General features: G+C 49.0%; 3 protein-coding genes across 5 annotated transcripts in view; all 3 read right to left on the reverse strand.

Annotated features, from left to right (window-relative positions):
• Positions 1 to 8,744, reverse strand: part of IL13RA1 (interleukin 13 receptor subunit alpha 1) — a 13,684-nt gene extending 4,940 nt beyond the window's left edge. The window contains exons 1-5 of one of the 2 annotated variants that reach the window (XR_009725414.1): positions 8,526 to 8,699; positions 5,396 to 5,553; positions 4,002 to 4,137; positions 2,230 to 2,350; positions 1 to 163 (exon numbers count right to left, since the gene is read on the reverse strand). The exon at positions 1 to 163 is cut by the window's left edge and continues 22 nt beyond it. Coding sequence is in view for 1 of the 2 variants with exons in the window: in XM_061353239.1 (XP_061209223.1) it covers positions 1 to 163; positions 2,230 to 2,350; positions 4,002 to 4,137; positions 5,396 to 5,553; positions 8,526 to 8,604 (657 nt within the window). In the remaining variant the exon portion in view is untranslated. Of the gene's footprint in view, positions 164 to 2,229; positions 2,351 to 4,001; positions 4,138 to 5,395; positions 5,554 to 8,525 lie in introns of both variants that reach the window. The other variant, XM_061353239.1, reaches the window with a different exon arrangement.
• A 6,057-nt stretch (positions 8,745 to 14,801) lies between these two features.
• On the reverse strand, positions 14,802 to 82,400 carry DOCK11 (dedicator of cytokinesis 11). Of its 2 annotated transcripts, XM_061353240.1 has the most exons (54): positions 82,299 to 82,400; positions 69,553 to 69,669; positions 69,241 to 69,330; positions 68,989 to 69,071; positions 68,055 to 68,124; positions 65,613 to 65,708; positions 62,460 to 62,594; positions 61,079 to 61,256; positions 60,551 to 60,630; positions 59,457 to 59,540; positions 57,452 to 57,592; positions 56,067 to 56,276; positions 55,607 to 55,729; positions 54,495 to 54,577; positions 52,936 to 53,058; positions 52,703 to 52,779; positions 51,463 to 51,647; positions 51,306 to 51,371; positions 51,066 to 51,158; positions 50,543 to 50,666; positions 49,808 to 49,929; positions 49,309 to 49,395; positions 48,078 to 48,167; positions 46,327 to 46,445; positions 44,384 to 44,453; positions 44,181 to 44,306; positions 43,500 to 43,571; positions 43,025 to 43,171; positions 42,360 to 42,443; positions 41,872 to 41,983; positions 38,212 to 38,390; positions 35,826 to 35,942; positions 34,948 to 35,023; positions 34,467 to 34,561; positions 32,108 to 32,219; positions 31,914 to 31,980; positions 31,072 to 31,119; positions 30,850 to 30,927; positions 30,484 to 30,626; positions 29,413 to 29,528; positions 28,962 to 29,099; positions 27,570 to 27,752; positions 26,794 to 26,907; positions 24,995 to 25,210; positions 24,855 to 24,912; positions 23,099 to 23,205; positions 21,539 to 21,661; positions 20,480 to 20,593; positions 18,585 to 18,731; positions 17,479 to 17,689; positions 16,981 to 17,171; positions 16,304 to 16,404; positions 15,872 to 16,010; positions 14,802 to 14,924 (listed from the first exon to the last, which is right to left on the reverse strand). In XM_061353240.1, exons 1-54 carry the CDS (start codon positions 82,398 to 82,400, stop codon positions 14,802 to 14,804), a joined length of 6,285 nt encoding a protein of 2,094 aa, XP_061209224.1. The 2 variants fall into 2 exon arrangements, with proteins under 2 accessions (XP_061209224.1, XP_061209225.1); XM_061353241.1 differs by lacking the exon at positions 30,850 to 30,927 and having other exon boundaries at positions 34,939 to 35,023.
• A 4,985-nt stretch (positions 82,401 to 87,385) lies between these two features.
• Positions 87,386 to 110,065, reverse strand: WDR44 (WD repeat domain 44). The gene is made up of 20 exons (XM_061353242.1): positions 109,917 to 110,065; positions 105,118 to 105,151; positions 101,968 to 102,042; positions 101,119 to 101,749; positions 100,184 to 100,314; positions 99,996 to 100,088; positions 98,948 to 99,084; positions 97,853 to 97,936; positions 97,469 to 97,575; positions 96,344 to 96,495; positions 95,093 to 95,231; positions 94,934 to 94,998; positions 94,504 to 94,617; positions 93,771 to 93,893; positions 93,304 to 93,495; positions 93,077 to 93,178; positions 91,495 to 91,610; positions 90,065 to 90,192; positions 89,265 to 89,396; positions 87,386 to 88,424 (listed from the first exon to the last, which is right to left on the reverse strand). The coding sequence occupies exons 1-20, from the start codon at positions 109,991 to 109,993 to the stop codon at positions 88,330 to 88,332; spliced, it is 2,727 nt and encodes a 908-aa protein (XP_061209226.1). The 5' UTR covers positions 109,994 to 110,065; the 3' UTR covers positions 87,386 to 88,329.
• Positions 110,066 to 119,252: the final 9,187 nt, after the last annotated feature.

The following is a 119,252-nucleotide window of genomic DNA, read 5'->3' on the forward strand; positions in this document are numbered from 1 at the left end:
TGCACACAGAGGCCTAATTTCTTCAGACTCATCTTTAATCAGAATCCTTATAGATGGGTAAGTATTGGTCACTTTTGGGAAGCTAAGATTGAAAATGCATCCAAAGATTCCTTGGTGCACAGAAGAGTTGCTGCACTTCTCATGCTTCTTCATACCATCAAACCTAGAGGAATGAAACCATTGCTTTTAAACTTCATTAGAACAGGACAGCAAGGGGCCAGCTTGTTTGGAAACCTGTGTTACGAACTCTAAAGCTGTGCCATAGCATGTACAGAAGTAAAGCCAGGCATAGTGAGAAGCTTCTGATTTATCTCAAGCCTTAGAAAGCATGGTGGTTTTGTGAGCACTGACAAGTAGCAGTGAGGGGCGGGGCTGCTTTGTATCAAAACATGAAAGGCAATTGGGATTCTATTCCTAGGAAAGAAATGATTTATCAAGGACACATATTTGGATCGCTTCCTATCAACAGGATTTCACTTCTGTGCCAGACGGAGCTGTTCCATCTCCTTTAGCTGTGCCTCAGGTACCACAGCTCTTGAGTTCCGCCACTGCCTGTGCTTGCTTTTCAGAACATCAGTATTCACTTTCAATCACAGAGGCTGGAGAACCTTCTCCCCTTGCTCCTCTTTGCTCCCTAAGTCCCAATGAAAACATGCCAGTAGCTGTTCCTCATGAGAAATGAGAAAATGGACTTTTTCTAGTTAGTTATTTATTTAAGAGTGAGAGTAAATCATGGCTTCATGTAAGAGCACAACAGGAGGGATGTTCCCCTGTTTCACATCTCAGTATATAGGGGCTGGGGAAGACAAAACTGCATGTTCATTTCCAGCACAAACCCCCTTTTACCCACCCTTGTCACCTCCCTGCGCTGGGGCTGATGAAGATGGAGCACTGAGAGCAGAGAGAACCCTGCCATGCATCAACCTGCTCTTGTAAACCTCTGTTTCAGCAAGTATTACTGGGCACTGACTGAATTGGTTTGTTCCAAGCTAACATTACATTCACATTCAGTTTGGATGAAAAGATAGGGCTTTAGAGGAAAAGCAAAAGGTCCCCAAACCCACCGCACCTGCACTATGGAAAATGCATTTTCCAGTCCAAAAATCAACTGTTTCCTTAGTTTTCAGTTCTAAAATCTAAAAGGTATTTTTCTTACTACACAGCATGAGTTAAAACACTTTGCTGTCCCTGCAGCTATATCTTTCATTAAAATGAAGGGGTAAGTTGAAAATATATAGCTCTAATCCAAAGCATTATTCCAGTAAGTATCCATATACCCAGAAATTCAGACCTTCCAGTGCCTCACTGGTACTGTTCTTGTAATAAAGAAACAATCTGTCTGAGTAGCAGCTGAGAGACAGAACAGTCCTCCCTGCATTTAACTAGAGCAGTGAGTTTTCTGCTGTTTGCTGTCCAAGCGTATTAAACTGAACAACCAGCCAGTGAGACTGCCACTGGAAAGAAAGAGGAAGGAGTATAGTTAAAGACAGAAAGATGGTTTAAAGCTTTAACAAGAGGCTTTCAGAAAGAAAACCTCAATATTTCTACAGCAGCTAATGTAATCTGGCATTTCACAAGCCCCATCAATCTGCAGAAGTATGCATAGATGGGCAAGCACAGATCTTGATGCCAAGTGCTTGCTCACAGCCCAACTCTGTTCCTCTGGAACAAGAGCCTACTTATGGCAGTCTGTTGGCAAGCGAGGATGATGACAAAAAGATGTTCTCCATAACATTCAAGGTTAATCGGTTATTTATGACATCAAAGACACAAACAGGACTACTTCTAAGTGTTCCTAATGCTTTCAAACCATTTTCCAATGATTTAAGAGCTTGCACAAACATTAGTGAGTGATTCCAACTTAGCCCATGTCTGCTGGGCTGCAAAGAAAGCAATTACCACATTGGTCTACCTCAATTCTTAATTCTTCCCTCTGTGAGTCCACTATTGGAAAACAAATAGAAAGCAACAGCAGTTGTTCGAAACAGGCTACAGAAGCAGCCAGTGCTTCACTTAAAAGTTAGATCAACTTCCCCAAAAGACTCAGCAACAGCACCCCTGGACCCCTCAGCAGGGAAGTTTGCTGTGGGACAGGACTGAGCACCACCTTGTACACAATGCACAGGGCCCTTTCAAAGCAAGGGGAAGCAGACAAGTCAAGTATGTAATGTAAAACTAAAGATTAGCATTAAAACACTTCAGAGTCAGGAATTAAAAGCTCATACGAACCAGTAGAACAACCTATAATTGGTCTCATCACTTGCATTTCTCCCAGGGCGCCACGTACAACCCATGTACTCCAAGTTGTGCCAAACACAGCTCAAGTCGACAGCAGCAGTACCCGGAATACCTGCAAGGCAAGTTGGAAAGGTCCCTTAAGATGGATTCCAGTTGTTTACCACTTGCACTAGCCAAAATCTCAGCAGAGTAACTTCTAGATGCAAGTAAGCCATACCAGTGAATCTCAGCTACCACCGTGGCTGAATTACTACTTGGAGTTACCTGATGCTAAGGTGTTGAGTCAGGAAGATATTTTGTTCTATTAAACTACAGATACTTTAAAGAGGATTTAAAGTAACTGGCAATTATAGGGATAACTATAAGAAAGCCAAGTATATAGGGATATATCCCTTTCTTAAACGGATAACTATAAGAAAGCCAAGCCAATTATAAGAAAGCTATAACATTAGAAATAGTCAGCATTTAATTCTAGTTATCTTCTACAGGTACAATATTAATTTCTCAGTGTTTTGAATACAGAAATGCCTGCAGATCTCAAATATGGACAAACATAACATGGGGCAAGCTGAATTTTTAACTGAGATCCCTGTATCTCTGGACATTTAACTTCTTCACATTGAAATCTCAAATTACAGAACATAAGTACAAATGAGCACATGGCAATTGTGAACAGAAACATCAATGTATCTCCCGGGCAGAGCAGTCGTGGAACCCAGTCTTACACACTCAATCTTCTATGGTACAAGTTATGTATACTTTATTATTGTATTATAGCATATTAGACATTTTCCCCTTGTAATGAGTAGCAACATCTCCATGAACTAAAAATAAAATGCATGTTAATTCTATCAACAGTTCAGACTTATCCATAGCAAACCCCAAACCACCTTCTACATCAAGCACACTTGTAAAAGCCCCAACCTGGCCAGTACTTGCTGTCCTAACAATCTGCTCCCCTCATCTTCTAGAGCACCCTTTTGATACAGTGCGGACAAGGTGGTGAAGCCTCAGACTCTCCTGGCCATGTGTGGTTTCCATCCACATCAGGTCACACTCCTGGGTGAGACAGACTTTTACTGCTTAAGGCAAGAGGGTCTATTTCCTTGCTGTACCTCCTAACTCCCAGCATCCAGCAGAACGCATTATTCCTTAAAGTCTGCTTCCTAACAAACTTGCTATGGAACCCTTATTTCTGGATGTCAAGAAACAAAACCCACTTTGTTCACTTTGCTGTGCACAGCTCTGTAGACCACAGCCATGTCTTTTGAAATAGAGAGAACTTTACAACAATCATTTAACTAACTCATTTATTCAACATGTTTTCAGTTTGCTGGATTCATCCCTATTTGCAAATACTGGGCTATTTCAGGGACTTTTGTTTGTACAGAAAAACCATATAAAATAAACTGTCCTAGATGTTAGTCATGAAGTCAGCAGCTTAACATAGCCTAAGTTATCTCACAGCATGGCAGGGCCAAGAGGAATGACAGGAATCACACTGCTGCCTTGGAAGATCATTTACATTTTACAAGCTTGCCCATAAGGTTTTAAGTATCAGAAGGCTCCAGTTGTGTTTAAATGCAGTATAATAGCTGTGTTTAAGCTCTATCAATTGAACTGACCCTTGTGTCTGCCATCTCCCTATTACTCTATGAGATATTTCTATGGTGTTTGGTTAAAACAGCAGAGAAAACGGGGCCACGTCCCCCCAGACCAATGGGGGCAGCTCTGCCTTGGGTCTGGCCATGGCATTGTGTTACCTTCTGGCAGGAGAGAGGCCTCCAGCCACCGGCTGGGCTCGCTGGTGTTGGCGTTCCTGCATTCACTTCTCACTTTGAAACGCATTTCCTCATTCAAGAACGTATCCGTCACACGGAAGCGGCTCTTGCTCCATTTCTGTGTTCAGATTGGGGGGAAAGAAGACCAGAACACATGGGAATCACTGTCAGTGTAAGGACACATGGCAGCCCCTCAGCAAGACTGCAGCCCCAAGCCAATGAAGTCTGACAACATGGGAAAACCCAGCATCACTTCGATTCTCTTTTTAGCTCATCAGGCACACTCAGAACTCAAAGGAAAAGCACTTCTACTGCAGCTGATCCTAGAGGAAGTCTTCCTGGATAATGCAAAATTCCTGACCTTCCCATCTGTTGGAACCTTCCATGGACACATTCGTTAAGCAAGGGGGCTTTCAAGTTGTTCATTAGTTAATGGACCCATCAGAAGAGGTAAATAGGTTTCTGCCAAGTTAGCAAGCCTGATTGGCTCATCTAAAGGTCCAGCAAAGATTATTAGAGAAGAGGCTGTTAAAAATGACAAAGCGTAACACTTAGCAGTGTTAAGCCATTAAATCAGCTCAGCTGTTGGCAGAACAACAGCCTTCAAGTGCAGGATATCCTGGAGCAGTCAGAATTCAGCAATCACCATGAAACCATAATAGAGCTCAACAACAAAGGACTGTTCCAAGAGGCATTTTGTTGTTTTTAACCATACCCCAAAACATGTGCCATATTATCTTCACAACAGGATCCCCATGAATAATGAGGACAGGGCAAATGTGGGAACATTAACACTTGGCATTACCTTCAAAAGACACTATGCTGTCAAATCACAGCAGCACCAAGGCTAATGTGCACACCTCTTCATTACCATCGAGTCATAGAATGGTTTGTGTTGCAAGGGACCTCAAAGCTCCTCCAGCTCCAACCCCTGCCACGGGCAGGGACACCTTCCACTAGAGCAGCTTGCTCCAAGCCCCTGTGTCCCCTTGAACACTGGCAGATGAAGGAGATCAGCCTTTACAGATTCCCATTTAAGCTGCAGGTCGCAGACTGCTCTGCATGTATTTTATTTGCTCTAGAAAGCTGCATAAAGCAAAGCCTGAAACAAGTCCTTTCATGTTGTTATCATGGTGCTTCTGCGTTATGGGGAGCAGCTCGGTTATCAGAGAGCGACAGGCAGAATTCTGTCATCTGAAGATCCCACATGCTGGTATGACTCATTGCTGAGGTTTTGATCCCATCACAAGAACGAAAGGCTGTATTAAAACTGTGTTTCTATATATTTAATTGTGGATATGTGCTTGCACACACGGTTCTGTCACAGTAAGACATCTCCCAGGGCACAGCAGAGGTTAAAGAGGTGATGCACTTACTCTGTTGTTCTGAGGGACCTCATCAATCACGACTTCGCTGGCATACTCCAGGTCACAGCCACTGCTGACGTTATCTGGGGGGTTCCACGTCCAGTTCAGGGTGCAAATTTGGATAAATGAGTATTCCAGGTTGGATGGAGGTGGGAGAACATTCGCTCCTAAAAGAAAGACGTTACCAGTGTAACAATCCTGCAGGTCCACATTGTACCATTAGCAATACTGACAGACTTTTAACTCTCCAACAGAAAAGAATACAGATGACTTCTTGGCTCGTGTTTGCTACCAGATAACCTGGTGAATTGTTCCTACTATTCCTGTTATCTCACTCCATCGGTTGTTTAAATAATCATAAGAAACACATCGAACAACACTGAACAGTCATTGTTAAGGAACCACAGCATGCAGCAGTGCGGTGGCTGCAGTACTGGAACATGCTTATGGAGGAAAAGGAGTCATTTTCCATGTCTCTTCTGCTGTGGCTTTGCATCATGCATTGCTGAATCTTCACTCAAAATAGTACACATGTTTTATGGAGCAACACTTTCTTCTACCCCCAGAATTATCCCTCAATGTGGTTTTAGAGAGAAAGCTTTAAAGAGCAGCTCCATCATCCAAGCAGCAGCTGTGCAGCAGAGCCTCGACTCAGCTCAAGCCAAGCAAAACCGACAACGCCAAATAACATCAAAGAAACCACAATGGTTTTTCAATTACTCGCCCATTAAACTTTGACTGCTCTGCTCTGGCCCAGCAGCAAAACCAGAGTGGGACAAAGAGACATTTATCGCTGGCACACCTCAGCCAGATGCTTTTCACCTCCTCCAAAGGAAGATAGAAGCCATGACTCAGAATGCTGCTGGCATAAAACCACTCGTGTATTGACCCTTTGTTACTCAGTCACAGCCTACTCAATACCCAGTCACATGGCTTGAAGGTGCTATTGGAAAACCAAGGGAAATAGGGCAGAAAATAGAACAGTGCCAGGAAAAAGCAAAGGATGTGTCAGACACGAGAGGAAAATTACCAAGTGGTAATTCCCTAAGAAAATGAAAGTGAAATTTGGGGTTTTAAAAGGCTACTCTGTGTCCTAGTAGAAGATATTCAGTAAGAGGCAAATGAGACAGCTTCTCAGGGGTGTCTACAGGTACCATCAGCGAGGGACCACCATCTATTTGTCTGTGGAAAGTGCCCTTCTCACACAGTAGTTTCACAACCACTTCAGTCTGATCCCAACTGGTGCTGCAGGTCTTGCTCATCCCAGGCAGCCTGTTTTTCCCAGGAAACCAGGCTCAGCCTGCCCCAACATTTGAGGCAGCGCACAGGGAAAGGGCAGAATAACCCCATCAAGATGAGTTTTCCCACCCAGGCCATGGTGCAGGCCCGTTTCCTTCTTCCAGCACCAGGAAGAAGGCAGGTGGAAAGGCAAAGCAGATTAGTTGAGGAAGAATTCTGCTCAAAGCATCCACCACACCATCACCTTCCATTTCCCAAGAGCCAGAGCTTGAAGGAAATTCAAACTCCTGGAGCTTTCCCTTTGCATAAAGGCCAGGCAATGGTAGAGATGAGGCACTATTACCATGGCAGGGGGTTGGAACTGGATGATCTTAAGGTCCTTTCCAACCCTAACTATCCTATGATTCTACGACTATTACCATCTGGGTGTCCACATGGACAACGCGTGCTCACATAGAGAATGAGAACAAGTGCGAGGATTCACTGGGCTGTCTCAATGTGTTTGGCTCATTTGAACACTCAAACCTTTGGGGCTTCTTTCTTTGTTCAGTTTTAGAGCCCAGGGAGAGAGAAGAGGAATTTCTGTTGAACCACACCAGAACATCTCTGCCTGTTGCCTCTTCCACTAACAAAGACCTAGGACGGGTTTTAGGAACAGCAACATGCGCAAATACTGAGCCCTTTACATCACATAAAAGCATGATAAATACTTATCTAACATCACCACACGGCTCCAAGTGTTCTGCCTTGGCATGATCAAGCTTTTTATTACATACAAAAGTCACAAGCCATTAAAAACATTCACAGTCATCCCGGATCGATGTTCTAAAGGTCCCTTTTATTAGGGTTGATTAGAAGTAACTGTGCCAAAGCCTGCACATTTCTAACTACACAAAGTAAAAAGTGAGAATATCCAAGGTTTAGAAATAAATCAGTACATTGTATTAACAGAAAACTTCAAATCAAATGGGTTTCAGATTGATCCCTCCCTTAAGAAGCTCTAATGTTCGACTCAGCTGAGGATTTGCTTTTACTCAGAGGCTCGGCCAGGCTCGTACTTGTATAAAATACACAGAGGGTCGAATACTTTTGTTATTAAAGCTTCACCCTAGGGCAGTTCAGAACAACCCAAAGTCCGAGGGCAAACCACGGTCAAGGCCTTATTTTAGCCTTAACCCCCAAAGCCCTGGTGATGCTTCTAAGAAAACAGAGAACGGCTGAAGCAACCCCGAAGGCAAAACGTTTTGGTTCTAAAAGCCGCCATGTGGAAACCTCAACAAACACTTTGCATCAGGTATCTTAAAAGCGTTGTAAAGAGTCATAAAAGACTTCGTATTTTGTCCTCCTGTGTTTTCTTAAGGCTGATTTCATGGCTCTAAACCGCGTTACAGCCTGTTGAACAATAACAATGCTCAGGGTTTGCTCGCAGCCTCTGCCAAGACAGAGCCGGGAAAGCTCCGCGCTCGGGTCCTATGCATCCCTCACAGGCACCCCCCCTTCCCTGCTTTGGTGCTTCCAGAAGCGGGGAACCTAAAAGCAAGGACAAAGGCACCGGCAGCCCCAGGGCGAGGGCAGCGGGTCCGTGTGCTCAGGGGGATGCTGTTTAATCCGGTGTCACCGCCGAGCCCCGCAGGACTCAGAGCCCCGGGAACGGACACGGAGCCCAGCAGCGCTCCGCTGCCAAACGCCGCTTCACTGAGACAAAAGCGGCACCGTCCCACCGGGTCCCCGCACCCGGCACCGTCCCAGAGGCGCACCCGCACCCAGCACCGGCTCCCGATCGCTCCCGCACCGAGCCCACGCCGGCACCTCCCGAACCCGCCCGGAGCCCGGTGCTCCCGGTGCTCCCGCCGCCCCTTGCCGCCCCTTGCCGCCCCTTGCCGCCCCTTGCCGCCCCTACCTGCGGCCGTGCCCCCGGCGAGCACCCAGCAGACGGCGAGCAGGAGCCGTTCCCGCACCGGGGATGCGGCGAGGTCCATGGCTCCGCCGGCCGAGCACGGTCCCTCGCTCCCACTTCCCGTCGCGGGGGCCGGGCCAGACGGGAAGAGCCGGGCTGCGGCCCGCCCAGGTAACGCGAGCCGGGCGGGACCGACGGCAGCGGCCCGCCCCCTGGTCCGGTCCCCGTCCGACCCGGCCCGGTCCAAGCTCCCTCCGATGCCCCCAGCGCCGGTCCCCTCCCGGTCCCTCTCCCCCCGGTCCGCCCTGCCCCGTTCTCGCCGCCCCATCCAGGTCCGCTCCGCTCCGCTCCCCTCCCGCGGGGGTCACCCCTCGTTGTCACCGCACGTGTAAACGCGGCCACATCTCGCTTTGGGGGGCGAAGTCGTTTTCCTTTCACCACCAGCCCCACGCTCAGCTCCTGCTGTTGAAACGTGCCCGGGACATTCCGGTCTGCTCCCCAGGAAAGCACCTCCATCCGTGAGCACATCCCCACCTTGATGCTGAAGGTCACCCCCCTGGCAGAACTCCTCTTTCCCAAGTCCCTCCTGCAAATCCCTTCCACAGCTCTCATCTGCCTTAACCCCGCATTTGGATCTTTTTCTGATGCCCTGCCACAGGTTCTCCTTTCCACAAACTCCCCCAAGCGCCCTCTGCTCCAGCCCTGGCCAGGCCCGACACCATCACTTGCAATTCCCACTTACTTTCGTGGGCGCGATGCAGCCGGTGGTTTTCCCAGATTCCCACAGGAGTGGGAACATCACACAAGGGACATTTTGATGCGTTCCAGGAGCAGAAAACATCAGGGATGAGGCTTCCCTTCCAAGCTGGGTTGCGGCGGCAGCTCCCATTCACCACCCAAATACAGGTGTTAACACCAGCACAGACCCAGCAGGGAGGAAGCTCTGGCAACCCCACATTCGTGATGCACGTTGGTTATTCCGAAGCCAGCAGTATGGTTCAGCGTTTCCTCAGCTCTTCAAGGAATTTTGCAAGGGCTCATCTGCTGCTGGGACTCCCGTTTCAGAAAAGGGAAGCGATCTCCGTGACAGGGCAGGGAATCCCGCGGTGAACTTGGGTCTTTCTGGTTTCTTCCGTTTGTTTCTGTACCCCTGGAAGAAGAAGAGGATTTAACAGTTTCCTGGTCCATTATAACTGAATGGAGAATTGTGCCTTCAAGCTCCAGGGGCTCTGCCTGCGAGTGAGGACACCGCTAAAGCTGACCCAAATCACCCTCCTCACTCTTGCTTTCGGTTTGCCCACTCATGTTTCCTTTCCTCCCCTCTCCAGGCACACATCCAATGGTTCCAGTGCTTTCGGCTGCTGGTGAAATCTTTGTTCCTGTCACATTCCCTTCCCGGCACAGGGCGGTCAGAACTCCTGCCAAAGCCTCTGCTCCCTGACTCCTACTCGAGACTTCCCGGTTCCCGTCTCATTGAGTCCTGTCCTGCATCTTGCTGCTGCAGATCTGCTCACTCCTGTTCCTGTTGGACAATCCACACTGCTGCAGGGACTGAACACACACAGACACACCTGAGGTATCTTTGGAATGATCTGTTGAAAAGGTACTTGGGATATGGCTTCGCGCTTGATGTACGTTGAGTCACGATCGTGCTGATGATCTGCCCTTGGCTCTGTGCTCCTGCTGCTTCCACCCACACAACCAAAGGCATCTGACACTGTCCCACAGCACATCCTTGTCTCTGTATTGGAGATACATGGATTTGATGGATGGACCGCTCGCTGGATAAGGAACTGGCCAGATGGTTGCTCTCAAAGGGTCACTGTCCATAGCTCTATGTCCAAGTGGAGATCAGCGATGAGCAGTGTTCCTCACGGTTGTTGCTGGGACCGATCCTGTTCAACATCGTTGTCGGCAACAGAGTCCCAACCCCTGCCACGGGCAGGGACCCCTTCCACTGGAGCAGCTTGCTCCAAGCCCCTGTGTCCAACCTGGCCTTGAACACTGCCAGGGATGGGGCAGCCACAGCTTCTCTGGGCACCCTGTGCCAGCGCCTCAGCACCCTCACAGGGAAGAGCTTCTGCCTAAGAGCTCAGCTCAGTCTCCCCTCGGGCAGTTTCAAGCCATTCCCCTTGGCCTGTCCCTACAGGTCCATTTCTATGTCTCAGATTTTCTGACAAATCATGGTTTGGGGGTCCTCCGAGCTGCATGTGTGGCATTTGTGCTCTTCAGGATTTCCGAATCAACATCTCCTATTTGTCACTGAATAAGTCAGTGTTAACAATTTCATTTGGTGCATTTCTGCATTTAAGATTTATTGCAGTCATCTTCTTTAGAGGCAGCACATATGATAGCTCATTTGTGTAGGTTCTAGTGCTGTCTTACACCAGTATTAGAGCAATCTAAGTTTGGTTGTCTTGGAAAGCTCTGGAGCAGCATCATGTGTTACTCAGTGTGACATGGCTCAACAACTGAGATGAATGGGTTTTCACATGCAGAAGGTTAAACACAGAATCATGGAATAGAATGTCATACATCCATGCAATACATATGATAAAAGTCCTTCTGTTACAAATATGTAGTAGCAGGTGTTGCATTTACAGGAAAAGAGAGTAAATAACATCCAGAATTGCTGTATTATGTCTATATCATAACTGGTTCACGCCTGCTTGACCTGAGCGTATTATCTGAAGGTTAAGTACTAGAGGCTGTGGTTGCACACTAATGAGCTGAACACAGCATTGCTCAATCCAGTAAGAACCCTGGCTTTAACCAAACAACTCAGTCAGTGAGCATCAGATGAACACAGGCTACTCTCCTCCAGTGGCTACACTGAGTAGGATGGGCTTTCATTTGTGGTTTTGAGCCTATGACTTCCACTTACGTTTCCCTCCAGCTCTTTTGGGCTATGGTACATCAAATAGTGCGGTTATCCTTACGCCGGCTGCGAATCCATGAGACCCTGTCCCTACAGGAAGGCAAACTGAATGGATTTCATCTACTCTGAGACAAAAGGCATTATGTTTATGCAAACTCTGAGTCAATATCAAAGTACCACGTGGCGTATGCTATAAAGGCTTCTGGAACAAAATAAACACATTTTATACGCTACAGGTATTGTCACATCCATCTGTTGGCCTATCTCATGACAACGTCTGCTACCAGAAGACATTGAGAACAGCGAGCAATGTAGAAACAGATCCTTGGCTGCAGTAAATTCTGGGTTCCAGAGTCTTTCTGGGGAAAGAAACAACACTGAAGTTACCTGTCTTAAAATACCACTTTCTAATCTGCAGAAAGAAAAGCAGTCAAAGCAGAAAGTAAATACTTACACTTTGCTAGTACTACACTACACTATGTAGGAGCAGAAATCTCTAGGAGCATGGTCGAGTACATAAAGTGCTGGCAGACCCTGTGTTGCTTTATTATGTCTGATATGCAAACAATCTGGCTCCAATCCCATTATTCAAACGAGTCCTGATGCCGAGAGTAGCCACAAGCTCTTAATCCTCATGGACAGATGCTTTATCCTATTTCTTCTCCTTTTATGCAAAATTGGCAGCACCTCCCTTCTGAAGACTTGATGTGTTATACAGCAGCTTTGCAGCTAAAGTAATTAGAGGTATACATAGGACAGATATATCTGTAGCTCTAGAGGTACAGAGACTGCACAGGTTGTCATTTGAAATACATCCACTGACTTCTACAGACCAAAACCCTCCTGCACTGCTTTAGGTGGTGTAAGAAAACCCACAAGTATTAATGAACATTAAGTATTTATATTCCTTCAGAAAAGGTAGTAAATATATATATATTCCTTCAGAAAAGGAAGTAAATAGGAAGTACCCATTGTGAGCACCAGCTACATAAACCAGTCACATCTATGGAGCACTGCTCACGTGTATCTGTGCATTCAGCTATTTCAGCCAGAAATAAAAGTCTGGAGGACTTCTATAGACTGGGACAGTAATGCAGGAAAAGGATGGATAGGCACAGCAAATGTGAACACCTTAGCACTGGTGTCCAGCTACAGCTGTGAAACAGCCTTTGACCAGTCCCTATCATTTCTAGATTGGTGGCAATGGAAAGCAAAACCAGCTCGTTTGTTCCCAGTCTTATTATAACCTGTCTCAAAGGGACAAATTGGATGTTACAAATCCAGTTGAACTATTTATCCGCAGGACAGAAGCACATCCTTAGCACCATCATCTTTGTTACTCATCAAAACTGCACAGAAGCATGCGTTCTGAACTGCACTGCCTGTATGTATTCCATTTGGCCTGGTATTAAACAGGGTTTTTGGCTGAACTACTGAAGCAGCTCTCCAGTAAATGAAACAGAAATGACAGGACAACTACACCACCACCTATTAATTGAGATGTTCAGATGAAAATTCATTTTGCACCATTAAAGACATCTGAAAATAGGAGTGAGAATTTAACTGTAATTCCAGTAAAACCAAGGAATAACAACGGAAAATTCAGCCAATACTGCTTTTTCAGGACATCAAAGACATCAGGGAACAGGAGTAAGAATTTCACTTCAACTCCAGGAAAACTGTTAGGTGTAGTATCTAAAAGAGTTGTAGTGCAAGACACCTTGGTATCCACATCTCATCATTGCTGACTGCATTCAAGGTACACCTTTAGGACTGATGTTTAGGGTTTAACTAGCTCCAAAACCTAATGTAACGTATCCACTATTAAACAGCTTCATCACCTTTTAGTAATCTGGAACATTCTCACTATCTGTCTTTAAATACGATTTGGTGAAAGATGAAAATCAATAAGGTAGTAACTGTGTTTAAACACTGCAGTCTCAATTCCTCTTTCTGTTAAGCTAAATTTAGAGCCTGCTTGGCATAAAAGCACACACAAGCAGAAGTGTGGTGTGGTTGTTACAGAGGCACATCTGTATTTTGCTTAGGGCTGAATTTATGGATCACAACATTATTGTTCTCAGCAGAGGAGTCATTTTAGGTAATTAGAAACATGCATAAGAAACATTCTGAACTGTGGTCAAAAACTATTTGAAGATAGTTTTTGTTACAGACATTAGAAAATTGTAACTTTATAGACACTTAAGCCAAGCTAGATACCCAGCTGGAGTCCTTTTATTATGGCCTTTTGTTACACATCCTTAGCCCCCCGCATCCTTCCCATACGAACTACTGGAACCATATTTACAATTGATGGGATTTGAAAACCATGGGTGTTCCGAAAGTTGCTGGATAAAAGAATGCCTGATCTGGGTTCTTCTTCCTGCATCTGAAAGGGTCTCACTAGAGACAGAGTTAATATATTAAAGCTTCGTGGAGGGGAAGAAGGAATCAAAGAATTCCAGAAAATACATGATCTTCTTTCTTTCAGAAACCAGAGCTGTTTGACAGCAGGGAACATACATGCATATGATGATAAAAGCCCCTCAATTATGCAAAAGTTATGTTGATGTGCTGGGTTTTCTTAAGCACATCTCACAGATTATTGGATGTTTTTCCTGGAAGCTGTTATATAATTCCCAATTATATATTTATAATTCCCAATTATATATTTATAATTCCCAACTTCGGGTGCCCTCAACTTATATTTGTGAGACCATGAGTGGTAAATAGAGAAACTCGTCTCAAATGACAGAGAGAAATCCCCTGGCCAGGGGTGAAATGAGCTGTAGGAAGCTCAGCTTTCATGGGGTTCCTTTAGAATTATCTGCTCATGGGAGGTATGAAATGATCATTTCTGACTTGGGTTTTAGCTGTTCCAGACCAGGACAAGCCTTCTTTTAGGGTCTGAGTGCAATGGGGGCACCTGGACCCCAAGTTACTTTTTAGAAGAGGAAGATCTCTTACTAGTGACTACAATTTCTTCTTCACGTTCCCTGGCCAACAAAGCTTTTAGCAGCAAATATGATACAATGCTAATTTCTATAGACTCCTTCTATTTACAAAGTAGTTTTACACTTTATTATATTCCATTGTACAACTTTACATAGTACCGTTCCAATTCCCATTCATAGTTCAACAACTCAATACCTAGTTAGATGGTTTTCCATGTCCTGTTACACGTTTAGCTTTAAAAAAAACACAGTAGAAAAGAAGCACAGTGGTGCAGCGTCCAGGCACTTCAATGTTGCTCAGCAAAAGAAGCAAGCACCCTGTTTGAAAGCATGGCAACTTTGGGGGAAAAAAAGAACTGTATCTTTGCTCATCATGGATTCCTTTAAACATCCTTTGTACAGTTCCACTTATTCCTGAGAAAGCTCTGTGAAACAGGAGTGCTATGTCTATATTTCAGCAGTGGGTCTGAGTGAACAGTAACTTCCATCCCCAGATGTCCCGCTGATGGCACAGAAGACATGAAGGGAGTCGTGCATCCAGGGCGAATGCATCGTATCTGCGTGGTAGATCTAGAGGAAACAGAAGAATTAGAGCTTCAGGAAAGGCTCCAGGTCATGACTGTAATGCAGGTGTTTGAAAAGATATGCAAAAGAGATAGCCAACCTTGTCTTCAGAGCTGTTTCACAAAGGCAGCATAACAGAGAAATGAGAAAGAAGAATGAAGCAATTTCTGTAGCATTCATATACACATTATTGTGTCCTACTGGATCATTTTTAGTTAACAGCTCTATAGGAAAGAAACAATTCTCTGTAGAGCAATAATTCATTATATCTTTGCAGTAAGAGAACTCTGGGGTTTTTTTTTTGTAAGCACAGGGAGTAAATGCAGCTAAATACAGCGCTCACTGCATCTGTGCCATGTGGCAAGGCCCTGTACTTTATAACCTGAAGGATGGCCTTACAACACAGGATCTCACTGGAGTGAGGAACTGCTCTAGAGTGACTGTATTTGTGTTTCACCCTGTGATTCACCAGGCAGCAGGTCGGTCAGCCTCAATGTGTTACATTAGGGAAACGGAGCTCACTGGCCGCTGTAACCAGTTTCTGGACATCCAGCTTCCTGCCAGCCTCCCAGCTTCCTGCACCTCTTCAAAATGGGACTTTTGCCAGAGAGTTTCAACCTGTGACTTACCACAGGATGCTTGTGATGCACAAAACATGAGGCAAAACATGGCACAGGACTTTGGGGGCCTGCAGCACCAGGAAACTCATGGTATGCGTCAGCAGAGCCTCCACCCCGAAGCACACTGTGTACCAACACCAGGCTGAGACTGCCCATCAACAGAAACTGGTGTTTGGAACCCACCAAGTCCATCATTTACTTTTCAAGTTCAGTTCCTCGCCTTTCTGCATTTAGCTACACAACGTGAAGAGCAATCAAGTTTTCAGCTAGTTTTCAGTGTGAGTTATCAAGCCCAGAGAGCGCCTCTGTGGGCTCCTGACGTGCAGTACGTGCCTGCTCGTGGATGATGTCAGAAAGCTCTTTCACCATATCCCGAAAGTTTGACTTGAGCCCCTCGTGGTACTCCACTTGATCCTCCTTAATGAGTCGCTCGTTGAGCTCCAGAGCAATTCCACAGGCTTGTATAAACTTCCTGGGGAGGAAAGGAGTGAACTTCAGCCATTAAAATAGCCCAGTCGTCTACAAAAGCAAGCAACCAAACAGATGGAAAGTTTCATTCCCCCCCCACCCCTCCCTTTTCTCCAGTGTTTGGGAGAACCACAAACTGGTTTGGGTTGAAGGGACCCAGGTGAAATGGGAGACACCAGCACCAGGATCTTTATAAGGCACATCTAAGCATTCAGCATGTGATTTTAGAGACAGAGAGAACTATAAGCAAAGTGGGTACCATGTTCCAGCCAGGTTTTATTACATCAGAAATCCTACCTGAACATTTCTTTTAAGTCATTCACCTTCTTAGTAGGATATTTGCTGGACTGGCTGTCACTCAGGAAAGCTCTGGCATAGGCCAAGGGACCAGCATTAACCTAGAACCAGAGAAGTCAGAAATCATGTATGGTAGAACTTGTGCTGAGTTGCTACAGGCAGTTGTGAAGGGAACAACAATATTAAGAAATCCACCACAAAACCAATCTTAGCGTATTATTTGCATGCCACCAGCTCTGCATTACCAATGTAACCAGAGTGTTAATTTTCCTATGCTTTTTAAGACCAAAAGATAAATAGAGAGATGCAACCTGGTTCCTTGTACTTACCTCCTAGTTCCATTTGGCATAGCAGTTGGATCTGAGCCTTAAGGTCATCTATCCATCTTGAGAATTCAGGCTCACAAAAAAGCTATTTGTGCCTGCTGCTGACAATACAATCTCCAAGAGTTAAGTGTATTTCAGCATTCACCCATGGCCAACCAATGACAAAATGCTTATTGCCATGAGCCTCCCGCTAACGTACTGCTGTGTGCGCAGGACAAGCTGTGCTTGTGTTTGCTGTGGGGCTGCAAACAAGGTAGTTAATGAGTTCTGGACACTAAATGTGCTGTGTCATGAGAAGATGACTCCCTGAGTCAGCTGTAACTGTGATTTTGGATGAGGATCGAGCCTTACCTGCACAGAAACACAGCCTTGCAGTTTGAGTTGCAGCTGGATCATGTCAACATCACCCGCGGAGCACAGCTTCTGCAGCTCTGCTGTCTTGTCTTTTATCTCATCGGCAGCCACATCGATTGGTTTTAAATTAACCTGGTGTTCGTAATTGACTGGAATCCTCTTCTTTACGTATGGAAAGGAGTTCAAAGCTAGCAGGAAAAGCAAAGGAATTATAGATTGAAAAGTCATGCAGCACTGGGGACTGCCTTTCATGGAACACACACAAGCAGGTCCTTGCCCTTGGTATGTGTGAAATCCTGAACAAGACTGTATTTTACCAGCATGATTTGTTATTTTATAAACATTTGCACATAGAAACATAAGGCAAATTCCCCTCCCAGCCAGAATGATGAATCTGGTTAAATACCTGAGAGACCTTCCGACCCTTTTGGGATATTTTAATGAGTTTAACCAGTCTAAAAATAGTGGCTGATACAGCCTCACGTTTGTACTTACTAGTTAAAATGGTCCTTTTTTTACACTGCTCTTCCACACTGCCATGCTTTTTTCCAGATAAAGTGTAAGGAGTTTCAAATACAAATCTATTGATGTTATGGTTTCTTTCAAATTCAGTCTTTCTTTCAGACATCTCTTTGTCTTCAAAATAGGGCTTCACGTAAGTCACTTGAATATGGGCATACTTGGGATCAAGGTCTTTAATGTTGACCTGTGAAATAAGAGTGTTACTCACTAGAAGAATGAAGATTGATAACTCGACTTACAATTGGTTAATGTGGGATGTGATTTAAACTGATTCCCTGCTGACTCAGCTCCATTGCATGCAGTGAATCACACACCAAACGCTCCCTCTGACCCCAGCCGTGATGTCTAGACCATCCACTATCAGATACACAAGACAAGGAGGCTGGGCACAAGAAATACCTCATCTGCAACAGGCAGCCCTATCACCTTGTCCATCAATGCAGCACATGCCTGTGCTACTCAATCCTTCTAGTATGACATATTGCTTCCAGGCCATAGATTAGCACTCTTACAGTGCTGTGCTGTGGCATGCAAATCCGCAGGCTTGCCCAAAGCAAGCTTTGGGATCACTAACATTGTCTTTGGTAACCCAGATGCATCCGTGGTTGCAAGATAAGGGTGTGAACAGCCCTTGGAGGGAGCAGAAATAGGTATTCCATAGGAAGAGGAAGGAGCTAAGGCTGCAAGGCCCCAAAAGGTTTTCTTTCATCCTTGCAGTGTCAAAGCAACAACAATTCCACTTCCAATCATCTGCTCCTCTGTGCTTCCCAGCACCACGCTCAAGGGAGATGTGGACTGCCATTTCCCATTCATAATTCCCAACTCATTTATTTCTTCCTGGGTGCCAGATCAGCACCAAAACTTGTCAAGCTATGCAATATGTCCACACAGGAGCATGGGGATGACAGGAGCAAATGGAAGCAAGGTGCTTATAAGAGGGTGGAAGAGAGGGCTCACAGAATGGTTTGGATTGGAAGGGACCTTGAAGCTCATCCAGTTCCAACCCCTGCCACGTAATATGGCCCTGATGTTCACCACTGATTGCATTCCATCAGCTCGTTCATGCAGTTGAACTCTACCTTGTTAGAATCCTGGATAATCTTTACAGTCTCCGACCCAAATTTTTCTCCGTAGAGTTTAAGAAGCCGGAAGGAGATCTCCGAGAGGCCCGTCAGCTTGGGTTCCTTATAGATGTACTCCTTCCCATCTTCTTCTTCAAAGAACGTCTAGCATGAATCACAAAGAGGGAGTGAGGAATCACTGGGTTTCTTTGCTTGGAAAACTGTTTAGATTTCCTGCTTTGAAAGCATGTTTCCGCTGGCATTTCAGAAAGCCAAGAAGGTTCAGAAGGCTACAGCTTGCACAGGCTCTCACTGAGCTTCACCTTTCAATAGGTTCCTTTGGATTAGGGTAAAAAAGTCATGAATTTCCTCAGTCAACACAGGCTGGAGGATGCCCAGAGAGCAATATAAACACTGTGGAAGCTGGGTTTGGCCAGCACTTGACTTTGTGGAAGGATGGAAAGAGGCCAGCAGGAGAAAACCCACAAAAATAAGGCATAGGGAAGGAGCAGAGAGACATGTAAGTGGAGGAAGCTCTGATAGCAGAGCCATGTGAACAGTGTGAAGGATTTTGTGCAGGCTAAAGGCACTTGAAGCAGTAAATAAAGAAATGGGTTTCCTCTGCTTTGATTCCTCTTGTATTCAGGGAAGTGGAACTTGGTGTATTTGCTGCAGAGACAAAATTGCATTAAAGGTTATGCCTGCATCACCAGTCCTTCCTGTAGTGGGAACAGCACGAAAGCTTCATGTTTTGGCAAGCTGCTCCCATCGGAAGTTGTGACAGAGTGTTAAAACTATGTCTGTGTAGCTGGCGTATAAAGCCGGCAAAGCTTTCAAGTGCAAAAGCGGATCAAGTGTTGGACGTCAGGATGATCCGTTGCTGAATTTTAGGGGCTGATCCAGTCATTTCTACAGCTTTTAGAAAGCTAAGCTAGCAGTTGTTTCCTTTTATCTACTGCTAACCTCACTTTTCACACACCCAAAGTCGAAGGTAAGATGAGGACAAAAAGAAAAGGTATGTTTACTGCAGCAAAAGTCAGTGCTGCAACATGCTGTGCATGTAATGACAGTGGTGTTCAAAGGTACCAGCCTAAGATGGTTTCAGGGGTATTAATCACCTCCTTTAAAAGAAGGAATGAGGAAAGACAGAGCTAATATAATTTACACAGTATTTCTAGAGGGGTCCTGCATCTCCCCCATGGTCACAGGTCCAGAAGCAGAAGCAGATAGCTCAGAGACACAAGGGAGATGAGGGGGAAAGCACTTCATTAGATTAACTGCTACAGCTGGAGGAGACAAATAAAAGCACAGCTCCTTCCAGGTTCAGAAGACTTCATCAGGCAGAAGATCATGCTCCTTCTCGGGATGCTGAGCCCCAGACCTTGGCCACCTTTTCCAGCTACCTCAGTTAACAGAAATACTCTCTCCACGTATATAACTACTATTGAGAAACTTTGCCTCCAGCTTCTCCACTAACCTTTTACTCTACTAATATATAGAAAAAAGCAGCAATTGTCTGTAGAAGAAAATGTCTGTAGAAGAAAATGTTATTACGACTATTTGTACACAGTGGTTATACACTGTGAGTGGTACATACTATACACGCTAAATTGTGTTTGTGTAGTTCATAACAACTATAATTACAATCACCACCACTGAACCCATTAAGCCATTTCCTACCTGCTGAGGTGTTTTATGGGAAGCCCACCAGCAGAATCATAAACTACAATAAACCAAGTGCTCCTGGACAGATACAAACCCTCACCTCAAGGGTGGAACACGGAAATGTTCATAAAGATGTGCCAGTGCCTGCTCCAGAGGAGCCAACAGGCTTCTCAGCTCCAGGTCTGGCAGAGCAGCAGCTTTAGGGAATGCCTGGTGGAGGGAGACTGGTGAGTGGGCTACGTACTTACTTGTCCATAAAAGGCCACTCTAAAAAAGGTTCCAAGAAGCCTCTTCCTGGTATGCATGACTTCCAATATCTTGGCATATGCTCCATGAAGCGTTCTGTACAGCTGGGTTAGTTTCTGGAAATCAGATTTTGACATCATTAAAGCAGGATTTTGCAAGCAGAACATCCTAGCCAACACTGGCAGCTCCTGAGAGCTCTGATCACGGTCCTTTGGAGAATTCAGATGTGGATTTCAAAGGAGGTCAAACACTTGCAGTGTTCTTTGAAAAACCTCAGTCTTAAGCACATGCTCAGCTCCAGTGACACTGCTATCCTTAGGGAGAAGGCTGAGCCTGCTGTCCCTGCATGCCTCCTGACCAAGCCTTCATGGGTAGAGCAGCCTGCAGTATTTTACACACATATCTGGTTTTGATCAAAACCAGATGAAGGCTTCCACTAGCTTCAGCTGTACAGCTGGATCCTGTCCTGGAGTGGAGGGGGTCATGGGATAAGGGAAGGAAAGAGGAGCACAGCAGCCTCCCTGAAGCACAGGTCACAGTAGGCACTGGGAAGCAGCAAGGTAAAGAGCTGGGAAAGCTTCCTTCCCTCCTCTCCACTTGCATGGAATTACCTGCAGATCGAGTCCTTTCTTTGAACACTCCACTGTGCTTTTAACTCTTGTCTTCACGTCTCAAAGAGAACCTGGCTTTGCTGAGCACACGGTATGATGCCAGCTTTGTTTTAGGGGAAGGAAGGTGGGAATTATTCACTAAATACGAGTCTTGTGTGCCTTTAGCTGTAACAATCACCCTCCAGACCACTGCTTTCACTCATGTTTAGTGACCAGCAATGAAGAGCGACGTGGGCGTTACTGACATCAACAGAGTGACTCAGAGCTTCAAAAATACAAAAGCCTCTTGCATTTTTTTCTGAGGGATCTAGAAAATTACCTTCTCTCCTAGAATCACAGAATGGCTCGGGTTGGAAATGGCCTTAAGATCATCCGGTTCCAATCCTGGATGACTGGAATGCAGGGACACCTCACCTTAGACCATGTCTGTTTGCATGTCTGTTTGCTCACCTCGAATTCACGCCGCTTCTCATAAATAGGAATGATCACTTTGGACACTTCAGAAATGGTTTCATACCGCTCTGCTTTCCACAGGCCATCCACACATTGCTCCAGCAGCTCCACCAGCACTTCCTACGAGAGCAGCCGAATGGTGGTGTTAGTAACAGTCCAAGTTAGAAGGGAAAACCATTTTATTCTCAGTTTCTTTAAGAGGTCCCAGTACAAGCAGCCACGGTTACAGCCCATGGTCTGGCTTTTCCAAAGGGAAGGAAACAAAAGATAAAAAAGAAAAAAAGGAGAAGTTATTTTTTGAAAGTTCCTTTATTCTTTATTATCATTGGCACAGGAGCCAGCAAGTGTGCCTGGGTTATTTAGCTTCCTCCCCAGGGGAACACCAGAGCTCTGGGAGGGTATGGAGACAGCAGCACTGGAAGTCAGAAGTAGGTATCTGAGCAACATGTCCAAGAACATGTGTGCAGCAGCAGTGGGATGTGATGCTAAGGATCCTCAAGCCTAACGTTGAGGAATGGGCAATGGGGCAGCTCAGCCATGTGGCCCCCCCAGCGCAGTGGTACAGGCATGGTACAGGAGTCGTTGTGAGGCTTTCTGACTCACGGGACAGTCTAGCCACTTCCTCAATGCCTTGCTGTGGTTTCTGGGCTGTTCTGCTAAAGTGGTGTCCTGCAGCACAGCCCTAGCTTGAGGGGAAAACGAGATGGGCTGCTCAGCCTGGAGAAGAGAAGCTGCGTGGAGACCTCAGAGCAGCTTCCAGTGTCTGAAGGGGGCTACAAGGATGCTGGAGAGGGACTCTTCATTAGGTACTGTAGTGATAGGACAAAGAGTGATGGGTTCAAACTGAAACAGGGGAAGTTCAGGTTGGAGATAAGGCAGAAGCTCTTCCCTGTGAGGGTGCTGAGGCGCTGGCACAGGGTGCCCAGAGAAGCTGTGGCTGCCCCATCCCTGGCAGTGCTCAAGGCCAGGTTGGACACAGGGGCTTGGAGCAAGCTGCTCCAGTGGAAGGGGTCCCTGCCCGTGGCAGGGGTTGGAACTGGAGGAGCTTTGAAGTCCCTTCCAACCCCAACCAGGCTGGGATTCTGTGACTCTGTAAACCCTCACTCAGCAAAACCTGACTTGCGTGTTGTCCCTCCTTGGCAATACTCTGCCACACTGCCCTGTGCTGGCAGAATTAGCACCTGCAAAACACGGTAGGCAAAGATTCTTGTGCAGCTTCTTCAGTCTCAGTGCTAGAAAAAGCTTTTAGTAGAACAGCTTTTAGTAGAAAAGCTTTGCAAAGAAACCAAGAACCTTCACCAGTTCTGTATTATACACAGAAAATCCCTCAAAGCAGATTTCTCTTGGGAAATTGCTGGGAAGCAGTGTTCCTTACAGACGTCAGTGCACAACTGTAATTTGTTACAGCTTGCACAAAGAAAGTCTAAAATAATCCCAGAATCCCTCTATTCCATGATGCCCTTAGGGAACGAGCCTGCACCGGAGCTGATCACCTCAGTGAGTGACCCATCCTACCCAGCTGCCCAGTATCCCCTGCTCTGTACTACAGGACCTCACCTCACTGTAATGTACGTCCATCATCCCACCGTCTTCTTTCATTGCACCTTCTTCATCAATGTTGGGAGTGATTTTCCTGAAGGCAGCGCATCCACTAGGGAAGAGCTCTGTAGCGGACAAAAGCAAATGGATTACTGGAATAACAGCATCATGCTTTAATGGCTGGGAAGTAGTCTGGCTGACAATGAAGTCCTATAAGTAGCAGTGGACCTGACTCTCATTTTACTATTGAATGTATGAGACTGAACACAACAGAACCTCCCCAGCCATTTGCCACGGGAGTCATTCCTAGCAACTAACACCATGCACAACAGGTTTCCCTGGATCTGGAATCCCCAGCCTAACCAGCTACAACCAACTGAAAGTCATGAAGAACATAGGTGTATCTTTGCACAGAAGATGCAAGAATCACAGAATCAACTAGTTTGGAAAAGACCTTTAAGATCACCAAGTTCAACCATTGCCCCAGCACTGCTAAAGCCACCACTAACCCATGTTCCTAAGAGCCTTGTTACATGAAGAACAAAGCTAGTGCGGGATGCTGGAGAGCTGGGTGGGAAGCGAACAGGACTGTACACTCCTAGCACAAAGCACAGTTATGTACCCTTTCTGAACCCTTTCCAGCCTACATATATGTAAAGAGCACCAGTGACAGAGAGAACTCAGTGTATTCACTTGTTATTCCTTTGGATTGGTTCCTCTTCCTTTTTAGCAGTTCTCCTTTACCACTGGTTGCGGTAAGCAGCCTCCAGGGTACAAATAAAGAATTACCAACAATACCTCCCTTCTGCAGCCAATGAAGCGTGCAGAGGGATCAGAAAAACCAGTCCCGAGTTTTCACACTTCACCAACACAAAGTACAGGATTTGGAGGGACTCCAAAGGTGTCCGGAGCCACCTGAGCAAAGCACTTCAGACCTTTCCAGCCAAGGCAGTGCATGTACTCAATGGGCTTTTATGCAGACTTAACTTTCTGAAATGTGAAGTGTCCGTGTCAATAATCACACCTTACATGCAAATGAGAAATGGGATCAACATATCAACTGTTCTTTTTGTTAAGGGTGGCAGAGCCTGGAACAGGCTGCCTGGGAGTCTCTTTCTCTGCAGACATTCAATACCTGCCTGGATGCGTTCCTGTGTAACCTGCTCTAGGTGGCCCTGCCTTGGCAGGGGGGTTGGAACCAATGATCTCCAGAGGTCCCTTCCTACCCAAATAATTCAGTGATTTCTGTGATTTAAAAGACATCCTGCAGAGTGCTGTTACTTGAGAACACACAAGCCCGTCCTGTCCTTCCTGCTTTGCATAAAATCACAATACTCTCTTGCTTCCTTACTATTCTTTACCTATTTGTATCCTTAGGCTATAGTAGTATTTTTTGACTGCATTTTGAGTGCTTTACTCTAGTTTTCTATCCTGCCTCTGGTGACACTCCTGATGAACATACTGACAGCAAGTTTTTAACATGGGCTTCCCCTTGTGAGTACGGTTCCTAATATAAACCACAACAACATTTAAACCAAGACATGATGTGTCAGTTTGTGTTTCACTCAGCAACATGCCAACATGACTGCCTAAGCGGTCCTGGTCAGCCTAGTAAATGCCTGTATACAAGCAATTGGATTCCCTCTTTAAAAACCTCATCCTTTTCTAGCTTTACCCACCGGTTAGTTTGTTTTTACCAGCTGAGGAGAAACTTGTCTTTAACAAGATTCTGATCCCCAAAACCCATCAAACCTTCCAAGCACCACACGCTTACTTTTCCTGTGCAGGAACTCAGCAACGAGGGCTGCGACGTGAACGTAACACATGGCTGCCTGCAAAGGACAAAGGAAAGTCAACATGTAAGCTGTGCCTCTGGCTTGTTGGGTAAAGCCATGGGTATAATTCCAGGATCACCTCTGAGAAGTCTCCGTTTTTCACATGGATCTTTGCCATGCTGTCCAGCCACGTTTTCCGGAGCTCTGGGGTACTCGCGTAAGACTTGGCTAAACTGTACTGCAGATCTATCAGCATTTCTGGATCCTTTTCATGTTCTTTCATCTGAGCAGTAGCCATGAGCACTGTACGGATTCTCTTTGTCAAATCTTTGACTTCGGAAGGAAAAGCAGTTGCCTGACACAAAGCAAATCCAATTAGAAGCAAATACTGAAATAAGAGGGGAGACTGAGCTGAGCTCTTAGGCAGAAGCTCTTCCCTGTGAGGGTGCTGAGGCGCTGGCACAGGGTGCCCAGAGAAGCTGTGGCTGCCCCATCCCTGGCAGTGCTCAAGGCCAGGTTGGACACAGGGGCTTGGAGCAAGCTGCTCCAGTGGAAGGTTGGAACTGTTTGAGTTGTAAAGTCCCCTCCAACCCAAACCAGCCTGGGATTCTCTGCTACAGCAATGCAGATATTTTGGCATCCTGAGGAGCTGGTGCGAGAGCAAGATGGAAGTGCTCTGTGCATGTAAAAAAATAAATGGATGGGACCATATCCCATGCCTGAAATATTTTCCATGTTATTCAACATCCGCTTGTTAAGCCTCTGATGTGGTCACTCTCCAATTCCTAAAGCACCGAAAGCATTTGTAGAGGTTCCCACCACGGGAATGTAATAAATAGAGAGTGAAACAGGCTCCAGACTGACCCCCTGGCTCAGAGCTGGATGATCATCAAGTTAAAGCAAGCTTGTCCCGCCAAGTTTTACCATCTCCAAGGACAGGAATTCCACCTCCTTTCTGGGAACTAATTCTTTTCCAGTCCTTAAGTAAAGTTGGACTTTTCTTTGCAGCAGCTTGTGCCCATTGCCTCCTGTCTTGACACTCCCCACCTCCGAGAAGAGCCTGTCCTCCTTGTCTCTGTAACCTCCCTTTTGGTAGGGGAAAGCAGCAGTTAGGTCCCCCAAAACTTTCTCTCCTCTGTGATGAGCCTGGCTGACATTTCCCTCTCCTTGGGCTCCTGCTCCCCAGCTGTATCTGTAAGCCGTTCATGGCATCCTTTCCAGTGTACTGAAATCTCTCGTGTACTCTTGCACTTACATAAACTGGATAGAACGGTCTTGCAGTGTAAAATATGAGTAGCAAAGTATGGCTCAGTGAAACCCTTATAGGTATCACTGTACAGAAGAGAACAGAGGGGTTTGCCAGGTATATCCTACTTATAAATTCATTGTAGGACAATTCAGCACCTACAGAACGCTCCCGTCCCATGTGTGCAGTGTTGACACATTGTTCAGTGGGTTGGGTAGAAGGTGTTCATTCTAGCACAAAGACAATTCTTTTCCAAAGAATACAACCATTAGTCCCCTGAAAGAGTGCTTTCTTAATCTTGCTGACACTCAATTAATGAGCATTAATTCCTGCTAATTATTACCTTCAGGCAACAGAAGGATCAGGCTCTCCTGTGTCACTCCTCTCAACACTGGAAGTTCTTGGAAAGCTCTTTGGCCATCCTTGCAAGCAGAACACTTTGCCAAGTGTAACCTGATTGCAGAGCTCCTTCCTCTTGGTGTGAGGCCACATGGATAGAGCATAACCTGCCTGTGCAGCTGGCCCTATCACTGGTGGCGTAATCCTGGTTTACTGAGCAAACACAGCCCACAGGAGCTCAGAAAGCATAATTCCAACCATCAGCTTTACCCTTAAACACAATTTCCTTGAGTGTGCCCCAGTCTTTCACTAAGGCTGATAGCACATGATGTGATTTAATGTCTCCAACTTACCTTCATGGGCCTGTCACTGTTTGCAAAGTTGTTAATGATGAGCAAGGAGTCCTGAAACCTTGTCCCACCGCTGAGTGCCACATCCGCTATTAACTGGCTCACTGCAATTATTATCTGTTGGGACAGGGTGGGGGTTTATTTAATAGCTCTAATAGAGGAGTTTTATTGTCACAGTTACATGAGATACTCCTAGGAAAACATCACCTCTTTCCCACAGCACAAGTGATGGTTGTGGCTTTGCTGTCACATCTCCCCAGCACAAATACTCCCCAGAGGACTCAACTACTTTGCTGAGCAGTGAGTTCACAGAACCAACAGCACAGTTGTAATGCAGATCCCTGTTTGGACATCAGTCACTTTCCCCCGTGATTCACTGCAACCCACACAACGTTCATCTGCCTCACTAGATGGCTAAAATTGCTTCAAAAACTCAGTGCTGCAAAAGCAGCTCCAGGAAAACCCCTTCTGACACAAAGGCAGCTCTTCCCTCTGTCCTTTCCACCTCAGCCCAGCCAGCCTCTGGGGCAGAGATGCACCTTAAGTCTTTGAGCCCAAAAACCCAACAGCTTGGAGCCCTTTGGCAGTGTATTCCGCCTAAAGGGCTCTGGGCCAATCACTGGGATCAGGAATTAGGCAAAGCCTGGGAATCAAGAGGACTTTTGGCCATATAACAAAAGGAAGATGCTCTGCAGCCATGGGGTGACATAGCTGTATTGAGCTATCTGGTCATTAAGCCCCGTGTGTCCTGTTGGTCCTGCTTCTCCCCAGTCACTGACCTGAAGATGCGTTCTCAGAAATGTTCTCCTTTTGGTGAACTCAAAGTTGTTTCTCATCAGGAGATAGAGAAGAGCGGAGGCTTCGTTCCTCGTGGAGGACACCTTGGAAGTGCAGCACTTGAGGATCTCGTAGCAGAGGGCAGCACACATGTTCACCCTCCCCTTGAAAAACGCTGAGGGGAACTTCACAAGAGGCATGCAAATGTTAGGAAAGACACCTTGGAAACACGGAGCCACGCTGCCCTGTGCTGGCACAACTAGCATCTACATAACACAGCAGGCAAAGGTTCTTGTGGAGCTTCTTCAGCCCCAGTGATAGAAAAGCTTTTCAAAGAAACCAAGAACTTACACCAGTGCTATCTATGCATATTGTAAATGGAGAATCCCTCTTGGAAATTGCAGGGAAGCAGCCCTCCTTGCATGTGCTAGTTGCCAACCTAACAGGTTTTAAGGAGCCCCATGGAAAACGCCTCATAGGAGACCCCACTGTCTGGAGGCAGGCGGGTAGTCAGCAAAACTGCATTTTCTGCTTCCCATGTCTTTGCTTAGAACAAACCAAAGTTCAGCCCTACTCATACTCATTCTAGCTCTATTCTACCCTTTTCTAGTGTAATTCACACTGATACCAGCGCTTTGCTTCACTGTGAGGTTACAGTAAAATGTACATAGCACAGATGGTTTCCACCCTTGCAAAACAGTTTAGCAGTCTCTCTAATCAAACTTTGCTCAGCAACTAGTGCAAGACCTCATTTGGAAGTAACATTTCACCACTTATCATTCACCACTGTGCTCTTCCTGGGTGCAATCGCATCCACATGGGTTTAACTCATTAATGATGAGCCGCATTCAAGTGATTTGAGAGGCTGTAATTCCTTTTGAATTCATTAGAACTGGGCAGCTGGGGAGGAATGGAGCCTGCACGTACATCTGGTCTTGAAAAGGTGCTTAGAAGAACCGGCAGGTTTTGACAAGCATGAAGGAAAATGTCAGCAATAGCATCAGTCACTGCTCTTACGTGCTTAGCTGCGGCTTTGACGCTGCTTGAGCGCAGGGGATTAAAGAGCCATGTACCACGGCTCAGAAGAGTGTAGAAAGAGGTTCAGGAAGTCCTATCCCTCTTTCACATGCAGTGGGAGAGGAGCGGCTTGTCAGCACAAGTATCACTCAAACAATAGCATTGTCAGCAGTAGTGTCAGTTTAGGACAAAGATTCAAGAAGCACCAGCTTTTGGTCAAACAGATGTTAGATCTTTAACAGCAGTTCAAGTGATAAGGGTAGGTGAGGGGAAGTTTAAAAGGAGGTTAAGTGCACTGCTCTTCTATCATACCTACATAAATTGTCCTGTCCCTTTGGAGTCACATATTACATGCCTTGCTAATACGCATTACATACCTTGCTAATGAAAGCTCTCAGAGAGGCAAACACATGCTTAAGAGCTGCTTCTGACTGGCCGTTTTTGAGAAAAGCCAGGTGAATATCGAAAACCTTCTTCATGAGGGGATTGTGGCCATCGTTGCTTAAAAGCTGGGTCTGGAAAGCAACAAGAGTTTATTGCACAGAAATGTGTCTGAAGCTGGAAACGACAGAGAGAACTCTCTATGATCAATCACATCCATCCTGAAGGCAGATAAGGAGCAGTAAAAACCATTTATTAATGTGACGACCAGAACAAACTTGCACTGGTTGATCAGAGACTATTTTTATAGCAGAGAATAAACCAGAAAAGGATCTACTGTTGTAAGGCTTCCTATAATGTGACACTTGAGGAGAATGGATCACCACCACCAACATGCAGACAGAGATACAGCCACTTCCCTACAATACTTTTGATTTCAGTGCTGACCTTGAAACTCTGGGTGAAGAAAGAGATGGTGTCCAGGACTGTGAGGCACACTTCAGTGGCAATATTGCCCTCCAGCAATGCCTGGTGCACGATATCTGCTTCCGAGGTGCCTGCATCTGTGGATGGAAAGCAGATCAGGAGGAAAGGGTGCTCAACACTCCAGCTCCCACAGTATCTAAATGCTGATATAGGTAAGTTTCTCCCTTTGCACTTCACTTGGGAGATGCGTGGAGACCTCATAGCAGCCTTCCAGTATCTGAAGGGGGCCTATAGGGATGCTGAGGAGGGACTCTTCATTAGGGAGTGCAGTGACAGGACAAGGGGTAACGGGTTAAAACTGAAACAGGGGAAGTTTAGATTGGATATAAGGAGGATATTCTTTCCTGTTAGGGTGGTGACGCACTGGAATGGGTTGCCCAGGGAGGTTGTGAATGCTCCATCCCTGGCAGTGCTCAAGGCCAGGTTGGACAGAGCCTTGGGTGCCATGGTTTAGTGTGAGGTGTCCCTGCCCATGGCAGGGGGGTTGGAACTGGATGATCTTAAGGTCCTTTCCAACCCTAACTATTCTATGGTTCTATGAGGTAAGAATACCAAGAGGCTGAATTTGTCAGCTCCAGTCAGAGGAGCTGCCTGATGCCAACCAAGAAAACCAATGTTGGCATTTCCCCTTAATCTCACTGCTTTTAAAGCCAGATAGAGAACTTGGTGTGCAAGTTGTACCCGCAGAGGGGAAGTGGTGAGGTGCTTAACTGGGACAAAACTCAGGGGAGGCTTAGGGCAGATGGCGGCCCAGGTCCTTCCATGGGGCAGCTCTCCCCTGCTCGCCACCCACACCGCAGTCACCTGAACCACACTCAGCCTAGGAGCTGAGCCAAGACAGGCAAGAGGAAAAAGCCACACAAGCCCTACATCCCAGGGGGGATTTTTAAGGGGCTGGCTTAAATATCACCCACACCAGTCCAGGAATATTGCAGGGAGGAGCAGTGACCGCTGTCATTCTGCAGTCTCAACAGCCTGAAGCAAGGAGCAGTGAGTGTTAAATGGGTACATGCAGCTCTCTGCGGTACATACTGTGGTTGAGCGTGAAGGAGGTCTCCAAGCTGCCCAGATGCTGGAGCCGCACCTGCATCCCCCCTGCTCTGCTGCGGAGCGCTGGCATCGTCTGGGATTTCCTCTCGGCTCCTGTGTGCTTGGACAACCAGGCATCGTGCACCCTGCGAGGGGAGGCGAGCGCTGCGTTGGGATGAGGGGCAGGACCGCACGCAGCACCAGGACAGAGACTGGCCTCCCTCCAACACACTCATCTGGTTCAGCCCAGACAACCCCATGGGACTGACGAGCCTGCCCCGGTCTCTCCCACACCCGCTGGCCCTGGAGCTATGGTCACAGCAGCGGGGCTGCTCGGGAGCAGAGGTGCAGCCGAGGCTCGTGTCTCACCTGCAGCTCACCGCAGGGGATGCTGCCAACCTGTGAGGGCAGCCGGGAGCACCGGGGCTGGGGGGTCTCATGCAGGAGCTGGAGGGGAGGGAAGCGGCAGGAAGGATGAGGGAATGCTACTGGCATGGTGCTGAGCAGAGCCCCGGCCCCGGTTTGCCTGGCTTCTTCAGCCTCGGCAGGGAGCATGGGGCCAGCCCCCGGGGGGGGGGCGGAATACAGTACCTGGCAATATTTCTCTTCCCCATGTATCTGAAGTGAAACAAACACACCCTAGAAAGAAAATAAAATATGGACCTGTTAGAGATCCTGCAGAGCAGGAACATCCACAACACCTAAAGGGGCTGCAGGAAACCTGGAGAGGGGCTTGGGACAAGGGATGTAGGGACAGGGCAAGGGGAATGGCTTGAACCTGCCCGAGGGGAGACTGAGCTGAGCTCTTAGGCAGAAGCTCTTCCCTGTGAGGGTGCTGAGGCGCTGGCACAGGGTGCCCAGAGAAGCTGTGGCTGCCCCATCCCTGGCAGTGCTCAAGGCCAGGTTGGACACAGGGGCTTGGAGCAAGCTGCTCCAGTGGAAGGGGTCCCTGCCCGTGGCAGGGGTTGGAGCTGGAGGAGCTTTAAGGTCCCTTCAACCCAAACCAGCCTGGGATTCTGTGGTTTAAAATACACCCTTGTCCTTGTCAGCAGACACACTCCTCTGTGCATGAGGTTTGGGTCTGTATTTACAAGTCACTTGACCCCATACTCTTGGTTTCCAAACCCTATGGCACATCCCTGTCTCCTTACCCATGCAAAGCAGAGGCTATGCCCAGAGCCCTGCTCACCCGTGGGTGATGGGACACCCTCAGACAGCCTGGACCGAGCACAGGGCATTGCCAGTGCACCTCACTCCCTCCATACACACCCTTCCTCCTCAGGGGGAGGAAGAGCATTTCCTTACACCCCAGCTGCACACCCCAGTGCTGCAGAGGACTGTGCATCCTGAGGGACACCCTGCACTTGTGCCTTCTTGGACAGTGGTGCCCACAGGAAAGTGCAGTGTTTGAATTGCAGCCCCATGGTACTCACTCCAGAAGCACAAGGACATTGATCAGCTCCTGGGGGGAGAATTTGTTCCAGTAAGCTAAAAGAGTATCTGAAAGAAAAAAGCCCACAGTGTACTGAGATGCAAAACAAACCCAAGGGGGACCTTACAGAGCAGAAGAGCTGGCAACTGCCTCTTGTCTTTTGGGCTGCCCCCCAGTTGAGCAAGAGCCACCAACCTTCAGAGATCATCTTCACAACGTAGAGGTAGCACATCAGCAGTGTCCGGATCTCAAACTGGTCCAGCCGGCTGCAGTGAGACACGCTGCTCCTCGTGGAGCTCCTGCGGACCTGTCGGGACACAGAGGTGACATGGAACCAATGGCCCAAGCTGCCCCTGAGCACAGCACCATGCAACATGGGCACAGCAACCCATGTGTGTCAGCATTCCTCCTGCCCCCCTGCGCAGCACCATGCCTGGGAGAACTCTCATCCAGTGATGAGCAGTGTGGAAACCCTGGACACGTGGCCAAGTGCTTCTCTGCCTGGAGAAGAGATGTCTGGGCAGAGGACACTGGCTTATCCAGCAGAACAGGGGTCAGCCCCATCAGCCCTGCGTGCACTGCCCTGCTCCTGTCTGCAGTGTTTGAGCTCCTGGACAGTGTCAAAGTGAGCTCTTGTCAAACAGAACGGTTCATCAGCTGTCATGGTTTGAATCTCGAATCTAACTTTCTGTTAAAGATGTACACCTAAACCAGCAATGCCAAAAAACTCTTAAAAAAACAGGAAATTTCAGCTATATATTTTCTTAAACCTATGATGCTGAAGAGGGACTCTTCATCAGGGACTGGGGTGATAGGACAAGGGGTGATGGGTTCAAACTGAAACAGGGCAAGTTCAGGTTGGAGATAAGGCAGAAGCTCTTCCCTGTGAGGGTGCTGAGGCGCTGGCACAGGGTGCCCAGAGAAGCTGTGGCTGCCCCATCCCTGGCAGTGCTCAAGGCCAGGTTGGACACAGGGGCTTGGAGCAAGCTGCTCCAGTGGAAGGGGTCCCTGCCCGTGGCAGGGGTTGGAGCTGGAGGAGCTTTAAGGTCCTTTCCAACTGAAACCATTTTATGATTCTAGGATTTCTTTTCTTCTGATCTTTGGAAGTGTTTTCTTTTATCCCTCTTACTGACTTAGGCAAAGAGAAGTGAAATCCTGCTGTTGGGCCAATCCATGTGGAAAGGCTTTGGCACTGTATGGTAGAAACACAACTTCTAAAGCTTTCCCCACTTTTCTGGGTGCCCTCTGAGCTCGCCCTAGCTCTGCTCTCTGACAAATGGATACGATTAAGCTGTAGGCAGGATGCTCCTCTTAAAGCTGTGCCTCACATGTTTGGAGAGAGATCCACAGCCCCTCTTTGTTGTGTACTCTGGGACAGGCTGTGGAATGTGAGTCATAATCAAACAGAACTAAACATTCACTTTAGAGCTGGAGACACACTGCTATAGCCAGAACGCTGCTGTTCACCATGCCAAACTATCAGGTCACACTACTCACGTGAGGGGAACGGGTGACAAGCAACGTGTCTGCCTCTGTAGAGCAGCGTTAGAGCTGCTCCTCCATGTGCCATTGCTTCTACAGGGTTTTGTGGCTTTTGCATTCCCTAACAGAAGAGCTGTTCCGGTGACCCTATAAAACCTACCTGCAAGGACACAGAAGAGGATGCCTAGCTGTGGGGAAGAGCCAAGCTGCAAGCTCAGCAGGGCTGAAGCATATGCTCACTGCTGAAGATGAACAGTTTGATAGCCAAGGGTTTGGCTGTACTTGGTCTTGTAGCCTCATGATTCCTGTGGGAGAGCTTGGGAGGCCCCACCTTCCTGAGGCATGTCAGGACACAGCCAGCAGGAGCCCAGCTCACCTTTGCCTTGCTTGTTGGAAGGGCCAAAGTATTTAAAGATGCATTAATGATTCACGCCAACCCAAGACATCTGGAGAGCGCCTTGAGGAAAACCAGGAGCTGGCTTGCACAAACACCTGATTTCCATGTGTGCAGCCTGCCAACACGGAGAGCACACCCTGCCTGGGGAGCGGGGCCAGAGCTCTTCATGGGGTGACCGCAGTCACCTTCGGCACCTCTGGGGCTCTGGTTATGGGGTTTCCTACCAACATCTCCCCTCGTCTGAAGCCGGTGGTCACCAGCAATCCTGTATCACGATGCTCTGCCTCCAGCTGTGTGTGGAAACCAGTTCCCAGCCCCATGCACCAGGCACTGGGCAGGCTCGCACCCAACCACGCACATGTGGTGGGCATGCCTGAGTATGGATGAACGTACCATGGTGGCAGAGGTTTCCCCCCCAGATTTCACCTTTCATCTCTGGTAAGTAATCTGTCACCAGCTTTATTTTGGCTGGGAGATGTTTGGAGAGGGTGAACATACCAGAGCCATGAGTCTGACCTCCTCTCTTCAACAGCAGTCGTGTAGTTTCCAAGCAGAGATATTTATAAGCTGGCTTTTGACGACCGCTACCACAGGGAACTCCTTTCCCTCCCCCTTATTTAAGACTGCACAGAGGGGGGCAGTGAGCACCCTTCTTCCCAACCCCAGATACGTTACGTGTTCACTCTGATCTGGGGAACTGCTCGTTGCCCCCTCTGAGTTCAGGGATCCTTTGGAGTCCTCCCGCTTTATCCCGTGGCCATTTGGAAGTGCTGAAAAAAACCCAAACTCCACGATTAGCCCCTCTGCACCGGCACAACTCAGCTCATCACAGACAGAGAATGGAAGGTGCCAAAGCTGCCTGAGGGGAGACTGAGCTGAGCTCTTAGGCAGAAGCTCTTCCCTGTGAGGATGCTGAGGCGCTGGCACAGGGTGCCCAGAGAAGCTGTGGCTGCCCCATCCCTGGCAGTGCTCAAGGCCAGGTTGGACACAGGGGCTTGGGTTGGAGCTGGAGGAGCTTTCAGGTCCCTTGGGACCCAAACCAGGCTGGGGTTCTGCTTCCACGACTGTTTCAGGTTTTGGGTAATGGGGTTTTGGGGCTGGTAACAGTTATGTTCACAATCAATGGGAGAGTTGAAGTTTAGAGAACCAAATTTACCTGGATCTTTGTCTGCAATCAGGCTGGATCTGTTTGAGGGAGATGTAAAACTGTACATGAATTCATCCCTGGATGCCTGCAAAGCAATACAAAGCTTTTGTGACCAATGGAAGAGAACAGCAATTCTCTTAGAGAATAATGAAACAGGAAAAGGCAAATTAAAGCAGCTTTAAAAATGCAGATTAAAACAAAAAAAATCTATTTCTTTAATCCATAACAAGGAGACAAACGACATGGGGAGGAGCACGAAGCACAGAACATGCCAGAGTCAGGCAGAGCACTTTTGTCCCTTTTGGTTTTCATTATTTAAGTTGAAAGTTGGGATTGTTTTTCCTCAAATGCCTTCTTGTTGTTGTCGCTTTGCCCCGAACAAGGAGGGAAGTCTGATCTGCAAGGCTAAGCCTGCCTGGGAACCGCACACAACCCTCAGGCAGATGGGCAACTCCCCAGAACAAGTGCTGGAGACCAAGGCTGAGTCCTGTTGCAACTCATTGCACTTGGAGGGACTTACCTCACCTCATGGCACTATGCACACCGTGAAAAACCACTTTAAACAATAGCAAGTGAAAAGGCAGAGACATCGCTGGCAGTGCTCAAGGCCAGGTTGGACACAGGGGCTTGGAGCAAGCTGCTCCAGTGGAAGGGGTCCCTTCCCGTGGCAGCGGTTGGAACGGGATGACCTTAAGGTCCTTTCCCACCCAAACCATTCCATGGTTCTATGAACAGGCATGAGCCCATTATGGGGCCGTGGGGAGAAGAAAACCACGCTCATTGCTAGAGCTGCGCCTGGCTGCAGGCAGCAGCAGCGCACGGGGGTGTGTGTGGAGAGGAGTGAGGAGGAGGAGGAGGCCGAAGAGGCCGGGCTGGGCTGGACTCACGGGGCTGGAGGCAGCAGTGCAGGAGTGGAGCACCTCGCGGCCGGCCAGGCGCTGCAGGTTCTCCAGGAGCAGCCCCAGCAGCGGCAGGTAGAGCTGCGCTATCTTTGCCTGCTGGTTCTGCAGAGACAGGGAGAAAGGTGCAGGGAAGAGCCCGGGCAAGGAGAACCGAGGCGAACACACAGATAGGTGTTTGCACACTGCACACGCTGTCAGAGGACATGGGTTGCTCTGGCTTCTCATCTCCACCTCAGAGCTGCTGGCTAGCGATAACCCTTTCAACAGCAAGCTTGGGGTACCTGGGGATTCTGGGGGCTGAGCAACATTCCCAGTCATACAGGATGAGTGAGGAACTAAATGCCATATTTACAGAATCACAGAATCACAGAATCCCAAGGGTTGGAAGGGACCTCAAGAGATCATCTGGTCCAACCCCCCTGCAAGAGCAGGGTAACCTAGGGTACATCACACAGGAACTTGTCCAGGCGGGCCTTGAATAGCTCCAATGTGGGAGACTCCACAACCCCCCTGGGCAACCTGTTCCAGTGCTCTGGCACTCGCACAGTAAAGAAGTTCTTCCTGATGTTAACGTGGAACCTTCTATGCTCCAGTTTACACCCATTGCCCCTTGTCCTGTCACTGGATATCGCTGAAAAAAGCCTAGCTCCATCATCCTGACACCCACCCGTTACATATCTGTAAACACTGATGAGGTCACCCCTCAGTCTCCTCTTCTCCAAGCTGAAGAGACCCAGCTCCTTCAGCCTCTCCTCCCAACCCTTTAACTGGTGCTTCACTCCCATAGCTTGGTTTTTGAGTGCAACACCCAGGAGTAATGAAGGAAAACCATTTGCTCCTTGCTTGGTGCTGGCTAGTGCTGCCAGTCAGGAATTCTTGATAGCAAATACTTCTGGTTCAAACATTCATTTGAGATATTATTGTTTTGCTTTACTGTACTATTATTAATAACAAATGCTCATTCTTCCTCACCCAGCCAAAGCCCTTCTGCAAACCATACACATGACGATGTAGTATGAAAAATAATGTCCATATAATCATTTCCATCTTTGTTTCTTAGCAAGACTTGGATTATGTCCATCATTCTATAGAGAATGGTGCTCAGAGAGAGTGATTAAACAGTCTGGAGGAACAGATTAATCTGGATTAAGGGATACAGATCAAAAAGGGTCTGGTTGACATTTTCTGAATGCAAGGTTCTTTCACGTGCAATTCTCTTTGTGTTAAAATTTATACTTCTACACTTGACAAAAAGGTTAAAAAAAAGAAATTTCAGGCTTGCCAATGAAATGGCACATTCTGATCAATACAAGAATCCAGATTTTTGACTCCCTATGACAAAAGATAACAGCAATCGCCCTGCCCTGCCCCTGTTGCGGTACCTGCCCTGGTGTCCCAGGATGCCAGCTGGGCCTCCTGCCCTGGCTCCAGGCAGTGTCCTGCTCATGCAGCCTGGAGCACAGCACAGGTACGAAATCCAGTGGGACAGCTCCAAGCTGGGTGGTGTTTTGGAGGAGGCAGGGAGAGCGCAGCCCCCAAGCAGCTCCTGCATCATGTGAGGGCTTCCAGGCACCCGGAGAGGCAGGAACAGCCTCAGTATTGACAGGGAACTGGCAAATCTCTCCTGAAATACCAAGTCTTGGCACCTGCCATGGGCTGCACTTTTGTTTCTGGGCTCTGCAAGTCACCATGGATCCTCAGTGCAGAGAAAAGCAAGCACACCTCCTGCCCAGCCCTTGCAAACAGGCAGGGAAGGAGATGAGAGGAGCTGGCTCCAGGTCACTTCTACCCCTCGTGCCCAGAAAGGTATCTGCAATGCAGCACACCAGGGGCAATCTGAGGAGGTAAACTCAAAACAGAGGCATGTTTTCAGCCTAGAGCAAGGTCAGGTAGCGTCTGCACAGGTGGCTGGGATGTACGGGTTAGCAGTGAGCAGCATCAGGAAGAAAACCAGCCCAATTCCAGGCTTTTCAGCAGCAGCAATGCTGAGCCTCTGACTGAAGAATTCCCCAGTGGAAAGGCAGCATCTTACCCACAGATCCTCTCCTCTGATTCACCAATTAGTAAAACATGCAGCTCATTGTAACAGAGATCAGTCCTGTTTCCTAATTACTGTACATTAATGCAGGATATGAATTTAAGCCTGGTACCAGAACAACATCAACGTTGCTTAATTTTGTTGAACAGCCTCTGGGCTAATGACGCTCAAGTTCCTTAATGGCTCAGGGCTTTAGGATCTAAATACGCAGCAGGAATAAGAGCACTACAGTTATCTGACTGCATTGCTCGTGAATTCTATGAATTCAATGAATTCAATGAATTCTATGAATTCAAGCACACCATGTTTAAAAGCCAACAGAAAATGCCTGACCTTGTGCTGGTATCTGTTGTCGAAGGCATGCTTTATCAAGAGATTTTTTAAGACCGAGATGGCTGTGTATCTGATATCGTAGTTGTCCTGCAAGGCAACAGAGGCTTCTCTCAGGAGCATCCCCACCAGGAAATGGTGCCTGCAATACTCGTCAGTTAAACTGTATTCAAGATTGACATCTGAAAGAAACAGCAGGGCAATGGTTAAGGGAACTGTTCCGAGGAGCTGGTCAAAGCAAGACAAAAGGTCAGGTAAGCCACAGCAGCCTAATTGCAGGCTCATCACTGTCCCCTACAGTGCACTGCCTTGACAACAGCTTTCTCCACCACCCAGCCGAGTCATAGCAAAGAACTTGGCATCTTCCAGCTCAGGCTGATCATCCCTGGGGACATTCCACACCAGGCTGGAGGTGGTTCTGAGCAACCCACTCTCGTTGAAGATGTCGCTGCTCACTGCAGGGGCCTGGACCGGATGAGCTTTGAGGGTCCCTTCAACCCAAACTATTCTATGATTAATTTCAGCCCTCCCTGTTTCAGCAGCAGCTGAAGAAAAGGATTTCTGCAGGGTGATGCTCTACAAAGCTCAGTGCTCCAGAGCGATTTGTGAAGCCCAATGGACTCACAGCCTGGGCCTGCTTGGTCCTGGCTCTGGGCTACTCTGTAAACCCCAAACTACCCCGGCAGCCAAGGTGCCAGCCTCCACAAGCAGCTCTGAGGGTGGCAATGGGCAGTGGGCATGGTGCATCCATCATGGCTGCCCAGCCCTAGCAGGACCCTTCCTGCAGCTTGTTCCACGTGTCCTGTGACACCTTCATTCCTGCTCACCAGGTCAGGGAGCAGAGAAAAGGCAAATACTCCTGCTGAGATAAGGGATGCAAACAAGGACATGGTGCCAGGTGGCCACTACTGCATCCTCCAGCAGTTTACACAGCAAGGACCAGGAGCCGGGGCAGCATTCCAGGCAGCAGCTTGCCAGGCACTGAGGCTCCTTTTGCTTCCTACAGCAGGTAGGGAACAGTGACTGCCAGGAGAAAGGCAGCTCAGCACCTGATCACTTTGGTTAACTTGTACCCTGTATCTCATGCAGACTGGGGCTCTAGACTGTGGGCAAAGGAGCGGCTGCTCCTCTGATGACAAGGGTAAAGGCATCAGGGTACGGCAGCGTTTCCACTGACCTGCCTGGATAGCATAGCAGGGAAATGACACAGACTCCAGTGTGCTCTTGAGCTGCTAAGAATGACCTTGCCCTAACACCATTATCTCTGTCAGACAACCCATACACCTAACCAGAGCCCCAACAGGCACTGTTTGACTGTTGCCTTGAGCCTCCCAGAGGGATACCCCCAAAGCTGTGTGCTCTCCCCCAAAGGTACAACTGCTGTGTGCTCAGCTTGGACTTCTGCCCTTGAAAACCCCATAGGTGGGAAAGCTTTCCTGTGGTGAGGCAGGGAGCATGCACACAGCTTTGAAAACCCCAGCCAAAGCCTTCCAACAGCTCCGGGGCTGCAAAAGTCAGGGTTAAGTTTGTTGATTCACGTGGAGCATGTAGTGGTTTGTGAAAGTGTGATTCAGAGGAAAGGGAAAGCAAGCTGCAGCATTGTCTAGCTTTCATTGTTAGTCATGTTAGTAAAAGCCCAAGCATCTCACATCGTGGTTAGCTCATGAGCTGGATGCAAGCTGACTGATTGGAAGCTGTGTATTTAAGTTGACATTAGAAAGCTCAGTGACCCCTGCTGGGCCTACCTACTGAAGTGACCCATCCCACAGCACATGAAAACGACTCTAATTCATGCGTGAAAAGGGACAAACAAGACAGCAAAAATACACAGGAATAAGTAATTCTCTAAATCTTGGAGAAACAGGACAGTGCGTCATGGTTTAATGTTGTGTGTAAGGCTATTGCTTAACCCCCAGCCCCTGCCAATCTCGAGTTCTTTGCTATCACAAGGTTGCAAAAACAACCCTGTGCTGCAGGCTGTGAGGATGGGCTTGCTCTGGCTGACGAAACACATCCCTGGGGTGAGGCAGCAGGGATGGAGATCAGAAACCAGCCCTCACAGGGAAACTGCTCCACGATGCAACACTCCAACCCAACAGGATGTGGTCAGGGGGACGTGCTCTGCCTGCAGGCCTGTCTGCTGCAGGAGGTCTCTTTCCTGGGGGCTATTCCTTCCTTTGCCAGAACCACAGCAGGATGTGCTGGGCACGTCACTGCTCTTCATCCAGACGAGGTGAGGTACACCACCCCTGGGTCAGATCACACCTCCCCATCTCTGAGCCTGCTGTCCCCACAGGGTCTGCCCATTAAACCAGACCAGTCTGCACCGGAGATGCATCAGCACATGTCTCTACCATGGCAGGCAGAGCACAGGCACCATGGCAAGGGCACTTCTGGATGCTCTATTGTCACAAGATGTGTGCGAACCTCAGCTGGTAGGTTCTAGTCCCAGTAAAACGGAGCAGAAAAGAGGAGCTGCTCCTATAGCTTTTCAGTTTAAGCATTGCAAATGCAAAGGTGAATGTGAACCAAGAAAGAGCATCATCGTGTTATGCCACAAATAAGCAGTGGGAAGGCACTGTGGTTGTGAGTTTTCAGCCATTTCTAGCAGTGCACTTTGTTTAGCTATGCCAGACAAGTAGCCAAACGGATACAAGAGATTAGCAGCTGGTCCAGAAAGCTCTGTGCTGTCAGAAACACACCAAAATGAGGAACATCTCACAGCGACTTCTGCTTCTGCCACCTGGATGTGTGTGGAACCACTTTAGGACTTGTATGGTTGCACCCTGAGGCACTATCAAACATCCCCTTGCCTCTACCAGAATAAATCACAGTATCACAAACCCACTGGGCTTTCACATGGGGGAATCCCAAAGCTGATTCTCCTCTCCCGTATTTATCTTGGCCAGGCACCCAAACCTAGCAATCTTTACTTGACTTATCTAGCACAAGAGGCGATGTCTATAGCAATCTTAGGAGCGTGATGGTCCACATTTGCACAGGGCCTCAGCCTCCTGGAAACCCCACTTGCCCTATGGTGAGCAGCATCAGGACCAAGAGGGACATGGTGTGAGCAGCCTGGAGACAGGGTGGTGGTGCCACAGAATGTATGTCCTTGGTATGTGCTAAGGCTTGGCATGAGCTCAAAGTTCTCTGCTGGCTGCCTTCAGTCCAGGTTTGAGTCCAGGCTTCAGTGCACCATGCACTGCTATGCTCTTGTTCAAAATGGAAACAGAAGGTAACCTGAATCACCTTCACAGAGAGAGCTGGCAATGCAGTGGGATTTGAGTCTTGCCCTGTATCTCCATTCTCTATAGCTCTGGTCAGTGGGGACCCTCTGCTTCACAGGGGATGCTGACTCTTGCGGGAACAAAGGATTACACTTGCACAGTTTGTGCATTCACTGAAATAGGGGCAGTTTCTTTCTGCTATTGCTAGTCCCATGCAAACTTCAATATAAGAAACATTGAAAAGATGGATTGCACGCCACGCTGGAGCACAATGATGTCAAGTTGCCAGAACAGCATCTTTTCCTGAGGTTAATGTAAATCAGGCTAACCAGGACATAAATTTCCTTGACACCAAAGCAAACCCCATCTGGTCAGAAGCCATCACAACCAATAAATCACAGCTCTCTAACAAGTCTCTTGAGAAAGGACATACCTTGAACTCTTTGCAGCTTGGGTTTGGAGAAGGTCATCGGTAAGTTCAGAGGAATGTAGTGCTCATGATTGCAAATGGTTTGGAGAAATTCAAACTTGTATTCAACCAACAGCTGGGAAAAAGGAAAGACAGACAGAAACTCTTCAGTTTGACTCATTTACTTCCAGTTCAGGACTGGGGAATCTAAACAGCATTTGATGAAACTCAGTAATAACAGGCAATTTTTGGTGCTGCTCCCCCTAAGTGCCCGTGCATGGATTTGCCACTTGGGACTTCTTTACCTTTCTCAGCCAGACTATCAGCAAATCTTTCCTTTAGTTCTGACTCTACATTGATTTAAAGCTTAGCTGCATTCAGGCTCTCAGCCAAAAGAGGTCTCTGCCTCCAGAAGACTCTGCAGGAACGGGGTCTAAAAGGCCTCCAAGAGTCACAAACTAATCACTGCACAACTCTGATGTAGATACGCACGACTGCAAAGCACAGCTTACCTTGGGGTCTTTGGGGCTGAATCCAGAAATGTAATCATTTATTAAGTTAAAAACAAATCCTCTGTCCATAAAGGTCAAACAACGCTGGGGAAAAAGTAGCAGCATGTGAGTGAGCATTACAAATGGAAGCATCACCCTCAATCAGCTCCATACTCCCGTCCTGCCAGCAGCAGACTGGGTCCTCCCGGCTGCTGCTGACTTCCCAAATGTACTTGACCCTGTTTCTATGGAATTACTTGGATGCCCTCACTTGAGTCTGCAGTGGACAACAGGAATATTTAAATGAGAGCTCCCGTATTTCCCCTTGTGTTCTGAACAGTTGCTGGGCACGACTGAAAGCCCTACCTAACACAGAGCATTGCAGTCTCTCGCTTGGAAAGATTAAGTTTCTTTCCTAGGAAACCTTACTCCCTCCAGAGTTCTCAGAGCAAGTCCAGGTTGGATGGGGTTTGGAGCAACCTGGCCTAGTGTGGAAGGTGGGAGAAGGGGGTTGGAACTGGATGATCTTAAGGTCCCTTCCAACTCAAACCAGTCTTGCATTCCAAGGAACCAAAGAGGTGATAAAGCACACACACATTTGTTTGCTTGCTGCTTATTTCTCATTGTTTGGGTTGATTTTCTTTCCTGATAAAAGCACGAGAGAAAGAAAGAAGGAAAGTGCTGACCTTCAGAAAGTTGGCCAGGCTGAAGTTGACATTCCTGGACTCCTCAGGGATCTCGTTATAGCGAATGGTGACATGGGGAATGATGGCAAGCAGCAGCGAGTGCAGGGCATGCTGGTAGGAGTCGGGGAACCGCTGGCCTCTGGGCAGCTGGAACCAAGAGCACATCCCAGTCAGTGCTGCAAGGAGCATCTTCCAGCACGTGTGTCACTTCCCAGGACAGCACTGGCACAAAGCAAGCACTGGCTGGAAAGGCAGGGGCTAGGAACAAAAGGAGGCTGCACGAGCCATAAGAAGCTCAGGAATTTTTGACTTACAACTGAGAGTGAAAAGGGGAAGAAGGGAAAAGTGCAAAAGGAAGGATCTGCCCGTTCTGCTTGTCAAAGATTTCATAAATAAGAGTTAGGTAGTTTTCCAGGAAAGCTTTTGGAGGACAGCTAGTGATGTCTCTGTAACGTGCATCAAACAACCTCATTACCTTGATTTTGTTTTCCTCCAGTAAGTACATTGCCATGGACTTTGCCAGTGCTTCAAAGAAAAACCACGAGTACTGAAAGGAACAGAGAACACCATCACTTTTCTCAGCAGGATTGAACATGTTTCACTGTGTGAGGAAGCAGTGTGGGACGGAGAGCTCACGTTCAGATGATGTTCTGTAAGCTGGGCAGTGCCTGCAAGGCCAGCTTGGCACCCAGAGGAGCCCTGCCAGTCTGGGGTGGGAATAGCTCCATTGCCTCTGCACCCCAGTGCAGCAGTATGGGGTGTAAGCCCAGACTGGCAGAAACCCCTCCTGCTCTCATGAGCCATACAGCTTGAGGAAAACAGATAAAACATGGGTTAATGGTGGACGAGGCAGTGCTGCGGGAACAGCCAGACTTGATGGTCTTAAAGGTCTTTTCCAACCTAGTTGATCCTATGATTCTATGAAAACTGGCAAAATGAAAAGCCCTTTGCTGTGTCCTGCCATGAGCTTTAGCACAGCCAGATCCCCTGCAAGAATCCCTCTGTTGCAACAGAACCTCAAGGATGTGGATGCAAGGAGCTGCCATGGTAGTTTTGCTCCTGTGGTGGGTTTGGATGGGTGAAAGTGTTGGGTTGTAAAACAGACCCCCTTCTCCTCCCCTGCAGCCTCAGCAGCCAAGTGCTGCCCATACTTCACCTTGAGGAGCTTATTGATGGTCAGAAAATCCGCTGACTGCTTCAAGATTGTGGCCATGGAAAGGACCAGGATTTCATGGGTCAGCTTCGCCTGCGTGACGCTGGGTTTCTCGGCTCGAAAGACATACTGAAGGCAAGAGGAACAGTGTCAGCCCGGGCCTGATCCCAGCAGGGAGTTTTGCAGAGCCGTGTGTCACGACTGACCTTTATGAAGGAGCGCAAGTAGTGATCTAGACCTTCTTCATGGCACTTGGACACAATGTGCAGAAGAACCCTGGGGAGAAATGCGGTTTGTGTTCAGCACGGGATGCAAAGCAAGTTCCTCTGGCTTATGAAAGCAGACACCAACTACCTCAACCCCCAGAGCCTCACTGCTGGCACTGCAGAGCCCATACTGGCAGGCTGAGCACCCCTTGCAGCTCCTGTGGTTGCACCACCAATGCCACAACACAGAGCCTTCACAGAGCACTCAGAGCAGAGGTGCCCAAAGCTCTTCTCCACTGTGGTGCTGGTGCCTCCCAGCCCAGCTGCCTTCAGTGCTAGAGGCTACCTGCACGAGGAGGTGCAGGTGAGGGGCAGCATCTCTGTGGGTAACACATCGTGCTCTTTGGCCTCTGTGCATGCCAGGATTAAAGCCTGCTGGTACTGAAATGCAGCTGCAGTGAGCATCAGGCACCTCAACAAACCCATTAAACTCATCTGCTCTGCACCCCATTCTCTTTGGCTGCACCTATGGACCTGCTGTGTGGAGCCACAAGCTCATTGTCCCTCCTGCAGAGGCTGCAGGTTCATCCACACCACACAGTTTATCATGTGTTGAGTCCGTCCCGACCTGGAGCCCTTTCCTCATGAAAATACAAGTGAGAAAGAGCAACTACATCCCTGTATCAGGTCTGCAAAATGAACACAACCCCCCCAGAATCTCTGATGAGAAGCAGGTAAATCCCCCATCGCTGTTATAATCTGATACCTTCCTGCATCCCCTGCATTTATTCATTCCAGAAGGCTTTTCCTTACGGAATCTACATGCACTGGGTTGTTCTCAGGCTGCTGCCTTGCAGTTCACTGGGGACAGGCAGCCCCTGGAGAACATGCCAGCCCTCTGGAAGCACTCCAGGCAGCTGACGAAGGCAGCAACCACTTGGATTCCCCAGCCAACATTGGGTTTTACATTCCAATCCCAGCCAGAGGGAACAACAAACTATTGCACACTGTCACAGGCCCCAAAGGCCAAACCACAGGCAGGAGTTTACAAGCCATTTATCAGATCAAGTGGATTTGAAATTCCACTCCGAAAGTCCGCATGAGAACACAGTTGTCACTGGGACAGAAAGCTATTGACAAACCGGGAAGGAGCAGCCAAGCTTTGATACAGGCTCTGGAAGTGAAGGTGGGAGCTGGTCACCCGCAGGTATCTGGGTGTTCCCTGCCCCTGCCCTCTGGTGATTCAACAGAGTGGGATTGCAGTGTTCTTCACAGGAGCTGTCCCACAGCCTGCACCATGTGGCACAGGACCATGACCGCAATGGGCTGCACATCTCTAGGGGACCAGGGCTCAGCCTCCAGCCTCCAGTTTCATGGGAGTGAGATGCCTCTGATACAGAGACGCACAGTACATCCTGGAGCCAGAGGAAGCCAAGAAACATGGAGAGGGGCTTGGGACAAGGGATGTAGGGACAGGCCAAGGGGAATGGCTTGAACCTGCCCGAGGGGAGACTGAGCTGAGCTCTTAGGCAGAAGCTCTTCCCTGTGAGGGTGCTGAGGTGCTGGCACAGGGTGCCCAGAGAAGCTGTGGCTGCCCCATCCCTGGCAGTGCTCAAGGCCAGGTTGGACACAGGGGCTTGGAGCAAGCTGCTCCAGTGGAAGGGGTCCCTGCCTGTGGCAGGGGTTGGAGCTGGAGGAGCTTTGAGGTCCCTTCCAACCCAAACCATTCCATGATTGTACGCTTCTTCCCCACAGAGCCCCACGATGCCCAGTGCCACCAGATGTGCCAGGGGAAGGCAGCAGCCAGTGCTCCACAGCACAGCACAGGCAGCCACCATCGCCACTCAGCACCTTCCACCAGGAAACCACCCCCTGCTTTGCACCGTGGTTTGTGGCTCTGCCTTTGTAACTGAAGGAAACCAGAGGGTTCACCAGACACTCACATGGTGCAGTTGACAGCTACTTCATCCTCCTGGGTCACATTTGTGAGGACTCTAAACAGTTGCATAAGAATTACAGGTAGAAACTGAATCATTACTTGGATCTCCATGGCGTGCAAGCACTAAAACAAATGTTCAAAACACACTTTTAGTTCAACATTCCACAGAAGTGAGATGTTTATAGTGCAGACATTCCTGTGGCAATAGCCCAGGCATTAGCAAACAGGGCAGGGTTTGGGCTTCGTCCTGCCAGAGGACCTGAGACCTTGACCCCACAGCAGCAGCGCTCAGTGCCTATGGGAGCAGCATCAACCTCTCATGGCACTAATCCTGCCCTTGGGTGTGCCCAGGCAGCTATGACTTTATTAGAGGCCACATGCTGTGATTTGCCCCCAGTAACAGAACTTAAGGCTGAAGCTTTGCTCCTGATTCTTGTCACTTGTCCAAGTGACGTTAACCAAGTCCCATTTACCCCAAAGCCTTTGAACCATGGAAGTCTGATGCCCGATGGCTTGCAGTGAGAGAGCACAGCTTCTATTGGCAATGGGATTTAAGTGACTTGGAGAAGGTCAAGATCATCAGGTGCACACCCCCCCATGCACCCCACAGACCTCTCTCGCCTGGGTCTCAGGATATGAGCCTTCGAAAGACAGTGTTTCATTTGCAGTTTTCAAACCTGACAATGAAAGGGTCTTAAATGTGTATCTTGGTGTTTAAATCACCGAGATTACAGAGATACTGGTGATGAAGGAGCCCTCGCTTGTGGTTACACGTAACTATCCCCCTGCCTGCTCCTACCCAGCCCCTTGACAAAACGCTCACAACAAAGCAACTGTTCTTTTACACCTGGCTTCAAACCCTGCCATTGTTTCTATTCCTCAACATACCTACACACTATCTGAAACACACCCAGTGAGTCTGTGGTGACAAATCCCCACCACTGCAAGCGGAGCTGTTGCTACAGCAGCGCTCTCAAAACCAGGCAGCTGTGGAAGGACACAAGGCCAGTAAACAGTCAAGAGATGTATTCCCTGCAGAAGCCTTTGCTGGACCTGCTCCAGAGCCCTTACTCATGCCGCAGTGATTGCCAAAACGCTGGGTCGGAGGTCATCAGTGGTCAAATGTAACTGATAATCCCACGTATCTTTGTCAGCCTGATAAAATACCCCATTCTGAATGGATAATCCTGAGAAGAAGGAGCTGTGCTACAGCTGAAAGGTCTGAATCAGATCTAGGGCACCAGGAGGAGGGTTTGCCATGGGCACGGCAGAGCGATGCTCTTGTATTTTCTGCTGTGAAACAGACTGTAGCCATAGGACAAAGGGTGATGGGTTCAAACTGAAACAGGGGAAGTTCAGGTTGGATGTAAGGAAGAAGTTCTTTACTGTGAGGGTGCTGAGGCCCTGGAACAGGCTGCTCCAAGAAGTGGTAAATGCTCCATCCCTGGCAGTGCTCAAGGCCAGGCTGGACACAGCCTTGGGCTACATGGTCTAGTGTGATGTGTCCCTGCCCATAGCAGGGGGTTGGAACTGGGTAATCTTATGGCTCTTTCCAACCCAACCCATTCTGTGATTCTGTGAAGGGCAGTGAAGCAGCACACAGAGCAGCCAGCCCCGTCAGCAAGCAGAGGTAAGGATAGCGTGCAAAGCACCAGTCCCAGCACTGCAGAGGGCATGCTCCCACCGGGCAGGGCTCTGTTATTTACTGCCAGTCTGTAAGCGCCCAGCTGATGCCCACCGCCAGGCCCTGCTCACCTTCAGGTATTTCACAAGCTCCCCTGGCACTTCCTTAGCTCCCGCCTGCACCAGTTGGCAGTACTGGAAGAACTTGTGCAAGTGCATGTCCTGCAAGAGACAAAGCTGGTCAGTGCAGCACCCTCAGTGTTTGTCAAGCCCCACTCTGCAGCTTCCACCCAAAACCCTGCTGACCTCCCTGCAGCAGAGATGTCCCCAGCAAGCCCCATGTCCCTGTCAGTGGCCCCACTGCTCCCCAGTACCATGTCCCAGGACTACAGTACTGCTCCCTGCCTTGCCAATGTACCCAGCCCCTGCCCATCCCCTGGCTCCCATAATCTCAAGGTTAAGCACAGAGCTTCCAAATTCTCCTGTGGCTGCACTACCCTGAGCCCTGATCCCCATCCAACACTGGCCTGGATAAGTGGGAGCCTTCCTCTCCCAGCTGCAGCTCTCCATCTGCCTCACCAACCTACTGCCTAGCTGAGGCACTTCCCATTTCTCTCCCTCCTCCTCCATGGGTGAATTTAATTGTTGGGTTATTTAACCCTGAAAAGCATCTGGGGATGTAATCTGGTGGGACATGGAGCTGCTGTGCTGCTCTCAGTGCTGTCCAGACTCAGTAAGACCCTAAACCAGATTTGGAGGATGCTGAAAGCAAGTCGCTGTGAATGTGAATGCAGCCGATTACACCCAGCATGGGACAAGCAGCCCTGCCCAGGGCATTTCCTCATGAGCAGTGCTGACAGGAGGAGCCCCAGAGCGCTTTGCTGCACGTCACATGAAGCTTGGGGAAGTCCATCACTGCCGTGGGACAGCAGAAGACAAGGACTTGGTAAACCAGCCTGAACTGGTCCCAGAAGGAAATCAGGACTCGCGTTTTCTGGTGTCTGCTCATGTTGGAAAACCTTTAAAGGAACCTTAATAAACAGACTAATACCTGCAGAAACCTCCCATTGCCACCAGTCCTTCTCTTGCATCGGAGCACCTCATTTGCTCAATGTTTCCTTGGTCCTGCCAGTTACAGTGCAATTGGCCAAGGAAACATCAGCGTCTCCCCAGCTCCTTCACACAACTGCTCATCACACCCAGGCAAAGCAGCAGATCCCTGCGAGCAATCCCAGACCTGCTGCTGCAGAAGGATCTCTGTGCTGCTCCCCAAACACGAATACCTCTTCCCCACAGCAGCAGTAGAGATAGAGCAATCACTTCCTTTGTCCTGAAAGACTTGAAGAGTGAGATGCTCATTTACCTGGGTGTAAATGGTGGAGTCCAAATGGAGTCTGATCTTAAACAGTGGCTTTGCTCCATCCACCCACTTCGCATCCACGCTGGGCTGCTGTGAACAGACAACATTCAAGCTTGGTTTCAGACTGCAGTGAGAAGGTGGCTCTGTGCAGACAGACACTGGCCAGGTTGGGATGGAACAATAGGCTCACCTCCTGCACCAGCACCAGTGACCTGACTGCAGCCTCAGCAGGGCAGAGAATGGGCACACAGAGCATATGCCCCATCCCCTGCTCTGCCCCATCTGCACCAGTCCAGCCTCCCACAGAAATACTCTCTGCCACCCCAGAAGCACAGGAGTCCTGCTCCCATCCTGAGGAGCCTTAAGCTCCGGGGGCTGCCATGCAGCGGGGACCTTTACAGCTGAGCAGAGCACCAACATGGGCCCAGAACTTACAGTGATAACAAAAGCTCAGCCTTCCTCTTCCTTTTACATTTAAATCCATTTTAAATGGCCTTCCTACCCTTCGTGCCTCTGTGTCTCCAAGGCCTAGGTAGCCAGGCGGAAGGTTGGATGAAACTGGCAAATGCCGCTCCAGGGTGACGATGCGTCCATCCTTCAGCAACGGCACCCAGGCGTATCCCACTGCAGGGGCAACCAGTGGACCCCAGTTAGGTGGCACCCAGTGAGCCATCTCCAAAAAGAGTTGTGCCTCACCCTGAGATCAGGCTCGCAGCTGTGGACGTGGCTGGCATTGACTACTTCAGCCTTGGTAAAGCACGTTCACCTGGTGACTTGGTGAGCATGTTCATACCCAGCACAGCCAAGACCAGGAGTGGGTTGGAGGGGCAGAAACAGCCTGCGAGCCATGGCTGAGCACCAAGGGTCCTTCAGCCACCCAAGGACTGGCTGAATGGAAAGGCAACCCAGCCCGCAGGACCTGGGGGTGCTCGGTCTCTTACACATGCTCAGTGTTGGCAGGATCAGCCCCTGGGGCTCTGATCTCCCATCGAGGTTTTGGTGGTGACGTGACTGACAAGAGCCCATTCACACAAAACAAGTCAAGAACATGCAGGAAGAGCTTCAATACACACCAAACCCATTGTGTTTTATTCCAGTTTAGACCTAAGATTGGTATGAGGATGCTTTCAAAAAGCCAAAATTCAGACAGTCCAGTATTTTAACCAAGTATTTTTTCACGTCCCTTTGTTCATTTTACCTTGGACTCCAATAGAAGTAACTGAAGCATTGAACGTACCTTGAGTTTCAACGGTGTCCTGCTTTTTCGATGTTGCCTTTGTATTAATTTCACAGCTGACATGATAGAAGGTGAAAAGCAAATGATGCTTTTGATGGAGGTGAATTGGAAGCTCAATTTTAATCTAAAATGATACCATGATAGATAAGACTGTATTTTTAGTCATGGAGTAGTATTTTAAGCTCTATTTCACAAATGCTATGCTGTAACACAGTTACACAAGACACATTCCTACCCGTCCGTAATAACTCCTGGCTAACATGTTCATCTCATCAGCACATTATCTATTAATGGGGGTGTGTGACTGGAGTGCACAAAGCGTGACAGTAAAGACAGCAGAAAACAAACTGGCATTAAAACTGGGCAGTCCCTGGCTCTGCTGAGCTCTGTTACTGAGCCAAAGGGCTGCTCATCATTTTTACACCTATTCCACCCAGCCCTGGAAAAAAAGATGCCTCCTGAAAGGCCCCTTGGCTTTGTAGCATCCAGGAAAACCTGGTGTTTCCCACCAGTGTGTTTTTACCTCATCATAGAACTCTGGACTCTGGTTGTGATGCAGCACAGCAGCATACGCGTTTGTGGTCAGGAGATGCCCTCCGGGTTTGCCATATATACACTGGGAACACAAATGAGGAGCTGAATTCAGGTTTGCTATCGCTCTAAATTAGCTGGCCAAATGAAAACAGCTTTCCTGTTGTCCTGCTCAGCCCGGCTGGCACACAGGACACAACAGCAAGTGGCAGCCCCGTTAACAGGTACCCACCTTTAACGGCCTGGCATCAGCTTCATCTGAATCCCTGAACTCAACGCAGACAGCAATATTCCTCGCCTGAAACGGGGGAGAACGGGAGGATGAGCCATTGCCGCGGGTCAGCAGCATCACCCCGTTCCATGCTGCGCCTGCTCTCCAGGTCACCCACCTTTGCAAACACCTTCTGGTTCTCATACTTCAGGTGCAAGGGGTAGACATAGAGATGGTTTTTGTAGACGGTGAAGGGATAACAGTATTTAGTGACTTCTGGGACAAACTCTTCCACTTCAACCGCAATGTCCTCACAGCTCTTCTCAAAAGGCTTTATAGGAATGTAAGAAGCTGTCACACAGTCTGGAAGAGAAGGGAAGCTTGGATAAGTGAGCACCCAGCAATACGGGAAGCACAGCCAACCTGAAAGGAAATTCGTGGGTCTCAAACCCTGCTCCTTTCTCAGCAGAGGCTGGCGTGTGCTGACCGGGCAGCAGGGTTTGGACACTCCTGTGAAATGATGAAGGGAAAATTCTCCCCTCGACCATGCAACATCCATGGTGCAAAATGCAGGAGCAATGGTGAGAACAGACGGGTGCAGGGGCAGCACAGGGCTCTGCTCTCCTGGCTGGGGGACTGCAGAAGTGGCACTTTACTGGAGCTCTGGGCAGAGACAAAGGGTCTTGTGAATGAGCCATGTCTGAGTAGGGACAGCCGCTCTGCCCAGGACCTGCACCTCGAGGCTGCCAGGAATGTGGCCCATGAAGTTACTGCTTTATAAACCCTGGGAACACCTGACTGAAGCAGACAGCCTACAGAGATGGTGATGTCTGAACATGTCAGCCCTTTCCCACTCTGCTTCAGAAAGATGGCCAGCAGTTATGCTGTCTCCAAACACCAGTGCACAAACCCTGCCTAATTCACCATGAGGGTGCGTTCATCTCAAGTGATGGCTTTTCAAAGAACAGAAAAGAATGAAGTCCACTAGAAAAGCCTTCTGGATAGGAACCAGACTACAGAACCTGTGACAGGAGCTGCCAAAGGCCCATTCAGTGACACTGAGCACATCACAAGTCCATTCTTTGCCTTGGTTTCTTTAAAGGCAAAGTAAAGAATCACATTGACCACGTATGTGAAGCCCTCTGGTGTTAACAGATCCAAATTGCTATATGAGATTGGTGTAATAGTAACAGCAAAAGCAGGCGAGTGGCTTCTTTTAGATTTAGGATGTGATGGCCAAACAGCAAACAAGATGCACACAGGTAAACATCTGCACTTGGACCACATCCCTCCACAGAACCCAACAGAAGGACTGACAAGGTTGTGCTCTTGTTAATCGAATAGCCAAACTGCCCATACAGGGATTAACTCCTGAGGCTAGAGCCACCAGGATTCATTTGAAGATCCAAGAGCCTTACTTGTGAAGTCTAGCGGGACATCCTTGATGACAATATGTAACTGGGCTGGAATGACCTGTAGTTTTGTCTTCTCTGGTCTGTGTTGGAGAGAAAGGAACAAGAGAGTGAACCCTGAACATCCAGGTGCTGAACACATCAGCTTTCTGTTACCCTCAGAGTATAGTACAAATTGTCATCTCATGCTAAACTGTTCCATTGCCTGCTCAGCCCCTGCCCCAGTCTCTTACACTTACTTCTTATACTCTGCTAAAAGCTTCAGCATGTCTTCATTGGAGAGCTTGCCACTGTCCTGCTTGTACAGAGGAGAGAACTTCCCTTCAGCATCCAGAGTGCCCTGGGAGTCTTTGAAAACTGGCCTGCAGAAAAGAGGAGACCCGTGTCTTCAATGCTGCTGAACAAGCAGAGCCTGCGCTCTTTGACCCATCAGGCTGAAGGGCAGGTTCATGGCCCCGTGACTGCTCTGACCAGCACCAGACCTCCTGAGCACTCCTCCATCCCCACACCCCCCAATCCACCACATCACATAACTGAATGGGACATCACCATGTCCCTTCTCTCTGGACACACAGTCCAGTTCCAAGACTGGTCCTCAATCCCCAAAACCCTTCCATCCCCTCCCACTAACACCAAGTGGTGAAGTATCTTCCTAGTTGCACACAGGGTCAGAGCATGGGAATTCTCCTAGGAAAGGAATGTGCAGTGAATACCAGTCTCAGGACATCACCAGCTTCCTCCTGAACCCAGAGCAGGAGACTGGATTCTGTCCTGAATGAATACTGGTATTATTGCCCTTGAAAATAAAGGCTGTGGATGCTTGTGTCCAGCAAGAACATTAAAGCATCCATATTCCCTTTCTGTGTGAACACCTCCCTCTGAAGCTCACAGGAAAACGGTTCTAGGGATGCAGAACAACGCAGCTCCCACATGAGGCCACTCAACTCCTTGGTCTCAAAATGCAGCTCCTTACCCAGCAGGAACAAATCTGAAGCCTGCCAAAGTCAATGCCCGCACATTGTTCGGCTGAGGCTGCCCTTGAGAGGCTGTGTGTTGGCTCCCAGGAATAAGCTGCACCCCAGAAACACCAGGCTGAAGCTGAGCAGCCAATGTCAAGGGCAAAATCCCTGCATAGCCCCAAATCCCGGCCTGCTGTGATAGCCATTTGGTGTTCCCATGTCAGCACCATCCCTTTGTCAGCACCACAGAGCAACTTAGCAATAGGAGGCAGTGGCAGGGGAATGAACTCGCTTCCTGGCCTTCCTCTGATGTGTGATTTCAGGGAATGAGCATTGATACACTTTATCAGTCCCAGTAAAGAACAGTGCGGGAATGGGATCACTATCTGGGGTCAGTCCCAAGAACATGAATTAAAGCAGAGCCCCACATAGGAGCCAAGCCCCAGCTGGCACAGCCACTGCCAGGCCAGGAGGTCCTGCCCTCTCATCCCTGCCCTGGCAATGACTGATGCCAGGAGGGAATCTCTGTGCTGATTCCCTCAGCAGCACAGGATGGTGTTATTGAGCCCCTGGAACGTTCCGCCCCCGAGAGCAGCAGCTACAGGTCAGCAAGGAGGTTACTGCTTTCCCACACTGTTTACTCCTTCATATTTCATGTCTAATTCTAGCTAGAGCATTGCAGGCCATCCCCATTCTGCCTTGGGAATCGGAGCCAGAGTCTGCCCTCGGCTGCAGCTTCACCCACATCAAGCCCTTGGTGCTTTGCCCCCGCGCTCTGACTGTGTCCCAGGCTGTGTCCCGGATACTGCCCTGGATAACCTGCAGCAGCGGTGACTGACCTGGCCGCCCAGCCGAAGGGCATCCGGTACTGCCCCAGACGGCTGCACGCCTGCTTGGCCACCTTATGGACCTTCTGGGCAGCCTGCAAAACACAAGGGAAGAGTGTGAGCATCCATGGAGCCCGGGGGAGGAACTGGAAGCACTGCACTCCTCGGGGAGAAGCATCTCTCCATACGCTGCAAGGAACATCCGCCCAGGGCAGGAGAGACATCCCTGTCACTGCACACCAAGCACAGCTGTCACTTTTGCAGAGCAATAGCAAACACTGGACTAAGATTAGTTATTAGACTGAGCTGAGCTCTTAGGCAGAAGCTCTTCCCTGTGAGGGTGCTGAGGCGCTGGCACAGGGTGCCCAGAGAAGCTGTGGCTGCCCCATCCCTGGCAGTGCTCAAGGCCAGGTTGGACACAGGGGCTTGGAGCAAGCTGCTCCAGTGGAAGGGGTCCCTGCCTGTGGCAGGGGTTGGAACTGGGTGAGCTTTAAGGCCTCTTCCTAATGTCTAATCTCAATCTCCCCTCGGGCAGGTTCAAGCCATTCCCCTTGCCCTGTCCCTACATCCCTTGTCCCAAGCCCCTCTCCAGGTTTCCTGCAGCCCCTTTAGGCACTGGAGCTGCTCTAAGGTCTCCCCTTCAGGAGCCTTCTCTTCTCCAGGCTGCCCCAGCCCAGCTCTCTCAGCCTGGCTCCAGAGCAGAGCTGCTCCAGCCCTTGCAGCATCTCCATGGCTTCCTCTAAGCTCACTGCAACAGCTCCATGTCCCTCTTTGTGCTGGGGGTAAGACACTGTGTGTAGCACCATGGAGCAGTGCAGCCCACTTCCCTAAGCTGAAGTGTCCCACTCTTGCTGCCAGCCCAGGCTTTGCCTTGTTGAAGTGTAAGAGGGAACAGGCCCCATGCCCCAACCACATGGCTCTTTCTAAAAATCCTCTGCCTCTTTCCAGGTGAAGGAACCCAAATCTCTCAGCTCAGCACAGCCGAAGCCAGCCCGGCAGCAGCACAAGAGGCTGAATGGATGAAGACCGTTTGTCAGAATGAGCAAGCCCCGTTTCAGACCACGCTACCCCTGCAGCAGCAGGCAGCATTGCTAAGCAGAAACTCTCACAGCCCCATCCAATACCTTCCCCGGGTCCGAGTTCTTCATGTACGGCTCTGCACAGTGTGTGATGCTGCCCTGCAGCACCTTCTCCACACGGGCCACCAGGAAGATCTCCACATGTGGGTCAGTCACGGAGAAAACCCCCTGCAAGAGGCAGAGAGCAGGCTGTCAGACAGCAGGGCACCCCCCTGCCCCTTCCCACAGCACACACAGCCCCTGCTTTGGCTGCTGCTGCGGATGGGCCATGGGCGCTCACAGGGCTTGAGCATGGTCAAGCCTTGAAAAGCTCTACCTGGAGCTTTGCCTGTTGTTGCCAGTGAGCCCAAAGCAGCAACTGGCTTGAGGCACTGACCAAAACCCCCCAGTTTAAGAGAAGAGGTGACTTCAGCCTCTCCACACACTGGCCGACACCACACTGCAATACTGCTGAACAGCCACAGCCTCCAAGGGATGCAGAATGAGGAGAAAGTCAGCTCTTTACCCGTTTTATGTAGCGCAGGGAAGCCTCAGGGACCCCGTGCACAAGGCTCTCTCCTGGAGAACATCCCTTGGTGTCCTCCGCGCTGGATGCAGCTCTATCCATCAGCATGTCGCGGACAGAGGGGGGGTTCAGGTCCACGTGGAAGTCAGCTGAAATCTTGCAGTTGTTTTTCAGGTCAAACAATGCCAGGCTCAGGAAAAAGGGCTCGACCTGGAAACGTGATTGAATACATGTCAGAAAACCCCATTGTACAGGCGGGCACTGCTGAGGAGCTGCATGGGCCAAGTCTGCCACCTGGTTCGTAGCTACTGCCCTTGACAACACAAGGCAAGCAGCAATAATTCCATGTGGTTTTAGTTCACAAATCCTAGCAGGCATGGGTGCATGTAAAGATACAAACAAAGGCCTGAAGATAAGACTGTAGTGTGCCCAGACATCACAGCATGACTTGAAGGCATTACATCAATGTGCTGATTAGGTCAGACTCTGGGCTCGATTAGGGACAGTACAAGAGTCTCTGCTCTTGGTGACACATTCATCTGCTGGGGTTACCAAGGAGGAGCTGGTCCATGAGCTCTGAACTGCCAGAATGAACCAGCAAAGCCCTTGCAGTTCTAACAGGCACCAGACAAGGTACCACCTGCAGTGCCAGGGCTGCTGCCACCCCTGCGATGCTCTCTGCTGCTCCAGCACCCTCACATAAAGGGTTGACTCCAAAGGCAGGACATGATAATAAGCATTATGTTTTGGGAAGAAAGACTGGAGGAGCCTGGTCTGTTCAGCCTGGCAGAACAGAGGCTGAGGAGAGATGTGATAGCTGTCTGCAGGCATCAGGGGCTCAGAAAATACAAGGAAGGGCTTTTTAGGCTAAGGCACAACTTCGGCACGATTAACAAATGCATATAATAAAGTGAACACAGTTGTCTGGGAGTGCTGGGCTGTGAGTACAGTTAGTCCAGGAGTCAGAAGGTTTCAGAACAAGGAAATTCTTTGCCATTAGGGGAAATGAAATAAAACAGAGAAGTGAGTGGTTTGGAGATGGAGCTTAATCATTTACCAACAGGACTTTCACAGGGACCCAGAACGTGGCAGACACAAACTCCCCATTCCCTACGCCTCTGAAGTGCTGGTTTCGCAGCAGTCCATGTTCCCAGCAGGCTGGGGCACACCAGGATGGACCCTGTCCCCAGACACACTTTTGCAACACCACACTACCAAGGTACCTAAGTCCTTCAATGACCCTGTGCCAGTGCTCACTGCTTGCCCAGGTCCCATCGGAACCACCCCAATGGGATGCTTTTATCCACCCAGGTTAATCTGCTGAGGGTTCTTCTTGGCAGTGAGGAGAAAGAAGACAAAGCAGAACACGCCAGAGCAACCCTTACATTGGTGAGTCCTCCTTCGGCCCTGTCGTTGAGCTGAGCAAGGAGGTTGAGGGAGAAGTCCTGGCAGCTCACCACGAAGCGCCTGCTGCTCTTCTCCTCAAACGGCTTCACGTCTGGCTCCATCCCCGAGAAGTCCAGTCTCTAGACAGCAAACAAGCAAATCTGGTCTCATTAAACAGGAAAACAAAGGCCTGAATGATGTTAAGGGGTCCCATTATGGCCAATAGCATCTTAATAATCTTTTATTCAAGTGGTACAGAAGGTACAAGACATTCACAAATGAGCGCCATTTGGGCACGTTACACAAATGTATTCACAACATGAATTCATGAGGATGTATCAATTTTTAGCAATCTGCTTTGTAGAGCACAGAAAACTAAACCTCAGGATGATCTCAGTTCCTTCCTGCTTTGCTGTAACCCTGGGGATCTTCCCAAACACCATTTAGAGCTTGGGGAAGAAAGCAGAACATAAGCTGGTGTTACCCTCAGGAAAGTATCTTCCACTTTGAAGATCTGACTAGCTTAAGAGGTGGTCCCTGTGCCTGAAATAGAGAGAAGGCACATGCTGTTGGGATGGTGAACAGCTCCTCAAAGTGGCATTTCTACATGCACAGCAATAACTGGCATAGTTAGAAACAACAAAGACTGCCTGCAGAGCCAGCTACAAAACCCAGTCTTGATTATAATCAGCTCCTTTCGTCCTAACCCAGAACACCCATGCCCGGTCTGTGCCTCAACATCCACCCTTCTTGGAGAAGAGACACACATGTCCAGAATACCACCAGCTAGACAAGACCTTCACCATCCCCATCATGCTGGGCAGTGGGCACACACAGCTACCAAACACACTTACATACCAGCACATCCCTCAGGGACGCTGGCACGGCGCAATCCTGCACAAACCCGCACGCCAAACCTAGGGAGCTGGTATCTCCCAGTCAACTCATTCCAGCAAAATAGGCTGCAGTTGCTCATCTGACTGTGGGAAACTCTTCCCACTGCTTCCCCTGTTTCTCTTCAATGAGGAAAATATGTTGCAGGTCTATGCTCCTGCTCCCAGTTTCCTTAGCACCAGACATACAAGGGTGCACAGACAAACCAGGATTGACCAGAGCAGCGATTCTGGATGCCAAGTGCTCCAGCAGATCTGCCTGACCCACAGCAGAATGAAGAGCTCTGGGTCTAGAGGGAGGACAATGAACGCAGCCTAACCAGTTGGTTAGGTGGACAAAACCAGGTCTTCGATGCTCCATGCTGAATAACATTTCCATGGTCTCCTGGATGCTGACCCTCTTCCTGTTAAAGACTTTAAAGAAGGACCAAGAGAAAAGCTCATTTTGCACAACTAAACCTTGTAAAGACTAATTACATTTCCTTGTCAAACCAAAAAAAAAAGCAAGCTCTTTTTCACAGCTGTGAACAAGCCAAAGCCTGCCAGAAAGAGAACCAGAAACCACCAAATAACTTGGAACAGTTCTCTCCAATTGTATGAACAATTGCAGCCCATTCCACTGAAATCCCACACCTGGACCTTGGCAGAAAGCTTAGCAAAGATGTCAAAGCCGAGAGGAAAGCAAGCCAACAGTCAATGAACTCCTACCCCGGAGCATGAGAACAGCTTGGGGTGGCTTTCCTGGTTCTATGTGCCCTACCTCTGAAAACTCCCTGAAGACTGAGACTCTCTGTAAGCCACTTGCATGGTCCTTAACATCACTGTTAGACCCCAGACATGCTCAGGCCACGTGCGTTGAAGGTGTCCTTGCAATACTTCTACTGCTTCTGCAGCCATGAGAACCTCTCAGACACCCAGATGATGGGTTTGAAATCCAACAGCACCAAGATGCATCATACAGAAGCCAGCAAAGCTGGAGGGAGGCCACGTGTGGGGCTGCTGTCACTCTTCCCTTTATTTGAGCTATCACCTGAGCACTGACATGTTGCTCAGCTCTCGCATGAACTGCACTTCTGTTCCCCAGCCCACTGGAAAACACAGTGGGAATTACCTGGACTTCTGGGTCGAAAGAGAAGAGGTTTTGTCTTCCATCATTTCTGCTCAGTTTGTTCAGCTGCTCTGTTTCTCTTCCATACTAGGACAAAGGAAAGCACTGGTGTTACTGCCTGGCCACACAGGGCAAACACTCATTATTTGCAAAGAATGGAAGCAAAACGAAATAGAAGTTTTCAGGTTCCCTTTGTGGTACGTGAGATGATCATAAAATCCCAGCCTGGTATGTGTTGGAAAGGACTTGAGGATAATCCAGTTCCAGCCCCCCTACCAAAGGCAGAGACCCCTTCCACTGGAGCAGCTTGCTCCAAGCCCCTGTGTCCAACCTGGCCTTGAGCACTGCCAGGGATGGGGCAGCCACAGCTTCTCTGGGCACCCTGTGCCAGCGCCTCACCATACTTACAGTAAAGAACATCCTTGTATCTAACCTATACTTCTGTTTCTGTTTGAACCCATCACCCCTTGTCCTATCACTACAGCCCCTGATGAAGAGCCCTTCTCCAGCATCCTTGTAGGTCCCCTTCAGACACTGGAAGCTGCTCTGAGATCTCCACGCAGCCTCTCTTCTCCAGGCTGAACAGCACCAGTGTTCTCAGCCTGGCTCCATATAAGATATGCTCCGACCCCTGATCATCCCCGTGGCCTCCTCTGAACTTCTCAGCTGTAGCCACCGACACAGTGCAATGGCAGTAGAGCAGTGTGGCTCTGCCAGATGCGAAACCAGACAGAAGCAGGCAACCACAATGTATCCTAAACAGGATGTGGATGCCACCTAACTGCCCCTCTGCTCTCATGGCCTGGACGGCCACCCCTGCTGAGCAGGAATGAGCACTACTGACCACAACAGCCCTTCCTTTGCTTTAACTCTGGCTCTTCCTTCAATGCCCTACACTTGGAAGCAAGGAAAATGCAGCCTGAGATCATAGAGCTCCATCCATGAGACAGGCAGATGAGAGAAAAGGGACTCGACCAGCGCTTGGAGCCTTCATGGCTGCCCCGGAGCTGAAGATACAGAGATGGAAAACCCCTTTTATAGACATGGAGGAGACAACTATCTATGGGCTGGGAGAGAGTCCTCTGCACACACAGTACCTTCATCAGCTCTGGATGCATGCTCCTCTCCAGGCTCTCCAGGATGTTCTCCGATTTCCCCTGCGTGCCCGATTCATCATCTGCAAGGACACAAGGAGCAGATGTTCAAAACAACTGCAGGAGCACTGCTCTGCCAGAAAGGATCCTGCAGCATTTGCTTAGAATAGCACAGAAACACTGCGTGGGGACTCTTCCACTCCTCAGAAGTAAGATTTTTCCATACATTACCCGTACCAGAGTGTGTTATTACAGCCTCCTAGGTCTTTCCAAAGCAGAACTCCAGCACAGAGCCAATTTTCCAGGAGTCCTGAAATCTTGCCATGGATTTCCTATCCAGAAGGAGGGTCACGTTTCCCACCACTTTCATCCCTCAGACTATTGTCTCCATTATACTAAGCCTTTTCACATGGTATCATGTGTCAGCCACAGATCTTGCTATTAATACAGGAAGACAAACACACTTCTCCAAGCACACTGCTCCCATCCTCCTGCAGAGGGCTGAAGGTAGGTGCTTATTTATAAACAGACCTTGCACAGATTCCACAGCGTCCTTCTTCTCTTGCACCAAACTCTCGGTGTTGCTCTGGATGATCTTCCTCAGAGTCACCAGCCATTCCTCCATCTCCTGCTCAGTTTCAGCTGCCAGATAGTGGCTGTACTTGTCTATTGTCTTCAGTTCAAATGCGTAACGGCGCATCTTGGGGCACTGAACAAAGAAACAAGAACGACAAAGATCTGGGTTACATTTTGCTCAGCAGGTCCCTGTGGAAGCATCCTGAACTGAAACACCACGGAGCACAATGCCAGCACCCTCGCTGACACCGCGCAGCCTCTTCTGCAGCAATCACAAAGGGCTTCATGGCTGCAATCAAGCCGTTGGCAGCTCCATGCTTGACAGCTACTCTGAAAGTGGAAGAGAGCCAGACTGAACCACAGACACTGCACTGAAGCGCCCAAGCAAGCTCCTTCTTCTGTTGTCAGACCTTTAATGTTTACCCAGAGAAGCAAGGAACTGGATTTATCTGACACAGTAAGTAATGGTGCACTCCAGGACACTTAGAGGCACCTAATTGAAAGCAAGTGGTTCAATACAACTTCTCTGAGCTCTGCTGGCCTTTAAACAGCATTTTCCAACTGGAAACCAAGGCAAACCTGATGTACGACCTGTACATCACTGAGGTGTGTGCACTGCTGCTTTTCTTGTGTTCAGAAAGACACAGATCCTGTGTTCAGGAAGCACACAGCTCCAACTCACCCACGCTGAAGTGAGTAACTTAAGCTGCCTTGTACTGGCTCCACGGCACTTGGCACTTGGAGCTTCTGCAGAGGCAGCAGCAGAAGGCACAGCAGCAATCCACTGCTGTGCTTCACTCTCAGCATAACAAAACAAACCCAAGTTTAAGCTCTGTACAAATACCTGCTCCTAAAACCTTGCAAGAACATTGCAGGCTGGAAGTCCCAAGGGGTTGCGTGTTTCCATGGACTGATTGGGATATAACTTAAGAAACAAGAAGCTGATGTAAGCAGCAAACAGAGGAGGAAGGTGCTCAAGATTAAGTCACACCAATTACTGGCCTCAACCCTCTGGCGTCTTGGAAGGCACCTGAGCTATGATAACCAGGTAAAGGAGATGGACAGACCAGGGAGAGAGTAGATGAGGTAGCGATGAAACACTTCTATTTTACTCCAACAGCAGTTCTCCACTTGCTGTCTTCTTGGCCAGAAGTATGGAACCCTCATGGCCTGCCTTGCCTGCATTTTAATAGGATGAGCTGACAGAGCAAACCAGCTCTGGGTTAGTTTGTAAACCCATATCTTCACCCCTCAATGGCACAGAGCTTGGGGAGATGTCTGTCTCAGAGCTAGCAGTGCATCAGCCCATGTCCAGCTACGCAGGAAGCACACCCACCTGAACGACATCATTGCAAGCATCCAAGAAAATACAGCCTTTGGATTCCTTGGAAATCTTCTCATCTTTGTAGGAATTAAGAATATAGGAACCATCTGTGAGTTGTGACAAGTAAAAATACCTCCTCTTGAATACCTGCAAACGAACAAAGTCTTGCTCATACCAGTATTCACTCTGTTGTATATCATAAACTGCAGCCACAGTATGTGCCCTCCTGCTATTGAGAAAATACTGTAACAAGAAAACTGAAGACCCTGGAGTGTTGTGATTCACCCCTCTGTGTACAACTGGTTTTCATGGGCATTTCATCATCATCTTTAATTCTAATGTCCTTGCTGTTATGGTAACTTTGTCCATCTAAAGCAAAGCCCCAGGGCTTTCAGCTCCCCTCTCAGCTGGCTCCAGCCTCCTTTATCTTCACAAAGTCATGCTGCATGGTACATTCAGATCAGCGCACTGCTTGAAGATTCATCCCAGCCTAGAGCAGGTATTGCCAGAGCCTTTCTGATAAAGACCTTAGTTAGAATTACAAAGAAATTCTCCAGAAGACTTTGGAACAGACATGTGGAAATTCCTAGCACGCAAATGCAAGCCAAGGGACACCAATCCATTGAACGGCTTGGGGCTTTATTGTTTGGTTTTGTTATGATTTGCTTTGTGTTTTGTATATCTATCTATCTATATATATACAAACACACCTATTTTCATATGAAGTGGCTTGAAGTGGTCAATTCTCATAAAGCAGTAAGCTTGGGAGAAGTGATTCTATGTCTGAGATATTGACTTCTATGAAAAAATCAAGCTCTTCACTATCTCAGAGCATCTTCCTTCACGCTTGTCAGCCAAAAGGCTGGCTATAATTCAGGACTTTAACTCAGGAGAACATTTTGGCAGCAGTTATGGCAGCACCATATGCTGTCAGGCTGTAAGGAGCAGGGTGCATTTCACAGTTGCTGGGTATCTGTGTTAGGAGAAGCATGAAGGAAGCTGCAGCAAGCAGCACTGGGAGTATTTTCCACTCTTCTGCATATCTGGAAGATCTACAAATAAACACAGCATTTTTCATCCCAGATGGGAGACTCCTAGTAATATCCTGCTCCCACCACTGCTGACAGGAGCACGTGCTCAACAAAACCACTCACAGAACTGGAAGGGAGCGCTGTGCTCTGAATGATAACCTCTGGCATCATTTAGATGACTGCTTAGCCACAGAGCTGCTCCAAGAGCTGTTTTAATAAGATTTACCTAAACCTTTAGTCCAACAAAGCGTAAAAATACATGGAAAGCTAAGTATGCTAAGCATTAAGCCAGCTTAAACACTGATTTAGCACTTCACTGAATCAATCTCGGAAACTATGGCAGTGGATGTTACAGAAACCCATGACAAATCTCTCTTTAGATGTTACAGGGTTGATATCCCTTGTGGGTTTGGGATTTCACACTAAACCATTTGGCATCTTCTGAATTCTGTTCAAAAGGAAATGTAGAAGCAAGCAGCAAACACTGTTCCTATGATCCTTTCCCCTTGTCAGAAATGATTGTCAGAAAACTATGCTCTTTTGAAATGAATACTAGAAACCTGGGAACAGAGGGGAACATCCGCTCTGAACAGGCTACAGACGCTGCTGGTAAGCACTGCAATTGCAGAGGGATGGCTACAGAACTGGGGAGGTCCATTAGGGAAGACAGGGAGCAAAGGGAGAGGAGGGAGGAGAAAACTGATGCCCTGGCTGTGATGCAGCACACTGACATGCTGCAGAGCAGGCAGCAAGAGAGCTAGGCCAAGGCAGGGAAGCTCTCTGCAACAAAGGTTACTCTGCAATAAAGGTTTGATGGCTGTACCCTACTTACAGCTTGCTCGTGGGCTGGCTCTCCACATGGCTAGCAACAATGTGAGGTACCAACCACCCAGCACGTGGCAGTAATGGCACAGCCAGCACCCAAGAGATGGATGCATGTGCTTCTGCTACAGCACAGGAGCTTCTCAACATGGTGGCAATGGCGAAGATGCTCAAAGTCCTCAGGTTTCTTGCATGTGCCTTAGGAGGTGTTTTGTAAGATACAGAAGTGCCCAGGACCAGCTCAGAGAACAGCTACTGATGGCTGGTACTCTGAGTTCCACAGGAGACTCTGTGGATCTTACTAATGGAACTGAAGCCAGTGCAGTTCAGAGAACACCTCTGGAGGGTGGGTCGGAGGTGCTGAGCACAGAGGCCAACACCACCACAAGAGGCTCAGTCAAGAACCAACCCAACTGACTACTTCCAGCATGTGTGATACCTCATCCAGAAGTTAAAGGAACAGAAATGGCTTCAACCTTGCTGCTTGGAAAAGCAGAGGATCAGAAAACCCTGCTCTGTGCGTGGCCTTCAGGCTCACGAGCAATCATTTCAAAACTCAACTAAATTTAGCACTATGAATGGCCCTGCTCCACCCCTCGTGAAAGCAGAACTCAGGGAAGCTCGATTCAACAACACCCTTACAAAGCAGCCTCACTGCAGCCACCCTTCAGCTGCACAGCGGAGGATAACTCCCTCATATTCTCTCTATGGTGTCAGGAGGCAGCTGCAGGGTGGAACAAGAGACAGGCTCACTGCCACAGCAAAAACCTGAGCTGGAACTGCTAAAAACCTCCATAGCAAAATGTGAGCCGTGTCGTGCTGGATTACGCGCAGTGCTGAACAGGAGACAATGCAGCTGCTGCTTCTAGGTCAGTAAAGCTCCATCTCCTCAGTGACATCACCCCAGCTTTTCAAGCTAAGTCTTGGCTTGCAATTTAAAGCTGGCCTCCACACATCTTTGCTACCAGCAAGGAAACCATCAATTCAGAGGAGTCTTTTCTTGCAGGGCAGCTGTTTCAGTTATTTAAATCGCCTTCCTCTCCTGGGCCTCAGCTGCTCATTCAGAACAATCCTGGTTTACTGAAACAGGCCTTTTTGTTCAGCTTGCTTGTCACGAGTTGAAGTGCATGGCTCTTATATTCTGGGGAGGGAAGGGGTGAAAGGCTCTTGCCAGACTGGGTTTTCCAGTCCACCTTGGGATACTCTACAAGAGGGACAGATGCCCATCCAAACGCAAGCCTGCACTCCTGAGGCGGCCTGAGCTTAACCTCGTGCCGTGCTCACGATGAACATAATGCTGGGTTAAACTCACCTTCATGGTAACTGTGATGGTGCTGTTCACATTGGCTTTGTGCAGCCAGCCTTGCTTTATCACCCCACCCTTCTGTGAGCACAGGGAGGAGGAATCCTGAAAGAGAGCAAAAGAGGCCAGGTTGGACACAGGGGCTTGGAGCAAGCTGCTCCAGTGGAAGGGATCCCTGCCCGTGGCAGGGGTTGGAGCTGGAGGAGCTTTGAGGTCCCTTCCAACACAAACCAGTCTGGGATCCTATGAAGAAGAGGTGAACTGCCTCCCACACAAAATTCCCCTTGGACACAAGGATTATCTCCACCCTGGAAAGCAATACTGTTCTAACTACAGAGATAGAACAACACATGCGTACTGCAATATGCGTGTAACATGGACAGCTACACACACAGTGCTCTCACAAAAATATATCAGGGGCATCTCTTTCCAAGAAAGAGGCAAAACAGGCTAGTTTGGGTCACCTTTAAAAAGGACAGATTACATCTACACTGCCAGAGCTGCACAGCAGTTTGCAGTCAGGAAATGCACAGTGCTTCTTACACAGTGTTTCAAAAGCTTGGGGAAGAAGGAGATTACCAAAATGGAGGTTGCAAAATGCAGAACTCCAGCCCTATTATGCCATTTCCCTTTGGATAAACCAGCTCTCCATTCTACATGGAGGTGAAAACCCCCAGGCCACAATAGGTGGAACACAGCTGCACATCCAATGAACCAGCAAGTTTCAAGCGAGCAGCCAGGCTGTGCTTGGTGTGTGAGCTGGGATGTGCACCTCTGCTCCTGGCCCATGGTCCCAGCCAGGGAGCACAGCTCCCCATCCATACCCAACTGTGACCCCCACTGGGGAGGGAAGGCAATGAGATCCCAGACTGATGATGGAAACGTGCCCTGGGACTTGCAGTGACTCAGCAGCAGAGGTGGACCTGGGCTGTCTGCCCATGGGCTGTGAAGGGAATGGTTTGTACTGCCTCCTGCATCCCGAATGGCAGGTTTTCAGTCTTTTCTTGTCAAACTTCCAGTGACAAAGTAAACTTTCTGATGCTTTATTTCCTTGGGTAAAACAACCCGTGATTCCTCCTTTATACTGGTTCACCTTTTTCCATCACAAGATTGCTTTTACTCAGATTTCCATTACATAATTCTAATTCAAATGTCCGGAAACTGTAACAGAACTCTTCAGATATGGCCATGCCAAAACAGCTGCCAAAGCACTTGGAATACTCCTTCCCAACCAACCTCAGGAACTTCACTTTCTGAACACCGACCAGAAGAAAACAGGTTTCCACCCAATTCTGATAGCACATTTTTGTCCTTTTGCCTTTTCAGACTCATGCCCCATCCCTGGCAGTGTTCAAGGCCAGGCTGGACGGGACTTGGAACTGGATAAGCTTTAAGGTCCTTTCCAACCCAAACCAGTCTATCATTCTATGTTATTACCATACTGCACAGCTCTGTCTCCAGCCCATATTAGATATTATTAAAGAGGTACCACCCGAAGTTAACAATGTAATGCAACCCAACTACATAGGAAAAGAGAAAACCAAAACATTTCCATTTACAAAGAAGCCATCCCAGTCTAGAGGGGTACTGAGACATACACAACAACTGGGAGAACACGCAGCCAACAGCCCCTTCAAATCTTCAGCTCCACAAGAAAGAAACTTCCCTTCTCCTCCATCCTCAGCAGCAGCAGCTCAGTGCCATGTGGGTTTTAAACAGCTGAGCTAAGCTCTTCCCACTGCAAACTACAACTTCCTAATGCCATGGGTGTGAATTAGGCTTCACGTGGTACTTGGGGCAGAAAAATGCTCCCCCTCCCTTTTGTAGCACACACGATCTGCAGATGGAAACACAGCATCCTCGGAAATGAGCACCAGGATGGGGATGTCCCCATTGCCAGGGCCCCCAGCTCACCTCAGGGAACTGCTCCAGGCTTGCAAATCTTCCCTGCCACCAGCTGAGTGCAAGCAGCCAACTTCCAGAGGGAGCAAACCCCTCGGAACACTGGCATAGCATATAGAGAACAGGACTGACATGCTGTGAGTACCTGGGGTCGGGGTGACTGGTTGGGAATTGCAGGTTATGTGCTAGAGGAGGACCCCGATATCACAGTGTGGTTGGAAACCAAACTGCCCACTTTTCATTCTGGACATGAAGAATTTTACTTAGTCATTGCTTGGCTTCCTTTTTTAATTTCCTCTGCTGCACTGTTTCAAGTAAAAACCATTATATTATGGCTAATCTTGCAGATATAGGAGACCCTTAGCTCCAAGAGATTACCCTGAAACGTACTCTGAAATATGTCACTGGCTCAGGTTTGGTCACATCTTCACAGCACAGAACACCTCATCAGAAAACCATCGCTGGGAACTGAATTCTGAATCCTGCCTTTGCCTTGTGAAATCTGCTTTTTAACAGAACTTTGTGCAAACAAAGCAAGTACCTCCTTACCTCATCCTTTTCAAAGTCTTCATCAATCTCAAACACATGGCTTGGAATCTTGTCTGGCCTGAAGGATTTGCTGAAAACACAGCACATCGTTATTTATCATGACTGGGACACGAGGGTCCTGCGAGCCAGCAGCCGATGCTGGATCCAGAAGGAAGAGCCAAACTGCAGACTAGAGAGCACATCAGGAGTGTCCTTCTGCAGAAGGCACGTCCCCGTACAGCTGGAGGAAGCTGATTTCTGAGTGCATTTCGTGGCAACTAAGCACAAGCAGTATGTAGTAAGCTTGCTCCTTGTTAACTGATTCTGCAGGGATTTTGCTGACTTGCATTTATGCAGCACAGAGATGCAGCAGGCCGCTTTATTTCCCATTGGAGCACACGACTCCCCAACACTGCAGCATTAGCAGCAATACTGCATCCCCAAATGAAGCTGTCCAACAACCTCCCCATGACAGGGGGCACAGAGATCTGCTTGGCACAAGAACACCGTGTCCAGCACACGCAGAACATCAGCCCAGGGGGACAACGAGGCTCCCAGGTGGGGATGAGCAGACACTGCCAACAGTATGCATCCTGCCACAAGGCCAGTCTATGGGGCATCCTCATTCCAGACAGACACGGGTGAACAGGATGTGAAGTAATGACGTAAGATCCCCATGGCCTGTCTTGGAACCGGATGAGCTTTAAGGTCCCTTCCAACCCAAACCAGGCTGGGATTCTATGACCCATGCTGACAACATTGTCAGCATCCCCCTGGCAGAGCTGAATGACAACATTGTGATAACGTGAACCTCTGGCCCCTCTAACTTTCCCAGTGACAGACCCCTGGAGGGAAGGCTGCTTGTGAGACAGGCAGCAGAAAGGGTCCTGTTAAGCCTCATGAAACCCCAGCCCTGTGACCATGCATTAGTATTCCAAGGGAGCACAACACTTACCATGGCAACATCCGAAAGTCTCCCGAGTATTCCTCATACTTGTAGTTCACCACGTGCCAGTCCGAGCTGTAGGTTTTAATGCACTGAAAGGAAAACAATGCAGCTCTTTGAAAGCTACAGCGAGCAAAACAAACCCATGCACAAGGCTGAAAGGCTACAGACTGCTGGGTGAGGGAAGCACAAGTGGAACAGGCCTGACCAAGGCTGATCCTCTCGTCTGAAGGAAGGCGCTGCGTGGACTCCTGTCCCTACCTCTTTGACGAAGAGACTCTGAGCTTTCTTTAGAGCATCTTCTGGCACAGTCGACTGGACAGTCCTTCTCTGTCGACTGATGACTGAGATCTGCAGGGAAAAGAACACGTTTTCAGTGCAAACTGGGTCTTCAGGGCTTGATACTTGCTTTAAATCAATACTGTGGCCCCAAATCGCCCGTGGGTCGTTTTGGCTTTATGTGTCAGAAACGCAGCCAACATGAACATGTGGCTAAGAGTGGAAACCTTCCAAACGAAGCAGGACTGGAGGCAGGTGAGCCTCAAGCACCAGAAACAGCCAACACCAACTCACAGATACATCCTCGATGGGGAATATCAGCAGGTCCCGGAGGGGATCACTGTAGATCTGAACCTTGCGCTGAAGGATCACATTCTCATAGTCCAAGGGTTCAACCACTTTCGTTTTTTCCTGGAGGAAAAAAAAAATGATGAAAAATATTATAGATATAATAAATAAAATAACCAGTAACTAAGATCTTGTGCTTTATTTAGCCTGACAATTACATAGCACAGTGTGGACCGCTCATTAATTCAGCAACATGTGATGCAGGTAATGACCCGTGTGCATGACTTCAGAGAGGGAAACGAGGGGTTAAGTTATTTGTGCCTGGCAATAAGCTTGGGAAGAAACAGAGCTTTGTGCTGCTCTCGTCCAAGCACAGCCTCTAATTCCTTAATGGAGCAAGAAATGCTCCTGGGCAGGCCACAGCTTTAGCAGCTGCTTCAGTCTCTTTACATTGGAGTAGCTCATCCGTGTTGCTCAGAGGAAACACAGCCTCTGGCGCTGTTGAGATGAGAGCAAGACGGCTGCTGTGACCTCCGGGGCAGGCATCTCGCCTGTGGAAGGAAGAACAGCATCCCCCTGGAAATGCAGGGAAGCCCTCTCCATAAATCACACCTCAGCCAGAGCCAGAGGCTGGGAAAATCTGGGGCCTGGTTATGCTCTCATTTACATTTCTGGGAAGCAAAAGGAACTGCTGCGAAATCCCCAGTAAAAACCACCAGAATACCATTACAATCACTGCTGAATTACTTTTATCTGTGTTACACGTCAGAGAACCCCAGCCTGGTTTGGGTTGGAAGGGACCTTAGAGCTCATTCAGTTCCAATGCCCTGCCACGCGCAGGGACCCCTTCCACTGGAGCAGCTTGCTCCAAGCCCCTGTGTCCAACCTGGCCTTGAGCACTGCCAGGGATGGGGCAGCCACAGCTTCTCTAAAGGGAAGCCAGAAGAGGTTTGTAAGCAAAGCAGCCGCTCACAGAGGGCTGTGTCCTGTCTCCTGCCTGCCACCGAGGAAACACAGGCTTCTCCATCCATCCCAACCCATGCCTGCTGCCCAGCGGCGCCAGACATGGCCATGCCCCTGCAAACAGACCGGCACAGTAAGGAGGAAGACATCCCAGATACCTTTTGCCCTTTGTCCCACCCTAGTGCCCTGTGTCCCAGCATGGCTGGAGATAAAGCTTTAAGCCCTGAAAATGAGCTTTCAGAGTCTTAGTTTTCCTGAAGAGCTTGGTTGAAGCACACAGACCCCTCCTGGCATCCAGGAGCCTCGCGCTACCCGCTGCTGTCACAGCGGCAGATGGCACCCACCACAGTCACTGTCACAGCACAGGAAAAACCATTACACTAAAGTGATTAGAGTCTTAGAAACCACAAATTCCTCCTCCACGGGAAAGCCAATATCCAGGCACAGAGAGAGGCTGCCAGTCCAGCAACAAAATCAGCCCGTCTGCAGGAAAACACATGCAGTGCTGTCAAAGGTTCTCTGGCACACGCATGGCGGCTGAGTGCAGACCTCAGAGCAGCTTCCAGTGTCTGAAGGGGGCTACAAGGACGCTGGGGAGGGACTCTTCATCAGGGGCTGTAGCAACAGGGCAAGGGGTGATGGGTTCAGGCTGAAATGGGGAAGTTCAGGTTGGATTTATCAGGTTAGACAGGGGCAGCAGCCCCCAGCTCAAAGCACCAGGATCACAATCAAAACCTGTGGGAAACACCCCAGGGGGCAAAATTGAATCTGATTTTAAAGGGAGAGAACAGGAGAGTGGTGTGCCTGCCTGGGGAAGCACACTCACCTCCTCCTTACGTCCAGGTAAGCATCACTCACCTCCTCCTTACCTCTGGGTAAGCATCACGCACCTCCTCCTTATGTCCAGGTAAGCATCACTCGCCTCCTCCTTACATCCAGGTAAGCATCACTCACCTCCTCCTTATGTCCATGTAAGCATCACTCACCTCCTCCTTACGTCCATGTAAGCATCACTCACCTCCTCATGTCCATGTAAGCATCATTCACCTCCTCCTTACATCCAGGTAAGCATCACGCACCTCCTCCTTACCTCTGGGTAAGCATCACGCACCTCCTCCTTATGTCCAGGTAAGCATCACTCGCCTCCTCCTTACATCCAGGTAAGCATCACACACCTCCTCCTTATGTCCATGTAAGCATCACTCACCTCCTCCTTACGTCCATGTAAGCATCACTCACCTCCTCCTTACATCCAGGTAAGCATCACTCACCTCCTCCTTATGTCCATGTAAGCACCACGCACCTCCTCCTTACGTCCAGGTAAGCATCACTCACCTCCTCCTTATGTCCATGTAAGCATCCCTCACCACCGGTTCAAGCCCCCCACACCAGCCTGTGCCCCAAAACCCGTGCTGCTCTCTCTGCCCTTCTGCATCTGCCCCGAGACCGTTGCTTCCCCAAGCACAAGGAACAGGGTCGCAGGCCCCATCCAGGCTGGGTCACGAGGCTCCCCTTGGACAACACGGAGGGGAACAACAGCCTCTCTGTGAGAGCAGTGACTCCTCACCAAGCAAGCTGGCTGCCATTAGAACAGGAAATTCAATGAAACCGCTTCAACAGAAACATGCCCACGAACACCAATGCGAGGCTCGGCTTTGGCCAAGCACGGGCACAAGGAAAACTCCAAGGGAAGGTCCTGATCCTCAGTGCCCTGCTTGTGGTGCTGCCCTCTGCCAGCCCGAGCACACAGCCCCGCTAGACAGAAACCACCAGAGAGAGCCTGAAGGAAAGGATGAGAGAGGGAGTTATGAGTACCCAAGAGGGGGGGAATCTTTAGAAGTCAGATTCACTTCTCACCTTTCTGTATCCATCTGCAAAGCTGATAACATTCCTTGTATTCGCTTTCCAACCAAAGGCTCACAATGACAGCTGAGAACATCCATGTGGGAAAGGACAGCAAAGGGCATTTCTATTTTAGCTTTCATTGCCTGAAAACCAGTGTTCTAGCGTTCTGCACCTGTATATCATACAAACATGCCGGTATTTTTATTATGAGAATATGATTAATTGACATTAATCAATCTGATTCTTCCCCTGTGAGGGTGCTGAGGCGCTGGCACAGGGTGCCCAGAGAAGCTGTGGCTGCCCCATCCCTGGCAGTGCTCAAGGCCAGGTTGGACACAGGGGCTTGGAGCAAGCTGCTCCAGTGGAAGGGGTCCCTGCCCGTGGCAGGGGTTGGAGCTGGAGGAGCTTTGCAACCCAACCCAGGCTGGGGGTCTGTGACAGCGTTTCTCTGTGACTCTTTGCTCCCACAGTTACAACACGTATAATCCAAGTGAAGTGAATGTATGGGAAAAGTGACTGAAAAACGTTTAATTCAAGCAGCCCATCTCTCTCAGCCTGCCTCCAGGGCAGAGCTGCTCCAGCCCTCGCAGCATCACCAAGGGGGGGGGCACCTTTAAGCAATGTGCTTGTCCCCAAGCACTGACACAAGCTCCATGGTGGCTGCCACCGCATGTTTCCCACTGTGCAGGGGAAGCCAAGCCCAGAGCAAACCCTGACCCAGCACGAGAGCTGCCCCACCATCACCTTCAGCATCCCAGGGCGCCAACAGCCAGCACAGAGACACCAGCACGCAGGGCTCCATCCCCACCCAGCTCCACCAGCCCTGCAGCACTTCCTCTGTGCCTTCCTCTGCACAGCCCCGAGGCCATGGGGCTTTCTCACTTCCTCAGAAACAAAGCCCTACCCCGTGCATGCACCCAGCTCACAAAGCACCTGCAGACACAAGGGATAGGAATATTAAACCTCCTGAAGGGGAGACCTGAGAGCAGCTCCAGTGCCTAAAGGGGCTGCAGGAAACCTGGAGAGGGGCTTGGGACAAGGGATGTAGGGACAGGGCAAGGGGAATGGCTTGAACCTGCCCGAGGGGAGACTGAGCTGAGCTCTTAGGCAGAAGCTCTTCCCTGTGAGGGTGCTGAGGCGCTGGCACAGGGTGCCCAGAGAAGCTGTGGCTGCCCCATCCCTGGCAGTGCTCAAGGCCAGGTTGGACACAGGGGCTTGGAGCAAGCTGCTCCAGTGGAAGGGGTCCCTGCCCGTGGCAGGGGTTGGAGCTGGAGGAGCTTTGAGGTCCCTCCCAACCCAAACCAGGCTGGGATCTGTGATTGAATTGATGGTTCTTCAGAGCAGCTAAAACGAGAGGGGGAAATGGCATGGACCACGGGTCCATACTGATGTATTATCTCAGGCTTTACAACACTGCCGCGTAATTTAGCAAGCATTTTACACCCCCCCCCATTTCCTGCTTCTGCTGTTGCAACCCTGTAACTCACTAAGGTGGAAAACTCAGCAAAGCTCTGATTTTGAAACAAATCCCAAGGGGCAAAATAGGTGAAACCCACAGAAAACAGGAGGAAAAGGCGAGCTGGGAATGTGCTAAAACTAAAGAGGGGACAAAACCAGAAGCGCACAAGTACTCTCTGGACATACCGGTCACCCTCACATCACCCCAAGGCTGGGAGCAGCCTAGGGCAGAACGGGACCATTCCCCACTGCAATGCGCAGGCTGGAAACCTGAGGGTACCTTGCAGGCAGCAAAGAGAACTCCCCACTTCTTATCTGGCTCATGGAACCTGGCAGGACATGGGAGAATTTAAATGGAACTGAGAAAATTCACTTGGCAAACAGCATGGGCACATGGAGCTGAGACGTTTCTACCCACAGCAAAGCTTTCCTAAGGCAGGGATAGAGAGATCTCTGCTCAGGGCTCCCTCAAATCATGCGGTCTTTAACAGCTTTCTGGTTTTAAATAGCACATTTGTGACTCTTCCCTTCTTCTGCCCCCAGCTCCTGCACTCCCATCTGATCCCCTGGCTCTGCTCTGATTCCAGCTTGCAGGAAGGATACAGAGCTGAGATGCACACAGGATTCATCCCTCCAGCAACCAGGCATAGGAAAGAACAATGAAAAGCAGGAAACCCTGAGCTTGGCCATCCAGTGCCTGCAGCCACCACAGCCCTGTGCAAAGGCAGAATAAAGTCTGTACCCCAACGGCTTGGCATCCAAAAGCACAGGAGAGGGAAGAGGTGGAATGGGAAAGGAGGGAGGCAGAGCAAGCGGAGGCAGTGTGAGTCAGCACACATGGCAGCAGTCACAACTGATGCAGCCCTGCTGCTGCCAGGAGGTCTGTGGGCTCCTCAGCAGAGCCATGTGGATTCCCATAGAGGGAATCAGAAGGGAGATGAGGAAGCAGCTCTCAGCAGGTGATGGGGAGGTTGTGCCCATGAGCGTGCTGCACAGCCAGGACTCGGTGGACGGAACAGCAGCGCCCAGGGTGAGATGGGTAGAGATGGGCAGTGGTAAAACCACAAGGATGAAAAGCAGTCAGTGAAGCCAATGAACGGGTACGAGGAGGCCAAAACTATTTTTACACTGGCCAGAGAGAAAGAAGATTAAAAAAGCAGGAGGGATTCCCAGGCAGGAGTCGTGGCTGCGCTGACGGCACAAAACCACTGAGCTTGAGAAACACCCCAGCCTGGTTTGGGTTGGAAAGGACCTCAAAGCTCCTCCAGCTCCAACCCCTGCCACGGGCAGGGACCCCTTCCACTGGAGCAGCTTGCTCCAAGCCCCTGTGTCCAACCTGGCCTTGAGCACTGCCAGGGATGGGGCAGCCACAGCTTCTCTGGGCACCCTGTGCCAGCGCCTCAGCACCCTCACAGGGAAGAGCTTCTGCCTAAGAGCTCAGCTCAGTCTCCCCTCGGGCAGGTTCAAGCCATTCCCCTTGCCCTGTCCCTACATCCCTTGTCCCAAGCCCCTCTCCAGCTTTCCTGCAGCCCCTTTAGGCACTGGAGCTGCTCTCAGGTCTCCCCTTCAGGAGTCTTCTCTTCTCCAGGCTGCTCCAGCCCCACAGCATCTCCGTGGCCTCCCCAGCTCAAGCAGCGCTTGCCCAAGCCCCTGCAGCAGCAGCAGGGGAGAAGGGAGCAGGAAGCCACAGCGCAGCCTTGGGTTGCCTCAGCAACACAAAGAGCCCAGCGGGGACGTCAACCCCCAGATATGGGGCTGGTGGTTTGAGCAGCTCAGGAAGTTGTTGGCCTCAGCCTCCATCCTGGCTCCATCTCCAGGCTGCAGGCAACGGCTGCAGCATCAAACCCTCCTCTCCTCAGCAGTTTCAGGGATGCTCCAGCAAGCTGCTCCATTGGAAGGGGTCCCTGCCCGTGGCAGGGGTTGGAACTGGAGGAGCTTTAGGGTCCCTTCAACCCAACCCAGGCTGGGGTTCTTTGGCACTTGGAGATGGCCAGGTCCTAACGCTGCATAGGAGATGCTTCATCCTCCTGGCTGCACCCAAGCAGTGTCCCCTCCCCGGGGACCAGGCTGTGGTGGGGATGCACACCCAGCACACAGCCAGGAGCAGGGACTGCCCTGGACCGAAGCAGGCAGCATCTCCTTCCAGCTGGAAGTGCTCCCAAGGGCCAGCCCCGTGGCAGGAGATATTAATAGGGGAGAGAAATACTGCGTTTCAGCAAGAAAGCAGAGAGGGGTGAGAACAGGGTCAGGATGGATCAGAGCTGACCCCATTAGACAGCCAGTGGGAGGCAGGGAGAAGCTGTAAAGACAAGTGAGGGCTGTGCTGAAGGAAAGAGGAGCCAGCAAGGGAGAGCTTTGATTTGTACCTTTTAAGGGATGAAAGAGATGGAGGGTGTTGGTGGCAGGAAACGCGCTCCAGCGTCCCCGAGATGACAGCCGTGGCCATAATGGATACTGGACTACCCTCTTCTTCCCCGGACACAAGAGGAGTGAGGCCAATCAAGCAGGGAAGCTAAAGCACACGCGTGCCCCGAGCCTGGCTGCTGTTCAGCAGCTACGTGTGACCGTGACTTGCATTCTCAGGCCACGGAAACGTCAAAAGCTTGGTGCAGTTTTGCATCATTAGAGGCAATAATTCAGCTGCAAAGGGCTAAGTGAAACGCTGCAAGAGCCACCGAGCTGCAGCTATAAAAGGATGCTCCAACAGGCACTACAGCAGGCAGGCCATGCTCAAACACCTCTGGTCCTGGGAGGGATCTCTGCAAACATCTCCAGATAACACAGGAGGCTGAAACCAAGCCCGAGAGCATCCCCTCACCGGATGCAGAGCGCACCAAAGCCCCAGCCGCATCGCTGGCATTTGCTGCACCACCGGCAGCCATCTGGTCCAGGCGTTTCAGTGCACTGACGGCGGGAGGGCAGATGCTGGCAGTGCAGGGACACCTCCACCTTCATGGCACTGTCCCTGGTACAGAACAAACCCCTCTCAGCCTGGCCCAGCAAGGGGCAAAGCCCCAGCCACACGGCCAGCAGGACATGGGAGGAAATCTGTGCAAACACGTGTAAGGCCTGGGTGCTTTGTTTCCTTCCCAGAGCTTGCCTGCAGTGGGCAGGAGGACACTGAAGGGATGCTTGGGAAGGGTAAGATCGAGTGCCCATCAAAAGCTGTCATAGCCTCCAAAAACCTCCAGAAATGGATGCACTGACTCCAGCTCATCCTACAGCACCCATTCCTCTGCGCACTGGTGCGCCTGGGGGAGCAAGGGACTGCTTCCTTCCCCCTGACTGGGTGTTGGTAGCAGATATGATGGGGATTTGCTAAGTGGCCCCCGAGCGCATCACCGTGGGCTTGGGGCTGCGCTCCCCTCCATGGAACAGCACCCTTCATCCACTGCATGACCAAGGCATGCACCAGACACATCCACGGCACACGCTGTGCCACGGCACCCAGCCAAACTCAGCCCCTCCCAGCACCCCAGCGAGCCCCACTCGTGATCAATGTTAAGAATGCACTGAAGGGTTTCTGGAGTAAACCCTTGTGAGCAAGCATCTCCCCTGCAGCACCTCTGCAGAAGCCACTCCAGAGGCAGAGCCTGCCCTGCCTGAGCCAACAGCACCACTCCCACTGCTTACACAGGGGCAGAGCTCCTCCCGTGCCCCATGTACATCTCCTTCTCTATGCACACTATGCAAACACAGCACGCTGATTACCCCCGGGGGGGAACACACACACACACATGCCCATATTCTGTGTCTCTTGAGTGCCAAGAGCACTATGAACGCTGCATGTAAAGTCTTCACATTGATCAAAGTGAATTTGGGTTATTAAGGGAGGGTTCTATGCAGAAAGCTGATTTCTTCTGCACAGGCATAAATTCAGACATTAATAATACAGTTTAAGCTGTAAAAAGAAAACTCCAACACACACAGAAGAACAAAATGACTTTTTGCCTCCAGTCAAAATCTTCTCAGCATCACCATTAAGGAGCTTTTTATCGCCTTTCTGAGCCTGCCTGAAACTAAGCCACCCCTAAGAGCCCAGCCTGGCCAGGATCAAACACAACCCAGCTCCTCCCAGCACAGTGCCCATGGGGAGGGCTCCAGGGAGCACATCCTGCAGCAGCACACAGCACAGGGGAGCAGGCACTGGGCCTGAATGCCCCATCCCTGGCAGTGCTCAAGGCCAGGTTGGACACAGGGGCTTGGAGCAAGCTGCTCCAGTGGAAGGGGTCCCTGCCCGTGGCAGGGGTTGGAGCTGGAGGAGCTCTAAGCTCCCTTCAAACCTGTGTCTGTGGTTCTATGATTGTGCCTTGCAACGCTCTCGTGGCTGCCCAGGTCCTGTGTTGGGCAGCACCTTGGTGCTGGTTCCTCCTGCCTCGCTGCATCACTTTCCCATTAACACTCAGCAACATCCTGAGCGTGGAGAGGATGGGAAGGGGGAGACTGCGCTGAAGGTCTGAGCCCAAACCAGCCCTGTCTATCCACTGCCAAGGGTCCCTGGCTGCAACCCTTGAGGTCGAGCCTTCATGGCTCTCCCAGCTCTGACCAGCACTTCGCACTCTGGCACAGGGTTTTAGTGTGGTGCCCAGGGTACTCTCTTGGTGGAGGGTGTTTGAGTTATCACACTGAGGCTTTGGCTGTTCCTCTCCTTACCCCAATCTTCACTTTGTTCTCTGTTAGCATGTCATTTATCCCACCTGCCAACTCAACGCTCCTGCTCCATTGGTCTGTTTGTTTAAACAGTGACATTGGTCGTCAGTTACCCTGCCAAAACTCCATCCCTGAGCTCCAACCTGCAGCACACAGCAGGAACCACTGGAAGCTGCCATTGACAAACCTGCGCTGCAGCTCAGCAGAGGGAGGCGCACGGAGAACCGCAGGTCCCACACACACTGGCTGCTCCCAGCTCCTGAACTCCGTTTCCTCACCAAGCCCTCCGTCCCTCCACAGCCTGGCTGTGAACACGACACACGGCCGGAACAGCATCCAGGGTGCTGGAGCACCACTGCAGTTAATGGGAGAAAGAGAGCCCTGGCTCTGGGGCAGCAGCACAAGAGGGACATGGAGCTGTTGGAGTGAGTGCAGAGGAGGCCATGGAGATGCTGCGAGGGCTGGAGCAGCTCTGCTCTGGAGCCAGGCTGAGAGAGCTGGGCTGGGGCAGCCTGGAGAAGAGAAGGCTCCTGAAGGGGAGACCTTAGAGCAGCTCCAGTGCCTAAAGGGGCTGCAGGAAACCTGGAGAGGGGCTTGGGACAAGGGCCTGTAACTGGATGAGCTTTAAGGTCCCTTCCAACCCAAGCCAGTCTGGGACACTGTGATCCTTCCCCACCCACAGGGCCTGAAGTTCCTCTGAGCTCCCCACCGCAGCCCTCACTCTCACTGCTATGGCTCCGGATCACAGCTCCACTGATACCATGACAGGAGCAGCACTGACTGCACCCAAGCAGCTGGTCCAGAGGATGGGACACGGGTACCCCAGGACACCTCGGGAAGGAACAACCTCCCCTTCCCCTGGTGTCCGACCAGCACCACATCCAGTGCTTCCCTTTCACACACGTGAAGGAGCTGACTCTGCCACCAACTTCCCTGCAGCCCAAAGAGAAGTGTAAATATCCTCCTGGTGCTAGACAGGCACAAATGGAAACGCAGGAACAGAAATCAGGGCACATGAGCTTCACATCACCTGCAGGACAGCAGGCTTGAAGCTGCATCATCCCGGGCATCACACTTGCTCAGGCTTGTGACGCAGAGCACAGTGCTCCTGGCTGGATGCGTCTCCTCTAGCACACAGATCATGCTCCATGCAAGCCGCCCGCGTCCCTCACTGAAAGCTTTCCTCACTGAGAGGTTTTCATTTACGAGTGTTTCATTCACTGCCTATAAAGGTCTCCTCACTCCAGACGGCTCCTGGCCCCGAGGGAGCACCCTGAATGCCCCAAATGCTGAGCTCCGCGTACGCATGGAATCAACCCGACAGTGACCGCTCCCGTGCAAGGAGCTGCACGTGCTGGTCCCCGCAGCATTAGCTCTGCTCCCCACTCCTTCATGCCATCCATGCTCCCCACTGGTGGTTTCAGCTAGGCAAGGAGACAGCCAAGGTACCTGACAGGGTCACGGGGACAGGCAGAGCATCCCCAAAGGCTCTGGGAGTGTTAAACTATTCATAGAATCCCAGAGCCCCAGCCTGGTTTGTGCTGAAGGGACCTCAAAGCTCCTCCAGCTCCAACCCTGCCACCGGCAGGGACCCCTTCCACTGGAGCAGCTTGCTCCAAGCCCCTGTGTCCAACCTGGCCTTGAGCACTGCCAGGGATGGGGCAGCCACAGCTTCTCTGGGCACCCTGTGCCAGCGCCTCAGCACCCTCACAGGGAAGAGCTTCTGCCTAAGAGCTCAGCTCAGTCTCCCCTCAGGCAGGTTCAAGCCATTCCCCTTGCCCTGTCACTCCATGGTCACTTGCTTCTGTTGATGTCCCATCTCCTGCTGTGCCCAGGCTGTAGGAAGGGGACGGGATGTCCAGGACACGCAATTCCAGTCTGCCTCAGACAGCCCGAAAGCCCCAGCTCATGACACCTCAGCACACCGCACGCTGCAGCCTGCGCCAGCCCCTGCTCCCCATGCTGGGGCCTGGGTCTCAAGGCGGGTGCAGGGGACGTGCCCACTCCGTGCTCTGCAGCTGCCCAGCTCAGCAGTGCCAAGGCTGAGCCTCACCTTGGGAATGGGACCAGAAACGATGGCTTTTCCTCTCCCCCTCTCAGCCACTCCCCAGCATCACCTTCCAGGACGCCCTCTCCACCCTCCCAACAGCCACAGACAACAGCCTTCTTTACAAGGATGCTGACCTGGTGGATGGAGAGGAACCACCGTTTTTCTTGGAGCAACCTGGAAAGCATGAACCTCATCCTTCATTACTGAGCACAATTAAAGTGCCACCTGAGAGTCATATAAGCTTATGCCACCTCCTTTCTCCCTCCCTGAACACTGCAGTGTCCTATGGCTATTCCTAGTGATGCAGAAGTGCTGGGATTTATCCCTTGCTGCTGAACTGTCAGAAGCAGGAAACTGCCAAGACCCAGGCATCAGGGTCCTGCCTTTGCCCTCCTCTGGAGCAGCTCCGAGGGATTTGCCTGTCAAAAGAGAGAGAGGTTGGCAGGACCATGGGCAATGAAACCCTGGAGAGGATCAGGAGGAGGGCGGCTGCTGATGGATGCTGGGCCCTGCTGGCTCCTTCGGGATGCTCTCAAGGTGTTCTTCATTTCCATCTGCAGTCCCACCCATCTCTTCCCATGCCGACAGCAGGCACTGAGGAACCATTTGCCTGCAGGATACCAAAGCTCTTCGGGTCCTACCCAAACAAGTTCATTTTTAATGAGAGGTTCCATCAGGTTGTACACAAAGCATTTGTTCCTATGTATTGTTGCTGAAAGAGGGAAAGCAAATTGCACGGGAGCCTGTAAGGATCCCTGAACAACAAACAGCACATAGGAGGCAATAGCCATGGTGCTAGGAAATCCGACTGGATAATCACCATGGCTATTGCCAGCTTCAGAAATCAGCAAATGTACAAGAAAACTCTGGTTCTAAAGGAACAGCTGAATCCCCTGTTTATTTAACAACACATGCCATCTAATGTGATGGTAGAGGACTAATCTTGAGCAACCGGGTCTTGTGGCAGGTGTCCATGGCAGGGGTTTGGAACTGGAGGAGCTTTCAGGTCCCTTCCAACCCAAACCAGGCTGGGGTTCTGTGACTGTAACAGAAATTACTCGGAACTTGGACCCCACTTCGCACATCTCACTGCCCGCCCTTCCACCACCACCAAGGTCAAACCCATTACACGCTGGAGTAACCCAACACATCCAGCACAGCGCCCGCGGCTCTGGGGCCCGAGCAGGGCACAAACGCTGCAGCCCAACACCCTCAACCTGCTGCAGGGAGCGCATCCCGAACGCACGTGGCTTCGCCCAGGCGCGGCATTCCCGGGGACGTGTCGGTGGCGGACCCGGCTCACACCACTGCCGGTGCCGGTGCCTCTCCCGTTGCGGGGCCGAGCGGCTCAGCCCTGCGCTGTCCGCCTGCCCCGCGGCGGGGGGAGCTCCGTGCCCGTCCGCCCGCTGCCCCGCACGGCTCGGTCCCGCTCCCGCTCCCGCTCCCGTTCCCTCCACACGAGCGCTGACCCCAGCGCCGGCTCCCCGCAAACCCCCGGCTGCGGGCGGCGCTGGGGCGGGCTTGGTGCCGGCAGGTGGCGAGCGGGGCGGCAGGCGGGGTGCACATGGGGGGAACGCGGGGAGGGAACGCGGGGAGGGAACGCTGCCCTTATCCCCATCCCCATCCCCATCCGCATCCGCATCTCCATCCCCTGCTTCGCCCAGCGCTGCCCGGCCCTGCTCACCCCCTTCCTCTTCCCCCGTTCCGCGCATCCCTTGCCCAACCCTGCCCGTTCCCCGCGGGTACCGCCGGGCCGGGCGGGGCTCCTGGCGGCGGCGGCGCTCACCAGGACGAAGGAGCCGCGCACCGCCTCCGAGACGCTCTGCCGGAGCTCGGCGGCCGTGCCCGGCTTGCTGAGCCGCTTCGTGAACTTCCTCACTTCCGACATGGCCCGAGCCGAGCGCAGGGGCCGCGCCGAGCCGAGCCGAGCCGAGCCCAGCCGCTGCCTCCCTGCGGGCGGGCGGGAGGGCGGGCGCGGCGGGGCCGGGCCAGGGGCGGGCGGAGCCGCGGGGCGGGGCGGGCCCGGGAGGCCGCTGCTCGGCTCGGCTCGATTCGGTTCTGCGGGGCTGGGCCCGCCCCGCCCTGCATCAGCGCGGCCCCGCTTTGTCCCCGCCGCAGGTGCGGCGCTGGGGGAGCTGCGGGGGTGCCCCCCCCCCGAGCACATGGGCTCAGCCAAAGGCACCGGGCACTGCAGTGGGGCTCTGGACAAGGGCCTGTGGGGACCGAGCGGGGGAACGTCTCAGCCACTCCAACCCAACCAACCCGGGGCTGTCAACAAAGCCCCAGGCGCGGCCCCTCGTGCTGCTCAATCCTATGGGATGCGCCTGATGCCGGCGCTTGGCCCTGCCCGCCCCCTGCTGCGCTGGGCAGGATCAGACCCGCAGCGGGACGGATCCTGAGCGGATGGGCAGCACCTGCAGCCCATGGGATTTCCCTCTGGCGGCCCCGGGAAGAGGCGTTTGGGATCCGGAGCCCCTGGCGTGGAGCGACCTCGTGGAGCCCTTTGAGAGGCAGGAGGGAACCTGCACCGGGGCCGGGTCAGGGCTGAACCCAGCTGGGAACTGAGGAGCACGGAGCCGCTCGCTCAGCCCCTGTGCCCTGCGGGAGGGATGGGAGGAGAACGGGAAGAGTGGGAAACACAAATGGGTGGGAGAGAACAGTTTAATAAGTGAAGTGCAGTGGAATACTGAGAATGATGGCAATAAATAACATGACAGAACAATAGCAATAGTAAGAATAAATAACATATGACAATAAATAGTAGACAACTATTAATAACAACACTAATACATAAAGTACAACCTACTTCTACTAACAAAGTACAACAGCATCCTTCCACTACAACTGAAGAACAACGTAACACTGCTCCTACTACAATGAAATACAACTACTACAAACAACAACAACATCGCACCATAATCAATGACACGGTGGAGCTCAGCCCGAGGGTGGATGTTCCTGCTGGCGGCTGTGGATCTTTGTATGGGAGCTCCTGCCCTGAGCAGTGTTGAACGCCCTGGAAGTCAGAAAACACGCAGGGATCTGTGCTTCCTCCTGACAATCCCAGCACCGCCTCCAGCCAAGCTCCCGGTTTCTGCTCTGGGAGGGTTTGGGCAGGTCGGTGTTTAACCAAAGCCCATGGCTGGGGTGGGAGCTGGTTGTAAAGGTGCGGGAAGGCCGAGGGGGATCCCGAGCTCTGCCTCCCCACTCGGGAGGTTCCCGTTTTAGCCCAAATCCGAGTCCCCTCTGGCACCAGGGCAGGGGAATCCACTCCCGTCACCGCCGCCACGGGGCTGCTCTGGAGCCTGGCGCCGGTTCTGCTGCTCCGCTGGCACGTTCCGGTGGGGCAGAACACGGCGCTGCTCCCTGGGGCTGCCGAGGGGCTGTAAACCAGAGAGAGTTCATTGCTCTGCTCCTTCTTCTTCCTCCTCTTCCCTGTAAACCAGAGAGAGTTCACTGCTCTGCTCCTTCTTTTCCCTCCTCTTCCCTGTAAACCAGAGAGAGTTCATTGCTCTGCTCCTTCTTTTCCTTCCTCTTCCCTGTAAACCAGAGAGAGTTCATTGCTCTGCTCCTTCTTCTTCCTCCTCTTCCCTGTAAACCAGAGAGAGTTCACTGCTCTGCTCCTTCTTTTCCCTCCTCTTCCCTGTAAACCAGAGAGAGTTCATTGCTCTGCTCCTTCTTTTCCCTCCTCTTCCCTGTAAACCAGAGAGAGTTCATTGCTCTGCTCCTTTTCCCTCCTCTTCCCAAAAGGTGGAGGAGAGCGGAAGGGAGAAAAGAGCTTAAAATGTGTGGGAAGGGCCCGGGCCCACGGGGATGTGTTACATCCAGCACAGAGGCCAACTGTCAGCCTGAGCCTGCCCCACTGAGCTCCCCTGAACACCAGTGAGCCCAGGAGTGCTTTAATGGGATGGTGAGGACGGGCACGGGGCAGCAAACTGGGGTGATTTGGAGTGCTGAGAGCGGAGTTGCCCTTTCCTGCCCCGAAGTCGCAAGTGGGGAATAACTGAGCACCTCCTCTTCAGCCTCCTCCACCTCCTGCAGCAGCCTCTTGGTCTTCCCTCCCGTCAGTGGAAATCAGTTGCAGCCAAACTGGATCTTCTTAAACGTGTAATAGCATTCAGTGCAGTCAGAGAGTCTTAGCTGGGATCTGTTGTGAGCAAACCAGAAGCAATGCTGGAGGCAAACCCTGAAGGCACACACATACAACAGGTCCATCGTGCAGAGGCTTGCGGGAGCACTGGCACACAGGCAGGGGATACGGGATAGGAAAGAAACCCTCCTCTTCCAACCAGACTGGGAAGCAGAGTGGGAAGGAAGGGCGGCACATTCCACACACATCATGTCCTTGTTACTGGAATATCTCTGGGATTGGGGAGCAGAGACCTGAGATGTTCTGTTCTAAGGACACACGAGGGTCTCTCAGGGGTACCTGCGGAAGACAACACCGCATCCTGAAGTGACTTCCTACAAAGTGAAGTTCTTAACCACATCCACCGCAGGCTCCAGAGCACCTGGGATTTGCTCCCCGACCTCTCAGGGTACCCAGCCCTGCCTGGGCTGCAGAGACCTGGAAGGTGCAGCCAACACATGCAAAACAACTCCTTTGCCTCCTCCTTCCCTGACTGGGGGGACAGCACAGCTAGCCATGGACATTGCATTAGACTGATGGTGGAGTCCCCCCTGCTCCCCTGCAGCACTATAGGGTGCAGTAAAGAAGAATGAGGATTTCTTTCCTAACACCTATTTGTGCAGTTGCTGCTCCTGTTAAGGGCTGGAACCGTGCGTAGGGACCAGCCCTGTGACTGGAAGGGTTAGTGGCAGGTTCAGGATTTAATATTGCATAAGCCATCCAAGATAAAAGACTCTTAATAGCATTAGACAATAACACTCCATCTTACCCTGCCTGCACTGGGTGTCTGTGAGCCCTTTCATCACCTGTAAATGGGCCTAGCCCAGAGAAGCACTTCACTGTGTGATTAGCCTTAAGCAGGTGATTAATCCCAGTACTTCATCCATTGGACTGGAGCCAGCATTCCTGCACTGACCCACGGGGTCAGTAACCCAGATCCAGACACGCTTTCCAGCTGAGAAGGCAGAGGGTTATAAATGCCATTATACCTGCAGTGTCCCAGCTTTAGAATTCCTGTGGGATATGGATACAGCTGTAATGCTTTAATGGATTTCAAGTGCCTCAGATGTGGCCTTATACTCATGCCTGCACCCTTATCTATACCTCTCCTGATAACAAAGCCAAGACCAGGCAATTCCAGGCCCACAAGTGAGGAACTCCTCCAGTAATGCTTTTATGCAGCTCGTGCCTCCCATCACGGCAATGGTCATGGTGTGTACATGGGTGATGTGGGCAGACATCAGTGCTCAACGAAACCTTGCAGCCTCCCAGCACTTCTGGTGTGCTCAGACACCCAGCACTGTTCTAAACACCAAGCAACCTGGTCCAGTGCATGGTGCCCCTGCCCATGGCAAGGGGTTGGATTGGATGAGCTTTAAGGTTCCTTCAACCCAAACCCCTCTGTGATGATTCTGCGAAATACCCAACCCTTTTTAGCTTAAGAAAAGAGAAGTTATGCAGCATTCATCTTCTTGAACTGCTGGCTTTAGGCCCAGACATTAAATAAACTGTAAGTGAAGTGATGGTGTTTGCACTGCACAAAGCAACTTCTTACCTTGCATTTGTCACTTAATATATAGAGCAGCTGCAGCAAACTCCAGAAATGGCTTGGATGAGCTCACAGGAATCACAGTCAGTCTCCACATAGATAACCTGATACAGAAACTCATGGTTGGAATCACAAACCATGTGTTGTCTTGTGCCATCTCCTCACTTCTGTCCATTTGTCATTAGTTTGAGCTCCACTAAAATCTGGAGTGAGTTTAACCCATCTCATCTATACAGGTACTTTCAAACCTGAGTCAAGCTTACTCCAAGTGTGTCAACTGAAAATCGCTTTATACATCAGTATGTACTGCTGATGCTGGCTGATGCTGGCTGATGCTGCTCCTCTTGCAACAAGCAGCCTTTCACATTTAAGACAGTTTTACACAAAGAGCTGCTCAAATTCACCTGATTAAAAAGAAAACCTTAAAAGAGGAGCAAGACTCATTTCCTGCTCTGTGGGGCAGTGGTTATTCTCATGAGGGCCTGCACAACCCAGGATTAGAGCCGAGTGAGACAGCCTTGAACTCTGACTCAGCTGAGCAAGGAGGCCTGGAGTCGAAGAAATGTAAGCAGAACATTGAAACAGGAGCTTGCTGGCCACAAGGAATGCACCGCTTGTCGCAACGCATGCACCCTGCTGTTGCAGAGATATGTGTGTAAGACTTAGCTTAGCCAATAGCAATGTATAGACAGGCGCGTGGACAGGTTTATGCAGCCAATGAAAGATGTACAGCTGTCACGTAAACCATCACCAGTGGTATAAATTAGGTGAGCCTGTGCAATAAATCCAACAAGAAGCGTAACTCATATTGGGATGGTCTTCTTGATTCGGGTCGCTCCTCCGACACTGCTCCTCCCTGCCTTCATTCTTCCACTCACAGACTGATTTGGGTTGGAAGCAACCTTCAAAGCTGATCTAATCCAACCTCCCTGCAATGAGCAGGGCAAGCAGGTTGCCCAGAACCACATGGGAAGGAATCTTTGTACACTTTAGGAGCCTCCTCCTTACACATCCACTCGCAGTGCTCCATTCCCCATGGCTTCAGGAAGAAAACTATCACTCAAGAAGGGCCAAGATCAGGAAAAGCAGGATTCAGGAGTTAACCAGTGCATGCAACGTCAATGATCCGAAAAACGGGTCAAAACCACTCACACAAAAAGCAAATTTATGCATCAAAATGGAAAAGAAGCAACAGTTTTCAAGTGTGTGACCAAGTTTAATGATACATCTGTTCTGAACCACTCGACCATCAATAACATTGCGTGGGACCCAATGCCCAGAATGTTACTTCATAGGTGTTTTATATGAATATTTACAAAGACTTTCAAAAATCAGTGGCACAAAACAAACGAGAACAACTTAAAACTTTAAGCTACAATGCTTAAAAGATGTAAACAGTTTATTTTACATACTTGTAAAATAGAAGAACTTTCTAATGCAGCTCAGTTTTACCTGGAAGGTGACTATATCCTGGTGCCCGTGAAGAAGGAATGAGAGAATTCTTTACACAAGTATTGTGCTCCAGTGTGCAAAAAAATCAGAGATAAGAAAGGAACCCAAAGTCCACGACAATTAAAAGACAACAAAAAAAAGAGGTTTTCCACGTCCTGAAGTTGAGAGAGTTATAAACATTTACACGCGTTGCTGACCCATCACAAACTCCCAGAACTTAAACCTGGCAACAACAGCAACTAGATTCAACATCCCATCCAATGGAATCTTGTGCAAACAGCAGACCAGAGCCTTCCCCCGGCCTTCCCTTCCCATCCCTGACATCTAGTGGCCACTGGCACCACCAGAATCCTTTTGATACCTGTTCAAATGACTGCATGTATCCAAGACACGTGTGCTCCTGTGCAGAAAAGCATGCAGCCTCACAAGGCCAGTGCAGAACAGCTGCTCATAGAACGTTTAGAGACTGATGTCTGGCAGAACTATTCTTAGCCATTCCTCTCTATTCTACAGCCCAGGTGTTAAAGGCAGATGCTGCTTTCCCAGGATCCAGTATTTGAGCAGCCTTAAAAGAAAGATTTACAAAGAACTCAGCCTGTAACACTATTATATTAGATACTCTGCCCGCATTATTTCTGGGGGTGAATCCCACAGTACCATAGCTTTGTGCTGTCAGCTGCAGAACAACTAAGATAGGTATTTCTTTTTGTTAATGAAGACTTTGATTGCTCCGGTGAAGTCAGCTGATAAAAGCACTTCCGTGTGATCTGTCTTCAAAGCTCCTTAAGGAGGAAAGAGAATGAACTGTTAGCTCATCCACAAAAATGTGTTAAAAGATCAAGCTCTCGTTAAAAGCAAAGCTCTCGCTGTGACACCTCCCCTCCTTTATCACATTCCTGTTATCCAGCCAATGCTTCAAGGAACATCTGCACCTCTTGGAAGGGGAACTTATGTTAGAGGGCTGAAGCCAGGCTGAGAGAGCTGGGCTGGGTCAGCCTGGAGAAGAGAACGCTCCTGAAGGGGAGACCTTAGAGCAGCTCCAGTGCCTAAAGGGGCTGCAGGGAACCTGGAGAGGGGCTTGGGACAAGGGATGTAGGGACAGGGCAAGGGGAATGGCTTGAACCTGCCCGAGGGGAGACTGAGCTGAGCTCTTAGGCAGAAGCTCTTCCCTGTGAGGGTGCTGAGGTGCTGGCACAGGGTGCCCAGAGAAGCTGTGGCTGCCCCATCCCTGGCAGTGCTCAAGGCCAGGTTGGACACAGGGGCTTGGAGCAAGCTGCTCCAGTGGAAGGGGTCCCTGCCTGTGGCAGGGGTTGGAGCTGGAGGAGCTTTAAGGTCCCTTCCAACCCAAATCAGTCTGGGGTTCTATGCTGGTAGAACTCAACTTCCTAGCAGCTCAAATGCAGAAAGAATCCTAAAGTACAGAGGACAACAGCTGTGCTCCTCACTTCACATCCTCGCAGGTTTTAAGAATACAGCAGTTATCAAAATGATTAACTGCTAAGGTAGGAATGTGGATCCATGTCAGTGCAAGGACTTTTCTTCTCAAGAACCACCCTCCCCGATTTAATAATCCTTTCCTCCTCATGCCATGGCATCAGGCAGAGCTTGTCTCAAACACCTACCAGAGGGTATGGTGTCTGACGTTTCAGAATCTTCTCCCTTACTTTCAGCTTCTTGCTTCTCTGAAGTTTCCAGTGCCACCATCAAACCAGGATTGGGAGCAAAAATGGCTGATGTGACCACTGCATTGTGAGCTTCAGAAAGAAAACCCAACTTTGGTTACCTGGCTGCAAGGAAGTGTTATACAAGAACAGCAGGCATCCATTTCAGTAACTATCCAGGGATCTCAGTGCTGCTGGCACCAGGTAAGCTCATCATTCAGAAACTGTCACTGGTTTATAAGCTTGGGGAGCTCAGAAGTTCCTCTATTAACTGGTAATAAAAGCCCCAAAGTAACCGGTAAGGGCTCTGAAACATGTTTAATACAAACACAGCCCCAAAACTTGTGTGTTTGTGTGCAGATGAGTTGCTCCTTTTTTGCACTGTTTTCAGTCACTTTCCCATAAAGGACCTAAGGATCAGTCTTTACACTTACACAAGCAAGCTCTGCCAGCACAATGTTCTTACTGCTCTTACTCAGTTTTCCTGGCAGAACCTGACTGAAGTTCTCTCACTGTAAGTGGACATGTTCTTGGCTGCTCTGTCTCTTGCCATCCCTAGCATGCATCTGCAGAGTTTCTTGTGGACAAGGTTTTCTGAGAGGTCACTTACTGAACCCCCCCAATTCCAATGCATCTTCCTGACAATCTGTTCAAACTAAATGAACAGCACCGCTGAGCAAATGGAAAGGAGAATATAAAAAGACTTCATTTTTGAAATCGGGAGAGCTTTCATAAAACACAAATCAAAGATTGCTTCTTACCTTTAATGCCTTCCCAGAAGTCATTACGGTCTCTCCTTACAGAAGTGAACTTGCTCAAGTCATGGTAAGTACTCCAGATATAAACGTATTTATCTTCTGAACCACTCACAATGTAGGTAAAGTCATGGCTAAAGAGTCAAAGAAGGAAACCCATTACTTTTCCTAGCTGTTCAAGCACCCACTACAGCAGCTCTCCAGATGACGTGCAGCTTTACAAGTGTGATCAAGGCCAAGGTCCCCATTCAAACTGATGCTTTATTTTAGTGACTGCAACTCAAAAAAATATGAAAATATGAAAAGCCACTTAAATGTGTGTGCATGCAAGTGCCCTGAGGCTCTCCTGCTGGGAGGAAAAGGCAGTTCTCATGAAGAGCACACAGAAGCTGTTCCCCTGCAGCTTCTGGCACAGAAGAGCAACATGAAAATGTCATCTTCTTGAAGGGCAATTTGTATCTCGAGTCTGGAACCTGTGTGAGCACCAGACTGTGCAATAGGAACTGCTACCAACAGTCATGGGCAAAAGAATCCACACAGGTGGAAGAAGAGAGATATTCAACAAGATTGTAACTAAATGACCGTATAACACACACTGACAGAGACAGAACCACCCCTGCAAATGTACTTCGGATTTACCTACCATGTGAGTATGCCCCATAGCTAAACTCTACAACAACTGTGCTACAGCTCTCTCAGCAGAAACAACTCAATTTTGGAAGTTAATCTTGAGAAGGGGGCTGGACAAGAGGTCCCATCCAACCTCAGCCATCCTGGGAAATAATGGGTAAGCTTCAAAGATGCTTTCAAAGGCCACCAAGATTAAAGTTGGCATTATTCCTTAAGCACTGCTGCCCCCCTCTGTTCAAACAGCCAGGTTAAACAGACGCACAAGTATTTTTCCCCTTTGGCTTCTGCAAGGCTCAAAAAGAGAATAGAACAAACATTCTTCTCCCTCTACTCCCCCTGTTTTACTACTTTAAACCCCGGTACTCCCATGGCAGTCACAGCAATAGACTCAAACTCAGGAAAGCATCTTGGGCTTGCATAGAAAAAGAGAAAAGAACTCCCACTCAGATCTGCAGGCTGTTTCTTGAGAGTGATGATGCATGGGGAGTGACCAACAGCCTTGGGTAGCACTTGGGTGACCCACACATCTGCAGCAATACCTGACAAAACTAAGGAAGCGAAACCTGTTTATCATGGAGGAAAGGAATGATGCAGTGTCCCAACCCCATCAGTTTTAGGAGAGTTCCTGCATTTACAGCAGCAGCTCTGTCATTCCTGACCACAGCCTTCAGTCACCTTTGTACTCTGAGCCAAGTGACGTTTCAGAGGCTCAGTTTCATACCAAGGTAAACAGATTAAGCAAAAGCCTCTGTACTTCAGCCACAGCATTTCCCAAACCCAACAACTCCATTGTTGTATTGTCTTACCTAAAGCTAGCTTTGATTTGGCTGCTGCTGTTGACATAACCTTTGTATTTCATAGACAAAGACAGATCTCTCAGGTCATACAATCTGATCCTGGAATCATTTGATGTCACTAGTATCTGGAAAAGAGATAAAATTTAGGAGTGGAAACCACAGGCATGCCCAAGAAGTTCATTCAGAGTCAGAATTCAGTTCTTCTGAATCAAAAAAGTGACACACACAAAGAATAGCCCCAAAGAAGCAGAAAGATTAGGCAATGACGGTTTTCTCTCCCATTTTCTGTCAATGGACAGAACACAAGTTCACTGTCAAGATCATCCTGCTTGGTCTGAACCAGAACAGCTACTCTTTACTGAAGTAAAACATGTGCCCAAAGAACAGGCATCAATTTGCAAAGGCTATTTTGGAGCACATTCCCCAATAATGCAGCAGAGCAGCTTTCTAGTGAGGTAAATTCCTGGTGGGCTGTAACCTATCACTCGTGAAGCACAAAACAGAGACCATTATCTGCTACATACACGAACTGGGCTTTTCTTAGTCCACGCCAGCATGCTTCCTATTCATATGTTTCAGATCAGAAGCTTAAATGTACTTGTAAGGAACAGAGAAGCCTATGAAAAGGGTTGTCAAAATGCGTAAGGGCATTGAGCTGATGAGCCCTTTCAAGGTACTTTAAAAGCAGAGCAGACTGTAGGTTAGCAGCAAGCCTCAAGATGCTGCTAGGAAAAGGGAATAGAAGAGTAGCAGTTAAATACTGAGCCTCACTTATCTGACCTTTATGCAACAAAGTTGGAGCAAGTCATGGACCACCATCACATTACAGTTCTTCCTGCTTGTTTTCAGAAGAGTTCATGCTCAGCTGTGTTTTATTACACCATCTAACATGCCAACACACATCTGAGGCAAACCCAAAGGCACTACTGAGTTCTGAATCTTCTGCATGTTTTAGGGATTCAGTAGCTTCTCTGACATTGATCAGAGTACAATACAGGTGATAGCAGCTGGTGATCTGCTACTCTGATAGACCCAGCTGTTGATTGCACATCACCCCTGAAACTTTATATACAAGAGAGAAACTCTCCAGCTACAGGTTGTGAGTTTAACATTCAACAGCATGTTCTTTGATGAGAAATTGAGCCTTTCACAAGACTTCAGTTTAAACTGAAGCTAAACAGAATGACTGATTCTGAAATACACTTGTTTGGATAACAGCTTCTGAGCTTTCAGCATCTTTTCAGCTTCTGTATGAAATATATTCCCAAATGAGTATTAAATTTGAGAGATTACTTATGCCAAAGACATTTTCACTGAAAGCCATCTGTAAAGATTTTTCACATTTACATTAATCAGAACATAATGTTACTTAAAAAGAAAAGAATGTACTTTAACACTGCTTAGTATTGTATTAGCCTAAATCAGCAAAGAGCAGTGCTCATTTTAGTAGTGTTAAAAGACTTCTTAGTCTTTAGTAGCGTTAAAAGATTTAAGTCAGTGACTACAAGCAAGACTTAACACAAACTTCTTAAGCATTAAATATAAATACCAGACTTCAGAATTGAGCTAAAGCTTCCCTGGAAGTCTGTACCTTATTTTCTCCAGGCAAGGGTTCAATGCCAGTAATTTTCCTTCCAACTCTGTTTCGGCCCCTGGTAGAGCGCACGTGTATTTGTGTATGGTACTTCAAGTGCTGAAAAGGTATTTGAAATAATTGTGAAAACAAGTTTTAAAATGCTTGTTCCTTGATATTTCAATAAGCATTTGAAATCTGTTGGTTATTTAACATTAAAAAATGCAGTCTCCAAAAGGTTTTACCTCAGTGTCATAGAAGATGCATCTCCCATCGTATGTGCCTATGACTGCGTATTTGCCATTCTGACAGAAGTTGGCTGCTGTAATCAATTTTGTCTGCCCATCTACTTCATTCCATAATGCCACCTTCTTGTCGGGAATGTTCCAGAGCCGGAGCTTTCCATCCAATGAACCACTTAAGAAGTACCTGTCATCCTGAGAGGAGACACTACGTTAACCTCTGCTTGCACTTCAAGTATGCCTGCCTTCCTTAAAGCCTTCCCACCCCATTGCCAAACAGCTTCTCTCCAGAATCTCCCACACAGGAGCTCTCAGAGGAGTTGATTAGAATGTTTAAGACTGAAAGGACAATATAAAAACTACTAGTAAATGGAGTTTCATCCATTACAGATGCTTTACAAGATTACACACACAGGGGAGGACTCTCACAAATTCTGCCTTTTGAGAAGAAAAAGGCCAATTGCACTTACCCTTGGATGGAATGCTATAGCAGTGACAAAGTCTATGTGCTGGAAACAGCAGAGACATTCTCTTCTTGATATGTGCCATAATCTGACAGTTTTATCCATAGAAGAAGAAAGCAAGAAGTAATTCTGTGAAACAAGAGCATTCCATGGTTACTAACAGATACAAGTAACAGGAAATACAAAAGCAATCTGATCGGTAAAACCTCACCAACTTCCCCCTTGCCATGAAATTCAACATTTTATGCTTTCAGATAAAATGTTACTGATTGCTTTCCTTAGGATCCCTACACTGATGCTCACAGAAGATTTTCTGGAAGAATCTCAATGGAAATGAACACTTGGAAAGTAGTTAAAGTATTCAGAGAAGAAAAAGCATGACAGGCTTCAGAGAAGGGGTGAGAGTCCCTCCTGCCCAAGATCCTTCAGCCAGAGAGCCAGAGTGTGTTCTTCAAATTACAACTGTATTCCAATGAGGGGAATTAAGTGAGAAAGTTTTATGTGAAACAGTTAGAAAGCTGAGCACGAGGCAATTCTCTAATTTTAAGATAATCTATTCAGCAACTTTAGAACGCGTCCACTTTGACTATTTCAGGCAGCATACATGTTGCCTCTACAAACCTTTCCTCTTAACTTCAATGACTGTTTCATGTTGTTTAGCTGTATGGTTCCAATGGCAATTAATACAGGAAAACAATAAAAACAAAAGATCTGCATAGTCTGTATTAAGGTGCCTTACTTTAGACCAGGAAAGATCAAGAAGATCTGCTGTATGTCCTTTGTATTTGCAAAATGGTCTTTGCCGAAACGGGGCATTTTTATCATCTGGGTCTTCATCAACTCCACTGCAAATCTATCAGAGAAATGGACAGAAACATTACAAAAAATGTCAGCTGGAAAGTTAACAACAGGCAGTTACTGCTTACCAGAAGTACAGGCGCAGTAATAATGTGAAGACCAATTCTTATGACTTTAAAGTAACCCTGCACTAATAAACAACCCCAATAAACTTCAACACGATGGGCTGTGAAACATCTTGAAATTGACTGGAGGTGTCTATTGATAAAAGAGTTTGCCTCAAAAAGACAAGCCAAGAACTCTTTAATGTGTGTTTGGATAAAGCAACAGCGAAGATCTGGCTTTACAGAACACGTATGTAATGCACATACCCCTGCATCAGTATCAGACTTGGAAGAATTCAGACTCTCTTGAGATGGAGAGGGGGAGACACGGCCTAGAACACAGGCAGAAAAAACATGATCAACTTTAAGTTCCCAAACCCCTACTATTTCTAGAGGTTTAGAGCTCCAGCGATACATGAAGGATACCTTCTGTATTGTACTTCATCCGCATGTTGTTGAAATAGTCAAAAGCATTCTTTAAAACCCATATTCTTACTACGTTGTCCTGTCCTGCAGATGCGAGTAATCGACCACAGTGTGAAAACTTCATTGTCCAGACAGCACCCTGTCAAAACAGAGAGGTTATTAACCTCAAGTGCCTTTTTCCATACCAAAATGCCTTTCTAGAACACTAGATGAGATTAAAGACATATACAAGATACTACAAGTAAAGTAAACTGTAGATGAAAACACTGGAAAACGGTTGCTAAGGCTGGTGACTGTGCAAGAAGAGTTTGAAAGGAACAGCCCCAGGGCAGATGACCACAGTGTTCTACATTAAAACCAGCACAGTGGGTGAGAGCCAGCCAGGGCTCCAAGTGACTTACAACCCGCTGTTTGCTTGGTAGAACTGGCAAGTATTTGTGGCTGCACTTGAAGTTAGCACAAGCTGTGCTAACACTATTTTTCTGAGCAGAATTGTGCTTGGTTGCATCAATTCTGACAGCCAAAATGAGCATTACAGCTATTTGTTACATTCAGGACTGGCACAAGGATTTTGCAAGGCCTGTGAAGAAAACAATTCTTCCATTGCAAAGTCTGAAGAGTCATCAGTCAACAGAGCACAGTACCACACAAGTAGTATTCCATTTCTTCCTGTTATAATGGAGAGTTATTAGGCATCAAACCACCAACCTAGGGTCATTTTGGGGTATTTTTGATGAATTTTCTAGGTTTTAAGAAAACAAATACTGGCATGACAGAAACTAACACAGATAGATTACCCATAGGACTGGAAACTTCAGTTATGGGTGACAAGCTTGAAAGCTCTGGTCACCAACCTGGCTGCTGTCATTGTCCTCAGCGTTAACACCTGGAGCTGGGGGACTGTTCCAACTGGTGCCAGACAGTTGGTAGTAGAACACTGCTTATTTCAACCTAAATTTGGAACTGAAGGACCCAAAACTACGAGTATCACTCATACCAAAACTCTTCAAGGAAAAGCTCTGGAGAATCCCTGAATCCTGAGTATCTACAGATTCTTGTTTCCCTGAAAATGTGATCAAACCAGCCAAAACTTAATTTCTTGCCAGAATACTATTTTCCAGAATGAAATTGTTCATCAAGATCAAAAAAACCTGACAGTCATTTCTGGAGGTCATCAAGTAGATGGAAACTAAAAGTTGAATCTCAGGGTGAAGAGATTCAGTAAAAACACAGATGAAATTTGAGACTTACCATGTGCTCTCCACTGAGATCCTGAACAACTTTAATCTGTTCAAAATCATAAGGTCCCTTGAAGCCATGTGCTGCTTTGAACTTAACAGGTCTCGTATATGGCATCCCTTCATCATCACTGGAAGAGGGATCATCCTGATCTGTATGGAAGACTAAGAGGAACACAAATTCAGCAGTACATACACATTTTATCTACTGGTAAGCATTTGCCAATACTTTTTTGGTAGCAGATTAGTCTTGAATTAGCAAATTTTCCCAGGCAATTTTAAGCTCTTTAAGCAAAACAAGAGTATTGTTGTGTCAAGGTCTAAAAATACATCTACACTGATTTGACGTTGCAATGAATCCAGACACTGAACACTCAAAGTAAGAGCTGCTATCCGTTTTTGTCCTGCCCCTTTCTTTGCACCCCTCTGGCATTCAGCAGATGCTTCACTAAGTGATTTCTGTCAGTTTAATGTGTGCTGAAAATGACTGTATTGGTTTCTTCTGACTGAAGAGGCTGAAATGGCCTGGTCAACTGCCCACAAAGCGCAACAATTACAAAGGAGCTGGGGCAAACAGCCAGTGGCAATGCAAGATGCTAAAGTGCAGCAGTTCTATGGCACTCAGCTCAGGCTGTGGTTAGCTTGGCTTACTGCAGTACTAGAAGTCTATCTGAAGGAAATATTGATGAAGTAAGAGGAGAATTCAGTTGTAGTTGGGAAATCTAACAGCAGCTCAAGCTACACGAGAACTCTAACAGTGGCACTGTTGTCAAAACCAATCTGATTTTATTGAAATAATGAAGACAACCCCCACTTCTACCTCTGCTGCAACAACTCCCCCCCCCAAATTACATTCTGATATGCAGGCAGATTTCTAACAGCACAAGAAAAATGAGAGTATTCAACTGGTTTAGCTGAAAAGGTCTCTCAACTATTACTTGACAAGAATAATTTCTTGTAATCTGCTGGTCTCAAAATCCCTAAGCTACAAGCATTCACTCTAAAAAGCCACATCAACAACTGTACAGTGGTAGAATAAGCAGTGTCTGTCCCTCAGCTAGCTTTGAGTCCTAGAAGCCCTCAAAGAGATTATCCTATTAGAAATACATGTCTATATAAAAGAATCAGTGTCACTTACCTTCATCTCGAACGCTCTTCACTTTATTGACAGCACGTTCGCCGTACTCCTCAGCAAGATGTTTTGCTCGCTTTACAGACTTGCCAAGGAACTTCTTCAGCTGGGTCCTTAAAAAGCAAAGGCACTTTTTCAACACAACACTGGCAAATCCTCATTTGTTGCTATTATGAATCAACAGTTTTTGAAATGCAGTATTATCTTGTTCCATTACTGCTTCTCAAAACGAGCAGGTAACCTTCAGCTCAACTGCAGAGCAATGGGCTTATGTAAATTCGGATATCACTTGTATTTAAAAGTTAACTTATTCACATGTCAGAAGGGGAGTTTCAGTTTGGAAAAACAAAGCCTGCCTTTTCTTTGTAGGGACATGAAACAGCATCTTACGTTTTCTGTTTTAACCTTCCTCCATCAGAGTCAGTTTGCTGGGTCTGCATTTTGTCTTCGTCATCAGACTGTGCTGCGTCGTTACTAGGAAATACAAAAGTGATTGTTTAATATGAAATCAGAACGAATCTGAAGTGAATGAAACATCAGTAAAGTAGGATCTGCATTTTTGGATCCATCTTTATTCTTTCACACAACACACTGGAAAAACATGGAGGTGATGTGAATCAATAAAGCAGATCTTACAATTCTTAAGCATCTCGATACTAAAACTGTACTCACTCTCCAGAGGCCAAAGATATATTAGCCCCTTCCAGAGACTGCAAACTTCAACTTTCTGTGATGCTTTGAAAGCTAAGAGCAAATTACATCACAGTACTAGGAACTGGTAACATGCCACCATGTTCTCAAACCTTGCTTTCCTTAGATCAAATACATTAACAGTGGTTCACTCTGAACAGAAGTTCATATACAGAAGAGCACAGCTCTACACAAGTAACCTCTTCAGTGATAATTCAGCAATGCAAAACTCCTAAAGATTGTCTGATGTATAAATTCACATAAATCCAGGCCTTTGAAATCAACATCTAGACTGCCACAATTCACTGATCATTAAGAAACTGTATTTTTTCTATCAAAGTTAACAAAAAGACTCAGGTTTAAACATTGGAAGGGCTAAAGCTCTGTTGAGAACAGGGAAACCTCAAAGCAGCCATTATACTGATTACAACAGATCTTCAGAGGACCAAAGTCTACTAATTTAAACACTGAAAAAGCTACAGAAGGTGACAGCACAAACATGTAGTGCTTGGATATAAGCTGTGTTTAATTCAGTACAGAAATGACAGCATGCAGCACACCAGGTGCTGACTGCGGTTCAGCTGCATTCTCAGACATACTTGCCTGTCAAAGTGCCAGCAATACCTTCAACTTTTAGTTAAAATAATCCAATAAACAGCCTACTTCAGAGAGAGCTGGGAGTTAGCACTCAAATTAGACAGATGGATCAGGACTCTGGCACAAGAGCAGCCTCCACTTATGCAAAAACTATGACAGCAAGAGTATCAAAGAGGTGAAAGCTACCATCATTCATACCTGACATATTCTTTAGTTCTCCTCATGATATGCAAAGTCAGAGGATTGATGCCTGTTGGCAACTTCTCTTCTGCCAAACTCAGGGGTATTTCTTCACCTGTATCGAGGTTTTTTATCATTACACTTGCTAGAATTTCCTATGGAAAATATGAAATCAAGATGACCTGATTAGATTCCGGAATCATTTGACCTTACAAATTAGTTACCCTAATGGGAAATTCTGTAGCTCACTGTATACTTATTTTACAAGGACTAAGTTTAAGTTAGGAGAGATTTAGTGTGTTAGCACCAACATTATCAACCACTACACAGAGATGAACAATTATATGTCACCACAAGCTTCAATTCCATAAATCAGAAATGCAGTTAGAGACATCAGTCATTGCCTGACACCTTCCATGCTAATGTCAAACATTATGTAATTACAAGAGATTGAACTCTTTTCCCTTTAGATATTCTAACAGCTGAAGTTTTGATTTAGTCAAAGACAACCTTTACCTGCAGAAAAACAGCATTCAGACCTAACTAGTATTACACAAAGGAAAAGGAGTTTTTGGACCATCTCATGAACACACACATCTGTTCAACACTAGTCTAGTTAAAGCAGCTATACACAGATAAACACAAGACTGCCAGCAGCCTGATGACTTCATCAGATTAATGGAATTTTTTAACTGAAGAAACTGTTTTTTTAACATTGGGAAAAATCATTCTTCTATTGCTGATTCCTTCCCCTTTTAGATAAGTGACAAAACACCAAGTCGGCTGTGTTCCCTCTCACTGACACCTTGCAATGTGCTTGCACAGCAACAAACACAAACTCAGAGCATTTCAGATCTATTACAGCTCACACTTCCAAACACTAATACCACCTATGACTCAGGGCCCACAAAGTGGACAAAGCCAGCATGCTAGCACTCCTGTGTGCACCCCAGGTCACAGAAGGCAGTGGTTCAGAGCATAGTGATGTGAGACTACTCCAATTCATTCCACAGACTGGAAAAACGAGCATAAGAATGTACCACACACAGACCATGTGCATTAGTACCTCATCTGTGAGCTCTCTTCCAGAATTAGACCTGGGTCTTTGTGGTCCCAGTACTTCATTTGCTGTTTGGCCATCAGCTGCTTTCCCATTTTCCTGAAGTTTTGCAGACAGAGAACAGGTTATCTCTGTTGTAACACCACAGTAGTAGCCAATGTTACAGTTCTGGAACTGAGAACCATTTCCAATACCTGTGCAGTGACTATTTTATCTCCAATAGTTGCACTTGCTAGGTCCAAAGAAGGCTGAGAATCTTTGGACACTCCCTCTGCCACTGTACTCGCAGTTAGAAGATCACCAGCTGAGAAGTGCTCTCGAGAAACTGAAAAGAGGATCACATTAGAAGAGCATAATGATGCCATAGGCTACAGAATGTCAGAGGCCTAACAACACCCTTACACCCCTGAACACCCTTGCTGACAAGAGCGATTATATTTTAAACATCAAATGCCACCAAATCTGCCTTATCAATTATGTGTTTCATCCACAGGTGGAGGCACAGGCATGATTTCATGCCTAGTCCTCTGAAGTTTGACTTTTTTTTTTTTTAAAGGTAATTTACTTTAACTAACCCACGACTACTCATTTTTGCTACATCTGACTTGTGTTTCTATGCAGCTGAAGACTGAACACGTTTTACTTGGAGTACTTTAGCCTGTCAGAGGGGAGATAGAGATGAGCTCTTAGGCACAAGTTCTTCCCTGTGAGGGTGCTGAGGTCCTGGCACAGGGTGCCCAGAGAAGCTGTGGCTGCCCCATCCCTGGCAGTGCTCAAGGCCAGGTTGGACACAGGGGCTTGGAGCAAGCTGCTCCAGTGGAAGGGGTCCCTGCCCATGGCAGGGGTTGGAGCTGGAGGAGCTCTGAGGTCTCTCCCAACTCAAACCATACCGTGATTCCATGATTCTATAATTAGCTACCTTGGTAGGAAGTGTTATGAATTAGGAACAGTTGGAATGCAAAAGGGTATTTCTCCACTGTAAGAAGCTAAGACTGTGGAAGAATTATTTTTTTCCCCTATCATTTACATATCAACGAAACGAAAATCACAAGATCGAATGATTCTTCACTCAAAACACAAAAATAGTAACCATGCAGATAACGAAACCCATCTAAAATAGAACACTTGCCTTCTAAGCCAGGTTTCTGCACTTCAAAATCCAGCTCACTCTTCTTCTTCCGTGGTGGTGGGGCTGGCCGGGCAGGTGGGGGTGGCCTCGGGGGGGGGACATTCGTCGGAGGTGGTGGCCGGGCTGGGACAGGCTTCTTTGTGCTGGCAACTATGTCTGGTTCTACAGTGAGCTGCCGTGGGGGCTTTGCTGGGGGGATTTCTTCTGTTGTAGAAAGGTCTTTGGTCGATAAATCTGAAGCCACTTGTTCTAAAGTGCTAGCCTCTTTCTTGTCTGTTAAGTCCTCATTTTTGGGTGCTTCTTTCTGTGCTTCAGTTTCATTCATTTTATGGTCAGTTGCATTTGTTACTTCTGTTAGTTTAGGAGTTTCCTGTTTCTCAGAAGCAAACAAAGGCTTCCCAGACTCCAACTCACTGTCCTTGCACACACTCTGATATACCAGTTCTCCAGGGTCTTCTTGTAATGGTATTTGAGTAGCTAATACTTCTGGAATATTATTAATGATACCTGCTCCAGAAATCCAAGCATTTGCATCTGAAGTTGGAACAGTTAGATCTTTTCCTCTAGGATCTAAAGAATCATCATCTAGTTGTTGTGCCTTCTGGCTTTCTTCTATAATACTGTCGATAATCTAAAGAAACAAACCCAAAGCATTCCACTGTTAAACTACTGCCACCTCTAGCATGCACTCAACAGTCAGATTGGTTTTTACTCTTCAGATGAACATTCTTACTAACATTAAGGACAAATTCTAATCTATGTAAATGTCAAGATGAAGACTGATTATTCAATTATTTAATATTTCTAGTGTGATGCTGGAAGCATAAAGCATCAGTGTTAAACACTAACCTCTTTTGAATCATCTTGTTTCATTTCTTGGACAAAGGTATCATTTCCAGTTTTGTGTGTCTTGCTGTCCACATCCTACGGGAAAAAGACATAAGATGATGGTAGTTCTTCAGTAAGACCCAACAAAAAATACAGCTACAACACATTAAATAGCATAAAGGACAAGACTTCAGCTCCATTTGCACACCTTGTGCTGTCACAGATGTTTGAACTGCAACGTACAGTCCAGGTGGGGAGTATTTCACATCTCCATGCACAGAAAGCCTGGACACTACTAAACAAAAGAGCAGTTCAAAAGGTTTCAACCTCAACTAAACTCAAATTGAAGGTAGCACGAAGCTTACAGAAACATACACATTCCATCACCTGCAACAAGGAAAGTCCATATTAAAATATTTCTTTATCAGCTTGTGGAAAGCACGCAGGAACTGTGTTATCACCATATGTAATAGAAACCTTATTAGAAATCTCCAGGTTAAGTCAGGCAGATCTACCAGGGGGTCACAGGTATGCTTTTGAGGTCCTGACATGGAATCTTCATGTTCCACAATTAGCCCTAGTGCACACTGTATTTTAGTCACCATTTTCATGCAGATCCTTCCAGCATCTGAATAAACGGCACCAGAACAAATGCAATGACTGACTTTAAGCAAAACCCAACAACACTTGGATGAAAAACTGCATGAAAATTCAAACCTGAGTATACTGTTGATTCTTTATAATCAACACTCATAGGATATTACAGTACTGCTGTAAAGTCAGCTTCAAGTTGAAGAACTGTAGTTTTGAGATGTGCAAGCAACATCAACACTTTGGCACATCCCACCAAACAAAGAATTAATGAAAACAGTTTGCTAAAGGTGACTTTGTGTGCCAAAATAATGTAGAAAATACCCTTTTAATAGCTCTAAGTCTTGTTTAATTTAAACAAACAAACCCCACAAACCCCATAGTTAAGGCAGGCTGTCCTAGGAATCAGGAATATTAGAGTTAGGTTACAATTTGGGCATGTCAAGCATCTCAAAACAGAGACAACTCAGAAATGTGTCTAGTCAGGTTATGACTATATCCAAGAATGGAGACTGCACATGATCTCTGAGGAACTTGTTCCACTCTTTGACCATCCTGCACAGGCTATTTGGGGACCAAAGCTGCAGATAAAAGCCTGTATTTGTCCCACAAACAAAAAAGACTACTTACAACTGACTAAGAATTAAGTCACCAAGCTGGAAACATTATGAAAAAACAAACATCTCAACTCACATCTTAAGGCCAGGTTGGATGGGGCTTAGAGCAAGCTGCTCTAGTGGAAGGTGTCCCTCCCACGGCAGGGGGTTGGAACTGGATGGGCTTTAAGCTCCCTTCCAACCCAAACCAGGCTGCAATTCTATGATGAGCTCATTCCCTGAGCTGAGAACAAAACTGCTGGTCTACTCCTCCTTCCTGTTTACAGGCCCAGAACTCTGCTGCTGAAGTCAGCGGTCCTCAAGTGTTAAAGCCCCCAAAAGTTGGCTGTTACCATTATGAGCTATTTTTGTTAGGCTATTAATTTAATTCTGCTTCTACAGCTTCGGATACATAGAAGACACGTCATCTCCGTAGTAAACAGGTATTTTAAAAGACTTCCCCCTATTTTCCTGGACTACAAACAAGATTCAGAGTGACTGCCTAGGACAGAGAGCTAAGAAATTTCTCCTTAGAGTCTTCTTAGACACCCACCTAATCAAAGAAAATCTTGATATCATACTGACATACTATGTTTGGAGAAAACCACAGAGCTCTTACAGACATCCATCCTGGAGTTCTGACCTCAAGAAACAGCATTATCATGCAGAGAGCTACAGTAATAGAATAGTTCTCCCTCTCTTTTCACTCCCCCCTCTCCTTCCATACAGTTTCTCTGTTTTAAATGCAAGTTCTCTTTTGCTTTAGAGCTAAAATCTCCCTTCAGAGGTGTGAGGACTCAAACCCTTTAGTGCAATCAGTGCCTACAGAGGCCATTATATTAATTTCTAATTCTGTTGACACAAACCTCATACACCTCTTAAACTTTGGACTGGGAAAATATTTCTTGCTCATTCCAAGACAAACGATACCATTAGTCACACATTCACTGATCTGATATTGTACCAAGCAGAGAAGCAACTCCTTTTTCCACCTTCAGAAACTCAGCTTGGAACAAGTGACTTAAAAAGATACTTAAAAACATCCCCAAACCCCCTACAAGCAACATACGGAACTCCATAGCCAATAATTCAGTGAAGACATTAAAGTTAGCTTTGAAATTCACTGATTGCACTGAATTTAATCATAATGATAAGGCGCTATTTTGTGAAAGGTCTTCACATGTTGTACTTAATCACTGAAGGGACATTAAGCAGAACATGAAATAGGGGCTAAGTCGCTGTTCCACATGAGATACCTTAAGATACTGGAAAAAGATTGATTCAGAACAGAGTGCTGCTGACAAACCAGAAACACCCTTTTGACCAGGATTTCCCAACCCTTTAAGGATGGAATGTCAATCCTTCTTTACTCTATGACATGTATTGCACAGCATCACCTTTGTCCCTTCTGAGCCCAGGAAACCACTGGTTGTTATACAAGGTTCCAACTCCTCACCTATTAGATGTGGGCCAGCCTCAGCTGCACTGTCACCATGCACAGATGCAGCATACCAAGTACCTGCGTGGGACGTGGCAGCGCTGTCTCATTAAGTTAAATATAGTGTTTTATCTTCACATAACCTTGAGGGGAGGCTTTGGAAGTACAAACCTTAACGTTTTTGTTATTTTCAAGACAGAAGAGAGCAAAGTCAAGTATTTCATATAAATAACCAACAACCAAGTGCTGCAGAGACTTGCTCACTACTCACAAACCACTTCAAAGAGTGCAGTCTAGTAACTGAGTCAATTCAATTGCACTTATACATTCCAGAATAAAATTAGCTTCAAGACATGTTAACATACCCTAAATAAAGGTAAAGTTCAAGGAACTTCAAGAGCCATAAGCACAAATGCTACTTACAACAAGGAAAGCCTGTAATTTCCCATCTGCAGATGTTAAGTCTCCCATAGCACATCTACTTTAGGCAGAAATGCTCAGCACTGGGTTTAGCAACAAGCATATGATTGATTTTAAGACACTCACCTTTACTACATGGGATCCAGCTTTTGATGGTGACCTGTTAGAAAGAGAATACAAGACTTAGGTAGACTGCAAAGAAAAAAGATCTCTGGACAGTAAGCTTCATCTTAAACAGTCTGAAATATTCTTGCTCTACAAGTGTTGACTTGATAATTCAAACAAGCAACAAAGGGTAAGTTTCTCATACCACTCCTTTACTCAAGAAGAGTTGAATACCCAGCTGTGTCTACAACACATAGATCCACAGCTTCCACAGTCCGTGTAAGTTTCCCAGCAGAATCTTCTACAAATCCTGTTTCCATCACCCTTTCCTAATAAACTGATGCTATTCCAAGAACACGTTTAAAAAGAGTTTAAAATTGGCATGCAAAGGGAGGCACAGGGTAGATAGACATCAAAGAAACCAAACCCCTCAGAAATCAGAAGTACCAATGCTCTCGTGGCTTGTAAACCAAGTGCCTGAGCCCTGATCTACACAGTCAACACTATCACAACCATTCTGACCTTCAGACTCATGCAAGTGAGTATTGCTTTTTATCATGACATTCAGAATAAACATCAGTATTTACATTCTAACAGGAGGGAACTAGTTTTCCACTACTTCCCAAAATACATCCTGGGAAACAGGGAATATGCAGTTGCATCCACTCATACACAAGCCCTGGTGTCACTAATTACATGAAAGAACAAGGTGTCCTAAGGGAACAGTATCAAATAATTACTGCTCCTCAGGTCACCGCTCACTCTAAGCAGGGAACAGTCAACTCTCCCTATATCCTGAACTTATATTTTCCATGAGATCTGCAGAATTCTATGAGATATTCAAATATTGAGTCACACTGACTGCAGGGCCTTACATACAGAGTCTGAAAGGTTGAGCCACAAGATCTTCTGAGGGTCCTTCCACACCAGGCTGCTCCAGTGACAGAGGTGACAGAGCTCACAGGTGTAGAATGTAACAGTGCTGAGAGCTTGGTACTGCACACATACACCTCTGATGCTAAGGTGAAGCTTTATCACTGAAGCTTTTGAAACAGTGCAAAGCTGCTACAAGTGTTTGGCAGTAACATCACCTTCAGATCAGTTCATAACAAAGCCAGTAAGTTAAGTGTCTTGCTGAGACTATCTGAGCTCCGTGTTTATGAGCCCCAGCGCACCCTTATTCAGGATGAGCTGCTGCTTCTGTGCTCTTCCATTTAGAAAGACAGATATAGAGTAAGTTTTGTAACTGCAGCCTCTTGTAACTGAACTTCCCTCTGGAATGGTCTTTCCTTCCTGAAGTTACCAGCCTTCTTCAGTCCCCAGTTTTACTTTAAGGCCACTGGTTTTACAGATGCAGTATCTGAGATGCTTGCTTTTTAAAAAAAGAATACATATGGTGGCAAAAAAGTCTGAAAATATTTGTATGAAGGTCCATCAAACCTTGATTTTGCTTTGAAAGATCTGTAGCTTTCCAGGGTTATCAGGCAGAACATGGAGACTGACATATGCCACAGAAAACGTACATCAAAACCTTAATTTTGTTGCCTAGTATTACTGTTTAGTTAATAGTAGGATTTAGAAGTTGGTAACCATAGAGCTTGTAAACCACAATCACATGGAATACTTCTCACTTCAGTTTTCTTACACAACACTATTAACAGCAGTTTAACAGAGGAGGGGCTCAAGGTTATCTCCAAACATTAAACAAAACTCAAAGTAAAATCCCATTTCACCTGCACAAACACAACCTGGTGCCCTGTCAAGCTCAAGCCAAATAAACCCATTAAGAACTTCTTTTAACTATTATTTATTTATTCAGCTGTCCAATTCATCCTCACCCTGCCCAGACTCTAGGAAGCTGCCATTCCCACTATCAGGTAGTTCCAGCCCAGTACCTATTTGAGTCAAGCTTCACATTTTCAACTATCATATGTCAAATAAACCATTCAGCCCTTCAAAACCTGCCCCAGTGACAGGATTGCCTTGGCCAGACGAAGGACCACACTGCCACCTGTCCCAGGAGATGCACACTTACCATGCTGACAAGAAGGATGTGTGAGGTGTACACAGAGCAGCAGCACACTGCACAGCACACACAGGTTCAACCATCAGCCCTGGAAGGGCATTTCCTGCTGTCCCTCCACTTGCACATGACTTGTTCTCTCTGTAACCTGTGGCTGGCCTGGAAGCTACAATTACTCTTGCTGCAGCTCTCTGTGGCAGCCCACACCTTCCAAACCACAAGGATTCACTACTGCAATGCCCTGTTCAGGCTGCCCTTGGGAAGCTAACTCAGAAACACGTCTGCAGTGCTGCAAGTCCCTACAGCAGTATCACCAACACTTTACACTCCATCAGTCGGCTGCCAAGATCGGTTTTGCATGTTGCCTGAAACACCCACAGAAAGAAAAGTTGTACTAAGCACGTCCCATGTGTCAACAGGGCACAACTTAACACCACCAAGCTTCCTACAGAGAGGAAAATTAGATTCTTCAGGAAAAAAGCATGGAAGCAGCTTCAGACAGACAGGACTACTGAAGTCAGAATTCAAGAACTGTGATGAAGGTACTAGAGGATGCTTCTCATGACCTACACAGTATCTCAAATCCAGTGCCTTTTCAGTAGAATTGCATGTAAAAGGCAAGATCTACCATAGAAGAGCAGCACACAGGCCTAGCCAGAAGGGACACTGTGGTCTCCAAATATGTGGTTTAAACACACTTCACCTCATGGATCCAGGAGAGCAAACTCAGTCCACTACTACCTGCAAGAAACATTTTGTAATGGGTTCTGTGATGTCTGCTACTTAATTCTTAGAGAACACCAGTTATATCTGCACTTGAGCATGCAGATGCAGTGCTTTTCTTGAGAGAGGGGCTTAAGCATCAGCACCTATTGATTACAATGGGAATTAGGAGCTTACATCCAACTTGCAAACTCCACTCCTGCACAGCAGGAGACAAGAAAACAAACCAACAACAAAGAAGTCAGCAGGTTACACACACAGCTGAATTTATCAGCACTTAGTAAACTTCCCCACATGCAACTCAGGGTGCGGGGAAACTACAGACTCCACATTTTTAATGAGGGCAAACATATCTACACCACTCTGTGAAACTGGCTGCAGCATATACTGCCAAAAAGGATTCCCAAGGGGTTTTGCTCACGATCATCAGAACACAAGGAAATGCCTCCAGCTGCAGAAGGCAACATGAACTTGTTTTCAGCTGCTCTTTCTCCCATGAGAATGTTTCGACTTGATTTGTGGGTCCCAACACAACGCCATTACAAGTGCCTGGGTCTCAAAAGAACAACTGACAACCCTGCTTCTGAGAAGCACCTAACGCAGATGTGAAATTAGCTCGGAACGAATCTCAAAGCTTATTTAAGAGAAAATGCTCTCCACATTGTCAGCACAGATTCAAGAGCAGACTAAATTCCAGATTCAGTACCTGCATTGCAAACTAAGCCCCCCAAGGGCACCCCCTTACCTGACTCAGGCCAACAGAAATCTGTTAACTGGAGTCACTGATGTATCCTCAGAGGTTATAGAAGAGCAATGGAAAAGTTAAAAGCATCTTTCACTTTAATTTCTAGTGAATGACTTCATATTACCAAGTCCTGCTTAGGCACATGTGGCAGAGACCTGCAAAGTCAGGACATGAGCACCTAGGATGTGCAGTTGGGCCACACTGAATGCCTGGTTCCCCCTTCTTGCCAGACTTCTCCCGTCCCCATCCTGCCAGGATCCAGCCATTTGACCTGTTGGATAGCTTTTGCTATTCCTAGTTTTCAGCTCCTTTCAATGACTCTGAATTAAAGCTACTCACAGGAGAGTTTCCTGACTGGCAGTGCCAGGGCAAGGCAAGCAGCGGGAGCAGAACCTCATTCCAGCACGAGCACTGTCAATGTGCTCCCCACAGCTTGCAGAGCCATACTCTGGGATGTGCTTTTCACCAGGCTACATAAAAACCTAAGTTCAGAAAAGCTTTTGTACAGGATGTGTAGATGAGAAGGAAAGATCCAGGCTTCCTTTTGTTCTAGGCATCCAGTGACCACTGACAGATTAAAACAAGCCCTTATTCAATTATTAAAGCTTCGAATGGATGAAGCCCACAATCCATATCTTATTGTTTTCCTTACCCAACAAGGTCAAGCAATGGATTGGTTTGGTCCAGACAACACAAAAACAGAACTGATACAAGCCACAACCTGCTCAGCACAAAGCCAGAGAGAGATATGGACAATTCAAAAGGAGGGAGCGCATTTGGCCAACATGAACAGGGTTGTGATACCGAAAACCTGAGGTAACTGCTGTTCAAACCGTGCCCAGAACCATAGCCTGCACAAACACCGGCAGCATCAGATCAACACCACGAAAACCAAGGGAGGGAGCACGCTGGAAGCAGCTCCACACACAGCTGCAGCCTGTTGCTGGAGAAGCTCACGCCCTCTCCTTTTTCCCTCAGAAAACCTGTTATTCGGTGGTATTTACGGGTCACCTCCGCTCGCCTTAACCCCAAACACAGCCTGCCCGAGGATGCGACCTCACCCACAGCCACTGCGTCCCTCCCCAGCACACCCAGACCCGCTCCGTTTCTCCGCATCCCCGCTCCCCACCATCCCGCCCGCTCCAGGCCGCCGGCAGCGCGCTCCGAACCGCGGGGCCCGGCGGGGGGACGCGGGGCCGGGCGGGAGGGATGAAAACCCCATTCCCTCCCCACAGGACGCGGCGATGGGGGAGACGGGGGGGGGGGCCGCGGTCCCTCCGGGCCGCGCTGGGGCCGGGCGGGGGGGAGAGCAGCGGCGATGGCACTCACGGTACGGGGGCCGCGGCGGGCGAGTGCACGTCCTCGCGCGCGTCGTAGAACTCCTCGAAGTCGCTGTCGGAGGCCATGGCGGGCGCGGGGCGGCCACCACCTCGGCGGGCACGACGGGCGGGGCGCGCGCGGGGGCCGCGCCGGTCTCGCGAGAGGTGCGCCGGCCCCGCCCCGTGCCGGGCGGAAGTGGGAGGAGCACGGGAGGAGCGCGGCTACAGCGGGATCCGCGGGCAGAGGCGGAAGTGGAGACGAGCGTGGCCCAGCGCCCCCTGCGGCTCAGTGCGCGCGGTGCAACCCCGTCCAGCCCAGTGCGGAGCTGGGCAGCGCAGGGGGGCGGCTTTAACCTGGCTGCAGGTCTAAGGATGCAACTGTAATGACAGACAAGGGGCGATAGCTTTAAACTTAAACAGGGGAGGCTGAGCTGAGCTCTTAGGCAGAAGCTCTTCCCTGTGAGGGTGCTGAGGCGCTGGCACAGGGTGCCCAGAGAAGCTGTGGCTGCCCCATCCCTGGCAGTGCTCAAGGCCAGGTTGGACACAGGGGCTTGGAGCAAGCTGCTCCAGTGGAAGGGGTCCCTGCCCGTGGCAGGGGTTGGAGCTGGAGGAGCTGTGAGGTCCCTTCCAACCCAAACCATTCTATAACGATCTCTCTGATGTGATTGTGTGACTGCGCTGCTAAGTTCTCAGCCTCACTCCCAACGTTGCCCTGGGGCCAGTTGTCCCAAAAGCCAAACCCAGGCGAGTAAAGAGATTATATATCAAACCCCTGATGGATGGGGAGGCTCTTTGGCACGGGGGATAGTGCAGTCGCCAGGGTTTTCTAACATAAAACCATCCACAATTCAATTACTTGAATTACTTTCTGGCTTCTGCAGCTTGCTCAAGGGTCACAGAGGTGAGCATAGGCTGGACACTGAAGGTTTCCTGGTCTCCAGCCGCTGCCAGGCTGGCTTCTGGCATAAAGGGGTTGTGTCTGCACAAGTGCTGCTGCTGCTCTTCTAGCCCGGAGGCCCGGGCAGCACAGGAGTCCCTGTCTCTTGTTTCCCAGCTCATTTCCTTGCGCTGCTGAAGTTGGCAGAGTTCCCACTGAATCCTAACCCACTGCAGGGAGATACAGGGTACATCTGCAGCCTCTGCAGAGTATCACCAGCCTCCTGACTCATCCGGTCACCCAGGGACACGAGGTTCTAAAGCAAGGTTATTATTTATCATTGTATTAAAACAAATAAGGGCAAGAAGTATGTTTAGAGGGAGGTTGGGGCTGGTTCCCTCCTGCAGCACAGCCCGTGGGTGATCTCCCCGGTGCCCTCTGGGCTCAGGAGAGGCAAGGGGAAGAAGTGCCGGTCCCAGGGCTCCCATGAGGAGGGGAGGATCAAAGTCATGTTCAAAACGTGACTGAACGAGGTCTCCTGCATCGCATCCCAGGCCTTGGGTGCTCACCTGTGTAAAACTTTGCTCCCCTGAGAGCTTGGTGAGAGTAGGAGAGACAGAGATGACCAGAGGTGACAGCTATGTGGAGCCAGGATGTGGCTTGGGAATAGCATCACTGGTCAGATAAAGGGGGTGATCCCCTCTGATCCAAGTCCTGAGGACCAAGCCCATGCTGGTGTAAGAGGAGCAGGAGAACAGGAAAAGCCGCATACCTGGAGCATCACGCAGCAGCACTGATCTTTGCCAACCCGTTTGACAGCTCATTGGTGTAAATCATGATTTTGGGTGCTCTTTGTGAGAACTGCTCTTTCCCAGCGCTGCAAACCGCTGCTTGCACACAGCACTTCATGCCCTGTGCCACCAGGGCAGAGGGGTCGCGGGGAGGTGTGATGGGGTCATGACGTAGGATAAGGTTTGACTGTGCACCAAGCTTTCAACAGCCTGGCCATGTCCATAGAGGTGTCCTGTGGCTTCTGCTGCAGCAAATAGCCTAGAATCATAGAACCATAGACACAGGTTTGGCTTGGAAGGGACCTTAAAGCTCATCCACTTCCAACCCCTGCGATGGGCAGGGACACCTTCCCCTGGAGCAGGTTGCACTAAGCCCCATCCAACCTGGCCTTGAGCACTGCCAGGGATGGGGCAGCAGTGATGGCTGGTCCCTTGCAAGCAGGAGTCAGTTCTGGGCTGACTGGGGGTTTTCCCTGCTTCCAGAGCTGGAGCAGCAAACTGGATTGTTGGAGGTGAAATAGCCTTGTTGTTTGTGTGGTGTGAAGGGATGGAGGCAGCTCGCACATCGAACGTGAGGTGCAGACTCAGTACCTGCTGAATGGAGTTAGGAACACTTGAGAAAGCTCCCTCTATCCCTCCAAGTGCCCTCCCAAAACTCAGGCCATGCAGGGACTGGTATTCAGAGGGTTGTCCTGCTGCCATAACTTGCACTGCATCATCTGCTCTTACAAACAAACCAATTTAATTACAGCCATGCTCTTTAATCCTCCCTCCTGGCACACTGACATGTGTAGGTGTTTCAGCCTTCACCCAGGTCCTCTCAATCACCATGTTTCCTTTCAGTCTGAAGATGCTCAGTGGTATGTGTGCTGTATGTAGGAATGGGTCATTTTTGTTCTCTCTCTGCTCTATCTCTAACTGCCTAAAAGCATCCTCATAGTTTATGAATCAGAGTTAGTGGAGTGGAGTTTGGAGATCTACTGATGTTGCTCATTACCAAAAGTCATGATCAAAGCAATGCATGCTGAAAAAGGGGGCATTTGCTGTCCTTGTAAGAAAGAATTGTGAGCAGCCTGCTCTGAAGTGAATGGTGTTAGGTTTGAATAGGGAGTTTGCTATGAAACTCCCTATTTAAATTGGGAAGATTAAAACAAATCCAAAATGAATGTAGTAAGTGTTGAATGACAAACAAATCCATAGCTTTCACTAAATGGTTCTACAGAATACTTGTATTTGCAAGTAGAAATAGAAAGGATTACACTGCATCTTCTCTGTTGGACCCAAATTCACACCAAAAACGCTCACAAAGAATCCATTAGGTTTCTAAAGATAAACCAACACCACAAAGCCCTGTGGTGTCTAGAAGTTACAACTTTGTATGTGCCATCACCATGAACCAGGCAGCACTGAGAAAACTGCTCCTGGTCATCACACCCATAGTTAGTAACCTGTCACCGCTGGCCTGGCCGCTGCCTCTCTGATGTGGGTCAGGAGAATCCAGGCTGGGCTACAACCAGCAAGTCAGGCTGTGTTTAACAGAGAGAGAGACCCCCCTCCCTCCTGCTGCTGCTCGCACTCCTTCCCATGCTCCTGTCCTGCCGTGGTGCTCTGTTTGAAGGGTAACACAGGGTGCAGCATTCCCTGATGTGCATTTCTGTTTGTGTCCCTTTGCTGCTGAATGCATCTCCTTAATTCTAACCAGCGATTTATTTGTTTGATAGTGTCCAGGAAACACACCCAAGAGGGAATCTGAATACAGCCACAGAGCTGAGAAGGATTAATGTTAGATGATAGAACATTGGAAAAGGCTATCCCCACATTTGGGTCAATACCTGCTATTAATACCATAAGCAATGAGTAAATGAGTGTGACCTTATTATATGTTATTATATTTAAAGAGAGTCAGTATTTACTTTTCCTTTAAAGACCTCTGAGGATCACATCACCATCATGCGCTCTGGCAGCCAGGAGAGCACTCTGCCCGTCTCAGTGGTGGTGAGTTTAGCACAACCACATCTGAGCTTCGAGAGGGCACTGTGTGATCTATCTCTTTTATTCTTAGACAAAGTTATCAGCATTTAACTTAGCAGAGAAATGCCTTATTTTGCCAGCAGACAAATGCCTTATTAGTGGGGACAAATTTCTTTCCTTCTGCAGGTGTTGATAGCTGCTGTGGAAGCTGGAAATCAGCAGTGATTTGTGAAAGCAGCTTCAGGACTCTAACGTGGATATTGCTGTGGCTTATCCAGCAGCTCCAGGTCCCTGCTGTGCTCTGGGTGCGCAGTGAGAAAGCAGCTCGTTTGCTGACATCGGCACTTTCATTCCCACCTCCCTTAATTTCCTGTGTTCATGAAAGAATAAGAGTAAGAATAAGAATCCCCGGGATCTATAGGGATCTATAGGCAGTGCAGGAACCCAGCTGCGTCCTGCATGTGGTGGCCAGTGCATGTATGAGCCCAAGCCAGGGAACTTCTCACCCCTGAGCAGCCGCCTCCACTGGGCAGCTTTCAAACCGCTGCATCCCAGCAGGATTTCTTCCTTCATCCCTTTGCGCTCAGCTGTCCCCTGCTCATTCACCACTGCAAGCTCTTGGCACCACGCTGTGGGTTCCCGATGGACCGCCTCTGCTTTCCCTGCAGCACCCTGCATGGAGGGCACAGATCCCCAGGATCCACCATCATGGAAATGAAACCAAACCACACAGAATCATAGAATCCCAGACTGGTTTGTGTTGGAAGGGGCCTTAAAGCTCATCCAGTTCCAGTCTCCTGCTGCTGAGGGGAACAGTCAAGTTAAAGCCATTCCCCTTGTCCTGTCCCTATATCCCTTGTCCAAAGCCCCTCTCCAGCTTTACTGTGGGCCTTTTCCAACCCTGTAGTTGCTTATATACAGATTTTTCCTTCTCTTGGTTTAATTTGGGATGTGTACAGCTAAATGTTAAATCTGCATTACAGTAATTACTGAGTAATTGAAATGTCATAGTCCTGCATTAAACTCCTCAAGTAGAATTAAACGAGAGGTTTCTGCTCCTGGCTTCTAAGGGCACAGTGTGAATGTTTGATAGCAGCAGCAAAGCCAGAATTACAGGTTAGGCTCCAATCTGTGTGCATGACTAACACCAGAAAAAACAAAACCAGTCTGAACTCCTCAAGGCCGGAGCCAAGACACAGTGAAGAAGATGTAACTTGTTTTAGATCCAGCTTTCTGTTGGAAAGAAGCAGTTCCTGCTATGGGCCTGGGTTCCTGTGGCTTGGAGCTGGGGCTGCACCGCAGGAAGGATGCCTGGACCCTGCGTGGATGCAGTGTGTCCTTCCGAGACATCCTGTGGTGCTTCCTTTGGTGGGACTGGCCTTGCTACTGCTCAAAGCAAACCTGCTGAAGCTGTGCAGCCAGCTCTTGTTCTTGCTGGAAGGGATGTGAAAGCTGACAGCTGCAGTGATCCTTGTCCTGGCAGTGATTACACTGCACTGCAGGGTCAGAATTTCAGCAAATGCTCATTGGGTATAGGGAAAGAATCACAGAATCCTGGAAAGGTTTGGGTTAAAGGGACCTCAAAGCTCCTCCAGCTCCAACCCCTGCCACAGGCAGGGACCCCTTCCACTGGAGCAGCTTGCTCCAAGCCCCTGTGTCCAACCTGGCCTTGAGCACTGCCAGGGATGGGGCAGCCACAGCTTCTCTGGGCACCCTGTGCCAGCGCCTCAGCACCCTCACAGGGAAGAGCTTCTGCCTAAGAGCTCAGCTCAGTCTCCCCTCGGGCAGGTTCAAGCCATTCCCCTTGCCCTGTCCCTACATCCCTTGTCCCAAGCCCCTCTCCAGGTTTCCTGCAGCCCCTTTAGGCACTGGAGCTGCTCTAAGGTCAGGCTCCATGGACTTCAGAACCTGCAGCTGACACAACTGTTCCTGCAGCCATGGTCCTTCAACTCAGGACTGGGGTGACAGCTTTCAAAAGGCTGAGAGAACATCACTGAGTGTCCTGGCTTGGGTCTAACGGTTCTGTCTCAAGGAAAAGCAGAGGAACCCGTCCCAAAAAGGTACAGGAGTGCAGAGCACCACTTTATTTCACATGCAGGATCAGTGCAGGTGGTGTTTCACTTGTACTTCATCCTGCAGAGCAGCACGGAGCCCTGCTGAAAGCTGAGAGCATCACCCAGCACATGCACAGCCGTGACAGCAGCAGCGCTGCTGCAATCACAGCGGGGTTACTCCACACAAGTGGCCTGGGGCATTTCTGCACAGGGGGAAGGTACCCAAGGGAGATCCTTCAGGTCTGGGCACTCTGATGCCCAACGCTGCAGCCTTCCCCATCCCTGCCTTGGGGACCAGCTCCCAGGGGCAATGGGAGGCAGCACAGCCCCAGCAGCACAGGCCAAAGGCAAATGCAGTTGGGGTCACTTCTCAGCTCTAAACAGCTCCCTCCTGGAGAAGGCTTTCTAGCAACTTCTGCTGCTGCCCCTTGCTGTTGCCAGGAGATGGGCACCGCCCATGGAACCCTCATGGAACCCTGATGTCACAGTGATGCTGGAGAACTTGAGGGGCTGCTGGGGCCACACCCCTTCAGTCTGCTGAGCAGCAGGACCCAGCCTGGCTGCTTGGGGGACACTTGGTGCCAAGGCAGGACCTGGGTGGTGCTGGAGATGTCTTCAGGGGAGGAATCCTCAGCTTGGGCCATGACCCAAAGAGGTGACCTGGGAGCACCTTGGGCTGCTGCCACCGCAGCTCCCGCAAAAGAAAACTACTTCAGGGTTTGCCTGATGAACCCCGGGCCCTGACCATGCAATTTTGTGTTTCAGAGACCTCTGCCCCATGCAGGAGCCCTGCACCATGCACCTTCCCCCGTGCTCTGTGGAAGCTTGTCTGCTGCCGGGAGTTCAGCTCCATCTGGTGGGGCGACAACGGGAGCTGTGTGATCATTGCAGACCAGCTCTTCGAGCAGCAAGTGCTGCACAGGAGGGAAGCCCGTAAGCTCCTCATGGTTGACACCATGAACGGCTTCCTTGACCGGCTCCACCTCCACGGCTTCTGCAGGATGGAGGACGATATGGCTGTGGACATCCCCATCAGGGAGCTGCGGGCAGTGGCAGCAGCAGGGCCTGCTCTGGGACAGGTACGTTGGTTCCCCCCCCCAACAAAAGACCCCTCAATCACCTTGTGGCAGCTGCTCAGTGCTGACAAGATACACGGCAGCACCACCATTATTCCCAACAGGCCCATGCCACACTCAGGTGACAAGATACATGGCAGCACCACCATTATTCCCAACAGGCCCATGCCACACTCAGGTGCTCTAAATGAGACCTGTTTGGGTTTCTCCATTGGATTTTACCCTTTTGAAGCCCCTACACTTCTCTGCTCCCAGCAGCTGGAAACACAAGGGTGGTTCTGACTGACCAAAACTCTACCCTACCATTGCATTCAGCCAAAACTGCTGAGGTTTAAAATGCCCCACAAAGTCCTTTGGAACACCCGCGTTTGCCTTTTCCGATGCAGATGCCGAGTTACCGGCTCTCTGTCTCTCTCCTCCTTGCACCGATGCCAACTGACTCCTCTCCTTTGCATTTTGTAGCTGCTCTTCTTCTACCACCCCTACTTCCAGCGGGATTACCCCAACCTGGAGAAGGTCCAGAGGATGGCAGAAAGTGCCATGGAGCGCCTGAGAGCAGCCACTGCAGCCCCCCCAAGCACCAGCGTCCAGAACACCAAGCAGAGAAGACGCCAGCGTGGTGCTGAGCCTGGTGCAGGAGCTGCAGAGGAGCAGCACAACACCCAGCCCTCTGCAGCCACCCGCTCCACCCGCACCAGGCGCAGGGCTGCTGCACCCACCCCAACAGTCACCAATGGCCCCTCTGCCCCAAAACGTAGGAGGAGGTAGATAGGAATAGTGATAGAGATAGGTGGAGGCTTTGGGGTGCTGATTCCCCCGGGTCAGCATGGTTTGGTACTCTGAGGGGAAAGAGACCACGTCCTGCTCTTGCCACTGGTATCCAATAGCTAAAGCCATCCTTAAGGGAAAGCGGGTCATACCTCCCTGCAGTGAAAGACAAAAGGAGCTAACTCAAAGCCGTTTCTTTGCCTCCACATAAGAGCTGAGCTGGAGCATCCTCACTCCATGGGACCTCTCCACTTGCCTGCCTTTGCAGCAGCTCTCAGGGGTTATTTAGACCTTCTCTGCAAGAAATAAGAATCTGGTGGCTTTTCCCAGGTCATTTCCAGCAGTTTGGTTCTTGGGTCCTGCTCGAAACACTGGATGCAGGGTGTCTGCAGCAAAGCAAGCTGAGCTCGGCCCCATGCACCGTCTGGCTTGGCTGTCTCTTCTCTCTCCCACAGGCTGTGCTGCACAGGCACTGCAGGAAGGCAAAATCAGTTTTAAATGGGTTAACGCTTATGAACGTACCTCTGTTTTCTGGACTGTCATAGGCTCATTTAACTAGATTAACCTCTGCAAGACTAGTTCTTCACCCCGAACACCAAGGAACCAAGGAAATCTCATTTCGTAAGGTCTGTGGGAAGGACACTGGCTCATCACATGTGCAGGCCAGTGTCTGTCCATGTGGATGCAGCAGTCACGCTGCGGGCAGGGGCTATCTGTTGCCAGACCCCAAGGGTCATTTTGCCTCTGGAGCCGGAGCAGCAGAGACCCAGAGCACTCGGCACAGCGGCTGCTGGAGCTTAGCCTGGATTCCATGGTGGCTCCTCCTCGGGACATTGCTTGCAGCACAATGCTGGCATGAGGAGAACGGGCACTGCTGCAGTGCACAGTTCCTGTTAGGGATGCCAGGCAGATTTTAACTCACTCCTTGGTTTTTACAGCAGCAAAATGAGCAGCTATTTCTACCAAGCCCATAAAGAAAAGGTTCCTGTTCCTGGGACTGAGCTTACATCCCCAGGCACATAAACCCCATGCACCCAGCACAAAGAAATATGTCAGCGACCAGAAGGAAACACTTCAAGAGATAATATCTGTGTATAAAGAGCCCAGTGAGTAACTACTCGTATGAACTTTGATGTGAAGAGCCAGGCCCTTCCCGGAGGAGCTCACTGGCTCTGAGCACATGCATTCAGCAGTGTGAGGAGCCCCCCCAGCCTCCAGTGAGAGCAAATATTGACATCCTGGGGAGAAGGGAAGAGAAACTTGTAAATAGCATCTGGGATAAAGCTTTGTTTAAGCAGACAGAACCTTTCTGCTCACAAGAAATGCAAACCCAGCAGAGACCAAATGTCAGACCGGAGCCTTTAAAGAGCAAGGCAAATGACCACAGTAAAGGACACATTACAATAAGTAAAGCTGAAATCGTCAGCAGCCCTCGGAACTCTTGGAGGAAGTAGAGCTCCAGCACCAGCATCCCCCCATCATAGCACAATGTGCAGGACCCGCTGCAGAAGCCAGTTTCCAGCTCCTGCTGTTGAGGATGATCCTGAACCAACAGCAGATGATTCCTGTCCTTCTGCAGTGCCTGGAGTGTCAGCAATGTGCTGCTTCCCAGCACAGAGCAGCAGCACTGGGGCTCCCACTGAGCTCTTCTGAGCAGAAAAGCAGAGCTTCCCCAAGGGAAGAGCTGTGGGGCTCACCCATCAGCACCCCAATGATGAACACAGCCAGACAGAGCCACCCCCAGTGCCTGTGGAGCAGGAGCTACAGGACACACTGCAAAGGAAAGGGGTAAAGATGAGCATGGCTGTG

The sequence above is a fragment of the Neopsephotus bourkii genome, unplaced genomic scaffold, assembly GCF_033783945.1.
Source record: "Neopsephotus bourkii isolate Nb327-2 ecotype Australia unplaced genomic scaffold, CSIRO-AGI_Nbou_v1 NB_668, whole genome shotgun sequence".
Lineage (NCBI taxonomy): Eukaryota > Metazoa > Chordata > Aves > Psittaciformes > Psittacidae > Neopsephotus > Neopsephotus bourkii.

Coding starts and splice junctions, on each gene's coding strand:
- DOCK11 (XM_061353240.1), bottom strand. CDS start 82,400: ATGTCGGAAGTGAGGAAGTTCACGAAGCGGCTCAGCAAGCCGGGCACG. Junction 52,780..52,935: donor CTTTTAGCAGAGTATAAGAA/GTAAGTGTAAGA, acceptor TCTCCAACACAG/ACCAGAGAAGACAAAACTAC. Junction 17,172..17,478: donor AAAAAGGACCATTTTAACTA/GTAAGTACAAAC, acceptor TTTTCCTGCTAG/CTTTGAACTCCTTTCCATAC.
- WDR44 (XM_061353242.1), bottom strand. CDS start 109,993: ATGGCCTCCGACAGCGACTTCGAGGAGTTCTACGACGCGCGCGAGGAC. Junction 97,576..97,852: donor GGAAGGTTAAAACAGAAAAC/GTAAGATGCTGT, acceptor TTGCTTTTTAAG/GACCCAGCTGAAGAAGTTCC. Junction 88,425..89,264: donor GTCAGACACCATACCCTCTG/GTAGGTGTTTGA, acceptor TTCCTCCTTAAG/GAGCTTTGAAGACAGATCAC.